We start from the raw sequence: 144179 nt of genomic DNA on the forward strand, positions 1-144179 counted from the left end.
AGAGTTGAGACAAACAAATATGAGTTTCTGATGGGATGCATCCGAAGGGCAGACCACCACCACCACGTGGGGACTATTACCAGGGAGATCAAGTGTAGTGGATCAAAGTTCTAGACCTAATTGAACACTTCAGGCGATCCAGGGCTTAAGGAAACATTTTGAATGACACCATGGGGGTGTAGTCAGCAAAATCTAGTGTGTGGAAACTCAATAGGACAGATGACCCAGTTTCTCCAACAAATAAATTAGAAAGAAAAAAGAAAAGGAGGCAGGGAAGCTTGTAATGAAAAGAGACCCAGGGGACATGATTAGCCACCTGCAGTGCCTGGCTCGTGTGTGATATTAATATAAACAAGCTAAAACTTAAAGAAGACAGAGCAAGGGAGATAGCTCAGTCAAAAGTGTGCCTCACAAACACATAGACCTGAATTCCAACCCCAGCTCCCACATACAAGGCGGATTGCAGCGACGTGCAGCTATACTTCCGGGAAGGAGGACTCCGCCTGGGGGGCTCTGTGGCTTGTGGTTAGCTAGTCTAGGGACGGTGCAGCCTGGGGGCTTGGGAGCTCAGTGGTTAGCTAGTCTAGCCAATCTTTAAGCTATCAAGCTCTAGTTTCAGTGAAAGATCCCGTCTCAAAAACAAGGTAGAGAGCAAGCAGGGAAGACACTTGACGTTGGATTGACCTCCAGCCTAGACACACACACACACACACACACACACACAGACTCAAACTAACTGGGGACATTTTATACATTAATTGGGTCTTTGTAATATTTAGGAACTTTTAGGCATGATAATAATGCTGTGGTTATGGTTTTAACATAGTCTTCAGTTTTAGAAGTACCATTCCAAAGTGTGTGTGAAAGAAATAATAGGATGTCTTGTATCCTTCTCAAAATGGTCCAGCGAGGCCACAGGAGAACAAGGGTGAGGATGGGAAGGACAGGGAGAAGCAGGGTTTCCACAGTGGATAACCATTGAGCTTAGTGACAGCCGGTAGCATTATTTTCTACGTGTGGGTGCGTATTTGAAATCTTGTATGACGTCATGTTAGCAAAAGAAACAGCAGAATGTGGAAGGAGTCAACCACACTCAGGGAACCAGAGAGGAACCCATGATAAATCATGTAAGTGGTTCCTATCTTCCAACTCCAGGGCATAACAGGTAGGTCATCTGTTAGCGCAGCCTTTCTCTTGGTAGCTACTAATTGAAGGTTACCCCCACTGTAGGTAGAAAACTGGGATTCGTCTTGGAATCTGATTTGTTGAAGTGCCGGTAGACTCTCTGGGTCTCTTGGCAATGACCAGGTGTTGTGAAACAACTCTTTTCCTGGGGAGACGCTACACACATGTCTACTCACTTCAGATAGGAAGCTCATGACATACCAAGGTCATCACTCAAGTCCAGCCTGATGAAATGAGTTTCACTGGGGTTAGTTACAGAAGTATGGGTAAGGGGTTACTTACAGAAACAAATGACGCAAAGATGGCCACATCACCAAAGCTGGACCTGGCATGGTTGATAGCTCTCTAGAGCTGGGAATTTGGAGCACACTGCAAATGTGCTTCACATTTGCACAGCCTTCAGGCAGTCCAACAGATTGACAGGTGGCCTGCCAAGTGACGTAATTAGTCTAAACCTCTTCTAGGCAGCTCTGGTGTCTTCTCTGGGGCCTGGCTTGTCTAAGAGTGACTCTCAAGGGCTTTATTGCTTACCCTGGGAGGGAGAGGCCTAGTGAATCTGGTCAGTTTCAGGAGCTTCCTGAGTCGGTTTTGAACTCTTTACCTCCCTGCTCACCAAGCATCTGCAGGATGGAATGTTTCATTAGAGAGGCAGCTGTTACATAACTTCAAGGCACTGCATGAGGCCAGACAGGCATTCGGGATTCTGTGTCATTTCCTCCCTCTCTGTACTGGCTGGTTTTGTGTCAACTTGACACAAGCTAGAGCTGTCAGAGAGAAAGAACCTCCAGCTGAAGAAGTGCCTCCATGAGATCCAACTGCGTAAGGAATTTTCTCAGTGGTCAATGAGGAAAGTGGTCAGCTCATTGTGGGTGGGGCCATCCCTGGCCCAGCCCATTGTGGGTGGGGCCATCCCTGGCCTGGTGGCCCTGGGTTCCATAAGGAAGCAGGCTGAGCAAGTCATGAGAACAAACCAGGAAGCAGCTCCTCTCCACAGGTTCTGCGTCAGCTCCTGCCTCCAGGTCCCCCCTGCTCTTTTTGAATTCCTGTCCCAACTTCCTTGAGTGATGAGCCGAATAAACCCTTTCTTCCCTAACTTGCTTTTTGGTCGTGGCATTTCATTGCAGCAGATAGAAACCCTAACTAAGCCACTCTCCTGGCGTCCCGCCTGGATATTCCTTCCCCCCCGAGCAGCGGCTCGCACAGACAGGTCACTTAGCACTGCACGACAGCGCCTCCTGGATTTGTGCAGCGGGGCAGCACCCGGGGGGATCCCAGTCATTCTGTGGCATCTCAGTGTTTTGTCCTCATCAAGGTAAGAGCCTGACTCTAGTCCCTGGTAAGGTCAGTGGGAAATCATGGTTTTCAAACATTAGTCGTCAAGTTTGTCTGCTAGTTCTAACGCTGTCATTCCTCAGTGGCAGCATTTCTATACCGAGCCTGCTGACAAACCGCTTGGAGAATTCAGTAATTTGACAAAATGACAAGTTTATTCCTGGCTGGGTAGAGGGCTTGGGAAGAGCAGGCATTTTGTTTCCTGTGCATCTGGTTCCTTCTGTCTAGCACCCCTGTTATCATTTCAAGTCTCTTACTGGGGGCAATGGAAGAAAGGACAGGACAGAAAAGTGTCATCACCCCAGTGACCTCTAAGGAAAGGTGACAGACATCACCTGCTGCCACTGTCCATCGGTGAGGGCAAGGGACCAGCGGCCAGCTGTCTTCCCCCCCCCCCCACCCCCCGCTGGAAAGCTCGCCACCAACAGTAGGAAGCCCGGGCCTCTCAGAGAAGCAAGGCTTAGTGGTTTGGAAAGGAAGTTCTTCCCCACAAAGGTTCATATTTGGGGACATGTAGGATGCTTTAGGGGACAAGATGTAGACAGAGGAAGCAGGTCAGTCCGTGAGGATACTTGGGGATCTCTTCTATCCTGCCCACCCTGCTTTCTGTTCCCCCTAAAGTGAACAGCCTGTCTCACCCCATCCCCTCCCCCCATATGCTAGTCTTCCCAGCGGTATAGGGGCGAGAGACCAACCAAACAACCACGAACTACAACCTCTGAATCCACAAGCTCTTCTTGCATTGAGTTGTTCCTTTTGAGTATTTTCTCATGTACCGGAGGCCTTTCTGGAAGCTCTGCAACTCTGAAGTTAGACTCTGAGGTTAGACTGCTTCCTCTCCCACTATGTGGAGTTGTTCTCGGAATGACTTCATCTGGACGGGGAGGAAGTGGGCTTATCCTTTTCACTGATTGGAGGGCCGGGGGATTTTCACCTGGGGGAGGAAATCCTCATGTGTGCTCTAAATTTTGGTGAGTCCACGGGAATCACACACGAAATATATTTTTTCTTTGTGAGCCATTTTCTAGGTATTGGCTCTTCAGGTTGGCACATTTGAAGAATCCAGGAAGCCTTCTTTTGAAAAGCCCACAATGAAGTTTGCAGCAGTCAGGGGAGAAGCAGAGCTGGCAGGGTGTGGACAGAGAAAGGCATGTTGGAGGAATTGTCTCACAGGGGTCAGGAGACTGGCATGTCCACAGTTTTCAGGGTGGGCTAGCAGACTGGAGACCCAGGAAGAGCCAGCGGTGTTGTCCAAATTCAGAGGCTGCCAGAGTGGAAAACTCCCTCCACCACCAGAGAAAGCTGGTCTGAGTTCTCCCCAAGCCTTGGGCTGACTGAGCAAGGTGACTTCACTGGGAAGGCCCAGATCTATGTGCTTGTCCCAGTCCATAGACTTAAATGTCAGTCCCATCCGGACACCTTCGGAACGCTGAGGCTGACCACACACCTGCACAGTCCAGCTAAGCTGGTATGAAACCGGGTCTTAGAGCCACTCGAGCAAACACACCATGTTAAGAAAATCTCAGCTGTGTCCCCAGTACCCCATTGACACTGTCAGGGGCTCTAGGGCAGAGGCTCTCCTAGCTTGCTTCCCTTCGTGACTTGTAGATTCAGTTAAATCACGTTCGTCCTATAACGTCCATGGATTCCACACCGAAGGAATTAGGGCAGGAATTAGCCCAGCTTTAGTAGATGTCAATGGTAAAGCATTCTGTGCCTCTGGGAAGTTTCAGAAATTTACAACGAGTTCAAAGATATTGCTTACTCAAAGCTTTACCTTGAACTAATGGTGCGATTGGCTGAGTGCTGAGTGCCGCGCGTTCATCCTACGGCCTGTTTCTTCCCCGACAGATGAACTCTGCTGCCCTCACACCTGCCCCTCACCACTCGCTCTGCAGTGAGGAAGTTGCTGTGGGCACAGGCCTCATTAGCTAATGGTGTGAGCACACTACTCCACGGAAAGCCACAACGTTCGAGCACTGGCTGGGTCTGGAGTCAGCATAGCACATGCTTCCCTGTCCAGATTGTTGTCTAGCTCGGATTCCTCTTGCTTTCACACAACATCGCACATGGAGAAGTCAGGCTTGGGGAAAGGGCGTTCTCCTCCTGGTTATCTTGAAGGCTGCCTCTGCCTGTCTTTGAGGCCTGCTCTACCCCATCTCTTTCCTGGTTTTGTCCTTAGTTTCCTTTCCTTCACATGCGTGAAGGCTGATGGTTGGTGATGAAACCCTTCCCCCTCCTTGAGACAGGCTGACTTTCCTCTGCAGGAAAGTGTCGCCTGCCCATTTGCCACACTGCACTGCTGCCTCCCTGCCCTGGAAAGAGAGGCTGTTCAGTTGTGAGGTTTTGAAGAATCTCGTTGGGCCATCGATGCTGTGTTAATATAAAGTGAGGTTGTTCAGCTTCCTGTCACTGCTTTCAGGAAGGTCCCTGAACCGGCAGCAAAATGGCCAAACAGCAATTGCTCCCGGGGTCCTGGTCCTCAAGCCCTGAGTCTGGGAGGAATGTGATACCGCTGCTTACCAGAAACTGCTTTCTCATCTAACTCAGGGTCCCTGAACTTTATGCAGAAGACATTAGTAGATCGTGCTGAGCTATAAAGAAAAATTAAGGGCTGGAGAGATGGCTCAGTGGTTAAGAGCACTGACTGCTCTTCCAGAGGTCCTGAGGTCAATTCCCAGCAACCACATGGTGGCTCGTAACCATCTGTAGTGGGATCCGATGCCCTTTCCTGGTGTGTCTGAAGACAGCTACAGTGTTCTCATAAAATAAATAGACAAATCTTTAAAAGATGAAGAAAGGAAAATTAAATATGAACATCTGTAAGTAAATGGACAGAAGAAGAAAAGATTGTACTGAGTGAGGAAACCCAAACCCTGAAAGACAACCCCGGGTGCTCTTCCTCATCTGCTGCTCTTAGCTCCTCATTGTCAGATGTGAGTAAGTATCCTGGAGGAACTGCAGAAACTAGGAAAGTCACCAGGAACCGTTGCTGGGGCAGTGGGGTTCCTGAGCAACAGACAGGCCAGCAGCAGGGTACATACAAGTCACCTATCAGGGATATGAGACAAACCGACTATCGAATTAGGGATGGGGAGGGGGGATAGATACCCACGGAGGGAAGAATAACATTAAGGGTATTTGAAAAAGTCATAAGAAATCATACTATTAACTACCTTTAAAAGCCTAAAACATAAGGCTACATATACATATACACACATAGTTTAAATGAACTTATCTGACAATGTTCCCTCCAGGAGCCACAGAGCATCTGACAAGAAACCCAACGACAGGTATGAGAAGCCTTCTTTTGAATTGTTGGTCGAGGCTATTCAAGCAACTCCCCCAGATTACGAGCCATTGGTATTGTCCTGGTCAAACCCAGAGATGAGACGTGAGACCCTGTTGCTGACATCATGGTGTAATTTCACAGGACTCTGAGGCCCCAGAACTGGAACTGACATGAAGTCTCTTCCCCCAGGGCCTAGCTTTTATGGTGTCATACGGGAGGGAACCAACAGTCCTACCCAGCTCTGATGCCTATGAAGTACATCAGTGACCAGCATGGCACAGAAACCCTAAGGCTGAGGGGGCGGCAGGCACACCATGGGGGTGACCAACAGCTCTCTAATTGGACTTAAGGCCTGCTCAACAAGAGGGCGGCCATGCCTAGTACTGGAAACCTAACCAATTAGTGGGGGCTAGTTAAGTTATGGATCTTGGAGGAGGACATACATCTACCATACTAAACCAACATAATCCCCAACAACCACCTGTAAGCATTTGTTTTTATGTCCACAGGTAATTGTAATCTTCATCCCTCATCAAGAAAACTTCTCCGGCTGGAGAGATGGTTCAGTGGTTAGAGCACTGACTGCTCTTCCAGAGGTCCTGAGTTCAAATCCCAGCAACTACATGTTGGCTCACAACCATCTGTCATGAGATCTTCTGATGTATATGAAGACAGCTACAGTGTACTTATAATACAAAATGCAGAGTTGGGGGTCCCAGTCTCAGTGGATACATCTACAAAACACCCCTGTAGCTAAGGATCGGGGATCATTTCAGAAGAGGGGACAGAAAGATCGAGAGAATCAGAAGATGAGGGAGATGGTCGTGAGTTTGTGCTCCCTAGTAATGTCAGAAGCTACACTCATACACTCTTGTTAACATGTCAACCTAAGCATGAGTTGAACAAGGAGAATACAGACGACAACAGAAATGCTAACCTTACATAAAGAACCACAGTCAGCTACGGGGTGCTGAGAGAGACAATCTTCTCCAGGGAGGGATTGATTATCCAATACCAGGTGGTCAGCCCTGCAAACACACATAAAGTAACATTTAACAGGCTGAGTGAGTGGTATTTCTGCATTTAGGAATATATACCTGTACACACGTATGTATGTATGTATGTATGTATGTATGTATGTATGTATGTATGTATATGACAATAATTAATGAAAAAAGAGGCCACGAATTGGAAAGAGAACAAAGAGGAGTATATGGGAAGGTTTGGAGGGATGAAAAGAAAGGGGGAAATTATGTAATTATATTATAACTTCAAAAAGTAAAAGAAGTAATTAAAAATAAATGAAGTTAGTAGATTAAATTAAAGCCTGTTAAAAGAAACAGACAGATTGCTTCAATCCAAAATTACTTTCTTACTGTCCATAGCATGTGCTTCTGCAGTGTTTGATTTTTAGGGTTCCCCTGGAACTTTCTCAGTACAGGGAAAGGGTTGCACTGAGTAGCAAGAGTCTCAAACTCATGGTGCATCCTTTTCCCAGGGTGCCCCGTGTCCAGAGGGTTCCTACTGTGTCACTTGGAGCTCCAAAACTCCAAACACTGGGGTTTCTATCTGACAGCACTTCCTGGACAGCTCAGAGTGGCCAGCGTGTGGCCTCTGTTGGTGATTTCTGTGTCCCAGTCCGAGTCACGGAGAGCACAGTCCAGTACACAGAGCAGAGTGGTGTATACTTCCTTCACTAATACATTATTACAGCTCAAATCCTGGATGTTCTGACTTTTGAGAAGTTTTATTTTATTTTATGTGTGTGAATGCTCCGTCTTTGTGTATGTACACCATATGCATGCTTTTTGCCCATGGAGGTCAGAAGAAGGAACAGAACATAGTTAATGTATGCTTTAAATTAGGTAGTGTATGTAAGTTACTATATTATGAAATAACATACACAAAACCACATGCAACCACTGCTTCATAAAACAGGCTCAAAAACATTCTGAAACTGACATTTAAAACTGCCATTCCCCGCCCCCTGCAAACCACCTTGAGAGACAATTTTCCAAGCCCCTCTCCTTACCCTTTACCTTGCCTTATTTGACAGATCATCTGAATTCCTTCTATCTCTTTCCTCGTGACTCAGGGCTCTTTCTTTGAGCCCGAGTGACTGTACTGTCTACGAACCTAGGATGACCTAATGTGGGGCTTTCCTGATATCTACCCTCTTTACCCTCTGCCCACTAGCACGCCCGCAGCCTCTGGTCACATGCCCATGATAGCACTTAACACGCTGAGGCAAAACTATTTGTTTATCGAGCCCTTTGGCCTGGAATCCCCTTTGCTGGGGCAGGGCCAGGTTCCCGGGTATCTGCACAGTGACACTGTCTGGGTCCGACTTGATGGCCGCAGACCTGGCACTTGGCACTTTACGATTATTCATTCAGACAGACACGGGCATGTGTCCACAGCTGAGGGCTGAAGGTCTATTTTAGCCTTCTAAGACAGCCAAGGACAGAAATTGCATTCCTCCTCAGACCGGAGGATGGGTTTTAGTTACCACAAGGTCAGGAAAGTATCCCCTTTCTGGTGTCATTTCAACCCATTCTCCTTTTTAGCCATTGGTAGAGTTGTTCAGTTTTCTTTAATTGCAGGTTCATTAAAGCCAAGGCAGTCAGCGTACAAGCACCGATCTTCAACTTAGTGGTGCGCTGTGTCGGGGCGTGTGCGTGCACGTGCCTGTTTGAAGATGAGTGTGCGTGTAAAGGTGGAGGCCCTAAATTACTCTTATTCTGAGACAGACTCTCTTACCGAATTTGGAGCTTGTCAGTTCCTCTAGACGAGCTGGGTATTGAGCACCAGGGGTCCTCTCGGCACCTCTCTCCCCAGCTCTGGGACTGCAGGAACACCACTGTGCCTGACATTTTTTCCCCTTAATGTGGGTTTCGAGGATCAAATTTGTGTCCTCATGCCTGTGCCCTGTGGCTCTCCCTGTCCTTGTGGATTGTCTGATCTAGGTCCTTGTGGGCCAAGAGCACAGACGACAGACGGGGGTTGGAAGCTGGTGAGTGGGTACAGTGACGAAGACACCGGGCCCAGCTGCAGTGAGGCAGATCAGCTTCACCTGCAGCGATTCAAGGCTTATGTGATTTCGGCAGATGGGGTAGAAACATTCAAGATGTCATCAGCTGAGGGCTTAGGATACCAAAAGGCCTCATTTCGTGGGGAAGCACTTTGGGAATCTCCAGAGCCAGCTGAACTGGTTCTTATGGGGAGAAAGTTCAACCTGTAGTCTAACTAAGGATATGTGACGTTCTGAGGTAGAGGTGTGTATGGGGGTTTTGAATTCCTCAAAGTCAGAGAGGGTAACTCTTGTCGAAAAAGGGAGGCCTCCATGTTTCGCCAAGCCCCAGAAGGCTATCCATCAATGGTAGCCTTCAACCTTTATTAGCAGAGTTTTCCCAGAGTGCCCCAAGCATTTTCCAGCTGCTCAGAGTTTTTTTGTTTTGCTTTTGTTTTTGCTTTTAAGACAGGAACTCTGTAGCCTTTGCTGGCCTGGAACTTTCACTGTAGATCAGGCTGGACACAACAGATCCACCTGCCTTTGCTTCCTGAGTGTTGGAATTAAAGTCATGCACCCCGAAGGTAGGCCTCCTCAGTACTGTAACACTGGGAAAGTCACCTCAAGTACCTCTGCCACATGGCTCTTGATTCTGTACTAGGATCATTCTCAGCCTGATGGATTGTTGTATTTCGCCTCTGTTGCTTTGATGAAAAAATCTTGACAAGGATTTTTAAAAATTGATTTTAGTGGAGAAAGGCTGCATCAGTCACTGTTCTACTGCTGCGAAAAGACACCAGGGCCATAGAAACTTGTAGAGAAGAAAGAGACTGAGTCCATGATCATCACAGAGTAGAGCGCATGATTGTCATGATGGGGAACATGGTGGCTGGAATGCAGGCTGGTCCACTAGCAGCAGAGGGGGAGGGGCAGTCACATCACATGCAAAGTGCATGGCAATGCTTGAATAAATGTATCTTTGCTCTCATACTCTCAGTGTCTTTTACATTTTTTATATTGTTCAGGACCTCTGTCTAGGGAATGGTATTGCCCACAGTGGGTTGAGCCTTTCAACATTAATTATCAGTCAAGACAATCTTCCCATATACAGGCCCATAGGCCAACCTGACCTAGACTATTCCTCATCAAGGCTCTCTTCCCAGTTGATTCTAGGTTGCGTCGAGTTACCGGGACACAGACTGTATGTGTAGAAATGGCAGTAAAGGCATTTCTGGGACTCCTGTTAGGAAGGAGAGCTGGTGTCCTCTTCCTTGATCCTACAGGGGTTACAGAGAGGGATGGGTTCTATGAAGCCTTCCTGAATAATACTATTGACCTACCTCAAAGTGCATGTCTGGGTGACATATGAACATTTACCCTGCAGAGCATCCAAGTGTGGTAGGTGTTAGGATTCTCCAAACTCCACCCCACAGTTACTTTGTGGCCAGAACCCAGTTCTCCACCTAGAACTGAAAAATGTCATCATCATCTTCATCATTGTTGTTATTATCATTATTACTGGTATTATTATTACTATTTTTATTATATGATTGTGTAACCTAACCCCAGTTCAATTTATATGTACAATCCTTGCAATGTTTCTGGGAAAGGTTTTTCTTTCTGGTGTTGGGTAGGGGGATAAGGAGACATGTTCCTCTTCCTACTTTTAGATGAAAGTATATGTGGACATAAGTCTTATGTTTCTTGTGACCAGGAGGTACAACTCTAAGGGGAAGAACCAACAGGCTAGAGATGGTGTACTGGTTAGTTTTGTTTTGTTTTTTTTTTTTTTTTTTTTTTTTTTTTGTCAACTTGACACAAGCTAGAATTATCTTAAAGGAGGGAACCTCAATTGAGAAAATGTCTCCTTCCATAAGTTCTAGCTGTAAGGCATTTTCTTAATTAGTGACTGATGGAGGAGGGCCGGTCCATTGTGGGTAGGATCATCCCTGGGCTGGTAGTCCTGGTTTCAATAAGAAAGTAGGCTAAGCAAGATGTGATGAGCAAGCAAGTAAGCAGCACCCCTTCATGGCCTCTGCATCAGCTCCTGCCTCTGGGTTCCTGCCCTGTTTGAGTTCCTGTCCTGGCTTCCTTCAATGGTGGACCACAGTATGGAAGCACAGCTGAATAATCCTTTTCCTCCCCAGTTTGTGTTGGTCATGGTGTTTCATCACAGTGATAGTAACCCTAACTAAGACACTGCCTTCGTTGCTAAAGAAAAATCCTTGAAGCTCCACATGGTAGCGCCCAATTTTAATCTCAGCACTAGAGAGTCATTTCTTCTATTATCTCAGGTGACTCTAGGTTATGGCAGGCTGGCAGTGAAATCTGACCTGGATGGCATATGTCTACTTGTGGTTCTCTTGATCTTTCCTTTCTACCACAACAGTTTTGTGCCCTGGGTTGGGGAGAAAACCCTCCTGTAGTTCTCTTGAATAGGAAGATGCACAGAAAAAGAAGCAGGAGTCATCCCTCAGGGGATGGCAGACCACTGAAGAGTGACTTGAGTGGATCTGTGAACTTCACAGCAAGAGCTTTGTGTCACTCAGCACTTCCCCTGTTTGTTTGAGGGTGGAGGCCTGTCATAAGGGTTGATTAAAGGATCTGCCCTTCTTGTGGCTGCTGGCATTCCTAACTAGAGTGTGCTCTTCTTCTGGGGCTGCTCGCTGAACACTTGATCCACCGTGCTCTCCCCTCCCCCTCAGCTTTTGATGCGGATCTGAAGGAATGTATGAGCTGAAGTGGAGCTCACAGGGGCCTTACTGCTGAGCTGAACTGGGGGACGGTGGCATGAGTTTGGCCTCAGTGCTCTGAAAATCAAATCTAGACAGCTGACAGATTTCCTCTTGTGTGAGTACAGACATTTGCCAAACATGTTCTAGAATTAAATGTCAGGAATGATTTGGGAATCAAGAATCTTCAGGGTCAATTAATGGGTGTAAGCTTGGAATCTAGTTTCTGAGACAATTCCTTTTTTTCTCTAATAGAAGGAAGAAATAAAAAATGTATATATTCAGTTATCATTCAGTTTTAATTAACTCATTGTTATTATTTTAAAAGAGCAGTTTTGCAACTACAGTTTAGTCTGGCTCCAAACTCATTATCCTCCTGCCTCCACAACCAGAAGAATACCGTTTATTTATATCTTCTTTAACAAGTTCACACATATAAACAATGTATCTTTAGTGTAGCAACCTCCACCTCTCCCCTCTTACACCTCACCCTGCTTCACTTCTCTCTTTCCTCCTCTTCCTCATCCTCTCTTAAAAAAAATCCATTTAATCAATCAGTGCCTCCCTTTGGAATGTTGGCTGGTCTTGTTGGCTTGCTCTTGTACCGGTAGCCACAGCTGCAGTGAGCTCCTGGGTGTAATGGTGATGTGGTGACCAGAGGATCACACTTCTCCACTTCCACTTGTTACACATTTCTGCTCCTTTACCTTCAAGGTCCCGTTTGGGGACGAACACGCAACAGTCTCTTATTCCTAGCACTTGGATGACTTATGAGTCGTTGCATTACTTGCTGATCACTGAAGGGAGAAGCTTCTTGCCCAAGGTGGAGGAAAGCCACTAGACTATGTGTATAATGTAAGTATTTAGAAATCCGTTTAGTAAGACAACAGTAATGTTTCCCTCTAGGGCTTTTGAGCAGACTTACAGTACCAGGCACGAATTCTTTCCTGTGGAGCAGACCTCAAATCCAATTCAAACCTGGTTCCTTAGCCACCCCATCCCCACTACAGCAGCTAGGCCACTATTGCTCCAATGGACACACCTTGTTTAGCAGGCTGGCATTATAGCATGCAGTGTTCACCATTAGGTAAGACTGCTGACATTTCTCTCTCCCATTTGCCCACGAAGCACCTTCTGGCACTATGTGAACTAGCCAGTGGAGAAGAAGTGTTCAGGTCAGTCGCAGCTTGAAGTTTCCATTCCTATGAGCAGTGTGCTGTGCCTTCAGCAATAGGATATAATCATTTATTTCTGGGGCAGCCATGAACAAAGACAATAGTCTATGTTGTTTTGGGGGCCCCTGGAAAGTTGAATTTCTGACCTTTATTTATTATTAATTTATTAAGTAAACACATTTGGCATTGTGTCAAGCACTTCATGGCTATATGTATTTTATAGTTTGATCAAAACTTTGAGAGAATGTCCATTGTTGAAAATCTAAGAAACTATGAAGGGGGGGGGTCTGAAAAGATAAAGTGCTTTCTCTATATACACTTGTGTTTATTCCTAGAGCAACCACAGAGCATCTGTGAGAATGTTCAACAGCTCTGATGCTCAAAATGGTGGGCACAATATGAAGGCTAGTGAGCACTTGAAATGAAACTAGCATTTCTGAAGAGAAATTTAATTTTAGTTAGTTGTACTAGGCAGGGATATCTAGAGTCACAGAACTTACAGGTAGTCTCTGTACAGTAAGGGACTTTGTTATGATGACTTACAGTCTATAGTTTACTCCCCAACAATGGTCGGCTGTGACTGGAAGTCTGAGGATCCAGTAGCTACTCCCATAGGATAAACAGGCAAAGAGCAAATCTTCCTTCCTCCAATGTCCCTGTGTAGGTTTCCAGCAGAAGGTGTGTCCCACATTAAAGGTGTGTACCACCATGCTTGGACCTGGGCCTTGCTTTGCCCCAGATGACCTTGAACTCAGAGATCTCCTTGCCTTAGTGTCCTGGGATTCATAGCCACTATGCCTCAAGATCTCCATGCCAAGATCCAGGTCAGAAACTTGTATCTCCCAGCCTCAAGATCAGGATCACAGGTGAGCCTTCCTATTCTGGATTGTGGTTCATTCCAGATAAAGTCAAGTTGACAACCAGGAACAGCCATTACAATCCACCCCTTGTCAACTTGACACAAATAATATCTCATGTCTATGTGAAACAATAACAAGATTATGAATATGCCTAAAAATGATATAACTATTCCTCCTACAATTGCAAATGCATTTGTAAATTTACAATGGGGCAATGCCCCTTGGGAACATTCTTTTAGTATCTCAAGTTAAATACCAATTGATGTTAGAGAAATTTGAAGAAAGCACAACTAGTTATACAAATGTGCTCTTAACCCATTTTGTTTTATTTTAAAATAAAACAGAAGCACAGCACACAGGAAACAGAAAGACTGGGAAATGCAGGCGCTGGGCTGCTGTCCTCTGCCTCCTTCCCTCCTGGGACTCCCAGACAGTGAGATGTTGTGTTCAGTTCAACATGTGTCTTTCCTTCTCTGACAAACCCTCGCTAACATACTCGGAGGTGTGCCTTCTCCATTCCCTAGGTGTTCTACATCCAGGGTAGTTGACAGTGAAGATAAAACGCCCACAGGAAACATTGTTTTCAGGACAGCATCCAGCTACCACTGTGGCATTCTGAGACAGAATTTTAAGAAGTCAGGAAACTTAAGTTTAAACCCATTACAAGGAAGTGTATTGTCAGTTTCTGGAGTCACATGTTTATTCAAGTCTGTTAGCTTGTTCCACAGCTCTTACTTCAACTGACTTTCACTTGCTGTCTTGCTCGGAGACTCCCAGTTAGGAGCCTGAGCAATTGGCAAGTTAGAAAGGCCATCTCACATAAATAAGCCTTGAGCTTCTTACTGCCTGCCACACTTTTGGTTTCACTACTGTCTTTATCATTTGTCTCTTCTGGCAATGAAGAAGGAGGCAGCATCTATGTCTGGCACTTAGGAAGCACTCGCTGGTCAGTCCTACTGTGCGATGCTAGTAGAGAAGTGGCAGAGAGGATGGAGCGATCTCACAAAGGAATAGCTGCCCGGTTATAACTGAAGCAGGGTAACAGTACACACTTTTCTTTCAGTCAATCAAGACAATTAAAGGTGGCAAAAAGTTCCACCACTGAAGACCAAGCCGCTGTCCCTATGCCGAGGGACAGGTGAGGTTTCTGTTTTATTTATCTATTTATTATTGTTTTGTCTCCTTTAAATGAGTGGTCAGACCAGGACCACTGAGGGCTTGAAGTCCATTGAAAAATGTGAATGGATTTATTTTAAGAATAGAGAGAGAAAAAAAGGAAAAAGGGGGTTGGGAGTAGAAGTGGATAAGTAACACAATTAAAATAGTTAAAACAAAACAACAAAAGATAAAATACAGAGAAAAAAATGGATCTTTATGTTTTCCCTGAGAAAACACGTCTGGCACCAGGGGAGCAGAGACGGTCTCAGTCCTTCACAGTGCTTATCCGCGGGCACCATCAGCCGCTCACAAGCAAATCCGGTGACAGCATGGCCACCGAAAACCTTTCCATTCTTAGCTCTTGACTCTCAGGTTCCCTTTCCTCTGAAGATTGTCTTTTTTTTTTTTTTTTTTTTTTTTTTTTTTTTTTTTTTTTAGCTATATTCAGCTTTATTTTGAATTAACCATCTATCAAGAGTGAATGTCAAAAGAGTAGAAAAAAAAATAAAAGGAGCCCTTCAAAAAAGTTCCCTGTTAAGTGGGAGGGAAGGACATGATGTTAGGAGCCCCGCTTAGAGAAGGTAATGTTCTCCAGATTGTGGATGCCATCTTTGTCAATGACCCGAACACTGAAGGTAGGCAGATTCAAGATGAAGCGCTTCTGGAGCTCCTCCAGACACTTCCTCAGAAGCTCCACTGCCCTCTCACGTGAGATGGTGGGTGTGTAGTATCGGTCAAGGATGCTGAGAGTCAGGAAGGCACCATAGCCATGAGCGGGAAAAGGAGCCTTGGCCAAGGCTGCCAGGCAGTCCATGTAATAAAGTGCTGGCCCTTCATGCTCGTCATAGCCAGCCAGGAGGAGGTTCACATGGTACGGGGTCCGACTCCGAAGACAGTCAGTCAGGTTTTGTCGTGTGAAATTAGCTGCTGCTGTGGGGGACAATTCATATCCATTCCACATTTTATAAAGCTGCACATTTTTCTGGATATATTCTGCAAACTGTACAGTGTCTCCAGCCTCTCCAACACATAGGAGTAAGATTTTTTCACTCATCTTAAACATCTTGTCATGATCGTCCTTCATCAGGACAATATTGCTGGCAGCCACCCTGTCAGAAGCGACCAGGACATAGTCTGGGCCCTGGATGCCAATGAGGTACTCCATGGTGGCGGGAAGCGGGAGGCTGCAGGGGCCAAGACAGGGACTTCCCGGGCACACGGCCTCACCAGGGAGACAGCACACCCGAACTTCTGAAGATTGTCTTAACTGAATTCTTTATGGCATATTTCTACCAAACTCTGACCTGGCTCATTTGGTCATATGTAGCATAGCACATAAGGTTATATTTGCAGAAGATTCTTGTGGTGGTTTGAATAGGAATGGCCCCCAGACTCACGAGTTTGATGGCTTGGCCCACCGGGAGTGGCACCATTAGGAGGTATAGCCTCGTTGGAGGAAATGTGTCACTCACTATGTGGTACACATTGGGTCTCCTATACTCAAGCTAGGTCCCTTGTGGGACACAGTCCCTTTCGGTTGTCTGCAGATCGAGACGTAGAACTCTCAGCTCCTTCTCTAGTACTGTGTCTGCCTGCATGCTTCCTGCAAGGATGATAATGGACTGAACCTCTGAACTGTAAGCCAGCCTTAATGACATCTTTTCCTTTATAAGAGTTGCCATGGTCATGGCATCTCTTTACAGCAATAGAAACCCTAATTAAGACAATTCTGAAATATAATTAATATTCTCATATATAATCAAATAAAGTCCACCTGCTGTAAAAACAAAAACAAAACCAACCAACCAACCCAAACCAACAAAAAACCGTTATTTGTTCCAACAGGAAGCTAAAGGGAATTGGCAATCTGGAGTCTGCAGCCCGAGGGACCGATTAACTGCCTGAAGGCCACATTGTGTGTTAAGGTGGACTGAGGCACGGGGTCATAGAAAGGTAGGGCTGCCAAAGTGAAGGCTTCACAAGGATGCTTGGAGAAATCAGGGGATACTAGAACACTATTTTTTTTTTAAATGAGAATTTACTAGGTACTGTTTTGATCTGACTGATTTTTGAGACCAACAATGTCTCTGTTCTCATTGAGTTTAATAGCGGTGCAGGAAGCAAGCATAAACACACATCACACTCACATGTATTTGTGGAGTGGAAACAAGCGTGCTATTTATAAAACCGAAGCAAAGCAAGAGAACAGGGTTTGAGGGTGGCTGCTATTTGAGGAGACCCTAAAGAAGCCAAAAGCGCAAAGCACGCGTGGCCGTTCTTTTTCTAATTTTCCAAGCTGTAGGGAGCAAGGTGCGCCCCCGGAGCTCCGCCTCTCTCTCTCGATAGGTCGCAAGGTGCCGTCTCCAGAGCTGCCCCGCCCACACTCCGCCCAGAGGTGGGGCTTCGAGCCTGCGCTCCGAGAGCGCCGAGCCGAAAGCGCGCGCACAGCCCTCCCGGCATGCTTCTCGTCCTCTCACAGCGTGGCTCAGACCCGCGCCCGGCACGCTGGGAACTGTAGTTTCCGCCCTCCACCCCGCTTCAAGGGTGGCGGTAAAAGCTGCTAGGTCGGGTTCCATTTCTAGCACCGGACTAGCGGCTGTGGGGAGGCCCTACGAAGGGGTGAGGGCAGGGTAACCGCGACAGCCGGCAGGCCAGCGCCCCGGCCTTCTCCGGCGCGCGCCTCTCCTCAGCGCCGCCCCCGCGCCGCGGCCACCTCGCGCTCCAAGCGTCACGGAGCGCGCGCTCCTCCCCCTCTGTCCCCTCCCGCTCGACTCGCCGCCGCCGCCGCCGCCGCCGCCGCAGGAGCAGTCGCCTCCGGAGCCGCGCGCAGCCATGGCCGAGAACCCCGGCTTGGAGAACCACCGCATTAAGAGCTTCAAGAACAAGGGCCGCGATGTGGAGGCGAGTGTGCTCCGCGGCTGGCCGGGCCGGGCGGGGAGGGGCGGGGGCCCGCGGCCGCTGGCTCTCGCCGGCTGGCGGTCAGTCGGAGTTGGCCGCCGCCTCGGGGCGCCGCGGCCCGGGCAGCAGCCGCCCTCTGAGCGGCTAGCGCGGCACCTGGGACCGCCGAGCGCTCGGCCCCGCTGCGCGGGCGCGGCCTGGCGACCGAGGGGAAGGGATGTGGAGCCAAGGCGGGGTCCGCGGGCCGCGCGGGAGGACGGACCGGGATGCTGCCGCCCCGCGTGCCGACCGCACCGCCGGGGCCCGGCCGGGCCGCCGCTCGTGTCCGCAGCCGGTGCAGCCTCCCGCGCTGCCGCACATGGAGCCTCGGTCCCCGCTCTTACCTTGTGCGAGCCGGGCCCAGGCGGGCGGTGGCAGCCCTCAGAGGGGGGTGGGGACCAGCCGGGTAACTGACTTGTTTGAGGGTGGTGGATGGGGGAGGGTAGGATGCGCCAAGACCATTTTCTTATATTCCAGTGCTGTCCTTTGGACCAGTCTTCCCGAGCTGTTGCAGCTCATACCCCCGTGACTGCTGGCATTTGGAGCGAGCTAAAGGTGGACAATAGTTTACCATCTTTTGTGTTGAAGCTTTGGGAAGGAGGTTGTGCAGACCTCTGATCTTGGGGTTTTTCTTTTTTTAAAGCTCGTCTTGGAGTGGAAGTGTGAATAATGGGAAAATAATTTCATTGACCTGTTTTGCAGAAATAAATTGGACTCATAGATTTCTACGTCCTTGTGTATACCACATGCTACCAAGCTAGTAGATTTTCCAAGTGGTTGCAAAACTGTAAACATTCATTGTGGTCACTCAGTTTGCTGCTACTCAGCATGTTGCCATTGTCTCATTAAGGTGACATTAGCAGCTACTATTTGCAAACTCTGCTTATTGAGGTAGCGCTAGAGGTCTCTCTGCTCCTACTAAACCCAGTGAAGTGTAATAGCACAAACTTCCCTGGGACCAAACCTCTGGATTTGATGGGAGAAATTGTTTTAAGCCCATATCCTCATCTCTATTCTAATAGTAGGTAATATGATTTGTATCTATCGTCCAAGAGTTTTTGGTAAGAGGTTAGTTAGTAAATAGAGGGTTTGGTTTGGATGAGAAGCAGATGAAGCCGGGCCATTTTTTCAGAGCTACAAAATTAAGTATGAACTGGAAAAAACCTGGGGGAAATATCTGGAATTCCAGTTTGCGTGAGACTGTAGGTCTTCTATCTCTCTCCTGATCACGTTTAAGTTTCTTTCTGAGAATTACTTCCAAACAAAAGTGAAACCTAGCAAGTAGAACAGCCATCAGTCTGGGTTTTTGATAACACTTTAAGACTTAGTTTTGATCTTTTCCTACCAGCAATCCCCACCCCCGCCTCTCTGTGTGATAGTTTCTCTTGCTTTTCATTTGTTTCCTCTTTGAGACAGGGCCTTACTTCAGGGCAGGCCTGTTAAGCCTAGAGAATAATCCTGCCTCAATCTCCCAGGTGCTGGGATAACAGGCATGGGCCACCACACCCTATCCCACCGGCAGTTTTTCTTGTTATTGTAAGCAAAACATAAATAGTTTATGTGGATAGTTTTCTCTTCTGGATGTTGCTGTAAGTTTTTGTCATGATCCACTTGAGTATTATGTCCTGTTTGTCCCATGATGACTGTGAGGACTTCTTCATGTCATGATTCCACACAGCAGATACTTGCTGCTTAGTAGAAAGTAACAAGTGGTTTGTGGAGACAAGAGAAAGGCAGAATTGCCATTCTGTCTGATTTTTGTTTACATCTCATTTCCAAGTCTATGTCAGTATTACCAGGACATGAAATAGGCATTGAAATGATAGTTCTTTGTGGCGGACACAAATATATATATTGGTATGCCATATCAAGAGCTTAATACCTCATTTAATCCTTATAAGTTAGATGTGGCACTGTCCTTTACTAGAGGAAAAAAAATACTTTGATATAAAATCGACATATTTCTGTAATGTGCTGATCTGGTCACATGAGCATTCATTTACTAAGTGACTGTTAGGTGACTGTAGTGCAAACAACGATGAAGTGTGATTGGTTTTTGATAGAGAAATGGGAATGAACTGACTTTAAGAGTCAAAAGTGTGGTGGCACACTCAGTCATCTGAGCACTTGATGGGGAAACAGCCAGTTAGGAGTGCAAGGACGTCCTGGCGTGGTACCCCAGAAATCAGCAAATGAATGAAGTGAGAGGGACTCACTGGGAAACTTAGTAAAACTGCTTTTCCTAAGGCGTCATGGGGAGGGGGTGGGTGCTAGAAATGGTGAAGGGGTAATGTAGAATCTGGTCTAATCTAGGGTCTTTACTGTGGGTTTAAGCAGAACTAAGAGGAGATGCCAGCCATATTAAATTTATTTTTTCCATTAAAAGTTGTACTGCACTTGAGTCCTATGAGTTAGCACTATAATTAAGTAGTTGTGATTATTAAGGTATTTGATACTGTTTCTTTACAAATAGTGTAGACAGACGATAAAACACTTTTAAATTATGCAGTCCTCTGGTACAAGGAAAATGAGGCAGCATTCTCTAAGGACTGTGAGTGAGTAGAAAGAGGGTTGCAGAGAGAAACCATCTTGGAGACATAGACATTCTGTAACAGTGACTTCATGGCGTACAGAAGGAAGTGGTGGATTTTGTAGGAAGTATATGTTAAACTTGAGATGGGCTGGTGAGAAATTAGTGAAGAAACTCATAGGTACAAAAGAGGCAGATTAAATGAGGGGTGAGTCTGAGACTTCCAGATGGCCTCTGTTGGTCTGAGATAATATGCCTGTGGCAAAGCATCCCTTAGAAGGTTTTGCTTAGTAGGGAGATCTAAGAATTCAGAGCAGAGTGTGAGATGTCCTGAGTGAGCCATGGAAAGAGTAAAGATAGCGATATATAGAGGTGGTGGAAATAGTGTAGCAAGAGTGTTGTCTGTAAGAAGGGATTTTTCAAAAATTAAGGCTGGACATTATGGTTATGACTTGAAATCAGGATTTGATGACCCTTTTCATCTCTTACTCTTTGTCTTCATCTTCCTTCCCTTCCTCATCATTTTTGTGTAGAATTCACAGAAGATAAGATGCACAGGTAGACATGGAGGAGCCAAGTCATTGATAGTGAATGAAGCTTGGCTAAGCCAATCAGATGTTTATAGCCAATCTAGAAAGACAAGTGAAGGGGAGATAGACATTTTTCATGTAAGGCTTTGTCCTTAAGCTTTTTAAAAAAGAAACTTGTTTTTTTGTTTTTTGTTTCTTTTCAGATATAGAAAGGGGTGTAAAACAGAAATATTCTGCTTAGTGAACGCTTCTAAAACAAACATTCAGGTAGCTGGAACCCAAGGTAACTTTGTCTTGCTTATGCACAGGGAGTGCATAAACCTCAAGAATATGACTTTTTATTTGTTTTTTTGGAGAAAGGGCATTTCTGTGTGGCCTTGGCTGTCCTGGAAGATATTCTGTTGACCAGGCTTGCCCCACTCACAGTGACCTGCTGGGATCAAAGGTGTTAACCACCACTACCTAGCTAACTTTTTGTTTATTCTGTTTTTTGTGCATGTGGCACAGCATACCCGTGGAAGTCAGAGGACAGCTTGCAGGAGGGTTGTTTCCTTTCTTGGGTAGGTGTCAAACTTAGGGTGCCCGGCTTGTACCCATTGAGCTATTGGATGGCCTGGACCTGGCGCTTTTGTCAACAGTTAATAACACGGTAGGAAATGGGTGGCTTGAATGAGGATGACCCCCATAGACTTATATATTTGAATGGTTGCTCCCAGGGTGGTGGAACTGTTCTGGGATTTGGAGGTGTGGCCTTGCAGGAGGAGGTGTTTCATTGTGTCACTAGGGGTGGGCTTTGAGGTTTAAAAGCCTGCATCAGGCCTAGTTCATTTTCTCTTCTGCCTGCAGTTTGTGAGTTAGATGTGAACTCTCAGCTACCATATAGTGGCCTGCCTACCTGTCTCTCTGCCTCTGCACTCTGGGCCATGATGATCATGGTCTAGCCCTGAAATTGTTTTGATCATGATGTTTTCTCACAGCAATAGAGCAGCAACTAAGAAACCTTACTACTTAATGAGTGTTTATGATGTTATAGATTACTTATTTGGCCACAGCCACCCTGTGAAAGTAGGCACCATTACAATTCCCATTTGCTGTGGAGGAAACCTGAGGCCAAACTCTTCAGTATTCCTGAGTCACACCATGGTCAGAGACTGAGCCTGTGCGTATGTCAGGACATGATGACTCTAAAGCAGTGAGAGAAGTCTTGCTCAGTCTGCTCTCCTCCTCTGAGGGAAACGGGCTTGGCATGAGTGACGCATGCCTGAAGGTTAGTAAGCCAGGAAAGTAGTTAACAAATGTTGACTGTATCATAAAATTCCTACTTTGGTGCTTTAAAACATTAATAATAAATACATTTAATACAACTTATCATTAAATTTATTTGCTTTTTTCCCCATTCTTAAAAGGTTTTATTCTTATTAGCCACAAAAAAACACCTGAATATTTGGTTTAATAAGCCCTGGAACACTTATCCTTTCGATTTAGTACCAAGGATAAAACACATTTTCATTTGCAGTCATTTAACATTTCTCTCTGGAGAAAAGACCTGTCCTTTGGGTTGGGCTTACTCTTGTAAACTCTTCCCTCAGACTCCTTCATATACCTTTATGAAAGATTGATTCTCCCACACGGTCGTTCTGAGGGAACAGACCTTCAGAAGACCCTCATGAGGTCCTTGTGACTGCCTGTGTCCTGTGCTGTCACTTGCTGTTCTCTGCTGGACAGAGGGCTGTGCTGTGTAACAGTCTGCGTGTGTGGCTTTCAAGTATGGCCTTTGCCAAGATGCCTGGAAGGTGTAGAGACCTCGCAGTGAGAGAGAGACCTCGCAGTGTCTCTGGTCATTTAGTAACTGGTTGATAAGATTTCATACATACTTTTTGAGAAAAGGGACTAGATAATAAATGTAAACTTAAAAAGATTTAAAAATTTTCAAAAGATTTAGTGTGTGTGCGCGTGCATGTGCACACATGCACACATGCACATAAGTGCAGATGCCCTCCGAATCCATAAGAGGGCATTGGATACCCTGGAGTTAAGAGTTACAGATAGTTGTGAACTATCCCGCATGGGTGCTGGAAACTGAACTCTCATCCTTTAAACATAGTGGTCTTAACGAGGAACCGGCTTTCCAGACTCTTAGATGATGACAATTTCTTTTGGGCCAAACCCAGTCTGTTTTGTGTAAATGTACTTTCGTAAGGTGAGCACACTCATTGGATATGAACTAGAAGAAAGATTAGTATAGAGTTCATACTAGTTCGTGTTTATTTTTATTAGCATGTTGATAGTCAGCCTTTCTAACTAATAGCAATTGAACACAGTGTTTTTGGGATTCACCATTCTTTTTGTCTTCATTTAACCACATTCAATGTTTAGAAGGTGCTTCTTGCCCCAGCCTTCTGAATCTGCAGAGGGGGCTGTTTTTCGGGAATCTATGTCACATTTCAGGCACTGATTTTCTTGAATTTGTTGACAGGAGGAGGGTGGGAGTGTGTCTGTTTTCTGGCCCATTCACTCCTGGCTTTGTTTTGCCTTTGCCAGCTCCACTGCTATTCATTGAGTGTAGGCTGGTGTTAGGGCTCTGCTGTGCGTCTCTCTCTGACAGCAGCAGGTCTCTTAGCTTTAGCCATCACTTCTCTTAGGTGGGGGGGGTGGCAAGAGCAGGAATGAGATCTATTTTAGTCATCTGCTGGAGGGTTCACAGACACCTCAGCAGCTTCTCATGCTCAATGACCGTTAAAGCCGTGTTCTGCCTTTGAGTTCTCATTGCCCTAGCTGTGCCTGAATTTGAAACCGTAGAGTCTTCTTGGATTCCCTCCTCACCTTCACCTTTAGACAGATGCCAGTCAGTGAGGCTTCAGTCTCTCCGCTGTCTGGATTGTAGCCTCGCCTACTTACTCTGACTGTGCCTCCCTGTACTTGAGGCCTTGTTGCCTGTCACCTGGCAGAATGAAAATCCCCTTAGTGGTGCCCTTTAGTTCACTGGGATCTCTGTAAGCCTGATGCTTTTTCTCCTCACTGCCCCTCCCTTCTCTCACCCAGTTAAGCTCTGCAACACTGAATGTCTTATATGCTTGTACATAATCTGGAATCCTGCTCTCCCCTCTTTCCCAGGGCTCTTTCTATTCTCAGGGCTATCTTGCTGACTGAAATATCCTTTTCTCTTTTCTGTTGACTAGCTAATTCCTTCCTTTTAAATACTGTAGATCAAGGTACTTCTCTTTACTCCCGAGGGAATCTTTGTTATTGTGTAGTAGTAGTGGTGGTGGTGGTGGTGGTGGTGGTGGTGGTGGTAGTAGTAGTAGTAGTAGTAATGTGTTGAATTGTGATTTGTCTGTTCTCCCAGCTGTATGGTAAGATTTTTGAGGGTATCAACTCTAATCTTCAGTGTCTACTGCACAATATGGTTGAAACAAAGCAATCTTTGAATACACCCATACTGCACTGTATTTTCCCAGTGTGTTGTATGTGTACACACACACACACACTCGAGCGCACACACACACATTCTTGCACTTTGCAGGGCTATTGAGAGTGCTCAGATGCTAAGAGCAGGTTAAGAGCACTTGCTGCTCTTGCAGAACAACGTTCTATTCTAAGTATCCATATGGCAGGATCCAACAGTCTGTATCTCCAGTTCCAGGGATTGAACTCTCTTCTGGCCACTTCAGGCACCAAGCATGCACTTGTTACATAGATAGACATGCAAGAAAAACACCCACATGCATAAAATTAATTAAATGTATGTGTGTATACACACACCACATATGTTAATATACAAAGACTATCGTGATCTCTTACTGGTCTTGAGTAATCCTTTCAAGAATGATCACTTAGTACAAACTAAGAAGGTTTGTCCTTTGCGTGCTGATGGAACCAGCCACTGCCGGCACATGTTCAACCCGTTTCCCTATCAGGCCCTGGTGATTTGAGGAGACAGCAAGAGTGAGAACTAGTGAAACTCCTGCAGCTGACTCTAGAGCTGCTATTGACCATCTTGTCTTTAGACGGCCAACAGAAGAAAAGCCACAGTACATATTTGAACTGAGGCTATGACTCCTATACTGTCTTTCCCTTCTACTTTGAAAATAGATTATAAACATTATGACAGGTAAAGTGTTAGGAGATTAAAGCAAGTGCTTAGTAGATTAAGATTCATCACATACAAGCCTTTGGATACTAGCTTATATTTACTTTGCACAGTATTTCCAAGGTTCATCTTTATTGTAGCATGTGTCAAATTTTCCTTCCCTTAATATTCTGCTTGTCTATTCCAGTGGATTTCACCCTATGGGTTTCGACCCCTTTGGCGTGGGTGTTGAACGACACTTTTGCAGGGGTGGCCCAAGACCATCAGACAATACAGATATTTACATTAGGATTCAGAAGAGTAGGAAAATTACAGTTGTGAAGTAGCAGTGTGATGGTTGGGGTCATCACAAGAGGAACTGTATTAAAGGGTTGCAGCATTAGGAAGGGTGAGAACCATTGGTCTATTCATTCTTTCAGTGAGTACTTGGGTTATTTCCTACATTTGGCTATTGCCTGCCCACCATTTTATTTATTTATTTATTTCGGTTTTTTGTTTGTTTTAGGTAGGGTCCTCATGTATTTACCCAGGTTGGCTTTGAACTTGCTGTATAGCCAAGGATGACCTTGAACTCTTGATACTCCTGCATGTACCACTTTCTGATGCTGGGGATCAAACTTAAGGTTGGGCAAGCACTCTGCCAGCTGAGCTACATCCTCGGCCTTACTTGTTGTTGATACTGTTTGTGTGTTTGTTTTGTTTTTGAGACAAGGCTTTGCTGTATAGCTCAGGCTATTCTAGACTTCTCAGTGATGTTCCTGCCTCCTGGTAATGCTAGTATTACAGGTGTGTACACCCTTTAAAATACCATTCGTTTGTTGGGGAAAAAATCAGGTCAAAGTTCTTTTATTGCATTGCACCATGGGAAATTATCATTTTTGTGGTTTAGAACAATCAGGAATCAGTTTCATATGGCTGAGCCTCATAGAAGGTCCTGGCACAGGCTTGTCTTTCCTCATGTTGTACTTTAATTTGTTCCTTATATTTTGCATCATCCTTAGGCTTTTCTGTAAACTGGAAGTTAAACTTACAGGGAGTTGGTCAGTTTGCTTACCACAAGACTTGCATAAATCACACTGGCCTTCAGACTCCCTATGTAGCTGAGCCTGGCCTTGAACGCCTAGCCTCCTGCCCCTATTCCATAAGTGTAGAATTACAGGTGTTTGCCAGCATTCACAGGTCAGCATATTTTTTAAATCAAAAATTTTAATTGATGCTATGTATTTTATGCTGATAATGATACTATTTGATCACGTTACAGGTATGAAGGTTACTGTATTTGCTGAATTGAACTTTAGGTATTTTAATGAGTTATTTATGACCTACTAGACAATACTTGAGGGAGAAAAAAGTGACAGGAACCTTTGCCATCGAGTTAAGGAGTTAGAAAGTATATTCTAGAAAGCTGGCTTCAGAGTCTTGTGACTTGCAGCAGCCCCACTTGACTTTATCGTGCTAGTGCACAGTTTGACTGACGGGTTCCGTGCAGGGAAGGGAATAGTAGTCAAGCAGACGTCACTGTCCTCATGGACGTGGCAAATCCTCATTATGGCACTTATGATATGGAATTAGTTATGATTTAGGAAAATGAAAATATTTTCCCCCCGACATAGGGAGTTTTGGTCAGAGAAACGGACGCTGAACAGGTTTTAGTGTACAGCTTGCTAGGCTGTAACAGTGACTGCCCTCTGCAGAGCTGAAGAGACAGAGTGACTGAACTGTCGGGTTTCTGGTCATAGAAGCCTTGTCTGTCAGTGTCTTTAGAACAGTCAGAGTACCATGTTCTAAAATGTCTTACACTCTTCTCTCCCTCTTATGATACAGTTTTGTTTGATTGGTTCTTAATATCCATTATGCATATCCTTTTTATAGGTAATGCCTTCAGTTTCTTAGATAAGTTAAAACTTGGGTTTTATTCTTTCTTATACTTGTGAAGGTTTCGTTCATCCCTTTTGTGGGGTTGAATCTGCTGTTGCTGATTAAATTTGATTCACAGACCCTAGTGATTAGAAAACAGATTTAATAACATTTAATGTTTTTCTGTGTTCCAAGCAGAGTTTTGTCATAAAATTTATAAATATGAGAGACTGGAGAGATGGCCAATGGTAAGGAACACTGGCTCCAGGGGACCTTGGCATGATTTCCTGTGCCCACGTGGTGGCTTGCAGGCTTATATTTTAACGTTAGTTCTGGGGAATCTGTGCCTTCTTCTGTTCTCTGCAGGTGCTGCATGCATGAGGTGCTCAGATATGCATGCAGCATAACACATATAAGATTATAATGACTTTAAAACACACACACACACACACACACACACACACACACACACACACAGGGAGCTTTAGGATGAGGTTCTTCCCTAGGCTTAGTTGAATGATGTGTACTAAGTTCTCTAATACCTGTAGGCAGCTTGCTGTTAGAGTCTAGACAAAGGCAGTGCTTGACCACATCTGGGGCCATGGGGTAGGCTATGGAAACATTGTACTTGAAACAGCTCTGGAAGGACAGACTTGAAGGCAAAGAGCTGAAGCAGTGGCGTTGCATTTACTTTTGGTAACAGTGCTTTGAAAGCTACTTTCCTGTCATTGCCTAGCTCTTGGTAGGTCTCTTTTTTGTTCTGTGTTTTGAGAAGAGGGTCTTGGGCAGCGTTGGCTAAGCTTGAAGGTGTTTGCAGGCACCTCCCACATGCTGGGATTGCAGGCGCCTACCACCATACCCAGCTTTCTTGGTGGACTTTTTTCAATCTGATTGCTTTTCTCTCTTCTTTACTTAAAATGCCTCATCTTTTTTTCTGGCTAACACAAATTAGGCCAATCAAGTTTTGTTCCTGGTGTTTATATGTGTTTTTAGAAAATTGAAAAACTTTATTTATATGGGGCAGTGTGCAATGTTTGTGCGTTTGTTTGCACATCACATGTTGAAGATACTGCATTGCAAATGCATTGTGTGCTCCTGATCCAGTGCGCGCCGCGTTGTGTGTTCCTAATGTGGGTAGGGATGAGGCACAGGGGAGACAGTGCACAGGAGTCTGATCTTTTATCATAGGTTCCTGGGATTGCTCTTAGGTGCCAGGCTTGGTGGCAAGTTTTTTTTTTTTTTTTAACCTACTTGCCTCCTGGCTGGCCCTAGGCATTTTCCATGGTCCTCCCTTGGAGGTCTTGTTAAGGAACTGTCCATTCTTGCCATCTACCTCTGTGGGAACTGCTTTGATTCCTGTGTTTTAATAGACTTGACTCTTTAGAGTATGTTAGTTCTGTGGATTGCTCTGTATCTTCCCAGTAGATTTTCTTGCCTCCATCCCTTCCTTTTTTCCTTAAATTAACTCAAGTCTGTTTGTGATTGTAACAATTCTTAGGTCATTAACTGTCTTAGAATGGAAGGACTTCCTAGTGTATAGGAGTGAGTGTTTAGGGGGTTTTAGGCAAACATTAACAAGTCATTTCAACTGAAGTATAAAGACTGAGTTCTGGAATCTACTATGAATTCTGAACTGAGTTTGAGGAATAAAACATCAACGATAACAATTACCAGTAATTAACAGTGAGCAAAGCACTTGGTTTGTAAGAATACTCTTAATTGTCACAAGTGTTGCTACATGGATAAGGAAAATCAGGTAGATTGCTTAAAAACAAGAAACTAGGAAGGGGCAAGACCAGCATTTAGTCCAGCTTGCCAGCCCAGCTCTCTAGTCATCCTCCTCTGCCTCAGGGTTCTTGCTTGAAGAATGAGATTCCAGGGATCATGGAAAGCAAAGGATACTTTCATGGAAATGCATTCATTCTCAGTAGAGTGGGCCCTTAGGGAAAGCAACTGTAAGCTGGCCTGGGCAAGTCAGTGAAGGCTTCATAACACAGATGGGTGTCAGTTGGTGGTAAGTGTTGGGTGGGCTTAGAAGGGGCATCATAGTGTATTTGGGAACTAAAATAATGCATTATTTCTTAAATGTGGAGTGTTTAGAAAGTTGAGGCTAGATTGAGGAAACCCTCTTTTTCTGAGTTAAGTAGCTTGATTTGTACATATAGAACCGTAATTGCAACAGAGACTTGTTGCTGAGAGCAAAACAACAGATTGGGAATAATATAGTTAGAAATTCCATAGATGGCCTGAAATAGCATCAGCATTGGGACTTAAAAGCAGGAAATGTTATTAGGACTATTTATTTGGTGTATTTTACATTGTAGAACAGGTTGACAGGCTTTTTCCTGTAAAAAGCCAAAATAATCTTTGAAGCCCAAATAATTTACATTTTGGAGAGCTTTATTTCATTTGTGGCTACTCAGCTTGCCTTGAGCACAAAAGGAACAGTAGAAAGTCGGTAAGTAAATGGATGTGTTGCTGTGTTCTGATAAGCTGTGCTTATGAAATCAGGTGATTACCAGATTTGGTTTACAGGCTCTGTGATAAGTAATGAATGTTGAGTTAGAGCTATGGGAGAACGATGAAGATAATGACACACAGGGACAGGGAGATGCCGTGGATAGAGGGTCTCAGCATGTGGGCTGCCACAGACCTGATATCCTGCAGTAAGATATTCACATCATGATTTACAACAGTGGCCAAAGTACAGTCATGAAGTAGCAATGTAATAGTTTTATGGTTAAGGGTCATCACAACACAAGGAACTGTGCTGAAGGGTTGCAACATTAGGAAGGCAGAGAACCACTGGCTTAGCTGGAAAAGGGCTTTGTTGCCAAGCCTGACGACCTGAGCTTAGTTACCAGGACCTCTATGGTAAATACATGAATGCAACTTATTAGAAGATGATGATGGCGATGTCGAGTGATAATGAAGAAGGGGCTGGGAAAGGAAAGAACCCCAAGTATATACTATTTTAAAGACTTAAGGGAAATGTAGCTGAAAAATAGGCCTGTGGAAGCTTAGCTGCAATTCGGAGATACAGAACATTAGGGGCAAAGAGTTCCCTGGAAGAGTAGTTGGAAGGCTACTGGAGATGTCTGATGGGCATTGCAAGTATAAGCCATTTGTCTGGCGTGTATGGGCCAGCGAGAGATAGAAAACTGGGAGAATGGTACAGGCTGGATGCTGTATGATGCCAGAGAGCTGATGTAGTGCAGTTTAACTCTGAGTTAAATGCTTGGCAGTCATGGAGAACAGCTACAGTAGCAGAGTAGTGTTTTCTTCTCATTTGTTTATGTGATAAGACTTACTGCAGACTAAACTGGAGACAGAAAGAAGCAAGGCCCCGGACAAATGAACATGCCCTACAACAGGGGAGTAACAGCCTACTGAGTCTGATGGCTTCTGTTGTCTTTTTTTGACAGTTATTTCTGGAGCAGGCTTTGTAAACTTTTTCCATCCTAGGTGTGTATAAAAAAGGGATAGAAATAAAATATTTGCTGATAGACATAAAGAAATTTATTTTAAATCAGTTCTTTGGTATATATGGAATAAGCAACATGTGTTAAAGACAAGCAATTTTGCATATTAAGGAGATAGATCATGAATGCTCACATTTATATTTCACATCAGTATGCAGCATAAAATGGCAGAAGTATTTTTTTTAATTTATTTATTTTATGTATGAGTACACTGTAGCTGTCTTTCAGACACACAAAAGAGGGCATCAGATCCCATCACAGATGGTTCTGAGCCACCTGGTTCTGTGGTTGCTGGGAATTGAACTCAGGACTCTGGAAGAGCAGTCAGTGCTCCTAACCACTGAGTCATCTCTCCAGCCCCAGAAGTATGTTTAATGCTATTTAGAAATTGTTGGAAATTTTGTACTAATCCCAAGCCCAAAATTATTTGAAGGCTTTATAGGAAACTCAGACCAGCAGTTCTTTCAGCAATTTTTAACAATTTTTTTTTTACACTTACTTACTTTGTGTGTGTCTGTGTAGGTCAGGGAGCAGCTTACAAACGTCAGTTTTGTCCTATCATGTGGGTCCTGAGATTGGACCCTGGTCAAGCTTAGCAGTAAATTCTTTTCACCCAGGGAGCTGTTTCATTGGCCTCAAACAGCAATTTTTTTTTCCTTTTGGATTTTATTTTTTTCAAGACAAGGTTTCTCTTTGTAGTCCTGGCTATCCATCCCTATAAACCAGGCTGGCCTTGAACTCAGAAATCTGCCTGCCTCTGCCTTCCCAGGGCTAGGACTGAAGATGTGTGCCACCACATCGAGCTCGGATTTACTATTTAATTCAAAAAATTCAAAAATTTTTTATGTGTACGAGTGCTTTGTCTGCATGTATGTTTGTGTACCACGTGCATGCCTGGTGCCTGTGGAGGTGAGAAGAGGGCATTGGATCCCTGGGACTGGAGTAACAGGTGGTTGTGAGTTGCCATGTGGGTGTCGTGCTCTCTGTAAGAGCAACAAGTGTAATCACTGAGCCACCTTTCTTCAGCCCCCAATTTTGTTTCTTTAGAAGACATGTATAATAAAACTCTTATAAACTATATTGTGGAATCTGAGTAAAATTAATGTTAAAGTTAGTTAATAATTTATGGAGTGCCTGTGTTGAGAACTAAGGCTGTAGTAAACTCAGGATGTGACATGGCTGAGCAAGCCTAGAAACACCTTGGGCTTATTAAAATATTTTTGGTTTATTTTTTTATTGTTGAACATTTAAAAGTCTTATTATTGTTGTATTCAGCTGTAAGAACTGTTCCAACCCACAGTTAAGAAGCTAGGCTATATGAAGAGAGCATTCTTAAAAAGATGATGTTTAATGGTAGCATAGGACTTTCCCAGGAATGAGAGGTTTAGTTGAAGTAAATGTAGAATGTTTCTTGACTTAGGATATTTCAGTTTTCTAACATAGCTTTTCTATTTTTGCATGATTTGAAGATATGGATACTTTGAATTTTAAAGTTAATCTTCTCGAGCTAATGAAATGTAGCTGTCCTGAGCTAGCTGCACTCAGTACTCCTGCACTCAGTACTCCTGCACTCAGTACTCCTGCACTGAGAACTCCTGCACTGAGAACTGTGCTACATGCTGGGCTTGCCTAGGTTCCTGTTACAGTTGGAGGGACATTTGTGTTACTGTGTTATTTTGTGTGTTACTATATTTTGTGTGTTATTGTGTTATTTTGTGTTACTGTGTTATTTTGCTGTATTGTTAGTAAAGTCAGTTATAGTTTATTTCACTTACATAGAATTAATAAATCAAATTAAAAGTGTAGACTTCATTTTTATTTGAATCGTTTAAAAAAAATAAAAGGAACTAGCAGGGGCATTGGTAGTTTAATGATCCAAGTTCTTTTTCTTTTGTCACAAAGGTGAAACTTAGGCCTTACAGATATGTTTGTCACTGACTTACCCAGTTAGCTGGCAGTGTTGTTCATAGTAGCAGGAAAGCAGAAGTTAATTTTGTTTTTAGAAAATTTCAAAGAAATATTAAGAGAATAACAACTTGAGTTTCCATGTACACATAAAAACAATTATTGTTTGTAACTGTCTTATTTACAATCCTACTTCATACACCTTTCCCTTGCATTCTGAAACACAAACTGTTACTGTAGTTTTTATATATAAGCAAATATATGAAATGCGATTTTTATATGTATGCATATTCCCACATATGTATGGAAATCAAAGGCCAACTTTTGAAAGTGTTGTCTGGCTACCTTATGGGATCTTGGGATTGAGTTAGGCTGTCAGACTTGTGGGCAAGTGCTTTTATCTGCTGAGGCATCTTTGTGTCTAGACTGCATAAGAACTGTAGTACAGCAACACAACATTGAACTAGTCACTTAGAAAGTGACAGATTTGATAGCACATTTCCCAAAGAAGGCATGTAAGTGGCCAGTAAGCACAGTAAAGGTTAATGAACATTATTACCAATTAGCAAATCAAAACAATGGTGAGGTATACTGCTTACACTGGGGTGCCTACAGGTGAATAATGAACATTAGGAAGATGTAAAAATTGGAACCTTTATCACTTGTTGGCAGAATTGTTACCCACTTTGGAAAAGTAGTACTTCTTTAAGGTCTTAGTAAGAATGTTGATCCAAGACTTCATTCCTATGTATGTCTAAAAGATGGGAAAGCGTATATAGATGCACATAAATAATAGCAATATCACAATTTCAAAGGTGTCCTCTACCTAAAGAATGAGTAACTAGAGTGTAGTGAACTTGCACAGTGAACAATGCATGTGGAGTGCATAGATGAATTCCACACTAGGTCCCCACTCATTTTCAATAAAAGATGCAAGAGATCTGAAAGTTGAAACAAGCTAATTATGGTATGCACATTGTGGACCTTCAGGTTCTTTACGTACATGTATTTGATGTTGGTATTCACATTGTAATTGAGTAGAAGGATAAGGCACAAGTTGAATGGTCTGAATGGATATACCTAATTGTATAGCAAATAATATTTTTTAAAAGATACTCATTAAAGAACTATATTGGGCTAGAGAGATGGCTAAACAGGTACGAGTACTTAATACTCTTGGACCAAACCAGAATCTGGTTGATCCACATGGTGGCTCACAACTGCCTACAACTCTAGTTTCAGGGAATCTGACATTCTTTTCTGGGCTCTGTAGGCTTTTCACGCACATGGTAAACATACATATACAATTAATGCTAATACGAAGATCTGTTAGGAAAAATACTTTTACTATACTGGCTCAGAGATAGTGATTATAGTATGATTGTTTCTTTGCTGAGTTCTCTGTGGCCCAGGATCACAGAGCTAGAGAATGGTAGAGAATGTCTCCTCATGTGGCATTAGGTCACCTTTGATAATTAGTACTTAGAGCCATTCATGGTGAACAGTGGAAGTTGAATTAGATCTATCTGATTATTTAAAATTCACCCAAAAAATAAATACAAATCTAGGCAACACTACCAAATTATAGCACTGGAAATAGCAGATACCGAGCCAGCAAAAGGCATCGTCTTTGCTGAGCCTGCTATCGAACACCTGTCATCCAAGTTTGGGAGGGTGAGACAGGGTCACTGCATTTGAGGCCAGCCCAGGATATATAGTGAGACCCTAACTCAAAAACTACCATACTGTCTCAGATTGTTTTTTACAAAAGGCTCAACCTAACAACCAGCAGGGGTCTGTAAAAGTCTGTAGTTCAAAGAAAGCACCACAGCAGAGAGCTCTCCTGCTTTCCTGAGAGCTTTTGTTTTAAAGGTAGAGTCTTGTTCGTATATCCATTCATCACTTGAGCAAGCAGCTGAAGAACGATGAGTCACAGAAGAACGAGGACGTCAGAAAGTCTCCAGAAATATACCGTGGGCTGTGGTAGGCCTCTGTGGCCTATTTCAGTGAGAACATGCACGGTTCATTCTCCTCACACTGCTCACACCAATGTCACTATCTTCCTGCTGCTCAACTCTGGGATCTGTCCATTGCCAGGACTTTAATGCCTAAGAAGATGAAAAAGCAAGGTTGGGAAAGAGGGTTTATTTGGTTTGTACTTTTACATTGTAGACCACTATGAAGGAAGTCAGGACAGGAACTCAAGCATTGCAGTGACCAGGAGGCAGGAACAAGCAGAGGCATTGAGGGAGCTGGTTACTGGCTTGTTCTCCATGGCTTGCTCAACCTGCTTTATTATAGAACCCAGGACCACCAGCCCAGGGATGATGGCCTCACCGATAATGGGCCCTCCCACATCAGTCACTAATGAAGAAAATACCCTACAGCAGTATCATGTGGAGAGAGGCATGTTTTAAAATAGAGGTTTCCTTCTTTCAAAGATGACATAAAATTAGCCTGCACAGTATATGTGGGTTTTTTTTGTTTCTTTTCTTTAGGTTTTATTCACTAAGCTTTATTTTCAAATAGCTGAAGGATAATTAACATAATGATAAACTGTAAGAACACACATTTTGTCATTCATATGTGTATGTCACGAACTGTCACTAAATCAAGATGACAGAAATACTTAAAATCTTTTAGTTTTTATTTGTGTGTGTTGGAGAGAAGGCCAGAAAAGTGAGTTATATTCCATTCCCAGGTGAGCTACCTGATGAGGTGCTGAGACTTGAACTCAGGTCCTCTGCACCTCTAATAGTCATACTTGGTATTTGTTCTTTTAAAACCCGATTAGCATTCACCTTAAACCACCCCACAGTACTCTGAGGCTTTAAATCTTGAGCCATACAGTCCTGTACGAGCCGCAGAGTGCCGGAACCTGAGGGACTTAGGGGGGTGCAGGATCCCCTGGGGCTGAGTTGCTGATTGTGGAACGCCATGTTCTTCACTGCTAAGCCATCCCCGTCTTGTTAAAAGAACGCTGTGCTCCCGCTCTCCCGCTCTTGGTTTTAAGCTACAGTTGTGTCTAAGTGAGGTGCAGCAAGCTATGGCGGATTGCAAGTTGACGTGCTTTCAGGTTTCTGATGATGCTGTTAACTGTGTTCATCACTGGTACATTTTTAAATCTGTAACTAACAGATGGAAAGTACTTGTTGGAAAAGGAGGTTTGTATGTTTCTATTTGCTTCTTAATTTCTCACATTGAAAGTACTTTTAAAAATTAATTTTTATTTTCATTTTTTAATTGTTTATAGAGGTGTGTGTGTATGCGCGCGCACGCGCGCATGCATGCACGCGTCTGTCTGTCTTTGCACTGGAGAGTAAAGGCTCACTTACACTGCTGTATCATAGTACTTTGTTGAAGGAAGTCAGGGCTGAAAGCTGGAGGCGGGAACTAACACAGAGGCTGTGGCTTGCTCAGCCTGCTTCCTCTCACAGGTGGTTCTGCCCATTATGGGCTGGGCCCTCCCAAGAAAACATTCTTCAGCCATCGTTGCCTGTATCCTGATCTTAGGGAGGCATCTTCTCAGTTGAGGTTCCCTCTTCTCCAGTGACTCTAACTTGTGTCAGGTTGACATAAAGCTAGCCAGTATAATATATCTCGATAGTGAAACGTACAGCAAAGCTCCAGAGTGTCAGACTGGCTATTCTAGCTGTGGAAGCTCACTGAGGTGTGTATAGGCTGTGGTGTGGCTGGGCTCACTGTGTGCTTGTTCATTTGCCAGTTCTTTACAATAAAGTCTTAATAATGAAGTTTACTATAGTGATTACTGATTGTTCAGTCGGATTGCTTAATTGCAGGAACATGTTCTGAGAAATGCATTGCTAGGTGATATCGTTATTCAACGAACTAGACAGTGTGACCAGTCGCACAGTGTGGCTTTTTGATAGTGTCGAGGTAGTAGACATGAAGTATGTGAGGCTGTTGTGTGTAGCACACCTACTACATCTGTTTTAGTCTGGGTTTTCTATAGGAACAGAACCAAGAAATTTTACTCACGTCAGCTTTAAAATGGCCACAACAGAGAATCCCACCTGAGAGGCTGAGAAGCTGGTAGTTTCTCGGTCTTTGAGGCTGGGCCCAGCAGTTGGAGTAATCCTAAGGTAGCTGTCTCTCACTGGGAGGGAAGGATGGGGACAGTCCACAAGGCTGGGTGCCTCAGTGGCTCCAGTCTGGCTTCTGAAGCTGCAAAGGTTCTTGAAGAGCCACCAATCCCTAGTCCATGATGAAAGCTTAGAATAAAGATGTGAAGGCAGGGAAGGGAAGGCCAGGCAAGGGGAAGGGGATGGTCTTCCTTCTGACAGATACCTTTTATCTGCTGATACCAGAAGTTTCTGTCCATGATCAGAGTGATCAGATAGTATTTCTCACAGCAGTCAGGGCAATCTGGACAGCTCTTTAGGTAAACTAGTAAAAGGAATAGGTTTAAAAAGTATAGTGAAATAAATTCATAGTCCAGTAATATACTTGTTAGTCACCAGTGAGTATTAATGTATTTTACACAATTGAATATACTATCCAACTATACTTATCCAACTGGTAGGGTGCTAGGTTTCTTTACACTAGCTGGCATCCACAGCTAAGTGAGTATGTATTACATTGTCTTCGGTAGGTTCACTGTTGCAGAGGTAAAATATAGGAACCCAGAGCAGTTTGGGGAGGAAAGGGTTTTATTTCATTCACACTGTTCATGCAGCAGTCCATTGTTGAAAGCAGGACAGGAACTCATTCGGGCAGGATCCTGATGCAGAGACCATGGAGGGAAGCTGCTTATTGGCTTGTTCAGTCTGCTTTCTTATACAACCCAGGATCGCTAGCCCAGGGCTGGCACCAAGCACAATGGTCAGGCCCTTCACATCAGCCACTAATTACCATATACCACATAGGCTTGCCTGTAGCCTGGTCTTAAGACATTTTCTTACTTGAGATTTTCTCCTCTCCATTGTATTTTATCACTGCAACAGTAGCCCTAACTATAACACAATGTAATCCATACTTAGCTGTGGCCACACCAGCTAGTGTAAATAAACCTAGCACGCTGTCAGTTGGATAAAGCACAGTGTATACAATTGTGTAAGTACATTAATACTGGTGACAAGTACATTACTGGTGTCTGAATTTATTTTACTACCTTGTATCAGGTCGGCATAAAACTAGCCAGCACACATTGTGACATCAACATCACAGTAGCTACCTTGGCAGTAGATGATAGAAATTTTTTGTTTCCATTTTGTTATGGAGTCCCAGATACACGGAGCATTGTTATATGTTGCATGGTTATATATTCAGAATATTATGTATCTTGGTATTTAGGTTCTACAGCATTTGCTCTGATTACTACTAGAAGCTAAGTGTTTCAAGTTTTGCGTAGTCTCATTAGTACAAGCAGAGAACAGACTATCCCAAGCTCATAATTCAAAATTATGAAACACAAGAAAATAAGTTAAGTAATATGCAGACACTGAAGCTAAAATAAACCAAGCAGGTTTGCTAAAACTTAAAAATGAAACCAGTAAGATTAAAAGCTTAATGAGCAGAAGAAATGGGGTCTAAAATTGGAAATCTAAGTTGCAGACTACGGAGAACAAAACATGGGTAATGAACATTGGTGACTGACTACTTTGTAAAAGTGACAGGTGTTCTTACTGCTGTTTAAGACTTCCCCGGACTCTTTAGACAGGTGTATCTCTTCCTTCTTTACTTACAAAATAGATGAGAGGAAAATGATGAGTTCAGTTTGGAATATCATGGGATTTGTGGCCATTTGTAGGGGGTGATCTGGGAGGTACTTTAATTAGCTCAGATGAGAACTGTGGGCCTAAAATGAAGGTTGTTGGACTTGTAGACTACTCCCTACTTCCAAATCTGTTCATGAAACACAGCTGCATATTTAAAGGGAACTGCACTTGAAGGGATGGCTCAAGTCTGGACTTAAGAAGATCTGAAACTGTACATCCATATTTACAAAGATCCAAAGTAGATTGGTGGTTCTATAACAGTGGAGACTGAGTCTTAATGGACACAGGGTTTCTCTATGTGTGATGGGAATATTCTAAAATAATAATTGAGATGGTAATCCAATTCAGTAAGATACTAACATACACTAAATTTAGGTACTCTAGTGGGTGAATTATATGATATGTGAATTATATCTCAAAGGAATTAAAGTGTTTTTATATTTTGACATTGATTAAACTTTGTAGAAAAATATTTCCATTTATTAGAAAATTGGCTAGATGTTTCCTAATAAATACATTTATAAACTACATGGAAAGTGTATATAATAAACTGCACAATTCAGAACTTATTAGGAAACATCCAGGTTGCCCATGGTTATTGGGATGTAGATGGTTTTAAGGGTATATATGATAACCTGGAATGGATTATTAGGGCCTATAAGCTTTAGATATAGCTTAGGGGAGAGCAGCCAGGATGGCTGCAGGAGGAAGACCTAAAGGGAAGGAAGTCAGCGTGTGATAAAGGAAAATCAACAAGTGAGGGATTTGAACAGACTTCTGCAGACATGGAACCCAAGGAAGGACTGTGATCCTCACTTGCAAAGTTGCCGATCTTGGCAAGAATAGTGTCTGGAATTTTGTACAGGATGAAATGGAGGCAGTGTAGACATGGTTTTGTAAAGAATCTTACTAAGAAAAACAGTGATCAGAAAATTGAAGGAGAATTATGTCTTTAATGACAGAAACTTGGTGTACTTAGGACGGAGGATAAGGATGGCACATGAGGGACAAGAGGGTGTTGGACTTATGCAGGTATTGCTCAGTGTTTCGGTAGGAGGAAAGGAAACGGGATGCAGTGCTTGATAGAAGGTTGAGGTAGTTGTTACTGTATTATGATTTCTGTTTTCTGAAAAGGCAGCTTTGAGGCTGAAGAGATAAGCCAGTGAGTGGTTAAGAGCACTTGCTGCTCTTGCAGAAATCCCTGGTTTAGTACCCAGCACCATATTGGCTGGCTCACAACAGGCTGTAACTTTAGTTCTGGGAAGATCAGATACCTCTGGCCTCTCCAGGTCCACAGCACACACACAAGTACTATAAATCTTTAGAGACTGAAGGGGCCTCGTCTGCTGCTGTGAAGGTGGAGGATATAGGACTGGAGACTTGAAAAGGTGCCTTTTGTGCAAAATTAAATCAAGAAAGTCTGCAAACATTCTCAACAGTGCACATCCGCTGTTTAAATGAAGCTGCAGACCTAGACTTTGCAATGCTTAATGGAAATTGAATAATTTCTTATTGAAGTACATACAAAGCAGCCCAGCTTTTGGGGTGAGAATGGAAACAATCCAGGGCTGACTTTCTGCCATAGCAATAAGAAAGGAGAAGCAGAGGTATTGATTAATGCGTGGAAACTGTAAAGAAGCCGACAGGACGCACCTGACAGGCAGGGAGGAACTCAAGGCAGTGCAGGAGTGAAGCAGTCTTCCCCGTTGTAGTCCCGTTTGCCAAGTGGCTAGTTAGCAGAAAATTGTCCAACACTTTAAATTGTATTTAGAAAAATTCAGTGCTGCCTCTAAGGACAGGGGCTTTCCAAAGTAAACAGTGTTCAGCGGTGTTTAGTAGAAAGTTACCCATTTCATGTCCACTGTTGCACACATCAAAAGTTTGTGAATGAATACAAAATATGCAAAACTCATCATCATTGAAATGACACTTCTCTAAATGTGTGTGCGTGTGGGGGCGCGATTGTGCTCATGTTTAAATAGTGTCTCATTTGTAGCAGTTCTCCTGCCTTGGCTTTGCTAGGGATTACAGGTAGTTAGTTGTCTTACTCTGTAGTCTGGCTTTGAACTTGCTATCCTCCGGCCTCAGTTTCCCTGGTGCCAGGTTCTAGGTAAAAGCCACCATGCTTTGCTATAGCTGGTTCTCTTTTTCCAGGTGAAGGGTAGGTTGAGACAGGATTTTTCTACATAACCCTGGCTGGCCTTGAACTCACAGAAATCTGCCTCTGCCTCCCCATGTGCTGGATTAAAGGCACACCACCACCATGCCCAATCTGTAGATGGTCTTTGAGAAGAAAACATTGCCACAGATTCTTGAGTCATAGTGAAATGAAAACTTCAAAGTTAAGAGTGGAAGTCTGTGTCTGGCCAGCCTCTTGAACAGGCTGTTACAATAGTTGTTGAAGACACCATTAATCATGATTTTGTCCTAAAAGGAAAACTAAGCTGAGCCACCTGACAGTCTTTAAGGGAGACTGCCAGAAGTGACAATGATCACAAAAAGACATTGGTAAATAGTCTACGGAGACAGGTGAGACATTGACCACCACAGGTGGAGTGTTGGGAATGTGAGTTTTTGGCCACTACAATGCTGATTACAGTTAATATATATTAGGAACTTTCAGCATACCACAGGCACTGCTCCGGTTAGAAATGAATACTGTAACCAGAATGATAGGTCTTAGGAACCTTAGGAGGTACTTTCCTAAGGAAAAAGAAACAGAGGAAGGGGACTAGAGGAAGGGAGATGGAGATGGAGATGGAGATGGAGACACAGAGCCAGACACCCCAGTAGCTTTCCCCAGATAGCAAAGTTTGTATATGTGGGGATCAGTGATACAAACTCAGGGCAACCCAGATGTTGTCTCGGGGCAGACAACTAAGTGTTTGTCTAGTACTCGCCCACTTAGTATGCTGAATAATTCATTTGGTTTTCCTTAGTGGAGAGCTGTTCAGTAGGACTTTGATGCTCTGCAGTTTGGTGATGACTGTGTTATATATTTTGTGTGTTAATCTAGAGTAGTAGTTCTATAACTAACATTATTAGCATCTTTACTTGAGATAATTTTTATTTTGTTTTTAAATTTTTTATTTTTAAATTTCATGAACTTAATGATTAAAAAAACCCAAACCTTTCAAATAACATTAAACATGGAAATTAGGCAGACGAAAGTGTATATTACTCAATGAATAGTTATGATAGACATTTGTAATGGAAGCTGTGGGGTTTTACATTAAATTTTTACCTTCAGTATTGAATATATTTTATGTACTTGCCTACTTGGTTTTGATACTGAGGTCTTTTTAAAAATGTAAAGTTTTAATACTGCCCCAGGCTTGGTGCTTGGGAAACATTCTGGATTGGAGCCAGTAGTCTGTTTTAATAAACCATAGAATTCTGGGATAGGCTAAAGTTTGAGAATTACTAACTCAAACCAAGTATAGCATGGGAAGATGACACTGGAGAAGTGTTAATACATGTTGTCAGTGGGGCTTTGTTATTATTCATTTGTTCAGGACTACACTGAATTGAATTATAATGGTCATCTCTTACTTTGTATTTTGCTGGCTGTAGCTTGTTGGTGTTTCTGAGCAAAAGCATCAGTGGATGACAATTTTTTTATGCATTTATTTTGGGAACCTTTGGGTTCTGGGTGTTCAATGAACCCAGAGCATAGTGTTGCATGGTGGTGTATTACTAGTGTTATTTTTTCCCTTTAAATGTTTTAAAATCATGTAATATTTCATACTCAAAAATAGCGTAGACAATAATTCTTGAAGCAATAATAAAACAGATGTCTATGAACCCAATACTAATTTCAGAATTAGAACCGGTAAGCTGAATGCTAGCTATATGTTCTTCTCTGGTCCTATAGCTTTTCTCCCAGAAATAAATACCCATTACAAATTTGTTTAAATCATTGCTTTTCTTTTCTAGATTTATCATACATGCTTATGTACAGATATTGTATATAGTAGTGACCAGTTTTGCTTTTCACAAAACTTACATGGAGAGAAACTTCACTAATTTTCAGTATTGTAAAATAATTGTGTTATAGTTCCTTAAATTTTGTTTCTATGTTTGGTATTACATGTCAGGGATGCCCTCAAGCTATGTTTGTCTTGTGGCACGTATGTGCAAGAATTTGAGTAGAATGGAATGCCTTTTAGGGTGATTTTAATGTCACCGAATTTTACCAGATTGTCCTGGTATGAGGGTGCAGTGACAGTCTGCAGTTGCTCCACATCTTCCTTGACACTTGGCTGTGTTATACTTGGTGAGCTGTAAGTCACAATGTCTTTGTTTATGGAGCTTTAATTCACATGCCATTCAGTTCACTCATTGTGTGCTACTCAGCAGTTTTTGATATGTCTTAAGAGTTGTGAAACTATCAAAACCAGTGTTAAAATGCTTTCATCATTACAGAAGAAATCTTAGCCTTACCTGCCACTTCCTGTTCCTCTTCTGTACATCTTCCACTCCCTCATGTCTAAGAAATATGAATCTTTCTGCCTCTAGATTGCCACTTCTGGATATTTATAGAGATGGGATTATATACTATGTGGCGTAAAGTTCTTGGATGTTACTAGTACATATTTTATTCCATTTTGTTGCTACATAGTTAATGAGTATATAATAAGAATATATAATAATGTTTTTGTTGATGAGTTTCAGTTTCTCCAAGTCCTTCTAATACATATCTGCTTTTTTTCTAATACCACCTGCTTTTGCATGTGCTTTCCCACTGAGCTGCAACACTAGAACTCCTTTTAAAAATGAGTCATTCTGGAGCTGCAGCTCAGGTGAGTGCATTTCTCTGATATGTGTACTGTCATTGTCTCCTTCTTTGGAGAAATGACTGTTTAGCAAATCTGCCATGCTTTCATGATGTCACCTGTCTCTGTTACTAAGTGGCAACTGTAAAGATTCACTGTCCCTTCTAGTTACAAGTCCTTTATTAGGTTTATATGGAGTGTGAATTGTAATTCTTTGAAGTTTGATAATGTCAGATTTCGTTTGTGATGTTAGAAATCAGTGATAATCGTTGTCTGAATCCTTCCGTTTACTTAGTTGTGGTGGCCCTGGGATTCTGTCATTCCTTCCTTGATACAACTCTGAGTTTGAAGGCAACATGTTCTTTTAGGAGATTGATGTTTTATTGCCCTGTGTATGGCTTAAGTTGTTCTTCAGAAGTAGCTTTGTAATGAATACCATGAAACATGAATGCCTGTTTTGGGACAGTCTTAAAGGACACCAGCACAAAATAACACCATGCAATTAATTCCTACCTATGACTCCTGGAGAGGACAGTTTTGTGTCCTTACACAGTCCAAAGCCAATTTGAATCTGGGAATTACTTTGTCTTTCACCTCCCTTTCCTCAAGTAGGATTTAAACACTCTAGCTACAACGCTTGGGAAACAGTTGATGTCAAGGAACAAGTATAATGTGACTGTTTATGTTGTTTATTGAGGTACAATTTTTCTTACATACTCTGTGATTGAAGTATCAGTTTGGTTTTTAGTTAGCTTACAGATATGTGACTCTGTGGTCTGGTACTTTTCTGAAGTGGTTGATTTATTTTCAGTTTACCACTTGAGCGTTTATGCTGACAGATTCTCTTCTCTTTCCTCACCAGTTTCTGTCAAGGCCAATAGTTTTTAAAAGGTAAAATTGTTCATAAACAAGACCAATAAATGTATAATAAAATTTATAAAGCCCACTAAGAGGCAAAAAACCAAACCAAAACAGCAACAAAAAACAGTGCTTGGATATAGTTTCACTCCAACTCCTTTTAGGGTCCTTTCCCCTAGTGCCCTGTGTCCCTGATGTGTGCTTGACTTTACACTTGGGGTTTGTTGTCTTCTTTCCTCTTATTTATTTTTTTTTTTTAATGCTGTCTTTTGTTTGATGCAGGTTTCTCTCTGCATAGCCTTGGCTGTCCTAGAATCTGACCTCCAACTCAGAGAGCCTCTTTGCTTTCTGAGTGCTGGGTGTAAAGGTGGCTCCATCATTACACCTGGCTGTTTATTGACTTCAGGAATGTGGCTTTCTTTTTCTTTCTGCTGTAGACAATTTTTAGCTGTTGTCTCTTTAAATACTGCTTCTGTCCATTGCCTTTATCTCTGTGGATCTTGAGTAAACAGGATATTAAGTAATTTATTGAACTTGCTGTTTTTTTTTCTTTTTTTAAATTTATTTTTATGTCTTGTATTTGCTGGTTGTTGCTCCCAACTTTTCCTTTTCTTTTGTCTTTTTGTTTATTCTTTCTCATCTCCCTTATTTCCCTCTCCTCTCTCCTCTTCCCTGCCCCACCCCCTTCCACAGAATCTGTGTATAAAGCACATATGGCACTTCAATTTAGGATCCTCCTAATACAGCCACCAGAGTGCCTGAATCACAAGCATGCATCACTATACTGAGCTCCTAAGTGGTAATTCCTTCTAACTTGTTAAATTAAAAAAAAATTATCTGTTTATTTTTGTATATCAGAGGACAGTTTGTGAGAGTTGGTTCCCTGCACAGGTGTAGGTCTTTAGGAGGAGTCTCTACAAATACCATGGCATTAATTACATTGAAACTCTTTTCAAAGTGCATGTCACTAGTATAAAAATAGGTTGTGTAGACAGACTCTGTGTCCCTTCTTCAGGGTCCCGAGGTGAGGGAGGGCCTGATGCATCTCTGTTCAGACAGATAGTGCAGGGTGTAGCAGGCTGTTAGCCACATTCATTCCGGCCTCCTAGGTGGGAAACAGACAGGTTATACAGCTCATAACCGGTTTCCCTGTGCTCAAAGATCTTGTGTCCTCTGCAGGCCCTAGGGATCGAATTTAGTGACAAATGCTTTTATCTGCCAAGCCGTCTCATGCCCCTCCTCTGGTTTATTTTAAACTTTATAAAACCTGTACTGAGCTACAACAAAACTACTATACAATTAACTATCACTTGAATTGGTATTTTTACATTTTGTAACTTAATTCTAGCATTATAGATCCAGAAGGGACCAGGTTACATTATTCTCTTTTGTTCTTGCCATTTGTTCTGAACCTTTATTATAATTCTGTTTATTGTGGTTTTATTTCCTAGCACATAGGGACATGATTCATCTTCAGAGGCTACTCTTGTTCAGTAAGTGTGCACTCTGCCTATGTTAGGAGCAGTCTGTTGACACATTTTCGAAGTTCTCAGTAAATAAGTATTTGTGTTTAGCCCTGCAGCTTTGGTCTGGGGAAGGGACTTAGTTTCGTTCCCAGCGTGCAGTGGTGAGTATCATCATAAATTCCTCCTCAGGTGGTCTTACAACTTTTCCTCAGGCTTAACTTGATACAAATTACAATTTGTTTGTTTTAAACAAAATGTAGTTAAGGAAAAGCAGCCCTTCCAGAACTTACTCCAGAAGTTACTGTTTACTATGGCGATATTGACATGTTTCCTTATGACTCTCTGCAGTAGTGTCCTCACACCTTAGCTTTCTATGATCCAAACCTCAGCCCTAGAGTTTTAAGTTAGGAGTTTCCAGAAGTGCATTGCAGTGGTCTCCAGAGACGCAGAGCTTTTGGGAGGTAGGTAAATGGAGTGTGGAGGAGATGTGCTGGGGCAGTGGCTTCATTTCGAAGCTGAAACGTTCCACAGTGCCCATTTGCTGGGTAGAGAACCAGGGAAGCCAGTAGTAGGCCCAGGGCTGAGGCAAGGGAAGGGCCGACAGACAACTGTGAGTCCAGAGGATAGGATGTGCTCACAGGCAAAGAAGGAAGATGTCCCAGTCTAGGCTAAAGTCAGTTTTTCTATACCATGATAAAGTACCACAGATATTGAATTTCCAGGAGGAAAAGGTTACTTATATTTAGCCCCTGGCTTCATAGTTGGAGTTCATGATTATTTGGCCCTGTGGTGACATCATGGTGGTGGTGTATGGTAGAGGGAGGTCTGTTCATTTATGGCCATAGAAAAGCAAAGAGTTGTTAGAGAGAGGCACATCCCTAATGGCCTAACTTTTTCCCATTAGACTGCTTCTTCCAGACTTCTGACTTCTCAGTAGCACCACAGCTGGAGTGTTCTGTGGACACTTACAATTAGCCTGAAGCCCCTTAGTCTCGACGTCTGACTCTTAGTGTACTTAGTTGCTGGCTGGGAAGAGTGTGTTCCTCCGCATAAACGTGTTGCCAAGCTTTGACTGCTAGGAATAGAGCTGTTTAAACATCAGGGTATATGGTTTTTTTTTTTTTTTTTTTTTTTTTTTTTGGTGAAAATAAGGTTAATTCTTCTAGAATAAATGCTTAGAAGTTCAATTTCTGGGTCCTATGGTAATTGAATGTTTAAGAATGTCAGATTGTTTTTGAATTATTGTTGCTTTATATTCCCCAACAATATATGAAACTTCTTCATCTTGCCAACATCTGGTATCATCACAAACTTTTCTGTCTGCCTGTCTGTCTGTCTGTCCACAGGGCAGTCCCAGGGATTTTGATAAGAATTGTTTTATGAACCCATAAATGAGTATGGGAAGAACTGACTACTTCACCAAGTTTGTCTTCTAATACATAAGCATTATGTGCTTTTCTACTTACTTATGTAATCATTGGGTTCATTTCAAAATAAAAAAAATTGTGTGTATGTGTGCATCTGTGGTGTTTGTGTGTGTGTGTAGTGTGTGGTGTTTGTGTGTGTGTGTGTATGTGTGTGTGTGTGTGTGTGTGTGTGTGTGTGTGTGTGTGTGTGGTGTGCCTGTGTGTGTGGTAAGATCTGCAGTTTTAATTTCAAGTCCTCATACTTACGCACCCAACTAACTCTCTTACCTACTGACCCAGCACATTGGTCCCATTTAATATTTTTAGACTGCAGTTGACAGTGGGTAATGTAAAACTCCTGGTATGGAAGAGCTACTATATATTGAATTTTATTTGGCAATTATTTTTGCTAAGAATTTTCACATCTATATGCACAGGGGATTTTGGCTTGCAATACTCTTACTTTTGGAAAGATGTGGATAACTGATGTTATGATTCTACCGTGCCCCAAGCCTCCTCCCCCAGACTTTAGAAAACTTCTCCATTTAAATCTGAGCTTTGACAGGAAACAAATTTAAATTACAGTATTAATTGTAGTATTGTTAACTTACTTCTCTGTTGGGTAAGGCATCATAGTTTGTTTTTCAGAAGTTCACCCAATTCATCTAAATTAACAAATGTATGTATGTTTCCAGTTACTCCTTAGTCTTGTGATGTTATAGTCTTTCTCTTTCTGTCTTTTTGATTTGCAGAATATGTAGTTTGTGTCCTTTTGCCTGTATTTTTGGTGTTTAGTTTTTCAGTATTTTGCCAGTTATGCCAATTTTGCTTTCAGAGAGAGAACTCTGTTTCATCATTCTGCCCTTTTCTTTTTCAGTTTTATCAATATTCTTTTTTCCCCTGAAATTAGCTTTCATTTTATGTTTGAGTGTTTTGTCTTTGTATCTGTCTGTGGCATACAGAACCGACAGATGTCAGAGGAGGGCATTGGATCCCCTGGGACTGGAGTGACAGACAGACAGTTGTAACATCCAATATGGATGCTGGGAATCACATCTGAGTCCTTTACAAGAACAACAAATGCTCTTAACTAACGGGCCATTTCTCCTGTCCTTAACAGTTTCTCTTCTTTGTTACTTCCTTCTTGTTTTACTTCCCCCTTCCCTGCCAAAATCCAGCAGCTAAAATCAAGTATTTCAACACTTTGTCTTTAAATCTGAAGGAGTTCTTGGTAGTATATAACTGGGTCATTTTTAAAGGTCATTCTTCCAGTTTCTGATTTTCTTGGAGAATAAGTAGTGGCAAACTGAATTTAGTACTTATGAGACTGTAGGGACATTTCATACTCAAGTCATAACATCTGTTACTGGGCTCCTCATAGATGTATGTCAGATGCATTTAGCCCATTTTGGAAAACTCCATTTATAGTCTCAGAGTTCCAGCTTTGTCCAAAAGTTCAGTTACATTTTCTGATGCTCAGGGTAGTCTCTTTGAGTCCCTGTAAAATTAAAAAGAAATTAACTTTCGATTTATAGTGACACAGAATAAACATTCCTATTCAGGAAAGGAAGAATGTAGACACAGCATGGAAAGACCAGAAGACTGAATCCCAAGGGTGAACACCACTTATGAGAGTGTCTGAGACTTATGTGGGCCTCACTGGGCTTTGAGTGGCCCTACTCTACAGCTGTGCCCCCTGCAGCACACATGGCCTCTCTCTTGGTCTTTACAGCTTCCTTTTATAGACAACCTGTATCCCTGACATCTCCAGCATGCTGGAGTCCTCACTGCAATGTAGGATTTACCTTGGCTTTCATTCAGTCTTGTAGTGAATCTGACTCTGCCACACATTGCCTGACCTCTTCTGAAATGCTGGCGCAAGTCTGCACAGCCCTGAAACCTTGTATCTTACATGCCTGCAAAATTCTGTGTCCAGATTCTTTGAAGATTTAATGGCACCTTGTTGCTTAGGACTTAGAGTATTTCAGGTGATTGTTCTGCTTTGTGTGGTATTTGCCAGGAGACAAGGTAGGAGAGAGGGAGGCGGCAATTTAGATTTCCTACCTACAGTACACAGAGAGGGCGTGACTACACACACCACCACAAAACCAAACCTGATAGCTGAGCTACATCCCGGTTCACATGAATCAACCAGTAAGTGTTTAATAAAACACTGTCAGCTCTTTAGCTAACAACTGCTTGTTGTTTAAAAAGAATTGGTTAGGTAGAAACAGTAGTGTAGGTAGATCACAGCTTGTGATCTTAGAACTTGGGAAGAGACTGATTCTGGGACAGTTTGACTCAAGACCAGCCTGGGCTATGAGTAAGAGCTTGTCTCAGAAGCAAACGTAAGCAAATATATGAATCAAGTTTTAAATGTGAGGTTAGATTGGGGGGCTGGGGAGATGACTCAGTCATAAGTGCACCGGCTGCTCTTCCAGAGAACCCACATGGTTGCTCACACTTCTGTAACTAGTCCTAGGTGATGCAGTACTCTCTTCAGACCCCCATTGCCTGCAGTTGTACGCAGTCATATATTATGGCAAACACAAAATAAAAAAATAAAACCTTGAAAAATTGTTCACAAAAGATTATTTTGGTTCTAAAAAGAAGACACCAATTTGCATATTAACGGTATTAAAATTTTGGTAGTAAATAATCTTATTTTTCTTTTTAGACAATGCGAAGACACAGAAATGAAGTGACAGTTGAACTCCGGAAGGTAAGGAGACTAGATGTATTTAAAAAAAGAAAACAAGTAAGACACTTTCTGGCTGGGGATACGGCACCTAAGTCCTGTGATTATTTTTTTTTTTTTTTTTTTTTTGGGGGGGGTAGAGTCAGGAAGATTGAGATTAGGGTCATCTAAAGTCAATAGCTGAAAATAACAAGGCTATTAACCATTACGCTGTAATATGTCTGGATGTAGGTGTTCAGTGAATAATAGTTTATGAGAACCAGCTTAAAACTTATTACTGGTAATAAGTAATTTTCTCCACTTTGACACATTATATTAAACTTAAAATCTGTTGATAGTGGTTGATTAGTCAGGTAAGCTAAAAAGTTAAGGTCTTTTAGAAACCACTGACATGTTTCATTTTGCTTATCAGATTGAGTGTTTCAGTCAGTTGTTTGACTTCTTAAAATATTTAAGAAGTATTTCATGTTGTGGGCCAGTGAGGTGGCTGGACAAGTAAGGACACTTGCCACAACGTTTGACAGCCTGAGCTCGATCCTCATATTTGTACAGCTTGTCCTTTGACCTCTACCTGCACACTATGGAATTCACACACACACCCTCTACACACAGTATTACAGGTTGAACTGGGTATGCATAGCTCAAACCTGTGGTCTCAGTACTTGGAAGGTTGAGATAGAATTGCTGTAAGTTCAAGGCTAGCCTGAGTGTGTGGGACACATGTTTCAAAAAACCCCCCAAACAGAATAAATCAACTGTTTTAGTCAGTGTTATATTTCTGTGAAGAGACCATGACCACAGCAGCTCTTAATTGGGGCTGGCTTACAGTCAGAGTTTCATCATGGCAGGAAGTATGTTCTGGAAGCAAGCATATACAGGTGCAGAAGAAGCGAAGAGTTCTGCATCCAGATCTGGAGAAAGAGGAGAGAACCCGTGGGCCCAGCTTGGGTCTTTGAAGCCTCACAGCCCCCACAGTGATACCTTTCCTCCACCAAAGCCAGACCTCCTAATCCCTTCAAACAGTTGCCAGTTCCTAGTGTTCAAGACATGAGCCTGTGAGGACAGTCTTACTCAGACCACAGCAACCTTCCCTGAGCTCTCTCCTTGCTAGGTGATAAGGTCCTACCAGTTAGCTTGGGCAAAAGTCTGATGCTCATTCCTGATTAAATACTCAACACATTAGGAGTGAGAGGCATTACCATATTGTGAAGAACAACCACACACTTTGTACTCAGTGGTGAAAGACTGGAAGCTTCCCCTAGGGTTTGGTGGCAAGTCAGAGGGTTCCTTTTCACTGTTGGTAATTCTTACACTGTTGAAGTTATAGTCAGTGTCAGGAGAATAGGGAGGAAAAGATAGGTTTGTTTGTGACAAGATTGTCTATATGGAAATATCCTAAAATATTGATTTTAAGGCATTAGGACTGAGGCTGTAGATCAGTTGGTAGATAGAGTGCTTACTAACATACAAGAAGCCTTGTGTTCTATCCTAGCATCATATAAACCAGTCATGATGCTATATACACCAGTAATCCTAGCACTTGTAGACAGGAATTCAAAGCCACCCTTACTTATATAGCAGGTTTAAGGGCCAGCCTGCAAATATATGAGACCCTATTTTTCTTAAAAAAAAAAAAAAAAGTTAGAAGATCTAGACATCTAGCCTATAAATGAGTTTTATAAACATAAAGTTCAGTTCATAAAAGTAAAAACCATGACATATTAATGATACACAGGAGCACAATTATAGTTACTCTAAAGAAAAGAAGGTACTTAAAGTGTGGGAGATAGATGGTGAGGCCGCGTGGTGGGTAAAGGCGTGCCCAGGAAGCCTGACGACCCGACTCCTGGGAGTCTTCCTCTGACCTCCATACATGTACCAACACACATGCACATGAATAAGAAAATGTACAATGTCTGTATACTGTAGGCATAGATGGGGAAACCCCAGTATAGTAAATGTGCTAGCTTATATTGATCTATTGGTTTATTATGTTATCTATTAAATTTTAGCAAGAATTTTTGTGGATATAGAAAAGCTTATTATAAAATGTACTCTAGGGTAGCTAACATTGTCTTGGCAAAACAACAGCAAAAAAACCAAAACCAAAAAATAACTAAGGAATTGCTTTGCTCAGTGTAGAAACATAGAGTACAGAGTGAATAGTAACCAGTACTTCACTGTTATCAGACACTCACACAGATCCATGTAGAGATAAAACTCAGAAGTAGACCCAATCCAGAAGCAGATACCCAACAGCTTGCTCGCTTATCTGTGTAGTTAATGGTTCTGTCAATTGAGCCTAGATAGCACATATTAGGCCTCTGCCTCAGAGCTGTAGCTTTTGTCCCCAACTGACTTTTGGTAACTACAGTTCCATTTCATTGGAAGAAGCATACCCTTTATTATCAAGAGGTATCAAATAATTGAACATATATACATACGTCTGCAAGAAGCTGGAGTGATGGCTTAGTGGTTTAGAGCATTGGCTACTCTTCTAGAGGATCTTGAGTTCCAGCATCCACACAGTGAACCACAAACATCTCTACCTCCAGTTCTCTGGTGCCTTCTGGCTTCTGTGGGGACCAGGCACATGTAGTGCACACAGACATATAGGTAAGCAAAACAATTATATAATTAATAGTAATAATAATGTTTCAAAAACAGTAATGAAAAGTGTACCTGAGCCCAAACACCACACCATGTGCAAAAAATATAGACTCAGGCGATAGATTTAAATGTGAAACACAAAAGTATAAAAGTTGTAGAGAAAAACCATGAAGAAAATGTTCAGAGTCTAGGGCAAGACATAGACTTAAGAATGGGCCACAAAAACATAATCTATAATAAGACAAGCTGTGGGTGAGCTTCTCTGGCTTCCCATCCACACCTTCTCCTTAACCCAACAATCAGTTCATTTCCCCATCTAATATCGGTCAGCCTGTATCTTTTGATAGGAGAATTGAGGCCATCGGTATGTAAAGTTATCATTGAAATATGTATGTTAAATATATTCTACAAGTCAAACCCAAAGAAAACACAGGGAACAATGTTTAGAGCTGAAGAGAAGAGACTGGGAAGATACAGGGCACATTATTAAAACATAAAGTACCACCGAGAATCAAATCAACACCACAGTGACAGGCTGCTGAATGCATAAAGAAAGAAATTCCATCTGTCCTATAAAGGTACTTCATTCTAATCAAACAGTTAACACAAAACCCAAAAATGCTATTAGATTTATAGGCACAGTTTCACATCAGTTCATTGATAGATGATTTTTGGGCCCAGTTTTCTCACATAGACAGGTCCAATGGACAGAAATAAACGTCAGAATCAATTGCACCTTGCATTAAATGGACTTAATAGGTCAACGGTAAGTCCGTGCGTCAATCCACAGATGGTTTCCTACGATAAAGCACATCCTGGAACATGAATCAGTTTGTTTGTTTGTTTTTAATTAAAAAAGATTGAAAATGCTCCTTGAAAGGGATCCATGGTTCCAGATACATACGTAGCAGAGGATGGCCTTGTCTGACATCAGTGGGAGGGGAGGCCCTTGGTCCTGTGGAGCTTTGATGCCCCAGCAGAGGGGATACTGGAGTGATAGGGCAGGAGAGGCTAGGTGGGTAGGGGAGCCTTCTCATAGAGGCAAAGGGCAGGGAGGAGAGGGCAGATGTGGGATTGGGTGCGGAGGTTGTGCAAGGGTGACCGGGAAGTAGGATATCATTTGAGATATAAATGAATGGAATGATTAATTAAAAAAAGAAAGAAAAAGAAAATGCTCTCTGTACAATGTAATAAAAATTGAAATAAATACACAAACTTACGGAGAGTAAACAACTTATTGTTGAATGACGAATGGGTTAGAGGAGAAAGGAAGAGAGAAAGAAGACTTTCTTGGAACTAAGTGAGAATGTAAACACAGCATGGAAAGTCTTGGACACATTGAATGCAGTTCTCTAAAGAAAAAAACAAGCCAGATCCAAACCAGTCTAAAATTCAGAGCAGAGATTAATATGTATAATAGAAACTAGAACAAAACAAAGAATCAACAAATCTAAGAACTGATTCTTTGAAAAGATAACAAGATTGACAGACCCTTGTCTTAATTAACCAAAGGTAATAGAGGATTACATATTAACAGAAAGAGAAAGGAACAAGGAAACTAGACAGTAGACAACAGAATAATTGAGAATATTGTAGGAGAATCCTTTAAAAACCTATAAATCGAAAAGATGATAAACTCTAGATTCAGCGTCAGTCATCAACCTAAACAGACCCATACTAATGAGATTGAAATAATAATAAAGGCCTTCCTGTTTTAAAAAAGTATAAGACAACAAAACCAGTTCAGGGCCAGAGGGAGTCACAGTAGAATTCTACCACACTTGGAAAAAGTATCTCTAGTCAGTTCTTAAACTATTCAAAAGAATAGAAATTATGATGGTTTGTATACACTTGGCCCAGGGAGGGGCACCATTGGAGATGTGACCCTGTTGGAGTAGATGTGTCACTTGCTTTACTGCTTGGAAGCCAGTATTCTGCTAGCAGCCTTCAGATGAAGATGTAGAATCTCAGCTCCTCCTGCATCATGCCTGCCTGGATGCTGCCATCCTGCCTGGATGCTGCCTTGATAATGGACTGAACCTCTGAACCTGTAGGCCAGTCCAATTAAATGTTGTCATTATAAGAGCTGCCTTGGTCATGGTGTCTTAAAACAGCAGTAAAACTCTAAGACAGAAACAGAAATAGAAACTCCCAAACTCTCAGAAGCCAGTATCACTCTAATGCCCAAACTAAGGAAACTCCCATCAATACCCCTGATCGACATAGACTCAGAAATATTCACCTAAGCTTTCCGCTTCCATTCCCTAAGTACTCCCCATATACTCATACCCAGTCTTTCCTTACCCCATCCCTTGTGTCAACCTCCAAAACCAGAGCCATTCTCTATCTGGGAATCAGCTGGCCACGTTGACCTAGGAATTAGGTAGACAGTCTTCATTCTTCCTATCCTCCCATTCCAACTCCCCAATTTCATCCCCAGTATCAGACCACTTACAAATCCTGTACTTCCCCCTCTGCCTCCATTCCTTGCAGACTCTGTAGAACTTAGCATCACCATCTCCTGTGTCAGCCACTAAGATCTTTAGGCACTCTCTACTATGCTCATCTGAAGATCAGTCAGGTGATTTTTCAGTCTCATACCCAACCTGGTAGATGGCCTTCAAGGGTATTCATCCTTTCTGACTCCACTCCTGGGGATCTTCACCAAACCTTGTGGCAGACCCAGTTTTCTTCCTCCCTGTGGACCCTTTTTTCAACCCCACTTCTCTCTTCTGTCTTGTCTTCATTTCTTTAATTCGACCCCTGATAGCTAACAGCACATTGCACTCAGGACCCCAGTGAGCACATCTAGCCGGGACTTCTACATTCCTTCCCAGACAACCCATAGTCACCACATTTGGGGTGGGGGAGGGAGTGTGTGTGTGTAATGGAACACCCACATAATAAAGCCAAAACCAGATAAATATGAGTACCCAAAGTCAAAAGAATCCAGAACTCAGATGCCTAGATCCCAGTGGCCCTGAGAAATATAATATCTGAAGCATAAAACAAGGGCTTTAGGATAGCGATGTTCAAGGACTTTAACGGTGATATTAGGAAATTCTAATATGAAATCTGAAAACAGAGTGAAATAAATTAATGAAAATAGTTGAAAACATGAACATAGAAATGAAAACAGTAAAACCAAAACTGCAAATCAAAAGTTTAGGAACTCAAACAAACCTCAGGTAAGTCCTATAGGAAGTAGAAGAGAGAGTCTCAGCCTTTGAAGATAGATAATTCACTTGAAATCTTAAAGCATCCAGAAATCTGAGGCATTAGAAAGAAACCAAAGCTATGAATGATAGGAATAGAGAAATAAGAAGCCCAGGTTAACAGTATAAAATATTTCCAACAAAATCATCCAGAGAATTTTCCTAATACAAAGGAAGTCTCTTTTCCCATACTGTATTCTTTAAATTTTATATTTAGATGCCCTTTCCTTTTCTCTTCCCTTCCCCCTTCCCTTTTCTGTGTTTTGAGACGGTCTCTGTATATCCCTTGGCATCCTGGAACTTAAGCGATCTGCCTGCCTCAGCTTCTGGAGCCCAGTTACTACCACTTGACCACTGATAGCATAAAAACGATCACGTGATTCCTTGGACAAATGCTCATTCAGGGGCTGGAGAGGTGGAAGTGCAGAGAGAAGTCTACAGAATTAGTCTGAGTGTTTATTTAGGGCCATTTTCTTTAATGTCAGTGCAATTATCTTAGAAATTAATGAATAAGCGAGATTTGATGGTATATTGCTATAATCCTACTCTTAAGGAGCAGGAAGATCCCTAAAAATTGGAGTCCAGCCTGTTCCAGTAGATGAATTCTAGGCTAGCGGGGGCTTCATAGCAAGATTGTGTGAAAAACATCAACAACAAAAACACAAAAGAAGAAAATCAGTGAATAAGAAAATAAAGCTTGATAATTGTGGAAGTTTTAAAAACTCGTAAATAATTTAAGCATCAGCAAGATCTCATCTCAGTCAGAACCTATTCGGTAAATATTGACAGGTGGAAACCTTTCATCCTGTGTATAGTGCCGGCACTCGGGGTGGGGGGCACATGGCACTGTGGGAGTCTCTAACTTGGCTCCATGCTGCCTGTGAGAACTCAGGTGCGGTTCACCCCACCGCCCATGTGTGTTGTTTTCTCTTCTCCTCCCACCATCATAGGATGCTGCTAGCAGTGCTGTTTTCAACATCTGAGGCAAGTTAACAAATATTAGGAATCCTAAAATTTTAATTCTCAAATTCTAATTTCTGTTAATTTAAATACAGCACAGACTTAAGAAAGTGAATGTACCAGGTGAGACTAGTACTTCAAAACAGTAGTCATTTTATTCATTGTCTGACCCGAGAGTGGTTGCTTGGGAATGAGCTTACTCTTGTCTGGGGTTAGCTCTCTAGTTTAATGTTCCTTTGCTAAGGCAAGTTCCACAGCTCCACCCAGCTCAGTGCAAACTATTGCTACAAGTGTGGGAACGGGAGGGAGAGCCTGCCGATGTTTCACCGCCCACACTTAGTGAGATGGGCAGTGTGGGTGTGGATCACCCCTTTGAGTCAGCAAGATGGGGGAACCTGTTGAGTTCTATAAACAGATTAGCTAAAAACTACTGTAATTTCTTTCTGTCTTTTTTTTTTTTTTTTTGATAAGACAAAAGTAGTATTGTAGGCGAGTACCAGCACGAGTTCAAAGAAGTAGGTTATTTCAGTTTATTAAATGATTTGAGATTAAGAAGACACATTTCTCAGTTTCTTATGAAACAACAACAAAAAAATCGCCAGAGCATCAAATAGTGCTTGTCATCCATTTCTACTTGGAGAAAGAGGAAGAAAATTCTAAACAAAATCTTAATAAACTGAGTCCAATAATAGATAATTTAGAAAAATTTAGGAATGCTTGTTCTTGAATTAAAAGGGTAGTTTAACATTGAAAAATGGATTATTTAACCACATTTGCAGAAGAATGTTTAAAGTTGATAAAAGAGGACCATTAATTTGATGAAACTAAATATTCATTCATTATTGAAAAGAAATCTAACAACATAGGTATAGAAAGGTTCTTTCTGCCCATTGTGGTGGTGCGTGCTTTATCCTGGCACTCAGAAGGCAGAGGCAGCCACATCTCATTGAGTCTGAAGCCAGTCTGGTAGGCAAGCAAGCTCCAGGCCTGTCAGGGTCTACTTCTTGTACCTAGTGAGACACTGTTCCTCAGAATAAAATATCAGGATGTCCTTCATAAAGTAGACAAGGATACATTTACCTATGCAGCACATGGCCAAGTATTGTCCTGGAAACGTAGGAGTAATGGATAAGATTCCTAAAAGGCTTTGGAAGCATAACTTCTCTTCAGGTGCTAAGAAGCTGGACTAAAAATAGAGAGGATCAAGGTTATAAAATAGTCTGTGGAAGAGGTGTATCTTAGGGTTTCTAAACACGTGACTGAAACAACTTGGGGGAAAGATTATTGTCTAGCTTGTCAGTTACCTAGGGAAGTCATGAGAAACTGAAGTAGAAGCCGTAGAGAAGTGTTGCTTTCTGAAGCCATCAGTTAAGGACAATGGTGCCCCAGTCTTGTCTCTAGACAAATCTGATGGAGGAATTTTTTTAAACTGAGAGTTCCGTTAGTTTGCATCAAACTAAAAGTTTATTTGTTTAAACTTTTAAATGGAGTAAGTTGTTAGCTTTTTGGAAACAATTTCAAATTTGCAGTTTAAAAGTTAAAGCAAAAGAATAATAAAAAAAACCACTGTACACCCTTGTGGCACCTAGTTTCCTTGGCTTGTTAGCATTTTCCATAATTGCTTTATTTCCTTTTAATTTATATGTTACATACATTCTTCTCTATACCAGCTGTAGGCAATAGTAGGACTTTCTATTGCCTTTAGTATATCAACGCATATTTCATCAAAAAGAGGCTTTTCTGTAATGACACACTTATCAGATTAATGTAGGATTATGTCTAATCAATAGAGTCAACTTGGAATTTGCACAGTGCAAGTCAAAGAGCCTATCCAAGAGAAGCCCTGTGTTTCTTCATGAACGTCTTCTCCAGTCTTCCTGTTAAGTTAGTGACTGTATCTTTGAAGCATACAGGCTGGTTTTTTTTTTTTTTTTTTTTTTTCTTTTAAAGCCTCTCGATAGTAGATTAAGGTTTGTCTGATTTTTCACAAGCAGTGCCAAAGGGATATTATTTTTTTTCTACAGCAGACTAGGGAGCACACAGTTAATTTGTCCTTTATTATTGGTAGTATATTTTGCCATTTGGCCAAGAATGCCATCTGAAGGATGCATGTATGGATTAGCGATAGAGTTTGCCTTGCATTTGCAAAGCTCAGGTTCAGTCCCTGGTAACTATCTCATAACAAAACAAAACAAAAGTCAAACAGTGTCACCTAACATTTTCTTTTCACTGTATGTTAGTATGTAAATATATTTTCTGTGTGAGGCCACTAGGGGTATATAAATATCAGTGGCTTTGCCATCTATGAAATATTGTAGTTTAAACAATAGCTTGCGTTGGTTCTTTGTGTAGTTACTAAAAAAGAATGATGTTATGAAAGTGGGAACGTGCTAATGACCATATAGACATCATTGTGTTAAATGTGCTGGCCTACACACAGAACAAAAGCTAATGTGCAGATGTGTGCAGTTTTCATTTTTTGTTTGATCCTAATTTTGCCATGAATATTGAGACCTCTTTAATAACTGTTATAATCAGATACATTCACAATATTGGACCCTAAAAGTATATGTAAATTTTAAGTTGAAAAGTTACTTGCTGTTAAGTAATACTTGAAATAGCACAGTTACTATTCTAAACAATTTAGGTGTCATCAGTGGAGAATGGAAAGAATTCAGTAAGTGTACTTGCAGCTACTGGAGGCACAAACCTGACTACCTGGATCTCATTGAGTGGAGAAGTGAGAGCCAAGCCCCCAAAGTTTTTCTCTGACCTCTTCCATATGTGCACTGTGGCTCATGCCCTAGTAGTAATGATGCTGGTGATGGTAGTAGAAGATAAATAAAATATTAGTCTGAAATGGTGCTAATTTAGTGACATTTAATAGTCTTATTCCTTATACCCCCAAGTTGCAGTGAGCCATTGCTCTGTATCCTTAAGCTGATCTTATCTTCTTATAAACTTCAAGCAGCTGTTGGCAGTAGGTAGGTAAAAGCTGCTTGATGCATAGTACTGTACCCCAAGGTGAGCCCTCACAGACAGGGGGTCTCAGTGAACTGGGAGTGGGATGACACAGGCCATTGTTAATTCTGGTACCAAAGACAGCTTCGTTTTACCAACAGCCTTTGTGAGTTCTTATTTATTGATTGCCTTTCAGAACAAAAGAGATGAACACTTACTGAAAAAGAGAAATGTTCCCCAAGAAGAAAGCTTAGAAGATTCAGATGTTGATGCTGATTTTAAAGCAGTAAGTTACCCGTGTTTTTATAATGTGCCTGTAAATATTTTTGTTATAATCAGGGGAACATTATCTTAAATTTAAGAAAAAATCGATAATGGAAATAACAAGGCATTTTAAATCATTACCAGATAGACTAATAAATAGTTTGGTTAATATTCTCTGCTAAACTATCTTTCTTTCTTTTTAAGCAAAATGTAACACTAGAAGCTATATTACAGGTATGTTATTAATTTAATACTGTCATTCTGAAATGTTTCAAAATAGTTTTGTTTGTAAGTGTCTGAAACATGTACTTGTTGTTGCAGAATGCCACAAGTGATAACCCTGTGGTCCAGCTGAGTGCTGTGCAGGCCGCACGGTAAGAGACGGTGCCTCCTTTGACTGTCACAGCTTACCGTGTACAAGTGGGAGCCATAGCAACTAATTTCTTGTTTGTTTGTTTGTTTGTTTGTTTTATAGGAAACTATTATCCAGTGACAGAAATCCACCAATTGATGACCTAATAAAATCTGGGATTTTACCAATTCTAGTCAAATGTCTAGAAAGGGATGATAAGTAAGTTTGAATTTGCCTACTCACTTTCTTTAGTCAACTTAAAATTTTAAATTGATATTTTACCAAAGGGTTCAATGGTGTTTTGCATTTACTTGGATTTGTTTTATTTTTTGAGGTTCTGTAGACCAAAGTCATGCCTTGAGCATTCAGAGCAGGTTCTCAGCCACTGAGCTATATATCTTAGCTTTCTGCTTTTTAAATTGTCTTATGTTTTCATGCAGTTTTCTTCCCCGTGATGGTATTTAAACATCACAAATAGTATTTGAGTCACCATTTGCCTATGAGTCTATATATAGATTAGCCTCGTGACTAGTCAGCATGAATGATTTCCAGAACCATGTGGCTTGTCCTTACCCTGGGAATAGTCCAGCTGATCACTCCAGCCATGGCTAGTTGTCCCATATCAGGTGAGGGCACCCTGCTTACCCAGAAGAGAAGGGGAGTACAGTCCTTGGCATCTTGGAGAACTGCTGTCCTGTTTCCGTTTATGTACAGACACTTCTCAGGGCTGCCTATTAAACTCCCTCAGTTTGAATTAACTTGGTTTGGGATCCAAAACTTTTTTTTTTTTAAAGTTTACGAATACATTTTTTAAGGTTCTAATTAAGTATTTGTGGGTACATATACATACACATATGTATATATGTAACCAAAACTTTTTAAACTAATACTATTTTTACATCTAGAACATACAGACTGAAATGAAATATTTTACTGAATGTCCAAGAAAGTTTTAGTAGATTAAATAAAAGTAGTGGTACACAGGGGTTGCCACTGAGGACTGTGTATTTAAGAACACATGGTACCTGGTAGCTGCAGTCATCCTCCCTCTGCCTGTGGGCCTTAACTGTGTCTGTTGTGCATTCAGGATAAGCTGAAATGTGCTCTATAGGACGAGAACAGACACTTCCTTTAGGTTAATTGGACCAAGAGTGAACCCGATTTTGAGCTTACCATTATTCTCTCTGTCTTCCGTCCGCACACCGTGGTAACTGGTTTATCTGCAGTCTGCCTGTTGGGTGCCTGTCTGGTCTTTATGTGTCTGAATGTCTGGATCTGTCCTTGTCCTTTTGTCTGTGCCTAACACAGGGCTCTGGTCCACACTGATTGACTAGCACAGAACACAGGCATTGAGAAGGGCGTGAGGAACTGTTTATAGACAGACATCCTTAAGGTCTGCAAAGGAAGAGGTAATTCCTGCTCCTACCTGACCCAGGCACACAACACTGCAAACACGTTACCAAGCGATTCCTACCAGGTGTTTCCAACATTTATGGTGGAAATTGGTTGTGTAAAGTTGTTTTCAACCCCCCACCCAAACACACACACACACACACACACACACACACACACACACACACACACACACACACAGAGAGAGAGAGAGAGAGAGAGAGAGAGAGAGAGAGAGAGAGAGGTGGGGGAAAGGGAGAGAGAACATGAGACTGGAAAAGGATGGAAGAGTACATAACCTAATATTAAAACCATGAGTTAGTTTAGGTGTAAAAGCTGATTGAGTGCAAAACTGACATGGTAAGGTTAGTTACGTTTTTTTCTTAAAGGTAAGTTAAATTTAAACATGTTGAGTTCATAGAAGGTAGTCGGCTAAGTGCATAGTCTTAAGTATCTACACAGAGAATATTAACTTTGCTGTCGGGTCTGGAAAATCTTAATCTCTTCGGGACCAAGGGATATTTTCATTAAACTGTACTTACTATCTTAAAACCTGCTATGTAGTGTCCATATCAGGATTTATTTGAGTAAAGATAAATTTTATTTCAGCTATTTAAAAGATTAAATTTCATCTTACATCTACCACTAAGGCCCTTTTTTGTTTCTGATTTGTGGTTCTGTTCCTCCCACTCTTGTCTGTTTGTGCCAGTCTCTGACATAGATTTATTTGTGTGGATATGTCTATGAAACAAAAATAGGACAAAATATAAACAACTTAACAGCAGTTTTAGAACCATCACCCAAGGTGTGGTATGAATAGAAAATTTCCAGTGCTTTAGATAGCGACTTGATGGCTTCTCTCGGAAAGCCATGGTAACAGTGTGAGAGACCATGTGAGACTTCACCGTACAGACCTGCTCTGAGTCAGATACTTGGTCTGTAAGGATCAAGCAGTTGTGAGGAAATACATACCATTACACCGTTTATACAAAGTACTCTGTTTATTTGCTGCTCTCAGCTGTTTCTATGTCCTTCTTGTTTTGTTTGTTTTGTTTTTCCGAATGACTTTTGGAAGACTTTTGGTCCTGCAAGTTTATTTTTTTGTATCTTCCCATTTTCCCGTTCATGGCCCCATTTCCAGTATTTTGTCAACACGGTAACAGCTTATTGACACTTCCTGCCTTCAGCTTATGGTAGTATGTCTCATCTGTCACTTCCTGTGTCCCCGTCCTTTAATGTCCCTATCTCCCAGCCTGCCTCCCATACCTCCTGTCCCCTGCCTTCCGCCAGAATGGATGGTGTGAGCTCATGTCTGCTCCGTTCCGTTTGCTTTTTCTGACCTGAGTGTGTGTTTCCATCACTGCTACCTCTGTCCGTTTGCTTACTTTACTTTCTCCAGTGTCTCTATAGACAGATTTTCTTACTCCCTAGTTTTCTCTTCATGTTAGGTTTTTGCTGGCTATCTGTTCTTCTGTCTGTGTGTGTTACTTCTTTTTAATTGATCTCTCCTAGACCCGTCTTTAACTCCTTTTATCCATTTTACGTGTCATCGTCTCTGACTCCCATCCCCATCCTCCCACCCCAGTGAGGGCAAGCAGGCATTTGACTGGACTGTAAGTATCTCCGGCCATTGCTCTGTAGCTCAGGCCATCCTTTGCTTCCTTTGTATCAGAACTTTTACCCCCCTTTTCCCCATTATATTTCCTTTTTGTCTGTCTGTCTGCCTCTTTTGTTTTCCCCCATCCTTTCTTTCTTAAGACAGGGTTCTTACTGTCTGTCTCTGGCTGGCCTAGAATTCTCTATGTAGACTAGGCCAGCCTCCGTCTCATAAAGACCCACCTGCCCAGTGCTGGCATCAAGGTGTGTGTTCCCACTCATGGCTTTACTCCCTTCTCAATGGAAACTGTGCTCCTGCCCTCCAGTATTTATGTACACAGTTTCACGTTTGTACATCCTTAACTTTCTTAGTCTGCTTTTTATCATCTGAACATCATTCCACCTGTGATCCTTTTCAATGTAGATGTCTGTGTCTGCCACTTAAAATCCAATTTAGGAAAGCAAACTCGCTTTTTAATTTTTGGTTTGGTCTTCTGTGACTGACTCAAATTACAGTGCTTTATCTGAGGAATTATGCAGGTCTATAATGTAACAGTTTGTAATCTAGCCCAGATGGTATAGTGGACTCTGGTGGGTCGCAGTTTTAAGAGTAGTCTGGAGTCTGCAGCTGGGATTAAAGTGAGATTGTAAGGGCTGTGGCTATGCAGTGATAGTTGTTGGTTACTCTGTAAGTGCAAGGAATACTGAGCGTACGAAGTCATGGTTTGTCCAATAGATGTCTGTGGGCAAGGACGAGTGAAGAGCTGTGTTTGTCTTGTTGTCAGTTTGTAGACTGGCTTTGAGAAGCAATCAGATGGCGAGAGATGGGCAGCTGCTGGGATAGCGAAGTGAAACTCAAGGGGCACCTGGGGTAGTTGAGGCTCTCAAGTTACCATGGTGGCTACATGTCTAACGTATAATTTTGTTTTTCCTAACAGTCCTTCATTACAGTTCGAAGCTGCCTGGGCACTCACTAACATAGCGTCAGGGACTTCTGCGCAGACTCAAGCTGTCGTACAGTCTAGTAAGTCAAGTCTTCTCTTTAAGGATGATTACAGTAGGTTTATGCTAAAAGCTGAATTTTATCTTAGAATATTTTGAAATGGGTATAAACTCTTATGTTACTTTAATTATTTTTTAAATCTTTTCAGTATTATTAAACTGTTACAGAATAATTGTAATTTTGGAACAGAAGAGAGAGTAGACTTTTATGTTTCTGGGTAGAGACATATCCTAGTAACAGGACTTGAGATATCTTGCTTTTAGTACCTTCTAAAAATGGTGAGGAGCTTAGGCCTTTCATGTTACAGCATATAGTTTTGTGCAGTAGGGCTCGGTGAGGAGGGTTCTTGCCATGTAACCAGTTCTGGTCTCTGAGCTTTCTGTGTATTTCCAGCCTGACCTTAAACTCAGGATACTCCTGCCTCAGCATCCTGAGTATGGGCATTACAGGTGTTTTACAACTGGCTCACACACATTGGTTAATATTTTTTTTTTTTAATTGTGAAACAGGTTCTTACTATGTAGCCTTGGCTGATCTGAAACTTTTTATGTAAACCAGGCTGGCCTTAAACTCAGAGTTCAGCCTGCCTCTGCCTTCTCAGTGCTGGGATTAAAGGTGTGTGCCCCATTCCTTGCTTACTTCAAGTAAGTTACTATGATTTTGTGGCTGAAATCACTACAGCTCTTAAACCCTTTTCCAGTTTGGTGTTCTAGTAGTGAACATGAAGGTAAAGTTAACTGTATAGCATTTTATTTTTTATTGTTTTCATTTTAAACTGAATCTATCAGTGATGGAAATTAAAAATGCCTTGAGTATTAGTTTTGTTAAAGTTATGCCTGAGTTGGCCATGTGTCCCCAGTTCTGCTCCTAGATGAAGTGGGAGGGAGAGAAAGCATGTATGATGCTCACAGGGCATCCAGTCATAGTTCCTCAGAATTCACTATTAATGGGTCAGTAAAATATATGGAACTATTACTTAACAATCCCGAAGAATAAAGCCATGAAATGGATGAACTTGAAAGTATGAAGTGAAGGATGCCAGATATTTAAAAAAAAAATCACATGCGATGTGATTTCATTTCTGAAATGTCCAGAATAGACAAGTCCGCACATAGAAAAGGCACGTTTCTAATGATTGTGGTTTGGGGAACTGAAAACAGAAGAGTAAGTGGCTGCTGATTGCTAGACACAGGAGAGCTCTTGGAGGGGTGATGAGCATGTGAAGCCAATTGTAGCAGGAGAAGTGTGAATTACTCGTAATCAAAAGGTCAAGTTAAGTATCTAGTGTGAAGTAGAGCTAAATAGTGTAGAGCTAGCATAGAGCAGAAGTTTAAGGAAAAGTGAAGGTGAGTGTAAGGTGTAACAGTAAGAAAGTTACAGACTAGAGACGGCTCCACAGCTGAGAACATTGGTTGCTGTTTCAGGAGACTGGGGCTCCATTTCCAGCATACAGATGGTAGCTCACAGCCAACTCTAACTGTAGCTTTAGAAACTGGACACCCTCTTCTCGCCTTCACAGGTACTTGGGGTGCACAGACATATATAGATGTAGGCAGAACACCCAACATATATATGACAGAAAGAATAATAAATACAATTGCTTTAAATTATTTAGTGAATCTGATTAATTAGTTCTGGTTAATACTGCTTAGGCATTGGAAGTACATTGAAAGTAAGTATTATGCTTTAAGAATACTACGTTTTAAAAATAAATTACAGGGAAGATTGTGTGTGTGTGTGTGTGTGTGTGTAAGTTAATGGCATAGTAGCATGCTTTAGGTTCTGTTTGATGCTGTATTGCTCAAGTATTTCCAAGTTAAAAGTACTGATACTACTTTTATGTATTCATGCTAACTTTGTGCAGTGAACTGTAATTGGACAATTTTAGTGTGCATCTGACTCTTGAATATTTTAGTAAGGTACCTGGTTGAGATCTGTGGATATATTAGATAACCCATTATTCCTTACATACAGATGCAGTACCACTTTTTCTGCGACTCCTCCATTCCCCACATCAGAATGTTTGTGAACAAGCAGTGTGGGCTTTGGGAAACATTATAGGTAAGTTGAATTTAGGCTTGAAAGGCTTTAGTTGAGGATCTTAAATGAACTTTTTCTCACATTGGCATAGCCATTACACACTATGTTTCCTCTGAATTTCATGTGAGTTGACTGTATTCATAAACTCCTAAGGTGACACTTAAGGTAAAAGGCATAAAAGGATGTGTCATTTGTGTCAGTAGTGGTTAAATTTGTGTTCCCCAAATCAGAACCACAGGAAGCAATTGATGTCCGATTGGTGAGGAAACATAGGGCCTCAGTGTCCCAGCATGAGCCATTGCACACATTTCAGACTCTCTCATCCTGACTGTGATTTTTTTTTAAATACAATTTTCATTTCTGTAGGTGATGGTCCTCAATGTAGAGATTATGTCATATCACTGGGAGTTGTCAAACCTCTTCTGTCCTTCATCAATCCCTCCATTCCCATCACCTTCCTTCGGAACGTCACATGGGTCATTGTCAATCTCTGCAGGAATAAAGACCCCCCACCGCCTATGGAGACTGTTCAGGAGGTAAATGCAGAATTGTAAGGCGATGGTTTGTTTCCCCATTTATGCCTTAGGTGTTCTTGCACAGGGATATGATGAACATATTCTGACTTTGTTAACAGTACAAAGGTTCTTGTGTTTTTAAGTATAACACACTGTACACGTGTCAACATTGAACCTTGTTCAGCAGCAGAAGGAATGTCTGTCCGTCTTCATGCTTATTTTTAGTGACCTTTCATGAAGAGAGAAAATTTCATATAAGAAAAATGGGAAGAAGCCAGTTTTGTAATTCTGCCTTATGGGTTCCTTATGCTAACAAGTATGCAAGTAATTTGGGTGGCTGCATTCAGCCCATGGATTTCTGAAAAAGTTGATGTTCTTGGAAATGTGGTATATGCTAAATTTTTAAAAACCTGTAAGACCTTTATTTACTTGACTATAGAGTGAATAATCTGTGTCTTTGTCCAGTGTTTGCACCTTTTGTTACCACACTGAGAGTGTGAGTCCCTGGGAGCCATTTCTCATTTGCTGTAAATTTGTAAAGGGTCCGTTAGGACTTGGGGCAACAAGCCCTTTACCTCGTACTGTGCAGTTCTCTTGACTAAAGCTCTTTTACTCAAGCAGCTTACTGAATGAAAACGTAGATGGTAACTGTGGAAAGTAATTTCTCTGAACTATCCACGTGTGTGTGTGACATCTCCATTCTGCTCACCTGACATGCTATGTCATACATGATGTTTCTGGGAGTCATTGAAGTTCTCTTAAGGAGTATTAATCCCTGTCAGATTTATTTGACTCTTTTAATTAGACATTTAAAATAAATACACTTTTTGGTTTTTCAGATTGAGTTTATTAATTTTTATTCTTCTTAAAAATACTCAAAATGTTGACAATGTGTTAAGTAATTACTGCTTTCTGTGTCACGACTGCTTTTACAAAAACATGTCCATCCACTCCAGTGTCACTACCTATCTTTTTTTCTCAGATTTTGCCAGCTTTGTGTGTCCTCATCTACCACACGGACATAAATGTGAGTAAAGTGTGGGGATTTCACTCTTGATGGGACCACGAGGAAGTGTGTGTGTGTGTGTGTGTGTGTGTGTGTGTGAGAGAGAGAGAGAGAGAGAGAGAGAGAGAGAGAGAGAGAGAGAGAGTGTGTGTGTGTGTGTGTGTGTGTGTGAGTGTGTGTGAGGGATCATGAAGAAGTATGTGTGTGTGAGAGAGAGAAAGTGTGTGTGAGAGTGAGTGAGTGTGTGTGCGAGGGCGTGCTTGTACACGTGTGCATGGAGTGGGGTTGGAGAATGAGAATAAGTTTAAATCAGATCGATGTAATTTCTATTTTTTTAATCTTTTGTCAGTAGAGATGTAGTTTTCTTGATCCTCGGAGTGATTAAGGACAGCAGTTTCTCTGTGATTTCACTTTCCACAATTTTTTGAGGGGTTTCTCTGCCCCACTTTTGCCCATTCTGCTCCCAAGAAAATGATACAGAAACAGTGTAATTTATTAATAAAGCTGTCAGCACTATGCTGGGCAGGTTCTGAGCTACAGCAATCCTTCCACAGTTAAACCCACCCGTTACTTACCAAGTTAGTACCTGCTGGGCAGCTTCTACTGTCGTCATCTGTCTTCAGTGCAAACTTTTCTTCTTGGCCATGTGCTCATGGTTCAGCTCAACTAATCGCCACCTCCCTCCCCTTTTCTTCCTTCTCTGGTCCTTACCTGAGTGCCCCCTGGTTAATGTCAGGTCTCACCTTCCTCTCTTTCCTGTCCTGTCACAGGCTCACACATACTATTAACAAGTGAGAAGGTATTGGGAAGCATGTGCCCATGTCCCAACTACAGTCTGATCTTGGGGCACAGAACTCAGTGTATGAATGAATACACAACACATAAATCCAACCCCAACAAATTTCAGTCACCTGTAGTCAACTACAGTCTTAAAATGTTAAAAGAAAAACGTCAGTAAATTACCAATGTTTTAAATTTATAGTATATGGCTATAATTGTGCTATTTTATCAATTATTTTAATGTTTTAATCTGCTTAACTTATAATTGAACTATCACAGAGATCTATGTCTAAGAAAATGGTATAGCTAAGCTGGCGTGGCACATGTCTTTAATCTCAGCACTGGGGAGGCAGAGGCAGGTGGATATCTGAGTTTGAGGCCAGCCAGGGCTACGCAGAGAAACCCTGTATTGAACAACCTGCCCTAAAAATACCAAACACACACACACACACACACACACACACACACACACACACACACACACACACACTGTCTTAGGCATGCTTGTGGGGTTTTAGAACTTGTCCCCACAATTTTGAGGGAACTGTTTCAGTGTTTTTAAAAGTTGATATTTACAAAATGATAAATGTTTATAAGCCACTATGGTCATACAATAATAAATAATTGCCACGACAGAATTGATGCCAAGTCTATGATATGATCTCAGACACATGGTGTGAGTGTGTAAGAGAGAGTAACCAAAGTGCTCACTGGAGGCACACATGATTTTATTTGGCAAATTTTAACAAATCATCCAGTGAGGACTACACACAGAAACCTTGTCTCAAAATCCATGCCAAACCAATGTAACCAAATGAGCAAAGTATCACCAAGGAAGTAACATTTGAAGTGAACAGTATAAAAACCATGAGTAGTGTGTGCACTTGTAATCTGAACACTTGGGAGAAGGACCGGGAGTTAATTGAGAGCTTGTTTCGGGACAAAACAAAGCATACAAAAGCATGCACTGTCAGGAGAAGGAAAGTATGAGAGAGACAGTCAGTCCGGTGTCCATCAGTCCTGGAGTTGTGTGAGTGGTTTTCTTACCGGTTGAATATCATTTGAGGAACACTAGGAAGTGTATTGAGATCTTGAATACATGGAGGATTTTAGAGCATACAAGTAGGTAGTGACTCAAAGCCTTATATGGAATTTATCTGCAGTCTTGGCTTCTATGCTTAAAAACTTTGGGGTTTTGCCTGGTAATGAGTGAAGCCTATAGAAGGTTTTTGGGTGGGTAAGTGATAGACACATTTGTATGTGTGACACATGGGCACTGATATTTGTAACAGACTGCTGAGAAAATGTATGACTTGTAGTGAGGAAGTTTTATATAAGAAGAGCTGTTTTCTTTTCATAATAGGCTGAAGTAGAGACAGTACTAATAGGGACGGCCAAGGAAAGCCTCGACTAGAACTAGTTGTTGCTGTGATGGTCTGTTCCAGCACACCTCCAGGGTCACAGACTCTGACAGACTGCCGAAAGCATGGGCATTGTATGAGAGGTCAGGCAAAGTCGTGATTTTGAAAAAGTGCTAACATTCAGCCCTAAGACATTTCTTGTTGAAGCTTGGAAGCAAGGGATGCAGAACCAGCAAAGCAGTTTAAGGAGGTGTGTTAGATCACAGAGCTGCCAGCAGCCTCTCTTTCTCCCTGGAATCAGGTCACGCCCTCTTCTGTACTCCTTTACAGCAAAGGACTGGCTGGCACCTGCTGTGTCTCAAGCCCCTACCCACCACCCCAGTAGACAGTTGGTAAGGAAGCGCTCTGCTGTTGTCTCTAGCAGCTGCAGGGTAAGTTTATGGTTCTACCTAAGCCTGCCTGTATGCATAGGTCCTACCACACCGGCTCACAAGATAGGAAGTCTGCCCACCCTTCTGGCAGCCTATAAGAATCAGAAAATCACTTTGTTCTGAAGATTTTTTAAGACTCTTTCTTTGGGACCTCTGTCATGGTTTGTGTCCTTTAAAGTTCCTGCTGAGGTTCCTTTGGGAGTTGAAGGAGAGGCTCTCTTTGTTGAAGGTCCTACTATGTTGCCTGCCTACTATGCTCTCTCTGCCTCTTCTAATGCTTTTCTACTTTAAGGCCAACTGCATGTGTGGCTGTGAGACTTTCTTGTCCCTTTTAAGTTAGTAAAGTTCATTCTGAAGAGTGTTCTTACACCAGCTCCTCTTGACACATACAATTTAGATTGGATAGGATGACATTGTAGATCATACAGGGCCTTGGATAAAATATGAAGAGCCACATAGCCTCTTGTTGATAGCAAAGCTAGGACTACGTGGTTAAAATTGTATTCTGGATTCATGACTTACACTCTGTAAGGGGATTGCACAGTTGAGAATGCAGGTTGGTGGAACATTTTTGGTAGACACTGGAGAAAATTGGCTGAGTTAAGGATTAGGAAAGTGTTGGGGGTGGGGAGACATATGCTTAGATCGATATGTATGGTAAGAGAAAAGAAACCAGATTTAGGATGCATATGGACACACACACACACACCCCAATAGATAGAGGCAGAAGACAGACCTAAAGCTGTGTGTGATGACAACCAGTGGGAATGAGGGAGGACACAGGGTTTTGTGGGGAATTAGGTGGTCTGTTGTGAGCCACTAAATCACAGGAGGAACCAGAAGGGCCAACTTGTGTTTTCTCTGTGGTGATAATTAATTTGCAAGTGTGGTTTTAGAGTATCTAACTTTCTCCTGTTTTTAATGTGTTCGTGAACTGTTTGGTGTTACATACCATCCGGTACCAACCTAGCGTGTTTTACTAGTGAGACTTGGAACTTGATCCGTAGCACATAGGTTATCTGCTGAGACTTGGTATGTAGTGACCAGTGACTTCGTGATGACTCAGAAAGCTCTTCACACTCGTGCTTGGCTTTCCTTCACACACATCTAAGGATGCACAGGTTAGAAACCAGCAGGGCATCCAGGTCAGTGTATATTACAAGGCTATAGCTGCTGTTTGTTTTTGTTGATTTGTTCTCCTTCCTAATTGCTGAACATTGGTAGATAATGCCCGTAATGCCCCCTCCAAATTGAGGAGGATCAGGAATTACAGCCAGTCTCAGCCATAGAACACCATGTCTAAAAGATAGTAATGTAACAAACCTGTACAAACAGTTAGTTTTTGAGATATTTTTTCTTGTACATTGTCTATTTTATAATGGCAATTAAAGGATTGTTTGGTGAACATTATATTTTTATTAATTTAATTTTATGAAGTGTCTTGCATTGATTTTTAGCTAAATTCCACTGTTCTCTTAACAGATTTGTTAGCTTTTACTTTCTATTTTCTTTATTTGGTATAGTTATGCCCTTTTATTTTAGTCTTTTTTTTTTGCATAAAACTATATGAATATTTTTGTCATTACTTGATTTTTTAAAAAGGTTTGATAGTATGCATTGGAAGTTTACTAGTTATCATAAGCATAAAGTACATGTAAAACAAAATGTAACATGGAAATAGTCAAAGTTTTCTTGGTGTGTAAAGATTAAACATAATAATTTTTAAATACCAAAAATTGTCACAAGGCCATCTTCTTAGCTCTTGAGTTATTAATAATTTAAGGTCTAGGTGTACCCCACTCTGAGTGGGTGCTATACACTTGTTGTTGTTGTTGTTGTTTTTTCTACGAAGGACTGAGGCTTCCAATTTTGGCCTTTCTTTTTTTTGAGCTTCATATGATCTGTGAGTTGTTTCTGGGGTATTCAGAGCTTTCTGGGGTAGTATTCAATTATCAGTGACTGCATATTATGTCTTTTCTTTTGTGATTGGGTTACCTCACTCAGGATGATATTCTCTAGATGCATCCATTTTCCTAGGAATTTCATAAAGTCATTGTTTCTAAGAACTGAGTAGTACTCCATTGTGTAAATATACTACAATTTCTGTATCCATTCATCTACTGAAGGACATTTGGGTTCTTTCCAGCTTCTGTCTATTATAAATAAGGCTGCTATGAACATTGTGCTGCATGTGTTCTTATTGTATGTTGGAGCATCTTTGGGGTATATGCCCAGAAGTGAAATAACTGGGTCTTCAGGTAGTACTATATCCGATTTTCTGAGGAACTGCCAGACTAATTTCCAGAGTAGTTGTACCAGCTTACAAGCCCACCAACATTGGAGGAGTGTTCCTCTTTCTCCACATCCTCGCCAGCATCTGCTGTCATCTGAGTTTTTTATTTAAGCTATTCTGACTGGTGTGAGGTGGAATCTCAGGGTTGTTTTGATTTGCATTTCCCTGATGACTAGGGATGTTGAACATTTCTTAGGTGCTGCTCAGCCATTTGATATTCCTCAGTTGAGAATTCTTTGTTTAGCTCTGTACCCCATTTTTTAAATAGGATTGTTTGATTCTCTGGAGTCTTAACTACTTGAGTTCTTTGTATATATTGGATTACTAGCCCTCTATCAGATGTGGGTTGGAAAGTTTTTGCTAGGGAAGTTTTTGCACAGTGGTAAAGTGATTACTTAGTATATACAAAGCCCTGTGTTCAACCCCTAATACAACAAGGGATTTTAAATCTTAACTCTAATCATTTTATACAATATTTATGTGCTTTGTTCTAGTAGCCACCTGTGTTGTTCACATAGTCTTTGTGTTACTCCCTGCTTCCCTGGGTGGTGATCCGTGAACTCACTCTTTTGTGTTTCATCTCTGTTTTTGTCTCTGTAGGTTTAAGTCATTTGCACATTTGGGCATTTTCCACAAATTCTACTATGGCTTTTTTGTAATAAATAGTTAAAATATTTTGTTTGTTTGCAACTGAGCTTGTTAATACAACATGGTATAATATAATAAAAACGTATAAAGATTAATGTTACAGTTTTTAGTTAGAAATAGGACAAAGCTGTTTATTAATAAGGAATCTTAAAATGTGAATACCCCCAAAATGTCTGCAAGTCAGCTGATCTCAACAATTATCTCTGAATATCACTTTACTTTGGTAGGTATTGGTAAGCATTTGAGTTAAAACTCAAGAATTTTCCAAAATAATGCTGTAATTAATGAAAGTATTCTACATTCAAACTAAAACAATTTTCATAAAACTTTTTCTTCCAAAGTAAACAAGGCATTTTGTTAAATGTAGTCCTGAGTAAGGCACCGTAAAAATAAACGTATACTTAACTCTCACTCCTCTAAACAAAGTCTGTTTCTGCTCAAAGCCTTAGGACCAAGGCAAAGAACAGCCAATGTACAACTTTCATTATGGGGCTGCCAAAATCAGAGTTGGACATAGACACCTCAGGAGGGTTAGGACACAGCCCTCACGAACCTGGGTTCTGCTCCAGAACTTTGTCCTGTTCAGAGCCCAGGAAGCTCGGGCTCTGCTGGGTATTTAAAGGGTTGTAGTCAGCACAGCTAGTCCATGTGTTGACTGCCTATTTCCAGTTTATTCTAGTTTCTCACCATGTGTTTGCAGATTCAGGACTGCAGATCTTCCCTATAGCATCGCAATCATGCCGAATGTCCATCTAACCTATGGTTCAAATTCTGTGTCTGGATGCAGTTCCTGTAGTTAACAGAGGCACCCACCACCCTTTTCTCTTGTTGTTTGCTGTCTGAGTTAGAAATCAGCCAGTTTTCTTCCCCACATAATAAAAGATCTCTTTGTGAAAGTGGGTGTCTGGGTGTGGAAATCCGGGGTCTGGGAGGGAACGCTACTGTGTGCAGGTCCTTTCACTGAACACACTTAAACATTGTAAATAGATGTGTGATTGACTAGAGATCTTCTAGACAGTAGAGCACGGTTATCTTAGTACCTACCTTTTGGGCCTAGGGAGAATTTACTGCTTGTTTTAAAATGTCTTATTTATTATTGTATAACAACAAACGACTTATTATTACTATGCCTCTGTTATGTGGATGTCTGAGCTCTGCACCTGTGAGGTCGTCAAAGGATGACTGTCTAGTTGGTTCTCTCCTTCCACCTTTATGTGGCTTGCAAGCTTTTTGCTTGTGAAGCTGACTTCCCAGCCCCCCCTTCCTTTAATCTAGCTAGTATATAAAGTACATAAAAGTCAGAAACTGGAATAGAAGCATCCTAGACTTCTGTCTCAAGTTTATGAAGTGTGATCTCAGGTAAACACATCGGTTTATATCTATCAATACAAGGATGCCTCACCACCAAGTTAAAATAAAAACTGTTTCTGTTACAACTCCTCAAATATCTTTTTCCCATTCTTCCTTCCTGTAGATTCTTGTAGACACTGTTTGGGCACTGTCCTACTTGACAGATGGGGGAAATGAGCAAATACAGATGGTCATTGATTCAGGGGTTGTACCCTTCCTCGTGCCCCTTCTGAGTCACCAGGAAGTCAAAGTTCAAGTAAGTATTAGAGTTTTTTCATATTAAATTATTCACACAATCAGCCTTCTATAAGCAATATTTAGTTAAGCCAACAGCATGTACCTCAGGGTTCCCTAACTCTTCTCTTGAACCCAAATTTATTTTCTTAATTTGTCAGTGTTTTAGTTGTGTGTGTGTATTATAGATCTGTATGCATCCCACTGTCATTTTAACCAGACAGAAATAAAAGTGCTGATGCCCACAAGTGTTTCCTAGTACCGTCAGGAGACAGCGTGGTACATGTCTGATACCTGCGCTCTCCTACATCCTCTGCTGTGTCCTGCGTTCCTTCTCCATCCCTTCTGTTGAATGCTGAGGCTCTAACGTCGTCACTGGGACGACGTTAGAGCCTCTGGTCTAACTCTGGTCTCTGGGACAGTGTCCTAGATGGACACCTTGACTCCTGATCAGGTGTCACTAGTTCTGCCCGTCACACTTCCCGACCACATTTTTACTGAGAAAAAGTAAATATGGCCGCAGCTGGTTCCTGCACGAACTCCCACGCTAGTTCTGGCACCATAGTGCCACATGGAGCTAACAATAATTTGTCTCAGCGTCTCCACGCTGTCCTCCAAGTACTCTGACCCAGGCGGTCTGAGAGCCGCTCCAGTGTGACACCGCCACGCTGCTCCCACTCACAGTTCCCTCGCTGGTTGTTACCGCTCCAGGCCCACACAGTAGACTCTGATTCAATTGATGTGATATGGTTTTCCCACCTAGACAGCACAAATCACCCCGTACACAACCATCACTTACTAAATATTAATAACAACCTGTATCTATGCAGAGATGCACAGAGAGAAATATCCACATCTGCCTCCATGCTCTTCCTGCTCCTTCCCTTGCTCTCATTCTTCCCTCTTTCTAAAACCTTATTCCCACCCATCCTTCCTTCTTGTCCAATGACAGGCCTCATTTTATCTTGTTTGTACCTGGCTTCCTGCATAAAGACGTCATCATATGCTGACACAGAATGACATTAAATAGATTAAATGCAGGACTATATATGACATGGTAGACGCATATAGTGCATGCTAATTCAGGACAGTATTAAAGTCTACGGTACCCGTTCAGTGATAACAGTAAGAACTGTTTTAAAGGGGGCTGGAGAGGTGGCTCAGTGGTTAGAGCACTGACTGCTCTTCTAGAGGTCCTGAGTTCAAATCCCAGCAACCACATAGTGACTCACAGCCATCTGTAATGAGATCTGATGCCCTCTTCTAGTGTGTCTGAAGACAGCTACAGTGTGCTCACATACATAAAAATATAATTTTTTTTAAAAAGAACTGTTTTAAAGATGGGGATTTCGTGACTTTTAGCATTTGCTATTTAAAAAACTCCTTGCAAGTTTTCTGTGGTGTTCTATAATTTTCCACAAGAAATTATTGTTTAAAAGTCATTGCTTGGTTTGCCTATGTCGTTGTTGTAATGATAACCTCTTGTTCCTCACATCATCTCAAGAGTTAATGAAAAAGACAGAAACAACAATTTTATTAAAACATCCTTAAAGCATTTTCCTCCTTCCTCAGACTGCGGCACTCAGAGCAGTTGGGAACATAGTGACTGGCACTGATGAGCAGACCCAGGTGGTCCTCAACTGCGATGTCCTGTCCCACTTCCCAAACCTCTTGTCACATCCGAAAGAAAAAATCAATAAGGTAAAGGCACACACTGTTTGTCCTCCTGTCTGCGATGGTTCTCTTGTTGCTATTATGATGTTTATTCTAATTCAGAGTCTTGACACTCTAGGTGAATCTCTTACTGTTGTTTTAACTTCGGCTTTCTTTAGTCCTACTCTCATTACAGAGTGAAGAATACTGAATATCTGGGACTATTTATGTTTAAATAGGTTGAGCAGTGTCGGTCATTATTAAATTATTAGCCAGTATACAAAAATAATTGGTATTTAAAAATAATATCAGATAACTTAATTTTCTACAACATAGAATAGACCTTAGGATGTCATGCCTTCTTTCAAAGATCATAAGAATTTATTCTTTGAAGGTTTTGGATATATATACAAATTTATTTTTAATTGGCTAGTAGGTAGTTAAGTACTTAAGTGTTTTTCTGACTTGTTTCACATAGCATGTTTTAAAGTTCCTTCATTTAGTAAAATGTTAGAGCTCTGTTTTTGTGCATCTACAGGAGTGAGGGTGCGGGGCCAGGGTCAGTTGTCTTCCTCAGTTCTCTACGCTGTATTGTTAAAGATTACTTTTATTATCTTTAATTCTGTGTATGGGTGGGCATGTGCGTATAAATGCAGATACTAAGAGATGTCAAAAGTAGTGCCTTCCCTGGAGCTGGTGGTCCAGGAGGTGATTGTGAGCTGCCCAGTGGTCCCTAGGAGCTGGACTTGGTTTTCGGAGAAAGGTTCATTCTCTTTACCATGGGCCCATCTCTCCAGCTCTCATTGGACCTGAGCATTACAGATCCTCTGTCTCTGCCTCCCCGTTGCTTGGTTGCAGATGTGTGTCACAGACCCAGGCTTTAGATGGATGCTGGAGTCAGGTCCTCATGCTCTTGTAGAAGGCACATTACTCACTGAGCTTTCTCCCCTGACGTAATGCTTTAAAATAAGCTAAATATCTTGTAGTGGAAGTAGTTTTGACAAGTATTTGGAAATTCCAATCTTTGAGTATGCCTTTCAAGATGAGCTGATAAAACTCAGTGGAAAAAGGTTTGGGTCTGTTTCATTTGCTGCTGTATCACCACTACTTAGAATAACACTTAGCTTAAAGTAGACTTATAGATTATTAAACAAACACTGGGCTTAGTGCACACACAAGCATCATGCGTGGAAGCTTCCTTCCTCTTGACTTTAATGAGAAGTGTGAATTGGCTAAGTAGCAGGTAAAATGCTTGCCCTGTAACCCTGACAACCTGAGTGAGCTTTGGAACCAACCACATGATGGAAGGAGAGAACCAGACCTCATCCCTTTCCTTATATGCAGTCATCAGACTCGCATACACCCATAGTAAGTGAAGTTAAAAAGGCAGTCTTCCACAACCAATCACGTTTTAGATTTGGGAAACTTCTCAACTTCTCAGGAGTTTTTGTTATCAAATATTTAAAATATTAAAGAGAAAAATAAAAACATTAAAGATTTTTTCAATAAGTGCTCCATATTTTGTTCACTACAGGAAGCGGTATGGTTCCTTTCCAATATAACAGCAGGCAATCAGCAGCAAGTTCAAGCTGTAATAGATGCTGGGTTAATTCCTATGATTATTCATCAGCTCGCTAAGGTCAGTCGTACTGTGAATTCATCATTTATCTTAACTTATTACAACCCAGACTTTTGATAAGGAACTTATTTTGTGAATTTGTTTCTACATGTTAGGGGGACTTCGGAACACAAAAGGAAGCTGCCTGGGCAATCAGCAACTTAACGATAAGTGGCAGGAAAGACCAAGTGAGTGACCGTCTGACTTGTCACCGTGCTGGGCGCGCCTTTCTACTTTTATAAGTTACTGGATGCTTTTGTCTCTGCTGCAGTCTTTGGACGGAGAGAGAATTACATGTATTAAAACTTTGTTCTCTGTGTTGTCTAGGTTGAGTACCTCGTACAACAGAATGTAATACCACCATTCTGTAACTTACTGTCAGTGAAAGATTCCCAAGTGGTGCAGGTGGTTCTGGACGGTCTAAAGAACATCCTGATAATGGCTGGAGACGAAGCGAGCACAATAGCGGAGATCATAGAGGAGTGTGGAGGTGAGGAGCTGCCTGAGGCTGGAGACACTGGCTCTCCGGAGGGCAGGCCGGGCTCGGAGTCTGTGTATTAACATTACTAAAGGATTTAACAAACAGTCCTTCATACTTTGGAAGTACACAGGTTATGGAGGGAACTTTCCTGGAAATTGATGGAATTTAGGAAATACACATTAGTAATTTGTTTGCCGTTGCCAAAGCAAGACTGAGGCAGAGTGCTTGGGGGTGGGGGTGGGGAAGAATAGATTTTTTTTTTTTTTAAAGCTCAGAGTTTTGAAAAGCGACGGTGTCAAGGACAGAATAGCTGTTTGTGTGTGTGTGTGTGTGTGTGTGTGTGTGTGTAAGCACACATGGGAGAGAAAAAAACCACAGAGCAAGTAAGGAACAGACGCAGAGTTTTGCGATAATTTTCTTCTGTGAGATGAAGCTAAGGCTCTACAAAGGGTTCACTAAGTCCCAGTACTGAGCCTTCAGTGGGCCTACTTTTTAGTGTAGTGGTTCTTACATAAAGCTGTCCCAACCACTCTACACCGAAAACCAAGTCCTAAATCACAGTTTCTGCTGGTGTCCCAGGAGCATGTGAGCAGTATGGTGTGGGCACTAGAATAGTAAAGCTTCGCCGAGTCCAGCATTTCTCAAACTCTGGACGAGGCGAGCACATGTATTCTTGCTGCACATATTACCGTGGCCTGGGTGACTCTTCTTTCTGAGGTTGTGCAGTTGTGTGCATCTTGTTTGAGTTCTCATTGCTGCAAAGTGTTGAGGACAGTCGGACAGACGTCACTAAAGACTGCTTTCTGCTAGGACATAATGAAAATTAAAGAATTCTTCTTCAGTATGTAATCAGTGTCCAGACATTAAGACGTTTCTTTTACTAAAATTTAATGATTTTATTTGTATTTCTGTTAATCATATGGATAGTTTATACTGCTTATACCTTAAAGAAAATAAATGCAACAGCCATTGCAGATCAGTAAAAGCAAAAGGGTATATGGGAGTTTTGTCCAAATTCATATAGTGTCAGTAGATGCAAAACTTAACATGGAGGTCATCTTACTGTTAATTCATGTTCATACTTGTCTTAAGATAGCTTATTTTTAAGATATTGAAAATTAGCTTTATAGTCAAGTTTATAACTTAGAAAGTTTGAGTAACTTAGAGAATTCTTTCTCTTTAGTGTTTAAAACTATAGTTGTTTCTACTGGAAAAATAATTACAACATACAATCTTATTAAGCATTTTGCACTTATTATTGTTGATACATATTTCCCCACTTTTCTGCTTTGTATGTAAAGAGCCTCGGTGTGCACACCTCCGCACAGCACGTTACGGACAAGAGGATTGGCAGTTCAAGTTCAGACTTGACCAGCCGCCCAGGCCTTGTCTCATAAGACCAGACAGAGATCAGACACACAACAACCAATTCACTTTTTAAAATCAGCATTTTTCATTGAAAGCTTTCTTCAATTAAGTTCTAAAAACTTAAATTTCACTGTCATTTGAAATAACATTTGAAAAAACAGTGGAAGCCAAAGGAGACTGAGAGACATCATGCTCAGAGGGCGGCATTCTGGGAGGTTTCGGGTCTTGCGTGAGCACTGATTTGCCATGCAACCAAAATCAAACTCCATTAGATCTCAGATGGAATGTTTTGGTGATTGCTTTTGTATTTTTTTAGTTTTGTTGTTATAAAAACATTTTTAAAGAGAAAGAACTTACTGGCCTGCTGGTTAAGTTTTTATCTGCTTTTTAAACTGTCATTTGTAAGTGGAGATGGAGCATATTCTGAGGTTTGTATCGTTTTTTATAATCAGATTGTGCAGATTAATGCCCACTTAATTTTTATATTTTTTTTGTCAGGTTTGGAGAAAATTGAAGTTTTGCAGCAACATGAAAATGAAGACATATATAAATTAGCATTTGAAATCATAGACCAATATTTCTCTGGTGATGATGTAAGTGAATATTACAGTAGAGATGTCTGCATGTAGATCGAGGCCATTTACCAGGAATATTCTTATTGTACTGTTTTCTGTCAGATACTCTATCAGTGACTTTTTATATACTTTATTCAAAACTTTGTTATCAGGTTATAAAACAGTTCTTGTTACATTTTAAATCTATTAACTGAGAAGAAGTAACTCTAGAAATGATGTTCAGATAGGTTAAGTACTTCTGCAAATACAGGAACTTAGGGCGGGCACTTTTTTAAAAAAATTCATACTCAATTGTATATTTTTAATTTCCCAGTAAAATTGTTACTGACTTTCCTGGGTATTTTTAGGTAGTTAAAGTATTCATTCAGAGTTTCTCCTTTATTTTCATAGATTGATGAAGATCCTAGCCTCATTCCTGAAGCAACACAAGGAGGAACTTACAATTTTGACCCAACAGCCAACCTTCAAACAAAGGAATTTAATTTCTAAGGTCAGTTAAGTGCAGCATCTTTCATTCAACATGAAGCACCACCAGACGGCCACCAGGCGATAAGACAGCAAGCAGCAGAAGGCTCCCAGCACTCCTGCCTCTTCGTTTTGATGCTTCTAAAGCAAGCCATGTCTCAGTCACTTTGCAGTTGCCAAAAGTCACTCTCACATGGACTGTAAATGCATATGCATGATTCCTAAACTGTTTTAGAATTCTTCTTAACCATCTCAACTCCCCTGTGTTTTCCACGCTCCCTGGTGCCACATGGTGACAACTGCAGTCTCCAGTTAGAAGGTCCCATAGTGGAGGTGTGTCAGCTGCCCACGGACCCACTTTTGGAAAAAAGTGCGCTGTGGATCAAGACACTTTGCTATGGTGTATTTTCATGTCAGAAGACTACAGAGGTGCAGTGTGATCTGAGCCTCCATCATTGTCCTCCACAAACATATTTTCATATTCTTATGTGGAAGAATTAAAGTACAAGCCAAATGAGTTTCATTGGTGAAACTGACACAAAAGTCACTTAAAAACAAGAAACTTGGTTGTTGATTAAAAAGATAAGTTTTTTAAAACTACTTCACCTATCATTAATTGACGTGTTTGTTATCTGCCTCAGAAGCCAGGGTTGGAGGAGGAGCTTTAGATGTCAGGGGTAATGCTTTCACCATTATACCTAATTTTTGAGGACAGCAAATGCTATCTGACCACTCACTCCGGCCTGTGTGTTCCTGCTGCTCTGAATAATCAAATGCTGCGCATGGTCTCCACCTGAGCTGCAGCTGCTAGAGACGTGAGCTTCTGTTACGTTGAAAGCAAGAGTCCTTGACTACAAAAATACATAAATAAACAAGTCAAAACAAGAATATAAAAGGTCTAAATACTCATGGGTAATGTTTTAAGATGAAGTCTTGCTTTCAGCTTCCAGGGGTTAGTTTTATTTTTTGTTTTAATTTGATAATTGGATATGGTTGATTTATATTGGGTTTAAACTGTGGAGCTTTCATGTTTACTGTAATTTAGTCTTAAAATATTTTTTACTTAGTAACCAGTACTTTTGGTAATGTGGTGGTGACAAACCAGCAACTATGTGGAAGTGTTAGAAGACCTCATTCTTGAGCATCGGGCTCATTCAGATCCCACTCAAAGCATCTGCACGTACTCAAGACAGACCGAGGGTCTGTGTAGAGGAATGCTCTGCAGTCATTTAACTCGGCCTGATTTGCAGTCATCTTTAGCTCTGCAAAATCTGCCATTACTATGCAAAGTCATTGCTTTTGGCAAAGGGTCTGACCCAATTATTAATGAATGAATATGGATTTGACATTTTTTTAAACTAAATAATTTGTGCTGTCACAGAAATGGTTTGTTGCTCTTGTTCGTTGGGTCTAATTTCCCAGTGCATCGATGTGAAGGGATAGAAATCTAAAGTAAGTGAGTTTTCAGATGGGGATGTATTTACTGTGAGGAAGAGGAGACGATGCCAGCAGCTGGGGTGTTTTCCCTGATCACCACACATAGCAGGTGGGCTTCATTACAATGTGTCTGCCAAGGTGGAGCCACTTTAAAGAGTGAGTTTTGTCTTGTATCTAAAATGGATACAAGCGTATGTTTAAACTGCAAGATTTTTACTTGCTAGAGAATCTGTTTTAATATAGTGGTTTGGCCTCTGATTATTTATAGGTTTTATAAATTTTAGAAACAATTTCTCTTTAAGGTGGCTCAGATTTTTCAACTCTTGTGCACATAAAATTGAGTTGAAGTTCATTGTGCCTTTTTTCTTTACCCAGATTTTGAGTTAAAGCTTCATATGGTAACTGCATCCTGTTCACACACTTGTCTAAATTTTGAAACTGTGTAGTGTTCACTAAAAGTAGGAGTAACAAAGTCAGAATGAATTAAGGTCACAAATTTAGGTAAAACCCTTAAAGTCAAAATCTTCTTGGTGTTGTGAATTGTCCCCTTCCAGTTTACCTTCTGGACTCTCCCTACTTAACTGACAGTTACCTTTTACAATTTGCACACATGAGATTAAAATTGGGCCTCTACTGTGATGATTCCTATTTCCTCTCGCGTCTTAAGTGCAAACTAATCTTTAAGTAACATTAGCATCAGGTAGTGCAGCCTCTGCATCTGCTTGATTGGGTTTGCTGTGACCTTACCAGCCGTGAATTGGAATCACACCGTCTCTTAGATAAAGGAAGCTGAGTGTATTGCTGCACTTTTAAGTTTTCAAAACAGTGTTTCCAAATTGCATTGTCTATTTTTTTTTTTAAAAACTCAGTTTAAAAAAAAGACTAAAATGTTCTTTCAAAAGAGGCATCTAAACGTGTTCCTAATTTTGTATATGGGCTTAGGTTTTGTAACCAATAAAAAGGCTGCTATCAAATATGATAAAACATTGGAAGACTTATTTCTGGAAATGATTGTTTAGCATTGTTTTCTGTGGTTAAGTTGAGGTTTTGGTTTATCTTCACATGCCAGCCACAGTGGTGGCAAAGCATGAGCGACTCGCTGTATTTTGGGGCTGCCTTTCTACCATAACAGCAACCAATCAGCAGCTACCGTGGAGAGTGTGTTTGGCAAATCTGAAGTACCAACGTCTGTGTAGTTGCTTAACACAGAACCAGTGAACAGGGGGCTTCGAAACACAAAAATTGTGGTATAGTTGTGGCAGCGAGAAGTCGGTTGAGGAGCCGTGCCAGGCTTTCTTCCTCACACACCCCGGAAGGGTTCCTTCCTGGCTTCTGGTGGAGACTGACACTCCTCAGCTCAGTTCACCACACCATTCTCTGCCAGTCTGTGTGTTTAAAACACTGTACTTTAGAAGAAAACCCCAATGATTTGCAAAGATGGTGTGATTATGAAATGAGCCTGTAATTACAACAGAAAACAGTCACTGAATAAACCTGAGAACCTTTACTCTGGAGGTGGGCCTGACGCTCTGCATGGAATCCTGATTAACTAGAACAAAAGGACGGCCAGCTTTCGAGCACGGAAGTACTCTGTATACTGCCACCTCACATTACCTTTAGAAGTTGGTGCAGTGTGTCCTATGCCTTTAATCCCAGGACCTAGGAGGCAGAGGCACGTAATCACTACACAGAGGAAGCCAGTCTTGAGAAAACTTAAGAACAACAAAAAGAAGTCAGTGCGTAAGTAACTCAATACGATCAGTCTGGCCATCCTTCCCTTCAGGTGTGCATGCATCCTTCTTAGGGCATTCAGGTAACCAAGAGCATCTGGCATTTGGATAGCATTGGTCGTTCCGTGGTAGTTAATTTTTTTAAACACTTTTTGACCATGATTAGGTTTTTAACCCTCTGGAAAACTTTAACTACTGGGGGAATACAATTTCTGTTTGTTAAACTGACTCTAAGTCAGCCGACACAGAAAGTGCTCATGGGCCCTATCTTCAAGCTTGGAAGTAAACTTCATGTAATCAGAAGTGTGGAACAGAATAGAGACCAGTCATGAAGAAGGCTGTTTGGTGAGATGGATGTGGGATACAGTCTGTCTCATGACTGATTTGCTCAATAGATAACTTATTTTGGTCTATTTCTTGGTGTTGGATAACTGATTGTTCTCAGGTCTTCTGTGAGTTCTGGTCACCAGGTTACGGTAGCAGCTCATCCTCTTCCAGGCCAGACAGCTGTCCACATGCCTGTAGACATTGCCAAACATCTTACAGCCCAAACTTCCATTGCACACCATTGACCCAAATCCACTCCTGTAGAAAAGGCTTAGCCGAGGCAGTGCGCGGCTGTCTGCTCTGAACGGTAGCTTTTCTCAGTGCTTTTAGCACTGATTCTAAAAGTCAGTGTAGTTTGAAAACTGCTCTCATACTTATTCCGAAGGTGGATAAAAATTGTTTCTCTTAGAAAGCTAGCAAGTTCTTTAAGCAGTGCAGGAGAGGGGTAGAGACCTTGAGCAATGCTCCAGGCCTCGAGTGCAGATCCCAGAAGCATTAAGGAAGTAAAACAGCACCATTACTAAGAAATGGTGAGTCACTCACTCTAAGGGAGCTTCATCTCTGCTTTGTCGGCTGCTGTTCCCTCCTATCCCTGAAAAAGATCCACTTCTCTTAAATGTCCATCACTACGGTTCTGTGGTTGGAGCTAGTTTAATTTTGCAGAAGAGGGAACTGTTCTTACAAGTTCCCCCTCTCCCACCTGGCCAGAGCTCACTCCTGCGCAGTGCTGCCTTCCTGGCTGCAAAGGCCTTGCTCCTGGTTCCTGTCCACCAAGTCAGGCCAGGACCCCAGCAGTCAGTAGTATTTTGTTTTGTTTTGTTTTGTTTTTATGACTAGTTAAGACTAAGCCTTTAAGAACACTAAAATATTTTTGTTTTGAGTATCCTATCCCATGCCAGGGAATAGGATGAACCCATCTCGGGGTGGTCTGGCGAGGAAGGTGACGTTTCCTAGGGTCTGCTGCCTTCGATACAGTGTAGTCCACTTGGCCTGGTGAAGCCGTTTCTATTAGGTTGTTTGGGGTTTTTTTTTTGTTTGTTTTGTTTTTGCAAACTGTGAAGCCAATGTGCTACAGAAGCAGTAAATGCTCTTAACTGCTGAACCACCATTGGCTGCTTCAGCCCCAATATCAACCTTCAATTGTTCTTACTGCAGGCCGATTTCCCATTGCTCACAAAATGCGGAAATCCTATGCATGACTGATACCTGCCTCTGGCTGTCAGCCTCTCCCTGGCCTATATGTTACTAAGAGTATTGCTTTTCTTGCTGCTGGGATAAAAATGCCTCAACAGAGAACTCTAAGAGGGTTTGCTTGGCTCCCAGTTTGTGGTTGGTCTGTCATGGTGGTAGGTGCTGGAGGCAGCTCCGGACGTGCGTGCAGAATCAGGAGGCAGTGAGACTGGAGCTTACCTTGCTCTTTGTCAGCCCAGGACCAGTCCCTAAGGAGCAGGTCCACGGGTAAGGCGTGCCTTCCCACCTTAACTAACCCAAACTAGAGCCCCCTTCATCGGCATGATCAGTTGTAAGAAAATTTGGTAAGAGAAAGTGTAGTTGAGAAATCACACTGGTCATGTCAAAGAGTAATTGGTTTTCTATGACTGGACCAGCAGAACTGGCTCTTCTCTCTTAGCAGTTTGTGGATTGCTGGAAAATACACTGGTATTTTCCAGATCCTGTAATAGATGCCAAGGATCCCACACCAGTCACAGCCTCTGCCTGTAGGCAGTTTATATTCTAGTGTAAGGGTGTAGTGATAATGTCTACAGATGTTATCTGCCACAATTAAAAAGTAGTACAAGGGGTAGCTGGGAGGAGGTTTTACTAAGGTACGCATAACAAAGTTCACCCTCCTAGCCAGCCATTTCTCAGTCCATAGCTCAGAAGAGCTCAGTTTGATCACACTGCCTGAGCCAGCCTGCAGAAATGTCCTCTGTTGCAAAGTTGGAATTACCTCCATGAAACAGCTGCCTTCCCCTTTCCCAGGGGAGGTACACAGCATTTGGCTTTCTAGGGTTAGTCAGAAATAGGGTCCATCTGCATGGGATTTAAAACCCTGGAGGAGTGGGGGGATTCTACCAGCCTGAGCTGCATACTGATTAACTTTTTAGCTTGAGCTACATAGCTTGGCTGCTCAAACACCTTTTGATTAGAACCTTTTGTTTCAAGATTTACCATCTCCCGACAAAAACCCACCGTTTGGACTTCATTTTGTGGCTCAACCTTTTGAATCTTGTTAGACATCAGTCTTCCTGTATCTTTTGGAGGCAGCTAAATAGGTAAAGCATGAACCTTGTCCAGGACCGTCAGGACCGAAATGGGCTGCACAGGCGGGGCAATGGGTCGGAAGACCAGGCTCCTCGGAGGCCCGCCCACGAGAAGCTCCGCCCACAGGAGGATAGCGCGCCTGCTCCCCGCTCGCCCCCGTTTGCGGCGGAACCATGGGCGAGCACTGGGTCCTGGGCCCGGCGGCAGGCTCCTCGTTGCTGTTGTGCTCGGTGCTGCTGGCCGTGGGGTGCGCGCTGGGCCTGCGTCTGGGCCGCGGGCGGAGTGCTGTAGAGCGCTGGGTGCTCGCCTGGCTCTGCTACGACTCACTGGTGCACTTCGTGTTGGTAAGTGTCGCCGCCTGCCTCGGGCTGTGCCCGAGTGAAAAGGGATGAGAGCCCTGCATCCCTGATGTCTCTAGCGGCCAGAAGGCGCATCCCAAGGCCTCGATGGCTCCCCCAGTTCAGACCGAGCGCCCCACAAACTGAGAAGTGCTAGAGGAATTTCTCCCCCTCCTCCCTCTAAACGTGGTTTAATTTTTGTAGGTCAGACATATCTAGAAATGCATTTCTTGTGGGCTTCCTAATTTTGTAGAAAATAGGTTTTTAAAGTATATCCATACGATTTTCTGAATTTCTTTGATGTCTGTTATCTCCTTTTTCATCCCTAATTTTATTAATTTGGGTCTTCTATCTTTTGCTCAGTTTGGCAAAGGGTTTGCTAATCTTGTAATAACCAGTTTTTAAATTCTCTTTTGTTGTTCTTATTTTATTAATTCCTGCCTTGCTTTTAGTTATGTCTTCCAATCTACTGTTTTGAATTTTGGGTTATTCCTGCGTTTTCGAGGTGCATCATTAAGTTATTTATTCAGGCTTTCCGACTTTTTTTTTTTTTTTTTTTTTTAATGTAGGTACTGAGAGCTATAATCTTCCCTCTTAGGAATTTTCATTTAATTCTGAGATCTTTTGCTAACTTCCCTTGATTTATTCAACAGTCTGTTGTTCAATCTTCTTTAGTCTATGCATTTATTTATTTTTATTTTATTTTTCTTAGTCTCTGTATTTCTGATCTAATGTACTCAAGATACAGGCAGAATGCAGCCCGACCCTGTTCCAGGTTTCAGCCTGAATGGCCTCTAGCCCAGTTTGCAGTAGAGGTCTGTTGTAATAAATTCCCCTCCGGAATCTCATGTCCCAGGTTCCCACCGTCTTCATTTCTCTCAGTAACCTTATCTTTCAAACGTTTACCACACCGTCCTGTTAAACTTTTCTTAGAATACTGTAGAGCTTTTCTAGTCCAAAGTGCCAAGCTGTTCACATTCTCACAACTCAGTTCCAAAGGCCCAAGAACCCCACGGTCAGGTTTACCAAGTTTCCGTATAGTTACTTGTATTATTATTGCTGCAACAAAATCCTGATGAGAAAAATTTAAGGAAGGGAGGGTTTGTTTTGACTGGTTACTTGGGGGCGTATCTCTTTGTGGCGGGGAAGGTGTGGAAGTGTTTCCCTGGTGATCACAGCTGATGGCCATTAAGTTTACCTGGAATGAAGTGAGTAATTTTCTTCTTGTATTTCCGTGTTGGCAGGGTCAGGAGGCGTGCAGCAGCCGTAGCGTTGCATGTGGGGAGCAGTCGGTCGGCAGTAGTCAGTTCTGTCCTTCCAACTGTTGAGTTTCGGGGATCAAACTCATGCAGAAGGACCTTTAATCGACTGAGCCATCTTGATGGTACCTCACCCCACTTTATAATAAGTCAGTGCAACTGCACGCAGGTAGTTCTGATGTCTTACTCCTCCCAGATTTTAAAAATAATCTTAAAACGCTTTTTTTTTTTTTTTACAAAATCTGACCTGGTCTGTGTCTGAACAGTCCACAGTCTTAACGGACAGTGTTTAGCCAGCATTCACTTCTGAATATTGCCAGTTAAACATGCCAATGCCAAGGGTTTACACAAAGATGAGATTCCATATTTCCTTAATGTGTAGCTGTTTCCCTCAAAGCCTTTGTTTAAAGAACTGATTTTTAAGCAACCACTTGTGGACACATAATCCCCAGAGAACAAAGGCAGTGAAACAGGTACAATGTGTCTGTTACCCCAGCACTGGGGAGGCAGAGGCAGAAAGATGACAGTTCCAAAGCTCTCTTTGGCTACATAGTAAACTCAAAGCCAACATGGCCCACATGAGACCCTGTGTCAAAAATAAACAAACAAAGCCCAGGTCCCACTTAACGAAAATACATAGCTAAAACATTCCAGAAATATAAAAGTATAAAGATTCTCAAAAAATGTATTTGTCCCCCACTCAGTTTAAGTTGACTTCTCAAACAGATCCAGGTAACGTGACACAGGCCTCCACTTATGGTACCTTTAAGAGCCTGTTCTGATGTGAGGAATTGGTCTCTCCACCCCCTTCCAGATCTGGAGAAAGCCTCCTATAGAACCTATGGTTGCCTGCTGAGAAGGGCTCTTTTGTGATGGCCCTGCCTTAGCTTTTCCCACCCAAGGTGTACCTTTCTCCTCAGACTGAAGTAACCACTCACAGGCACCACGGGCCACTTGATTGACACCTTAATCAAATTGAGACATAGCATTCAAAGATCTAATTGGCCCACATTGATGGACATTTTTTGCTGTTACTAACAATGCTTTGGGCAGAGTTGGTCTTTGGACACCAACCTCAGAGGTCAGTGGGGAGGACCCTTGAATTAGCAGTGAAGTCTGTAAGGAACGTCTTGTCTGGATTAGTTTGGGCTAGCAGTTTGCTGCAAGGGTGTCCAAAAATCTGGGATGTATTGATAGTGCACAAGAGTCTTGAGGAAAACAGAATACCCTCACACTCTTGAGCTGCCTTCCTTACCTCTCTAAACTTTCCACGTTTGCTCTCTGCCACCAGACTAAGTGCTTGCCTCTGGGACAGAGGTTTAGACTGTGCATTCCCAAGGGCAGTTCACCCAAGTGTCCGACCAGAGTGTTCCGAGTAATTTCGAACACTAACCTGACTGGATTCAGAATTCCCTGGAGATGTGTATCTGTGAAGGGAAGGCCTGCCTTGGATACGGCCATACCATCCTGGAGGCTCGAGACTGGAATATGGGGACACAGGAGGAGCCTGGAGTGGAGGCATTCACAGGCACAGTCTCTGCTTCTTGGTCACCTTGCTGTGATCTGCTCTGCTCAGCCACACCCATGGGAGCTCAAAAGAAATCTTCCTAAGTCACCTAAGTGTCACAGTTGTGAAAAGTCTGACAGAAGTCGGCCACAAGCTGCTGCTGGTCTGGCTGAGAAGGGATCTGGATGACAGGTAATGGGTGTGACTTATGTAGTGGGAAGGATTTGAATAAGAGCACAGTGTGGCTGACCTTACAGCACCCCCTATTTTGGGTTTTGGCCTTTCTTCCAGGCTTCTAACTCCCATAGCTCTTACAGTTCCCTAGTGACTGGACCAATCAGGTGCAGCCTCCTAATGACTGGACCAATCAGGTACAGCCTCCTAATGACTGGACCAATCAGGTGCAGCCTCCTAATGACTGGACCAATCAGGTGCAGCCTCCTAATGACTGGACCAATCAGGTACAGCTTCCTAATGACTGGACCAATCAGGTACAGCTTCTTAATGACTGGACCAATCAGGTACAGCTTCTTAATGACTGGACCAATCAGGTACAGTTTTCTAATGACTGGACCAGTCAGGTTAAAGCAATGTGGGATTTTTTTCTTGGTCCCAAAGCAGCTTGGGAACAACTTCAGAGCAATAAAGGTAAAGATGGTGTCTTAGGGTTTTACTGCTGTGAACAGACACCATGACCAAGAACTCTTATAAAGGTCAACATTTAACTGGGGCTGGCTTACAGGTTCAGGTGTTCAGTCCATCATCATCAAGGCAGGAAGCATGGCAGCATCCACACAGAAGCTAGGAGTTCTACATCTTCATCCAAGGGAAGCCAGGAACAGACTGGCTTGGAGGAAGGCCTCAAAGCCCACCCCCACAGTGACACACTTCCTTCAACAAGACCACACCTACTCCAACAAGACCACACCTACTCCAACAAGGCCACACCTCCTAATCATGCCATTCCCTGGGCCAAGCATATTCAAACCACCACAGATGGTAAAGAGAAATTATAATTACAATGGTGGAGTCCCAAGGCCTCAGAAGCCAAGTCTCTCTCTGAACTTCTTGCCTTCCCTAAGTTTCTTCAAGGCAGGTGTTAGAGACTAGAAATTCTCTTCTCCAAGGTGGGTCACAGAGGCAGAGTAAGCACATGGACCCTTACCCTGCCCTGACTCTTGGAGATGACCATAAAGCACTGGTCTGGCCTCCATCTCAGGAAGAATCTGCAGACAGGACTTGCTGGGTGTTCCCCACTGTGGCCACTGATTTTCTGTACTTTGTTTGCTCCTGTGCTGGGAAATCCCGGTGAACTAGAGACTTGGAAGAGTGAGGGACTATGAGGCTTGAAGTCCTGGACTCATCCCCAGCACCCTATAAAAATCAGATGCGGTAGTAAATGCCTGGGATTCCAGCACTGGGGGTGCAGGGGGTGCAGACACAGGATGATTGCCACAAGTTCAAGGCCAGAGTGATCCACATAGTGAGTTCTAGGCCAGCCAAAGATAGGGTAGAGCCTCTGTTAGTATGAATGTTCTCCGTCACAAAGTCTGGAATCACTTGGGAGATGAGCCTCAGGGCGTGAATGTCTGGAATTGTCCTGGTTATGTCAGTTGGTTTGGGAAGATAGATGTGTGCTGGTGGACAGGTCATAATTGTGGGCATGACCTGGGCTGTGGAAGTGCTGAGTGTGGGGTTGAGGGGTGTCTTAGGGTTTTACTGCTGTGAACAGACACCGTGACCAAGGCAACTCTTTTAAGGACAACATTTAATTGGGGCTGGCTTACAGGTTCAGAGGTTCAGTCCATTATTAAGGTGGGAGCATGGCAGCATCCAGGCAGGCATGGCGCAGGAGGAGCTGAGAGTTCTACTAGGAGAATATTGACTTCCAGGCAACTAGGATGAGGGTCTTAAAGCCCACACCCACAGTGAAACAACTCCAACAAGACTACACTCTAAATAGTGCCACTCCCTGGGCCAAGCCTATTCAAGCCATCACAAGGGCTAGTGTACGTGAGTTTAAGAAGAGGCGGAAGGAAAAGCAGGCTGTGAAGAAAAGAGCAGTAGAGTTGTAGGAGGAGGAGGGGAGGCGTGTGGGAAAGCAAGAAGCAGGTTCAGACAGGAAAGGGCTGAGTCTGGTGAAGTTAGGAAGCGTGAGCAGAGGAAGGGGGGGGGAATGAGGAAAAGTGTCACCTAGCAACAACAATAGCTGTCTGCTGGCTGAGTGTCAGAATGCAGTCCCTTTATGTGTACCTTGCTACTCTGGGGACTGACTGGAATCTTGGCATCTTATCCTTTGATCAGCCTCTGTGGGTTTTGCTACGAGCACACGTCACGCGTTCCTGCAGCGCTGCTTAGGCGTGTTCTTCCTGGATGGAGGACAGTAGTCTCAGAGTTTCGTTTGCAGCGAGCATGATCCTTAAGATTTGTCTGTGTTGGGCGTTAATCTCTTTCCAGGCATCAGCACCAGCTGTCTCTCACCTTATGCTCCTAGAATGTTAATCTCTCACTCTTGGGCCTAAAATGTCTCTCCTTACCCATGTTGGCTTCCTAGGTTGTTGTTAACTCTGTCTGTCACTGGTCTTTGTCTTCCCTTCAGCCTGGCACTGTCACCTTCGTCTCATTTGTTACCGAGGTCTAGTTAATGACCCGTGGACACCAGGCTTTGGTTGCAAAGCCCAGCTGCTAAGTTGCCGGCCCTGAGACGAGCACTCAGTGATTCTGTCCATTTTTGTTGTCTAGACTGGCAGCCCTTTGGCTGACTAGAATTCAGTTGTCTCTAATGTCATGAACTGTGTCACCTAGCGGCTGAGTGTCAGAATGCTATCCTTTTATGTGTACAAATATTTGAAAGGCACCTCAGATGCCAAGAGAATCCTAGTTTCTCCTCCAAAATGGCTTACACTTTCTCCTGACAGGAAAAACATGAATGTTATGGTTTCCACCCTGGCTGGCATGAAACAGACCCACACAGCAGAGGGTTTCTGCACGGATGGTTCGCTTAGACCTCTGAGCTGGATTTTCTTCCCCTTTGACTAAAAATTGTAAATTTATTTTATGTTTTTGCTGCCATTGACATAAAATCTTTTTTTCTTTAAAAATTGAGACAGGGTCTCACTATGTGGCCCTGGCTGACCTAGAACTTGCTATGTAGAGCAGGCTGGCCTTGAACTCACAGGGATCTGCCTGCCTTTGCCACCGAGTGCTGGAACTAAATGTTTATACCCATAGCCAGCAGTTTGGTTTTTTTTTTTTAATTTGCTTTGTTTTATAAAAAAGGAATTTGAATTCTTCAGCTTATTCTGCTGAGTGTGGTGATGTCTGTGGTCTCAGAACTTGGGAGGCAGAAGCAGGAGAGTCAGGGGTTCAAGGCCATCCTCAGCTCCATAGCAAGTTTGAGGCCACTGTAGGCTACATAAAACCCTGTCTCAGCAACAACAAACAGGCTAGAAGACGGCACAGCAGCTACGAGCCCTTGCTACTCTTGCAAAAGACGTCGCTTTGAGTCTAAGCACCACACTGCAGCTCACAACCATTTCCAACTCCAGTTCCAGAGGACTTGATGCCATCTTTGGCGATTCTGTGCACCAGGCATACACACACACATGCAGGCAAAACGCCACGTACACAGAAGATAAAGTAATAATAACCAGTTTTTTTATCATTTCTTTTCTTTTTGAGGTTTTGATTACATCATTTCCACCTTCTCTTTTCTCCCAGGGAGCCATCCCATATATTCCTCTACTCCCTTCCAAATTCATGATCTCTTTCTGCATTAATAGTTGTTACATGCATATATGTACACACACACACACACACACACACACACACACACATTTGCTTTTGTGTATGGTTTTAGATAAACAGTTGGTGTGCTCTTCCCTGGGAAGATGATTTCTCTCCCTCCCAGCATTCTTAGCTGCCTGCATTTTGTGTAGGGTTGAGGTCTTGTGGGCTTTCCCTCCTTCATATGCCCTTGTCGATGTATTCATTTAGCTTGTGCTTGGGCAGTCATGTTGGTGAGGCTTTATAGGTGTAGCTTCTGACATTCCTAGGAAACACAGCCTCACACCAAAAATCAATCAACCAATAAATTAGGCCCCAAACCAGCAACCAAGTAAGCACAATAGAATCCCTGTGGTTTTGCTTTAAGACATGGTGTCTGGCTCTGTAGACCAGCTGTGTAGCCCAGGTTAGTTTCAAACTCACATTGCTAGCTGCCATGCTTCTTGTCGCCCTCCCCCTCCTGCCTGCTGCAGGTTCTCTTTAAACACAGGGTCGGTTGAGTGTGGTGGCACACACCTTTAGTCTCAGCACTTGGAAGACAGAGGCAGATGGACCTCTGAGAGTTGAAGGCCAGCTTGGTCTGCAGAGTGAGTTACAGGACAGCTAGACAGACCTACGTAGTGAGACCCTGTCTTGAATGAATGATTGAATGAATGAATGAATGAATGAATGAACGAATGGAACCCAGGGTTAGTTACTAATCATTCTTTCACTGTTTGAGTAGGTAGCCTCTGGGGGTGAAAGAAAGAATACGAGGTGTGGGTAGAGCAGTTGTACTCTTGAATCTCTGTACTACCCTCTGCCCACTTGGAAGCCACAGGCAGGACCCTCCCACAATGAAGATAAGGGAGGATGGAAACTCCTGTTCCAGTTTCTTTATGCATTGCCCTAACTTGCTTTCTGTTGCTGTTGTACTCTAACCAAAAGCAGGAGAGGAAAGGTTTATTTCACCTTCTACCCCCAGGCCACAGTCCTTCATGGAGGGAAGGTGAGGCAGGAACCCCAGGTAGCAACCATGTGGAAGGCTGCTTTCCTAGTCTGGCTTTCTTCTGCCTCTCCACCTGCCTGCCTGGCTGGTGCCTCCTGCAGTACGCTGGGCTCTCCCAGATCACCAATCCAGACAATCAGTCACTTAGAGTCGTGACTACAGGCAATTCCTCAATCGAAAGTCCTTCACTACTGGCTTTGTCGTGGAGACAGCTGAAGCTAACTAGCTCTTCTTTAAAACCTGGATATAGCTGTTCTCTTCAGAGGGTTGCTGGAAGCCCAGGAGTGATGGGGCTCACTTAAAATCTTAGTGCATGACTGAGTCAGATTTTGAGATGGAGGCTCGTTCCAGCTACAAATTGAAACCCTGTCTGTAAATAACAAACTGTTACAAGGTGAAATACCAGTGATTTCACGTAGTGTTCCTCAAACTTGACCACGCACATAAGTCACCCTGGGATTGGCTGAGATTCTGTACTTGTACAAGCTTCCAGATGATTCCCAGCTCCAGAGTTCTTGCTGCAAGGACATAGGGTGCCTGGCACGTCCCCAACCTTAGAGATTTCCGTCCCCTCTGTCTCCATCGATCACCAACTCCCCTCTGCCATTCTGTTCCTGCACCAGAGAGCCATAAGCTTTGTCCTGTCACAGTGAGCTTCCAGGCTTCCCTCTCGTCCTTAACCGAAGAACAGCTGTCTCTGCAGAAATGAGGATTGTCCCAACAGGACAGATGCTCTCGTGTCCTAAATCCAACAGTAAGCTGAGTACAGCGCAAGTAGTGTCACTGACTCCGAGGTCAACAGGAGCCATCATTATCCACTGGGTAATGTTAGGTGACATCTGACCACTGGGGCTGGGAAAGACTACATCGAAGCTGAATGGTCATGTCAGTAGAGGGTGGCAGCTAAGTCAGTGACGCCTGGGGAAGGGGCTGCAGTAGCTGGTCCCCCAGTAGAGTGGTGCAGACTGTAGCCACGGCAGGAAAAACCCAGTGTGATTAGGCTGAGACCCATTGGCTGGATCATGAAGAATTAATGTCATGCCTGCACACCAGAAGAGGGCATCAGATCCCGTTACAGATGGTTGTGAGCCACCATGTGGTTGCTGGGAATTGAACTCAGAACCTCTGGAAGAGCAGCTAGTGTTCGTAACCACTGACCCATCTCTCCAGACCTTATTTTTAGGTTGCTAGTATCTTAGTTAAGGTTTTACTGCTGTGAACAGATACCATGACCAAGACAACGCTTATAAGGACAACATTTAATTGTGGCTGGCTTACTGGTTCTGAACTTCAGTCCATTATCATCAAAATGGGAGCCTGGCAGCGTCCAGGCAAGCATGGTACAGGAGGAGCTGAGAGTTCTACGTCCTGTTCTGAAAGCAGGCAGAAGGAAATTGTATTTCAGGCAGCTAGAAGGAGGGTCTCCAAGCCCACCCCCAAGTGACATACTTACTCCAATACGGTCACACCTACTCTAACAAGGCCACACTCCTAACAGTGCTGCTCTCTCAGCCAAACATATACAAACCACCACAGCTGGCTGTCCCAGCTGATGCAACATAGAACCTCAGTGGAGTTTGGATCTGTTTATTCCTGATTGCTAAAGGTTCTGGAGATTTCTTCACATGCTCATGGCCCTTTGTACTTTCTCTGAGAAATGTTCACATCATTTGTCTACTTCCTGATTGGTTCATTGACTTGTTCTTTTGGTGATAAAATTGCGGTTAATCTTTTTTTTAATTCTTCATATACTTGGGATATTAATCTGTAGGGTGGATATGGACCATATGTTATGGTGAAAGCCTTCTGAAGCTAGTAACTGTCTTTGTTGGCTATAAAAATGTCCTTGTAAACTTCATGTTTCAGAGCCTAAAATAACTTAAAACTAAAAAAAAAAAAAAACCAAACAGTTCAACACAAAGTGAGTTCATGTGAGGAACCTGGGGGTTGGTTTCCTTTAACAATTAGTGTTGGCCACTAGAATAGAACATGGGTGGTTCTTGTTGTAGCTCCTGTGTAGTTAGAGCACTCATGGTTCAGGATCCCCCGAAATTTTTAGAACCAGAGTCACTGGTCTCCTGTGACCAGATCCTGCCTCCCATGTCTTGCTGAGTCTGTGGTTGGGCAAAGGCGCATGCATCAGTATAGCTGCCGCAGTGGGTATCAGTCTAGTCATTTATTTCTCCTGAGTTCTTTCATGGCCAGAGCAGGCTGAAGCCACAGAACCTTTCGGAGATACCGCCTGGAAGAGGTAACATCTAACGGGAAGTTCTTGGGTCATCGTGGGATGTGGTACCCCTGATAGGACCCCTTGGCAGGTCTCGCAAGTGCATTGCCGTAGAAAGACCAGGCCTGGTTTGAGATGTGACCCTTTCTCCACATGCTCTACGCCGCTCTCTGTCCACTGGAGGCCAGGCCTTCTCGACTCTCAGCCACTGAAATGCTGAGCTGAAGAACTTCTTTTTCCTCTGAAATCAGCCCTTCCCTGATGTGCTGCTGTGGGGAGGAGAGCTGGCTCATAGGTTGGGAACAGGTGTGGGGTAGCCGGGAAGGGCCGCCAGACCTTAGCCTTGCTGTTCCTCTTCACCGGCACTGTTGAGAGAGGGTCTGATGCTAGCTGGGGTTTAAGAAGTCCTGCCGAGAACAGTTGCTTTAAAAGAGGACCCTGGCTCCTGACTCACTCTGGCTTCCTGTCCTACCATGTGATCGCACCACTTCATGCATGCCCCCACCAGAGAGCCAACCGCTGGGCTGGGCTGTAGCCAGAAGGCTGGACCTCAGCAGATTCTGAGTAGATAAGTCTCCTCTATGCAGTAGCCACAGCTTATTTTTTATAGGAACAGAAAGCTGACTAAGTACCAAGCAGTGATACATGTACTTTTAAACTTTTACACTCTTAACAAAAAGTTGAAATGATTCAAAGATGGGCAAAAGATAGACATCTCAGTGAAGATGTCCAGATGGTCAACCAGCACATGCAGGGAGGCTCAGCATTACCAGTCATTAAGGAATTACAAGTCAGAGTCCACAGGATCCCATGTCATACCCACAAAATGACTGTTCTTAAACAGTGGCAGCAATAAAGACAGCAGATGTGACCTAGCAAGTAGAGAACTTGCCGCTAGCAGCAACCACCTCCCTTGGCCTCAGTGGCAAGTTTGAGAGATGACAGTGTGTTATCACAACTTGGGTGTACGTGTTGATGTAGTCTGCTAATCTTCAGTTATTCAAAATGAGATCTCAGGTATCCCAGGGTAGTCTAAAGGCTTAGCTGACCCCCAAAGGAGTCAGGCCCCACAGGTTGGAAACCACTGCCCTAATATGTTCACTACCTCACTCAGCTAGTCCAGTAATCATAGGGCCTCTCAGTTGTGCGTGCATACGTGTGTGTGTGTGTGTGTGTGTGTGTGTGTGTGTGTGTGTGTGTGTGAGATGAGTGTCTGGCCTGTAATTTATAGTATAGCCCACACTGGCATTGAACTTGTATGCAAGCATTTGCTGCCGTGCCTGGCTCTAAATCTCCTGTGAAGAAAATGCACTTTGGATTGACTCGGACAAAGCATACTCATTAATTAGGGGACCCAGAAAGAATGTCAAGATAAAAAGCATAAGCCAGCTTCCTTCCAAGCCTGTGTTAACAGACATTACAGTGGAAAAAAGATCTGAATGATACTGAAGAGATAGCATGAAAGTCAGAGAAAGAATCATGGGGATAAACAGAAACCTCGTCCTGTCTCACATACAAAGCATGATCTGGGGCCACTCAAGTAGGGAAGGACTACCTATAACCTTACCGCTCGGTGACACACATGGAAGACACTGGAGTTGTAAAGAAAACCCGAGTGTGGTCCACTGCGGGGAACACTCCTGCTACAAGCACTGTAGGAATGGCTCTTAGGGTTTAAGAATCCACCAACAGAAAACAGAAGGCAACTGTGCTTACAGACTAGGATGAGAATGTCATCTGCCTGCTTTGTCCTCCATGTTAGCAAGGGAAATGGACAGAAGTTGGCCATCGGAAGGTGAACCGAGTGTATGGGAGCATGGGGGATGGGGGGGCTCTTGTGCTCTTAGAAGGAGCCTACACTGCCCAGATGATTCTGGCCAGTACTGAAGTCACACATCTGGTTAATTAATGGAAGAATGCTATATCTATGTCTAATAAATGATTTCTTTCAACAACTGGCATTATAAAATCAGAGACATATTCTTATATAAGAAAAAATCAAGTGTGGTTTCTGCACAGAAGAGCTTCATGGTTGTGTGACATAGAATAAGCCCAGATTTACTGCGGAAAGAACTGGGGTACACAGATAATGTCCAGTGGGAACATGGGGAGAAGTGGGCACCTCCAGAAGTGATGGGACACACAGAAGGCAGAGGATGTGGAGAGCTTAAATGTCTTCCGAGGAGAAGCTATTGACTTGTGGTAAGAATTAGTCTAGGGAACCAACATGGCATCAGATATGCCGGTGTGTCCTAGCTGTTTGATTTCTGGAAACTTGGGCAAAGAAATGCTTCCATACTGAGGGAGTACTAAGATACTGTAGACATGTTGATCGCTAAACGTCAAAAGAAAGCGGGAACGTGTTGAAGGCCTCCCTAAATTTGCCCTTACGAAGCATAGGAAGGGCCTCCATTCTGCCGCAGACATTTGCTGTGTTTTATTTGTAAGGTTAAAAGAATAAACTGCTGTGAGATTCTATTCCTAGATTTAAGATTTTAGAGTAACCTAAAACTGATCCCCCCCCCCCCCCCCCAGAGTTACGCACTCCCATTGTGTAAAATTTTGACTCGTTTTTCCTACATAAGAACATACCTCTGGTTTTATAATGCCAGGCCTTAAAAAGTACATTTCTTATAAAGTTTGGCCATGTTCATTTCCCAGTCTGGGTAGCCTCCAGGGATGATGTGGTCCTGCAGGCCACTGGCCAGAGTGTGGACAGTTTACAGAGGGGAGGAGGGCTGCAGCCGTGTGTCTCCTGTGCCACCCTGTGGTGGCAAGGCTAAACAGAGCTGTCTCCCTGTTCTTCTCTCTAGGAAGGCGCTTTTGTCTACTTGTCTTTAGTAGGAAACGTTGCAGATTCCGAAGGCTTGATTGCATCTTTATGTAAGTAATTAAAATCATTTGCATTTGAAATGTCTGAAGAAATTAATGGCTAGAATGGCTGTCAATTAACTGAATGTCTACATCACATAGTGTATGATTCCATTTACATGTCCTGCCCAAAGGAGGTGAACCTTTAGAGACAGATAACTAATGAATGGTTGCTTAGGACTGGGGATGAGGGTGGGGAGGAGTGTGAGGACGGCTGGTGGGTGTGGCTTTCTCTTTTGAAATGTTCTGGGTTAGATTGTGTCTATTCAAATCTGTGAATGTCCTCAAATTGGGATTCTATGCCAAGCGAATTACATCTCAGCAAAGCTATATCTTAAACCTCTTGTAGACAGCTGGGTGTGGCTCCGTGGTGGAGCGCTTCCTGACTTGTGTGAGTCCCCCTGCAACAAACAAAGAAAACTTCTGAAGGCCTGCAGTATCTAAACTGGGTGCTCCTCTATGTATTTTTATATAAATTTACTTTTTAAAAAATGTGTTGTTACTCAGTGCATGTGTGCAGTGTCCTCAGAGGCCAGACGAGGGCGTTGGAGGGCATTGGAGGGCGTTGGAGGGCGTTGGAGTTCCGTGTGGCTGTGAGCTGCCCGGTGTGGATGTTGTCAGCTGAACTCAGCAGGTACTGCTGAGCCGTTTCTCCAGCCCACAATCTACTTTTGACTGTATGTGTATACCTGTCTTCTTCTAGATAATTCTCCAAATTCCTCCTGCCCTGTAGAGCCAGTTTCCCCATTTTCTTAACACTCAATGTAAATCGACCAGTGTTTACTCAACTAATACTGACTTTCCAGAATGTTCCATACTGGCCGATGTGGTTAAGTCACTGAGCCAGGCACCAGCATCTCTGTTGCTTCCTTCAGGGTTGGCATCCGCACCATGTACTGTGTGTCTTTTTTTTTTAAACTCTGCTTTTATTTTATCTTCATTTCTTTGTTGAGTGTCTATGTGTGTGGCATATGCAAATATATGTGGGTGTGTGCTTTATGTTCTTATTTTTTATGACTTTAATTTTTATTTATTCTTTCTGTGTGTGCATGTGTGCACGTGCATGTGTGCATGCCCGTGAACGACAGACGATGGATTTTGGGAGTTGGTTCTTCCCTTCCACCACGAGGTTCCCTGGAATCAGACTCAGGTTACCCAGCTTGGTGACGGGCGCCCTTACCAGCTGAGCCATCTTGCCAGTCCTAATTTATGATTTTACTTTATTGTCTTATCTTTCAGTGCTGAGCTAGGACCTTGCTTGTGCTGTTAAGCATGTACTATGTTCCTTTGCCATGTCAGCCAGCCCTATTGTATTTTCATCATGCCCTGACATCACACGGTCACACCGAGGTCTGTGTGAACACTCTTGTTTACTGTCAGCATTAGAAAATGTCTGAAGAATGGAACTGTAACAGTTCTGTCATTGCTTCGGAAAACACAATGTGTCACCTTTGCTTCCTCCTGTCCGGTGCTGTGGGCAGGGATTGGGCCCCTTTGGCCAGACTCTTGCTACTATAGCTCCAAGGCTTGGGGGGGAATGTCTGCATTAAGCTTCACTTCAGGTTGGCTGGAAAGTCTTGAGGCTCTGGACCCAGCCTGAGTCCCTCCTCCTCCTTATGTGTATTCTATGGTTTCCTTTATAAGAAGCCATGCTGTAGCTTTCGCCGGGTGTGGCCCAAGCCCATGAAAAGATGATTGACAGGGAGATGAACCGCCCTTTATTATGACTGCAAATGCTCAAGGGCCCCTGTGTCTCCTGAGGCTGGCCACATCCAGGCAGCAGTGGTGGGGCTACGGAAGCGCCCTCCTGCCATGGCCTTGCTTCCTTTGCCTCTGAACCTCTGCCTCCTGCAGTTTGAGTCCCAGAATAAGTGGAACTGATCTTGTCACCGTGCTTTAACCCTCGCTGTTCAGGTGGAGCAGGCTGGGCAGAAGGTAGAGTTCAGCAAAGGTCACACCAGAGGTTCACCGGGTCTGGACAGCAGGGCCTAGGCTGTCTGTCTGCCTTCTGTCGACATTCCTGCACACTCCTCAGCCTTTCTCACGCACCTCTGGTTCCAGATGTTCTGTTTCCTCGCCTGGAACCTTTGCATCTGTTCTGGTTTGGGGCACCCATTCTTTACCCAGTCGCCCCCTGTGATGTAAGGCTGAACTGGTGGTGCACACCTCTAATCACAGCACTTGGGAGGGTAAGGCAGGAGGATTGCTACTTGGAGGTCCGTCTGGGTTACGTAATAACACTATATGAAAAAACACAAAGGGCTGGGGTACAGCTCGCCCCGTGAGTGGTCGCCTACCACGCAGAAAGCAGTAGGTTTGGCCCCCAGATCCAACCACAACAGTGGCAGTAAAAACAAGCAAATTTAAAATTATATGCCACACCATGCAGTGAACCTGGAGGGCACCCCAATATTTCCACACAGAAGAGTTGCTAGCCATCAGCTCTCTTGATTCTGGGGACCAGACATGGTGCTTGTTCCTGTGGGATGGACCATAGACTTGTCACGTGACTTCATCCCATTTTCAGCCTCACCCCACCCGGTCCTACCAAGTCCCCCAGGCAGGCCCTGGGCTTTACTGTCTTCCCATTGCTGAGTGCAGTGGCCTCTTCCCTGAGCTAAGAGTGAATGTCACAGTGGCAGGTCCAGAGTCAGGCACCTTCCTGAGAGCGGCAAAGAAGGTGAAGCATCATCAGGGCATCTTCCTGGGTCTCATTTTTTTAATCTAAGCACCATTTTTGTTCTTCCCAGTGTGAGCCACTTTCAGACAAACCTTATGGTTTAGTGGCTACCTTCCCAAGGCCCAGCAGACACAGCCTGCATATGTTAAAAAAAAAAAAAAAAAAAAAAAAACAACTTGTTAGGTAAGGGGCTGAACCGATACCTCAGTGATTGAGGCTGCTCTTCAGAGGATCTGAGTCAATTCTTGGCACCCACACGGTGGCTCACAACCATCTATAACTCCAGTCCTGTGGGATCTGCACCACCTTCTTGCCTCTACCAGGCACGAGGCATGCACAGGTGCACACGCACGTGCAAGCCAAACACCCACGCACACTATGAGATGAGAGCTTCCTACTGCACCCACCATCAGACATCGGAGCTCATTCCTAACCAGTAACACCACCCCGGTGTCACACGGCCATGCTGAGGGAGAGGTAGAGATACCACTGTTTACTCTCAGCATTTGAGATCAGCTCTGACGACCTTTGGCAGTTGAACTCACCAGGGGCCGTGCGGATTAGCCTGGCCGAGGATCACAAGCCAACTCATGAAGCAAACCATAAAGGTTAACAAAATAATCAGGGGTTGGAGGGATGGCTCGTGGTTACGGGCACTTGCTCCTCTTACAGAGCCTGAGTCCAGTTCCCAACAATCATACTGGGCAGGTCACAACTTTCTATAACTCTTCAGTTCCAGGATACTGAGCACTCTGTTTTGGGCACACAGACAGTCAGACAGACACACGTTCTCTTACTAACCCCAACTCCCACTCTGGTAAATCTTTTAAAAACTAATGGAATAGAAATGGCCTCTAAAGTGGATGGCCCTCTCTCCAGCTGGGGAAAGACTTTCTGACTCGAGGTAGTATTCTGGTCACAGGTCTGAGAAGATCCTTGGGTAAGATGCTTTCCAGTTACTACCTGGAGGGTGGGACGGCTGTTGCTGCTGGACTCTGTCCAGTTTGGGCTCACTCCGAAGTCCAGGCTGCATCACCCTAGACCTTCAGTTGTGTTCAGTTGGCAAATATGTTGGGTGCTTCCGGCAGGCAAAGGCAGGGATATCTCAAGTTCAAGGCCAGCCTGGGCAGTATGGCGGAACCTCTCTGATAAGACAAAGTCAACATTCACAGTCACAAAATGTGGTGGGTTTGTTTTGGTTTAGGTTTTGAGTCAGCGTCTCACAGAGATCTGCCTGCCTCTGCCTCCTGAGTGCTGGGATTAAGGTGTGTACCCTGCCACAAAAAAATGTTCTGTTTTCAAAGAATTACTTGTTTTTATGTGCATGAATGTTTTTCTTGAATGTGTGTACGAGCACCACATGCAGGCCTGTTAACTACAGAAGCCAGAGGAGGGGATCAGACCACTCCACAGACACTGTGGAGATTGTGGAGGGGTGTCTCAGTCAGGGTGTCTGTTTCCGCACAAACACCATGACCAAGAAGCAGGTTGTGGAGGAAAGGGTTTATTCAGCTTACACTTCCACATTGCTGTTCATCACCAAAGGAAGTCAGGACTGGAACCCAAGCAGGTCAGGAAGCAGGAGCTGATGCAGAGGCCATGGAGGGATGTTACCTACTGGCTTGCTTCCCCTGGCTTGCTCAGCCTGCTTTCTTATAGAACCCAGGTCTACAGCCCAGGGATGGCACCACCCACAATGGGCTGGGCCAGGGATGGCTCCACCCACAATGGGCGGGGCCCTCCCCCCTTGATCACTAGTTGAGAAAATGCCTGACAGCTGGATCTCATGGAGGCATTTCCTCAACTGAGGCTCCTTTCTCTGTGATAACTCCAGCTGTGTCAAGTTGACACAAATGCAGCCAGTGCACTTGACCCTTTGTCAACTTGACACACAAAGACGTACTAGTCATATATACTAATGGGCCAGGAGGGAGGACCCAGAAACATACTATGCAAGTCTACAGCTCCCCGGTGTTAGCTAAGGTAAGGGAAACATACATAGGGAGAAAGACGGTGGCCTTTTCAACAGTAGTGCGTGGAGCACTGGATAACCACGTGACGAAGGGTGAAATTAACCCTCTCCCTCCTGTAGAAAAGCCAACTCCAAATGGATCAAGAACCTTAAGTCCTGAAATGCTAAACCGCTAGAGAGAATTGTAGGGAAAACATCTCAAGATAAAGACACATGCAAGGGGTTTCTGAACGGACATCTGCCAACACAGGAAATAACAGCAAGAAATGGCAGGTGGGATTGTATTAAATGTTTCCACTGTCGGGGAATGAGGAGAGCACAGAAGGAAAGACAGTCTTTACCAACCGCACCTCCACACAGATTCCTAACTGGAATCTATACAGAACACAAGAAAGTGTCGGAACCAAATTATCCAATCAACAAATGGGCAAATACCTAACATCTTTGTAAATCTAGATGAAAAGCTGTACATGGCAGGGAAGCAGAAATTTGCTCCTTACAGGAGGAAAGAGAGCAGTGGGGGGCAGAGAGGGTGATGGGGCCGTGAGGGTGAACGGAGCACACTCACGTGCTTGTCTGGAGCTGCCGTAATATAGCCCGTTACTCTGCACACTGCCAGTTGAGAGACTAAGCTGGGCATTCTGTCTTTAGGGAAAGAATATGGCAAGGCTGACGCAAGATGGCTGTATTCTGATCCGACCATTGTGTCTCTGGAAATCCTGACCGTTGTCCTGGATGGGTTTCTGGCCCTGGTCCTCATTTATGCCATAGTCAAGGAGAAATATTACAGGTAAGTCCGCCCCCGCCTCTCGGCCAGCAAGAAGGGGGCATTAGCTGCCCAGGTGACACTTTACAAGGTGCAAGCACATTTGTCTACAAGACAAAGCTTTCTGTGAGACTTCAAGACGTAAAGCTTTATCTCGAAATCTCAGATAGGAGAGTGCTCCCTCAGATAGGAGAGAGTGCTCCCAGCTTTTAAAACCTTTTCCCCACCACTTTTAAGATGACTAGCAGTAACAACTTCTCTCAGTTCCTTCAACCTTATGTTGGCTCCATGACTACAATTGCAGACACATCACTAATTTACATGTGTATTAGTCAAGTATAGAAAATGAAGGTCCTTTACTGGCATGTTTCATTTACTCTCCACGGTACCTTTTTGGAAGAATCGTTGTCACATTTTGTAACAGATGAAACTGACAAGATTCATACCCAGGTGCCTCAGAGGGTCACAGGTGACCTCACTAGGTCCTCCTGAGAACACTTCCCCGAGGAAAGACGGAGCCTCCACCATCTAGGCTGGCGGTGCCCATCAAAGAAGCACCACAGGAGCCCACGAACTTCTGCTGTAGAGATGCCTTCATTCAGAGCGCTAAGCCGCGCCTGTTTGGCTCCGTGTCTTCTCCCCACAGGCACTTCATACAGATTGCTTTGTGCGTCTGTGAGCTCTACGGCTGCTGGATGACCTTCTCCCCCGAGTGGCTTGTCGGAAGCCCCAACCTCAACACCGACAACTGGCTCTACTTTTGGGTCTATTTGGTGTTTTTTAATGGCCTGTGGGTTCTGACCCCAGGCCTGCTGCTGTGGCAGTCGTGGGCAGAACTGAAGAAAACAGATTACCAGGAGGCCAACTTATCGAAGAAGCACAAGTGAAGCCCCAGAACAATCCGTTCTGATGCTCTGCTTTCCGAGTCAGCTGACCAGACATTCCGACCTCTTCCTCTTTACAGCGTTTCCAAGCAGCCATGACAGATGGGTTGGGAGGTGGAAAATTTGGCTGTTTGTCTTGGTTCTTTGAGAGACCAAGATTAGATTAAGAGAGAACCTGGGTGCAGTTCAGTAGTGCCATACTTGCCGAGCATTCGAGTTCCCGAGTTGTACCCTTAACATTACCAGGGGAGGTGAGTAAGTTTTCACTGCAACAAGATCCTATTTGATCAGACGCTCGGTCATGGCTAGCAGACTCGTTAGGCCTTGCAAGGACTGCTATAAAAACCAAAAACCAAAGCCTTTTTTCTTCAGCTTTTATTCTTCTCAGTGCCCTCCTAGGGTTAGTGACGTAAACCTAGAAGTAAAAGGAATTGGTTCTGTTTTATGCTCACATTGTTTGAATTTGTGAACCCAACAGAGGACAATGGTGTGGAAACAGCATCCGAATGCACTTGGGAAGCTGCGTGGGAGGGTTTGAGGAACTGCAGCATCCTTTAGAAAGGAAGGAAGAAGCAAAGAAACAGAGAAACAGAGAGAATCAGAGTGTCAGGGTGGAATGAAGTCAGCACACAAAATACCCAACTATGTGGTAAATCTTAATGGTACAAATATAAAATAAACCCAGATTTCACGCAGTGCAGTTTGCGCCCTCACTGTCTGGGCGACGGAGGAATCGAGCACAAGCTGGTTGTCTGCACCCTGTACCAAGACAGGGTGGGACCATGTTGAGTTTCAAACCCTGGTTCCAGGAAGTGACTTCCATGGTTCCCTTAGAGGTGGGAGAGGGCACTCACAATACTTAACCCCTCCTCCTTCTCAGGAGAGCACCCCACACCTGGATCCACGCCTTCTTCATGGTTGTGGGCACTGGGGCCCTGGTAGCTCACTCTGTGCCCCACTCTCTTGCTAGTCTGGCTGCTGGTCCAGTTCGGCCCTCCCCTCCCCTCCATCTCTTACTCTTCTTAGTTGCTTTGTTAAAAGTACAAAAGCCAGCATCTCCTGCATCCTAGGCGAGCACCCCACCACTCCCATGGTTCTTGTTTTTATGAGACAGGGTCTCCATGTGAAGCCAAGACTAGCCTCAAACCCACAATCCTCCTGCCTCTGCCTTCCAAATGCTGAAATTACAGGTGTATGCCCAAGGTGCAGTCCTGAGTTTGGGTCTTGAATGTGTTGCTAAGGGGGGTGAGGTGGCCTTAGGTAAGGCTTGGGAGGAAGTTGGTTCACTGGACATTGCTCTTGCGGGGGCGACAAGCTCTGCCTCTTCATTCTTTGGCTTCCCAACTGCCATGAAGTAAAAAAAAAAAAAAAAAAAAAAAAAAAAAAAAAAAATTTGAGACAGTCTTACTTGGTGGCCCAGGTTGGCCTGGAACAAAATATAGCCAGGCTGACCTCAAAAACAAAAATTCCCAAAAGTGCTGGGATCACAGGAGGTCATGTCTGGCTACATGAACAGCTCTGTCACTGTGCCCTTGGTGACAGCCTGCTCCACATAGCAACAGGGCCAACCACTGTAACCTGAAACCACAAAACAAACCTTTCCTTCTAAATTGCTACCTTGGGCATTTATCACAGCAATAAAAAGCTTCCACACATGAGAAAGATTCCACAAATCATCTGATTTTGTCTATGAAAGCAGCAAGGCCATTGTCTCTCTCCCTCTCTCTCTGTCTCTGTCTCTCTCCCTCTCTGTCTCTGTCTCTCTGTCTTTAACTCTCTCTCTCTCTCCCTCTCTCTCTGTGTCTCTCCCTCTCTGTCTGTCTGTCTGTCTCTGTCTCTCTCCCTCTGTCTCTCCTCCTCTCTGATGGTTTTTATGTTCAGTGTGGTGTGGGCACATGCTATGGTCCTTGTGCAGAGGTCAGCTAATCTGCTGAATTGAGTTCTCATCACCACATGGGTCTCAGGTATTGAACCCAGGTCATCAGGCTTGGTGGCAGGACCCTTTACCCTCTGAGCCATTTCACTGACTCCTCCATTGTGGCTTTGTGCTCCATGAGCTTCCCTGGTTTGGGGTCAGGTGTGGAGGGGGTACTGGAAGAGACTAAGGTGGAGGTTGCTCAATGGTGGCCGTTGGTCAGGCCCCGCCTCCCTGGGCAGAGTCCACTCTGGTTTGGACTTCATCCTTTGTAACTGAGAGACCTCACTTCCAGGTCTGGACCCCACAGAGACTGATAGGCACCCCACAAATGGCAGCTACTTTCCATCACAGATGTTAGGGAACCAACGTTCACACTAATGCTGAACCAAAACAAAAGGAACCGCTACTAACATCATCACAGGAGGAGGACCGGCCGTGCTGCGAGAAGACAGGCTCTGTGGTTTTATTCCTGTAAATTTACAGACGTGTAAGTTGAGTATCCCCGACCAGAAATGCTTAGGGACAGAATTGTTTCTCGATTGTCGTCTCGGTGTGGATGGCACGGGCTGCACAGTGCACATGCTAGTCTGAAAATCCAAGATGAGTCACCTTGGCCCTGTTAGATTAAGGCTACTCGGATTGAACTGATAGATGGCATTAGGGAGAGCCACTCGAAGCATCTGTGATCCTCAAACACTCATTTCCCCTTGAGTGCTAATTACAATGTGACTGTCCTTTGGGACGCACACACGGGAATGAATTATGCACTTCTCAGTACATGTGTCACAGTAAACTAGAAAAGTGAATTTGATCTTCTGATTTGTCTTTGAGACCGTGTCTCCTGGTGGAGCCCGGGCTGGCCCAAAGCACACAGGACCCGCTGCGGTCGCCAGCGTAGCTGGGCTCTTCTCCCTGATTGGCTAAATGTTGAATGGAAGGGAAATGGAGGCTCAGACTCCCACAGTATCTGAGGACAGACACACACCCCTGCCAAGTGTGCACAGCTCTAATTTTCACAAAAGTGACTTGGTGGTGTCTTTACCTACTGGATCCCTGACAGAGGACATGCATTTTTAGGTTACATTTTTCATTTGGTACAATGTTAGCCTTGCTTTTCCTTTCGGAAATTCAGTACATACTCTGCTGGCCTCTTCAGTGTGGGGCAGTCCCTTCAGAATGCTCCTCTACCAGAGTCTCATCTCAAGAATCCAAATTGGGCCAGGGAGATGGCTCAGTTGGTGGTGTGCAATCATGCAGGCCTGAAGTCCTCGTAAGAAGCCAGACCTGGCTTTGTAGTTATGTGGGTGGAAAGACAGAAACAGGAAGGTTTGACGGGTAGTCAGACTGGTGTGGAACTGGTAAGCGTTGGGTTTAGCAAGAAACCCTACCTCAGAAAAACTTGGGGAAGAGCAATTGAAGAAGGCAGTAAATGTCAACCTTTGGCTTGCACACGTGTGTACTTGTGAACATGTTTATGCGTATATAAAAATAAAATCTAAGGCTGGAGAGTTGACTCAGTGATTAAGAAGAGCACCCACACTTGTGGAGGACCTGGGTTTGGTCCCCATCATCCACACAGTGGCTCACAGTTGAGTGTAACCCCAATCTCAGGGAAACCCAGTGCCCTCTTCTGAAACACACGCTACATAGACATGCATACGGGCTTTAAACAGTCATACACATAAGTATATCTTAAGTCTAAAGTTTGCTCAGAACCTTAGGAATCAATTGTCTTGATAATTGATTTTGTATCTGTTGTATGGATACCAAAGAAACTTGGAACCATGAGACTGGCAGAAGCAATCTTAAGGTGGGGGAGGGGCCACTTGAACACCTGTGACGGGAGGGGGAAGGGAGAGGGACAGCAGGGAGGAGAGCAGATGAGGGAAAGGCATGTGTTCGGAAAGTCAGAACGAAACCCACTACTTGGTGGTTTTTGTTATTTGGTTTTGTTTTGTTTTTTGTTTTTGTTTTTTTTTAACAACAACAACAAAACCTGTGCTGGAGATGTAGTTAAATTGGTCAACTGCTCGCCTAGTGTGTGGGCTAGTTTTATGTTGACACAAGCCTAAGTCATTTAAGAAACCACAATTGAGAAAAATGCCTCCATACAATGGGGGAAGGGCTTTAGGCAAGCATGTAGGGCTTGCTTAGTGACTGATGGGGAAGGGACCAGAACATTGTGGGTGATGCCACCTTGGGGCTGGTGGTCAGGGTTATATAAGAAAGCAGGCTGAGCAGTCCCTTCATGGCTTCTGTATCAGATGCTTTCAGATTCCTGACTTGTTTGAGTTGCTGTTCTGACTTCCTTCGGTGATGGGCTATAATGTGGAAGTATGAGCCAAAGAAACCCTTTCGTGCCACACGCTTTTGGCCATGATGTCTCACCTAGTGTCTACAAAGTCCTGGATTTGTGTGGTCTCGGCTCTCTGGTTAAGGCAGGACGATGAGAAACTCAGCCTCAGCTGCATAGACAGTTTGGGGCCAGCCTAGGGTACACTGTGGCTCAGTTCCTCCACCTCCAGCTGCTATTAACTAACTCTTGTAAACGCCTTCTTTCGGGAAAGCACTGAGCAGATGTCTTCAACCTTCATCTGAGAAGAGTCCAAGGGGTACATTTGTCTTGGCTCCGCTGATCCTCAGTGGTAATTCTTGATACCTGGGCTATAAGCGCAGTCTGCATGTGGAAGTGTGGAAATTATGAAACCTTGCTGACAGACTGAGATGAGAACAAAAGGTTTATTTTTATAATTGGTTGAATGTCAGCTTGCCGCAGATGAGTGTCACCTGAGAAGGGTACTTGTCCTGGTTGCCATATTGATGCGGTACGGCCATCTCCGAATGTGGGCCTCACTCTCTGGCAGAGGGAGGGGTCACTGGCCTGCTGGCTTGGCCTTCTGCCTGTGCCGGCCGATTGATATCAGAAGCAGCAGTTCCAGGCTTCGGTGGGTCTCCAGGATTCCTGGAGGTTTTCGGTACCGGGCTGGATCTGCTGAGGCACCCAGCCTCAGGGACCTCACTGTTGTCACCAGCTGATTTACTAAATTATTTCATCCATGTAGATGATAGGTGGATAGGTTTGCTGATGCATTTGTCCTGTCGATTCTTTTCCTCTAGAGAGCTCTGACTAATAGGCTTGAAAAATAACCCCGTGTTGTTTCTTATACCGTATGAATTATATCTGTGGTACAGTGGCACATGCCACGTCTCAGCTCCCTGGAAGCAGGCAGAAGTATCTCCAGAAGTTTGGGGTCAGCCTGTGCTATCAGACAAAACTATCATTAAAATGCATGTGCCTGCTTTGGGTCTTTTATAAAGGCTCTAACTTGTTTCTGATGAGAGGTAATTTATCTCTAATGAGAAATTATTTATAAGGAGAGTAATTGGGCAGAACCTTGAATGTGAACATGTGAAATACCGTACTTCCCTAACTTTAAATGTCCTGAAGAACCTACCAGGCATAGGTCGAAGGGGCACCAGCCTCTCCCACTCACTCTTACATGGAGACATCCCTGCAGACCCCAGACTTAATCCATTTCCCAGAATCCTCTGCTCCCCCATAGGAAACAGCCACGCCCATTGGTTAATCCTTAGAAGTTAACAGTCTGTTATACTTCCCTGATGAATTTCCTTCAAAACTGGCTTTATTACAAGAGCTTGACTACAGTGGTAGGGTGCTGCCCCAGTGTCCCCGAAACCCTGGGATCCAGTCCTAACCCCAAACTAAAATAGTTAGAAGTGTAATGCTGAGAAGGGAAACTGGAAGAGAAGGAGAAAGTCTGGGCATCGGGGACCCGTGTCTGTGGTTTCAGCTACTCAAGAGACTGAGGCAGCAGATCTTTTGACCCAGTAGTTTGAGGATAGTTGGATAACATGGTAAGACCCTGTCTCAGTGAAAGAAAGAAGGGGGGGCGATGGAGAGCAGGTTCTACTGGTCAGAGAGGACCAGTATGACAAACTTACTTTTGGCTTCCTAAAGGTTTTTCTGCATGTGTATTAACTTTAGGGACTTGATGATTCCCTCTCCTTTGTCAGTAGTTTTCCATTTTGTGAGCCCCCGCTCTCCATGTCCCATACAGTATAACTGTGGGCTGTATGAAAAGGCCTTCACTTTTGAGGAATGCGAGCCCACAGCAGAGGCTGGTTGGTTGTGGGGTAAGTGAACCGTGCCACCACCAGACAGAAGATCTGGTAAGGTCGAGGGAGTCCAAACCCTGTGAAACTCAGAAGAGAAAACAGGAGGCGTGGGCCCAGCTCCCTAACTACCCGCTTTGGAACATGGGAGGAACCCTGGACCACGGCAGTCAGGTAGTATAAAAACCTGGGGTTCTCCATGCTAATGAGGTATCTAGATGTTTAGCCAGTGAGCTTCCCTTCCTGGGCATTCCTTCCCACAAACGGTATTTAATCCCTGGTTCACCCTGAGTAAGGGATGTACAGCACATCCCCCATCAAATAAAGCAGTTAGAACAAGCAAGGGCCGTCTCTTCAGGATCGCCATGGGGGAGGCCTTTGGCATAAAGAGCTGTACTTTAGTCTCCCAGACAAGGCCTTCTTCTCTCGTCTAGCCCCTCCATGCTCCCAGCACACACTCGGGACCAAACTTGGTTCAGCCCCTGTACAGACTCTGCCTTCCCCTTCCTGCTTGGCTCATGGGCATCCTGAAGGGCTCAGAAGACCCCCACTCAAGACCCCCATGGTAAGGCAGTGGCACCTTTGTACCCAGGAGTCTGGGAACCACAGCGATCATCCCAGACTCGGCTATTTCCCACCAGGGAAGCATGGACCCCCACTGCAGACTGTTTTGCCTCCCCTAAGTGACATGCCAGATGCTCTTGACATGCCATGGGGAGGCAAGATGCAGCCCAACAGCTGACAGCAACCATCCTTGACCTGCGAAGCCCATTCCCTCAGATGTGTGTGTGATTGGAAGTGACTGCTATCTCAGAGTATTACGGTGGCCTCGCTCCAACTCTGGAAGAGAGGCTCCAGTGAGGTCTTTGTGTGCAGGTAGGTCCTGGTTCAGCCCCCTCTCTCCCCGAAGCCGTACCTTGGACCCTTTGTCTCTGCCATTCAAACTGCTCTGACTATTGTCAGTAATGTTTGCACACCCATCTTTCCAGCTACACAAGAGCTCTCCAAGGGCACACATGGAATTCTAGATTTGTGCTGCTTAAAGGGGTCTTTTAAAGTCCTGTTTACCCACAAGGAATCCGAGGGTTAGAGCACCGGTGAGTTAGGTCAGAGTCCACTTGAGAGTGTTCCTCCCACCAAGGTTCATATAATTGAGGCTGAGGCAGAGGAAGCTCCAGTTTAGAGCCAACTGGGCTACATCATAGGACTGTGCCTCCAAAACAGGAAAGATGACAACACCAAGGTCTTTCTCCTCCTACAGCAAGTGATACACAGAGTGTCAGATGCATTCCCAAGAACATAAGAGGTCTGAAAAGTCACTTATTTAAAGGTGAGCTACACACTAAAAACGTCAACCTGCGTTTCCTAGTTGCTTTTCTACTGCCATGACAAAGCACCAGGACCAAGGCAACTATGAAAGGAAGCATTGAACTGGAGGCTTGTGGCTCGTGACCATCATGGTGGGACACAGGCAGGCAGGCATGGTGCTGGCACAGTAGCCATCATGATCCAAGCATCAAACATGAGCCAATGGGGGCTGTTCTCATTCAAACCACCACAGAGTAATTCCTAATCGCTCGGATCTACCTGTTACATTTAAATAGCCCTTAATTTCATCGCTTGACTTAGCGCCTATGTGCTGTCCTGTTTTTATATTTTATTGCTTGGACAATGCAAATGAGTGACAGCAGCTTGTCTCTTTATTGTTTTTGTTTGTTTGTTTGGTTGGTTTTGTTTTTTGAGACAGGGTTTCTCTGTGTAGCCCTGGCTGTCCTGGAGCCCATAGACCAGACAGGCCTTGAACTCAGGAACCTGCCTGGTTTTGCCTTAGAAGTGCTGGGATCCTTGGTGTATGTGCCGCAGCCTGATATGACAGAGTCACTTGTGATAACATGGCTTTCTAGAAAACTCTCAGCGATCCTCACAATTTCAAATATAATCTGCACTTGTCCCCACAATGTCTTTGTTGACGAAAATCCCATTAAAATTTTAATTTGCCTCTCATTTCTTGCCTGTGGTCCTGCATGCAAATTAACTGACCCTTGACATTTCTTGCCTATGTTTTGGTTTAGAGGTGTGTGTGTGTGTGTGTGTGTGTGTGTGTGTGTGTGTGTGTGAGAGAGAGAGAGAGAGAGAGAGAGAGAGAGAGAGAGAGAGAGAGAGAGAAGAGAGGTGTTAATTAGAACTGGAAGCAATTAGCGAGTTTCTCCCATGTGGCCGGGTCAAGCAAGAGCTGTCTGCCTTAATTCTGTCCAGAAAAAATCACACCCCGCACACATGTGTTCCTTGTTAACAGCGACATCTGGTGGCTTTGAGATAACCAGGCAGTGCAGAGTGGTAATCTGGTTGTGCAGACCTTATCCCAGTGCAGTAAAGCAGTTGCTTGTGGCCTCATCAGCTGCCTTTCCCTGGAGCCTTCTTCCCCAGTAGCCCTTCCCACACCCCCATACCCACTTGGCACATAGGCTGCAGAGGGTCAAGCTGGTCTTGCTGGCTCTGGGCGCTGCCCTTCTGTCTCTAGCCTCCGGGACAGTAGGGAAGTTGCTGGTAGCAGTCTGGGTGGGGAAAAGGGAACTTAACCTCATAGGTTTGTGCCTGGGGCCACCTTGAACCAGGCCTGTCTGGGGTTCTAGTGTTAGAGGGCCCATGATTTACTGTCTCCCTGGGCAGCAGGTGGCCAGGGTATTTTTAGCATCTGGAGTTTTGAGGGCAAGGCTGGGGGAGGGGAGAACAGTGAGCTCTGATGATGTCCGTTCTTCCAAGGTCTGAGTTCAAAAATCTCCAGATGAGGGGCCTTTCCCCTAACGCTCTTGGATTTGGGGGTAGGGTGCCCGTTATAAAGGCCACGGACTCAGCCATTCATGTGCCTTTTCCATTTTTTTTTTTAAAGTTCGTGAATGGAGGACGGAAAGGGGAGGATCTGTGATGCCAAGTTGGCGGGCATCCAAGGAAAGTTTTTAGTGCCAGCACAGACCTGTCCCTCTTCAAAGCACTTCTGTTCACGGTATTGTCCAGCCCTCATTAATCCCATGAACCCTGGGGATGATTGTCTAATTCTACCCAAGGACTTGGCAAGGAAAGCTAAGAGGCCTGCCTGGTGCAGCTTTACTGCCTCAGAGCTAGAGCCTAGCCTCGTGCTCAGCAGGACTGGATTGGAACAGCTCTGCCAAGGGGACCGTGCACAAGACCCTCGATCTTGGTGCAGTGCTGAGCCTGGCCTCCCGTGAGGATGAGGACGTTAAAAACCCTCGCTACCCCAGGCTTCAGCTGACGCACTTACCTGAGTTACTCCATCATCACCGTCTTCAAGAGGGGGAAAAATCTCAGAGCAGCCATTAAGGGGTGAAGGGTCAGCGGCTCTCTCTCCCAGCCAGGAGAGGACCAAGGGACAGTCCTCAATCAGGAGGAGAGAGCTGTTCACTGTGTGAGCCCCGTTGCCTGGCCCAGGTTCCCTGAGTTTCCCCAACGCAACCATACCTGATGAACAACCACGGTGACATCATTCATGGAAACTGGTGGTTATGGGACCAAGGGGGGACCCATCTCCAGAGGCTTTTTGGTGCTCTGGCCGGGTGTGTCACCATCAGCACTTCAGTGGGCACCAAGAGACAGAAGCTGGGCCCAGGCAGGCAGCTCCTATCCCTGCTGCGTAGCCCTGACGTACAGACAGACACCAGCAAGACTAAGGAACTTCTGGTGTCCTGCCGGGAACCCAGAGTCAAACACAGGTGGGTCGGACATATTTGTCAAGTTAAGAATTGAAACCCAGGATCCAGTGGTGATAGAGACTCCAGAAAGCCCTGCAGGTTACAGACACTTATTTGAACCCCTCCCTTCCCTCCCTCCCAGAAAAAGTAGATGAGCCCACGTCTGAAGACAAGGGCCCATCTCAAAGAAATTCCAGATGACAACCAGCTTATCCTGGCTGATAGCAACCGGTTGCTAAGATGCTGTTGTATAGGTGTGCTTATGAAACACGGGGCCTTATCCCTGAAGAGTTTACCTCTTCCTGTTCAGACCATAGGGAGGAAGAGCTTAGCCCGAGATTGTGTATTGAAGGCCCCAAAGGGTCTCATTGGCTGTTTTGTCCACTTGTGTGCTCCACAAAAGACCTGGGCACTTTCTACATTTCTATCCAACTCGTACACTCCAAACTAGCTGACGGACAAGGATCTTGGGTTCTTATGCCAGGATAGGAAGCTAAGACTGAGGGAAAAGGAAGAGGATAAGGTTTTTATGGTGGGATAATCAGGACACTGCATTTTAGGTACATGGAATGAAATCATGCTGGGTTCACAGGGCTAGAACCATTGGTGGAAAGCCAGCTCTCCAGAGAGGATCACATTAGAGAGCAGAAAGCGTGAACAGGGAATTCCGAGTGTGAGGCCTGGGGAGATGTTCCTCCATCAGGAGGACATGCTGCTTTTCTGTGTGCTCGATGATGATCCGTGCTTCTGGGACAGCACTGTACCCACGAAGCTGTCTTGCCGGCTTCCTTTGTGAGCTTCTCTGAGGAGTCAAGAAAGTGGAACTTCCTCAGCTGGGCAGAGAAGTATCAGCCCCAAGAAACCCCACTGGAGGCCCATAGAACCCGGAAACTGAAGAGAAACCCCCGAAAAGAGGGAGTGGAGACAGGCAGCTGCCCCAGCATTTCCAGGCTGGTGAGGGCTCTGTGGGTTTAATCTTGGTTTTGCGTGGGCCTGTGAGCTCCACAGTTCTGTGAGGTCCCTGCTGGATGCCTGCGGATTTCACAGCTGGCTGCCTCTGTTTGTGGTCCTCACCTTGTCTCAGTGTCTGTTGGCACAATGGCTCCTTACGAGTTACTTGGAAGAACAGAGTTAGCGCTCATTCCTCCTGTAACAGACACTTCCTTTCTTCCCTTCTCCCAAAATAGGCAGCTGGTTGAAATGAGCACTTGGTGTTAATCTTCTTAGGACTATGCAAACGTTGTTTACAACCGAGCTATTTAGGGTAGTGAGGTTACATTTCTTTTTAGTGCAACCCCTTTCCCCCAGGTTATAATTTTCTCTCTCTTTCTTTTTCTGTTTAGTTTTCAACCTACTTATTAATAATGCAACTCCAAACTGTATTAAAACTGAAACCTTGGGCTGAGGGAGGAGGCATGTGTGTTTATTCCCAGGGTTGGGATGTGAGGCAGCACGTGTTACAGAGTGAGTAGGGCTGGGGAGATGGCTCTGAAGTTAAAAACACTCAATACCCACTCCTCTTGCTCAGTATCCAGGTTCAGATCCCAGCACCCTGGCGGGGAGCTCGCCCTCTTGTGGCCTCTGTGGGTACAGCCATGTCAAATACATTTTAAGATATATTTTTTTTAAAAACCAAACTGAAAATTTTACTGGTATAACTAAATAAGTAGGTGTTTGATAGGCTAGGAACCTTCGAGGAAACGTTAGGTCTCCTGTTTACATCCACACTGTGTTCTGGGGCTTCCGAGTAGGATTGTTCTGGAATCCACAAATTCTCTAGTGATAACTTCCGTGTTACCTTGATCGATAAATCCACCTTAGCTTAATCTTTTGAGGAAGTATGAAAGCATTTGCCTGTTAATCCCAAAGACGGAAGGAGAAAGAGCACTGACCAAATCAATTGGCCAAATTAATTAAAGCAAGTGTTTTTTGTTTTTGTTTTGTTTGTTTGTTTGTTTGTTTTTTTAAATTTGGGCTGCCTCCCTGTAAGGCAGAGTTCAAGAGGCCAGCTTTGAACATGAGGAAGACAAAGTTTTTATAGCTCAGGGGTAGGGGGTTTCCAAATGGGGGGTTTAGAAATAGGCGGGGTTACAGGAGAGAACATAACAAGTTCATAACGTCAGTCATAACGACCTCCTGAAACAAAGACAGGATTGAAGGTGGGCATGAGATAGTTAGAACAACCTTTTGCAAAAAAGGTAGGGTTGCAAGATGACTACACTTTTTTGAAACAAAGATGTGGTTGTCATTCTCTGGAACAGGCAGTACAGAACCATTTGTATTAAGGTTGGGCATAGCCCAATTCTTGAGAAACAGAGTTTTAAACATAAACTGGAATAAGCCTAGTTGTCTTTACTATAAGATAGTGTTTAAGCCTAAGATGGAGACAGGCTGACCTTTGACATCTGAAACTGTCATTGTTCTGTCACTGAAGTGCATTTATAGTTAGATTGAAGAGAAAACTGTTATCTTGAAATAATTCTCCTTTAGGCTGTGTGTATGTGTTCTTGGGTGTGTCCTTATTTAGACTCAAAGAGGAGGAGTCAGCCATGTAGAGTTCGACCCTATGGCTTTACCCATCTCTCCTCCCTGTTAGCATCTCACACAACCACAGTATAGTTGTCCAAAGTAGGAAATTAACTTTCATGCACTGCAAACTAGGTTTCTCCAGTGTCTCCAAAAACTGTCACCCTGTTTTATTGAATCATGATATTTTGGGAGACCAAAATTTGTGGTTTTGGACTGTGGTCACTCATATTTGGCTCCATAATAAACCATTTCTTTCATTCCTGTGAGACAAAAAGCTATTTCTTTTATTGAAGCTAGTGATTCTGACCTTAATTGCTGGGGTGTGGACCATGACAGAAAACTTGGTAAGTTTGAGGGGGTTCAGAAACCCCGGCACCCACCTGTTTAAGGAAGGTAGGTGTTTCACCAGCTCCCAACCAGATTCCTGGCCTGGACCACATGACCACAACTCCCTACATAAAGAATGTGACCACCAGTCACATAGCGCAGAACAGAATTCTCTATGCTAATGAGGTATCTAGAGGCCCTAAGGATTTAGCCAATAAGCTTTCTTCTAGGACATTCCTTCCTCCAAAGGTATTTAATCTCTGATCCACCCTGAGGAAGTTGTATGCACCCATTTTCTGTGATGAACAAGTAAGGACTGTCTCTCTCATTAAGGATCACAGTGGGGGCCATGGAAAAGCCTTCCTTGTAAAGAACTCCCACTAAGTTAAGCAGGAGTTTCCCTTCTCCAGACTTCCCAGGCTCATCCTCACAGGCCTGGGGTTCCTTCCCAACTCTATGCGGTTTCCAGTGGCAACTGAATGCCTGGGAGTTAGGGAACCCCAGATTTAGCCTCAGCCTGTGTCATTTCTCACCTATGCTGGTGTCTCCATCTTAGCCTCATCCTCCTTCCACTTAAGCGGTGTATAGGTGCTTCCTGCAAGGCTAACACCTGATGACAGCCTAGAGTGGAATGTAGCCCAGCTTTCCTCATGCTTTGAGACACATGTGGAATAACACTCAATCACATGGCTAAAGTGGCTACTGCATTTTCCCACTATAACATTGTGACAGGTCAAGATAGTGAGGAGGTTTCTTCAACTTGCACTCTTGCTGAGGGAACTTTAGGTTTTAACTGGAATGTTATTTCCTTGATAGAGAATCCGGTGGAAAAATTACCCAACTATTTTAGGAACCCAAGGTTAAGATGTTCCAGCTAACTTATCTTAGCTTCTGTTAAACTGCCTGCTTGTGCAATCCTCCTCCTCCAGCTAACTGCTTATACTAGCTTCTGTTACACTGCTTGTTTGAGCAAAATGTCCCTGTGCAGCTGTACAGTAAGATACTGGAATGTGGGTTTTACCTTTATAAACTCTTTACCCTAAATATCCAGGACTATACTTAGGCTCTGAATACCTGAGTGTACTTGTAGTCTAGCCAGTTGGAATGAAGACTTTCAATTGGCTATAGACTGTATCTGCCAATCAAAATTTCCATAATCACATTTGGGGGTGGGGTTATTTGTTTTTGTTTTTGGACAAGGTAACCCTCATATAGCCCAAGCTAGCCTCAAACCTGCTATTTAGCCAAGAATGACCTTGAACTTATACCTCCTCTTCCCAAATGACGAGAGGGCAGGTGTACATTGCTATACCTTGCTGAAATTATTTCTGCCAGCAGTAGGTGTTCCTGAATAGACTTTGAGACTGTATAGATGCTCAGTTTATCTAAAACTTTCACCATATAATTTTAAGTATCCATTGATGAATCTTACCTGCAACAGTTATTACTAGTAGATTCTAGGGTGACTGTCTGTTTCTCTCATTCTTTTACACTTAAGAATTGGCATTCTTTTGTAAGGTAGAGAGCCATTCCTTTGTCTTCAAACATAGCCTTTTGATTATTGACATACCAGCATAGACTTGGAATCTATCTGTATCTTACCTTGTGGATTATAATACAGGTTTACTGTTTACATTGTCCATAGACTTCTGAAGGCCTCCTTATATCATACTTTGGAATTCCATGTTATTGTCATTAAGAAGTTTGGTGTCTGTCTCAGTCAGGGTTTCTATTCCTGCACAAACACCATGACCAAGAGCAAGTTGGGGAGGAAAGGGTTTATTCAGCTTACACTTCCACATCGCTGTTCATCACCAGAGGAAGTCAGGACTGGAACCCAAGCAGGTCAGGAAGCAGGAGCTGATGCAGAGGCCATGGAGGGATGCTACTTACTGGCTTGCTTCCCCTGGCTTGCTCAGCCTGCTTTCTTATAGAACCAGGTCTACCAGCCCAAGATGGCTCCACCCACAATGGGCTGGGCCAGAGATGGCTCCACCCACAATGGGCGGGGCCCTCCCCCTTGATCACTAGTTGAGAAAATGCCTTACAGCTGGATCTCATGGAGGCATTTCCTCAAGGGAGGCTCCTTTCTCTGTGATAACTCCAGCTTGTGTTAATTTGACACAAAAACCAGCCAGTACAATGTCATTTTGATAATTGCATTTTCTAATTTTTCTGTATTAAAAATGGAGGGCATGGGAAAATACTGTGGACATGGGAAAGGTTTGTCATCTGCAGAGCTTTAAGTAGCAGTGTTGCCCTTCAGCTGGTCAGGATCTCAGCCCTGGTGTGGGCACATGTACTTTCTGTCAGACACGAGAGCTAAGTGGGAAAGGTCCGTACATCCTCTGATCAGTTCATGGTTTTCCTCTCGCTTCTCCAGTTTCTCATGTGAAGCTCCCTCTGGGCATGGCCACCAGAGAACGGTCTGCTTAGTGACAGAGGGACAATTGCTGCCGAATGTAGTGAGAGGACCGTCTGAGGGTCGTGCTTCTTCTAGACTTTCTACCCAGTCTGCTTTGACCACACCTCGGTCCTTCCTGTGGCATGTCCTGAGGGCTCCAAATTTTAGAGCCTGATTTCTGTGTCATTCAAGAGTGTAGTTTCTGGAGATGTGCTTCTAAACAAATGCTGTGTGTTAACCACGCAATGTTGCCGAATGCCTCTGTGCTTTATCTCTAAAACCAGGGAAGAGATGTTTTGCCTTTGGGTACATCAGCTGGGTTAATGCCGCCTCCCCTTCCACCTGCATGTGGTCGAGAGGAAGTCAGGTGAGCCGCACCAACAGACACAGTGCTCAGACCCAGGACGGCTGAGCCTCGGCCTTTCTGTGAGCTCTTTTCACACGCTCTGATTTCATTACCTCAGAACTGCGATTCTCTCTTCTGCATTACTTACTTATTTTTTTGGCTTTTATGAAATGTTTGTTTCTTTTCTTTTTCTTTCTTCTTTTGTTTTCCTTATTTGGATTCCTTTATTACCCATCCGATGAGGTTTGGGGCTAGAGGACAATCAATGTGTGCGTGCATGTTACTACCTAGGCTAATAAATCAATAACTTTCTTTTTTTGACTTCCCTGCAGATACCCTACTCCCACCCCAAATTAGATTAGGCATTAACAACGGTGTGTTGTCTTCCCAGAGACATGACAGTTGTGAAATCGGGTTTGGCCTCGTTTCTGGTGTTATCTATATGCTGATTGCAAGGATCTAGAGGTGGACCGGCCAGAGAGTGTCTTTGAGGTCTTCCCAAAGCCGCTGAGTCATCCTCGCTTAAAGGAAACCGGGCCTATGTTGAGGCCACGCACTTGTGTAAGAGCCTTGTGACCCAGCTGTGGGTGAACAAACAACCATCAGACCCCAGCCATCACCGGCTGACTGCCCTCGGAGTCTGACCCCATCTTGCCTAATAGGAAGGGTCTGTGGTGTGTTTATTTTTCTGCCTGGGACATGGGGAGAGGACAGAAAGAATGGGAAACTAAAAGGGTCTGAGAAGGCAAACTTTCTTTCAGGTTGACTGAAAGTCTAGAAACTTCTACTCAACTGATAAAGCAGAAATTGCCTTCAGAGACAATGTGCCATTCCCTAAAGACACCCTAACAATGGCGCTAACGTGGCAAAGGCTGACTGTACATCAAGCCTGAGGCTAGCCTGAGCTACGTGAGACTCTTAAAAACAAAGCAAAATAGCCTCTACTTACATAGGGCTAAAATGTCTGTAATCTGTTGCTGGCAAAGGTGTCGCCCCTGAGAGGAGTTACTCTAAAGTCTAGGGCACGCACAGTCGGGGAAATGTGGCCTCCCCACTGACGGTCACAGCTCCTTCTGGCTGCCTGGGCACCAGCACCCCTCCATTTGACTTCACACTTGTGCTGAATCTTTCTAAAGCCTTACCTAACCCGGCCTGGTCTTTCTCAAAGTGGTCTTCCCTGCTTTGAGTTCCAGGAGGCCAGTCAGTAACAGAGAGACTCGGCCAGAGCTGGGAACTGGAGAAAGGCCGGGCTAGTAGATGCATGAAATCCCAGTCTGAAGAGGTCGGGGTCAGGCAGTTAGTCTGTGTGGCTTCTTCAGTTTGTTCTTGGCCCATCTATAAACCGGGGGATGTGACACCTCCATCCCCCAGGCGTGCTGGCTATAGGGTTGATAACTCAGATTCACTATCTCCAGACAAGGGCCCCTTCCTCCCTCTGGTCCCCTGCACTCACACTTTGTCTCTTCTGAACTCAGAGCTTTGTCCAGGTAAAGCTCCTCCTAACATCATCTTGAAGATTCATTGGCATTAAGGTATATGTGAATTTCCACACACGGCTTTCTGGGCCTGTAAACCCAGGTGGGGATAAGGCAAAGTAAAGCCTGCTCAGGGAGTTTATAAGAAAAGAGGGATTTCAGTGTGTGGAGAGCAGGTGGGGGGGGGGCAGGAGAGGGAGGGGGCAGGGAGGGAGGGCAGTGAGTGGAGTGGAGGTAGAGAGATTACAGTACGAATATTCAGGAGACTGCGGCACAACACAGTTTGAAGGATGCCGGGGCTATGTCCTGTGAGGTGGGTTAAGCAATCTGCCTGGGGTATCTAGCGGGTGGGAGTGGAGGTGATCCTGGTCAGTCCTAAGGGACTCCAAGCCCAGGCAGCACCGATGTGAGTGGAAGGTGGGTTGTAGCTTCCTTTGGGTGGTGATTCTCATTGAAGAATTTTCCTAGGCCACAAACATTGCTGCTTAGTATTTATGTCCCTCACACCTGCCCTCGGTTACCTCAGCAACACAGCACCTGGCGCCAGTGTCATTGGAATCCCAAGAAAGGACCGGTAAAAACTGCAAAGCAAGAAGCCATTTCTAACCACAAAGCCTCCTCTTATTTGGACAATCAAAGTGCTTCATTGAGAGCTGGTTTGTTGGGTTTACATTTCACGCCTGGAACAGGCCACAGAAATGTCCAGACTGGGAGACAGGGCAGTTTGTTAGCTTGAGATACGGGGCAGAATTTAAAAGTCTTTTTTAAAGACATGTTTATTTTTATTTTATGTATATGAGTGTCTGCATGTGAGTGTGTGGATCACGTGTGCCTGGTGCCCGTGGAGGTCAGAAGAGAGCTTCAGCCCCTTGGAGCTGGAGTTACAGGTGAGTGTGAGCTGCTCACGGGAGTGCACAGCCGCAAACCTGGGTCTTCAAGGCCGTGACTACCGCCTGGCCAGCCCTCAGGCTGAATTCTAAACCCCACAGTCTGGGGTGAATATGTTAGAGTAGTGAAAATCAAGACAACCAGGAATACTCTCCACCCACTAAAGCCTGGTCAGCCTGCACTGACCGGTGCGTACTTTTCTCGGCTGAGCTCAGGGGCACTCATGGAATTAAGCGTTCGTTCACTGCATCCTCGCTGATCTAACGGAGCATGCTCAGTCTTCCTGAGTCCTTCAAAACCTTCCTTGTTCCCCAGGACACTCTGTGGCCTTGTGCTTTTCTCTCTCTCCATTCCTTCCTTCCTTCCTTCCTTCCTTCCTTCCTTCCTTCCTTCCTTCCTTCCTTTCTTTCTTTCTTTCTTTCTTTCTTTCTTTCTTTCTTTCTTCAGTGTATGTGGGTACACTGTAGCTGTCTTCAGACACACCAGAAGAGGGCATCGGATCCCATTACAGATGGTTGTGAGCCACCATGTGGTTGCTGGGATTTGAACTCAGGACCTCTTGCAAGAGCAGTCAGTGTTCTAACCACTGAGCCATCTCTCCAACCCCTCCCCCACTTTTTAAAGGACAGTTTAGGGATTGAACCCTGGACCTTGTTCCCTGCTCTAAGTGACTCCACACACAAGCAGCTGTAGGCTGTAGTGCAGATGCTGAGACAAACACCAGCGATGCACTCAGTGAGTTGAGACGGTGTGGGTTGTGGTGCCTTTAATCTCAGCCCTCTTGAGGCAGAGGCAGGCACATCATTGTGAGTTCAAAGCCAACCTGATCTACATAGTGACCCCGTGCTACTCAGGGTTATACAGTGAGACTGTCTCAGACAGACAAAGGGAAGACTGAGACCTTAGGAGCCCATGGAGAGATTAAAACTCTGTTTAAAAACCAGGCCCGGGGGTGAAAGGCACCCACCTGAATGCTACAGAGCAGGGGACTGACAGAGGACAGCATGTTTCTCAGGACCTTTGTCTCACTCCAACAAGTCTACCTGAAAGTCCCGCCTCCCTTTAACCTTCACTAAGGGTCCTTAATGTCTTACCTGACAGCCTACAGGGACTCTTGGCCTTCTTAGCTCTCCGCCTCTGCACTCAGGAAGGCCTCTCTGAACTTGAAGGCATCTTTAACCCTTTGGTCATGGTGCTGTGTGTGTGTGTGAGTGAGTGAGTGTGTGAGTGTGTGTGTGTGTGTGTGTGTGTGTGAGCTGTTAAGGGCAATCAGGACTACTTGGCAAACTACAGCCAAGGAAACAGATGCAGTTATGAACTTGGTAAATTCTGAGAGTGTAGAAAACCCACATGCATTTGTTTGTGCTTTTGGTGGTAGTTGTTCTAGGGTTTCAGTGGTACCACCCCAGGGCTGTAGGCTGTTAGCAGGGTGGGGCATGTGGCTGTCACGTTGCCTGAGTGCTGCATGTAAGCTCTGTCATGGAGAAGCTCAAGATGTCAGAAGTGTTCTGGGGGAGGAGGACGGTAGGACTGACGGAAGCTTTTGGGATTCTTTTGGATGTTGCACGTGCCGTTGAGAATTCGTTCACACTCGCTGATCCTCTTCTGTAGAAAAGTGACCTGAGACACATTGTGCAAGCCGGACGTGGAGCTTCACGGCTCTCTCACCACGAAGGCCAATGAGTACTTCTTTTCCCAGAGAGACAAGAAAGCTGTTTGACACCCTAAAAACTGCCTTTCATATCCTCTCTACCAACAGACTCTAGTGTGTGTGTGTGTGTGTGTGTGTGTGTGTGAGGGGTTAGTGTAGACAAAGGCCACCAGTCACTCTAGAGGTATGTCTTGCCTTTCCTGTCTGAGACCATCCCTTGATCTCTTCCCTCATGCTGTAGATGTCTGGGTCCACACTTCTTAATGCTGAGTCTAGTTATTTTCTGCCAGAATCTAACTCATACTCCTCCAGGAGCATCTGGGTGGGGGCGGGGTAGGGGCGGGGTAGGGGCGGGGTGGGGGCGGGGTGGGGGCGGGGTAGGGGCGGGGTAGGGGCGGAGCAAGGGTTGATGTGGGGAGGTTTAACTCAGAACAAGAAACCATTTCTAACATGTAGACACCAAGCTTCTAATAACATGCACATGCAGATCTCCCTTTCTCAATATGGAGCCCAAATGTGTCTTCACAATACACATCACAGCAACACCCTGTCTGTCTCTCCTGTCCCTGTGTCTCAGTGCAAGGGAACCGTTGCTGTCACCAGGATCACCAGATCACATCTCAGTCGTAAGTCCTGGTCCCCAGGGAACAGTGGTTTGCTGGTTAGATTTTGTTTCTTTGTTTCCTTCACCAGTTCTTTGCTTTCCTCTTTCAAAAATTATTTATTTATTTTACGTGCATTGGTGCTTTGCCTGCATGTATGTCTGCGTGAGGGAACTGGAGTTATAGACAGTTGACAGCTGCCATGTGGGTGCTGGGAATTGAACCCAGGTCCTCTGGAAGATGAGCCAGAGCCCTTAACCGTTGAGCCATCTCTCCAGCCTCTCTCCCTCTTTCTTCTGTCTCTGTCTGTCTGTCTGTCTATCTATTGATTGGTCACCCCCTCTCTTTCTCTCTCGTTCGGTGCAGCCACAACAGCAGGTGTTTGCCTTTGGTTCCCACACATTCAGTGCTCTTACTCTCTACGTCCCTTCCATGCAAGCTGACGCGTCTGATCTACTTCATTATTGCTGCTGTTTTACCTTGCAGCTCCTGCTGGACATCAGTTCCTGGTCCCCCTCATATCTCTGACCCTAAAACACTGGGATTACAGGCAGGCACTGCTGATCTTTACATTTCCTGCACCCCCAATCCAGTGCTAGAGGTTGAACCCAAAACTTTGTGCATGCATTCAAGGCACTGAGCTATATCCCAAGCTTGATCCGATTGAAAACACTTTTAAAATATTTATTCATTTGGGGGTGGAAGGCATTGCATGAATGTCATTGTACACATGCATAGGTACACACACATATCACACACACACACCCTCACACACACACTCACTCACTCACACACATACACTCACACACACACTCACACATACTCACACACACTCACTCACATACACACAGTCACTCACATACACACACTCACACACATACTCACACATACACACACACACACACACACATGACAGCACAGAGGACAGTTTGTAGAAGTCAGTTCTCTCTGCGATCAAACCCAGGTCACTGGACTCAGCAGTAAGTGCTGTTACCTGCTAAGCCATCTTCCAGCCCCTATTCCTAATCTTTAAGGACAGACCTGTGCACAAAAGGAGAAGAGGAGAGTAAGTGGAACTTTATTTTACTTTATTGTTTACGACAGAGGATTTAGGGCAGAGAAGAGTTAGTCAGAGTTGGAGATGAGGGGGAATTCTGGGAGGATCGAGGGCCCCGTGGACTCCTGCCTTCTGCAGATTTATGGGAGCAGACCTGCCCCTCCTGCTAAATGTACTGAAGTTACAATGGCCCCTGCCAGAGACCAGCAGGAAGAGTCACTCCTGATGACAGTGACAGGCCCAGGGACACTCAGATGCAGTTTTGAGACCTCTTTTCATTTGTGAACTTGGTCACCGATAATTATGTCACCAGCTTTGTTATGTTGACACTTGGCACTGAGCTGATACACGGGGTATTCTGAGACTTTTTATATTCCTTCTGACTATTGCTACTTGGAGAACAGTTGATTTTCAACATAACTGCCACTGACAAGTCCTGTGAAGAAAATAGTCCGTCCCAGAGAAATGTGGTTTCTCACGTGGCAGACTGAGCTTTACTTTTTCAAGGGGTCAGCTGGCCCCTCCTGTTCTTAGAAGCAAGGGTAGCCTGTTTTGCCTGCTCAGGGTGTCCGGCTGACCCTGATCCCTGGCCTGCTCCAGCCTGGAGTCAGAGGTCCCTGCATTTCAGCAGGATTTCAGCAAATGCAGCAGACTCTGCAGGGCTTCCTGCAGCCCCTGGCCCGTGAGAGCACTACAAGGTCGCAGCTCCCAGCAATGGTCTTGGAACCTTTCCAGGCCCAGCCTGTTTCTGATTTCCAGCAACGGTAGAGCATCAGGAGCCTCCTGCTTATTGGCCAGTACCAAGAAAGGGACACCGGCCATGTTGGGGTCTTCCAGGACTTCCTTGAGCTCAGCCACTGCCTCAGGCAAGCGGGCTTCATCCGTGCTATCCAAAACGTACACAAGGATATCAGTGCCTTCCAGGTAGTCCTTCCAGGTAGCCCTGAGCTGGGTCTGTCCTCCAATGTCCCAGAGAGTCAGTGACACGTGTCCAGGAGCCTCAAGAGGCTCTACATTAAAACCAACAGTGGGCAGCGTATCTACCAGCTGGTTTTCCTTCAGTTTGTACAGGATTGTGGTCTTGCCAGCCGAGTCGAGGCCTATCATCACCACCTGGGCCTCTGCCTTGTGACCTCTGGAACTCACAGAGCCCATGATGGCCCCTGACAAATCTTTCTGCAGAAAGACTGGGGGATGCACATCAGCTCTTCTTTTCTGAAGAAATGCAAACCCAAGCACGCACTGAGCTCCTACCCTAGAACAAAACAGTCATTTTAGGGAAGAGTTTCAGACCCAGGCGGGACCATTGGAAGGTCCAGGAAGTGAGGAAGTGAGTCACCAGCAGCTGACTGACCTCTGGAGCTGGTGAAGGGCCGCCTGGAGATGCGATGCGGAACTCCGGGGTCCTTACTAAGTAGTGAAAGCAGAGGCAAACACAGCTTAGTCCACCCTGTTCAATTCTGCACAGACTGTGGCCTTTGACCCCCTCTTTCCTTCCTGGAGCCTAAGCTCAGAAGTAGTAGCAGCTCACTGCATCCAGACAGCGAAGAAGCCAGGTCAGTGTGTGTTAAGTTCTTGGAACCCCTCCCAGGACCTGAACATTGGTCTTTCCAATATCCACTGACAACCACTGTTGATTCAGGCAAATTTGAGTCAGAGCTGAGAAGTTTTCCACACCATATTAAAAAAAAATGTACGAGTGTGTGCACGCATGTGCATGTGTGTTTTAAAGAAGTCTAGCCATTAAGGCCTAAGAACCATCTGCAGCTTAGGAGAAAGTGGGGGAGGCCGGAGGAGGAACACATTCTTGAGAGGGTGCATGAAGTTCCACTGAAGGGAAGTAAGGAGCCTCACTCACTCGAGCCACCGGAAAGAGAGCAAGAGTTAGTTACCTGTGTGGTGTGTCTGGACTGTGGCAGGCATCCCTCCTCTAGAGCACATCTCTACAACCAAGCTTCTTTCTGCTGGCCGCCATGTCCCAAGTGTGGGGCGTGGAGGAAGTATAGTGGCTGTTGTAATCTGTCCTGTTCTCGCTTCCTCTCTCCAGTGGTTAGGGCAGACATCCTTCTCTCTTGGGGGTGTATCTCAAGACATCTCAGCTCTCCTGTTGTTAGTGGAGTCCTCCAGCACCAAGTCTCACATACGGCAGCTGAGCCCCGAGGTCTGAGGGGACTTGACGGGTGCAGAGTTGTGCCAGCCTCAGCTGTGTTCTTTTGCTTTCCTTGACTCCCATGGTCTCCCTGGGAATCCTGAGACACAGGCTATGCAGCAGTGGTTTTCTGGTGCCTGGAGGTTCTTTGATTTGCAGACACTGTGAAGCTTATCAGAATCAAAATGGAAGCCAAACAAAAAAGGAGGAGGAAATAATGAATTAATAAATAATTAAAAATACATAAAAGAGCAGTCATACATGCATGACTGGTAAGTATTCATAAATGATTCCATAAAATTACACACAGAGACTACACGCCCCCCCCCCCACGTTCGTGCACTCGCACACTGGTTCTGATGTCTATCCACAACTGTTAAATTTTGGAATAGCCTGACCCTTGTTATTTTCCTTTGCAGCCTAAGATGGTTTCATACAGTTATGTAACCCTCCTATTGTATGTGCACATGCATGTGTGTGCGTGTGGTGCATGGACACGTGAATGCATGTGGAGGTCATAGGTCAGCCCCCCAGCACTGAGATTACAGGTGATGACACAGTGCCCAGCTTTCACTGGGTGCTGTCCTCCTTCTGTTGTAGGACACGCACCTTGATCACCTAGCCATCTCTCCAGTTCATTGCTCCTCATTTTCCCTTCGAAACCTTCCTCCTGCCCCAACCTTCCTTGAATAAACAGTCTCCTCGGCCGCGTGGATTCACATTGCGCTGTTCTGCTTTCCCAAGTAAATGGCGTTAGACCTCAGCGAGTCCCTCTGGCTAGTTAAGCAGAGGCTTATATGTGTTAAATTGTGGAGTGTCCTAATCTAGTCAGAAGTGGAACTACTGAAGAGCAGCCTTAGCCTCTGGAGAGGGCGTGAGGATGATGCCGACTTCGCCTTTCACTGGGCGCCACCTCTCTCTGGTCTGCCATTATCAGGTACCGTCGTCTGTGTGCATGTAGGTTCCGTGTGCCTGAGCACTTGATGTGTAGACGCCTCTACCATTTTCTCAAGTTACTTGTCTTTTATTGAGTCCTTACATGGATTTTATTTCTAGATCATTTGGGCGCATATTCCTGTGTAGAACAGGAGTTATGTTGAGCATTGGTCAAAAGCTCATGCACTTGGGCCTGTTGGTTGTTTGCTTTTCTTCATAGGAGGATGGGGGCAGGGAGGGCCCGGCCGCATACATACATTTGCATACAACCAGCTGTATGCAATTCTTCCCTAATTGCATGTGGCCTTGGGGTCCTGTGGGGTGAGTTAGAGAAGTAGGCTGGGAAGGGTGAGGGGAGGATGCCCCATCTACTCAGCTATGGGGAAGTGACCATCCCTCCTGGGTGCAGACCTAGAGTGTTGGTTAAGGTCACCTATACCCCTGCCTATAGCTTTCCCCATTGACCCGACACCCTCCTGGGTTCCCGGTGAACGTGGCCGACTTGCTCTGCGGGACCTGAGGAGGAGGGTACATGCTATTTTTGTCTTGCCCAAGAAAGTGGTTTTGGCAACACGGTGTTATTTACAATTCCATTCTTCTAAACGGTTACTGTACAATATGTTACGTACAAACATGCTACATAAAAGTATTGAAGGGTCCTTCCTTCATTTTAGGGCCCCATTGTAGAGATGAACATAGCTGGATAAAGGACAGCCATGAAGGACTGCCGTGAGTAAAGGCTCTGAAGTTGAAGGAAGGTATGGGGGTGGGTGGGCTTGAGTCAGAAGTCATCTGAGGTGACTTGTCCTGAGTGAGTGGGCTGTGTCTTCAAGGTAGGACATGGATTCATTCCTTTGTAGAGCATGATTCTTTCTGTCTGTTTCCTGTGGCCTGGGTGGGAACACGGGTGTCAGTGTGAGCATGGTGGCAGGGAGGTCACATAGTGCGGCTTTCATGAAAAAATTGCACGGTTCATATCTGCATGGCAACTGTCCTAGTCAGGGTTTCTATTTCTGCACAAACATCACAACCAAGAAGCAGGTTGGGGAGGTAAGGGTTGATTCAGCTTACACTTTCATATCACTGTTCATCACCAGAGGAAGTCAGGACTGGAACTCAACAGGTCAGGAAGAAGGAGCTGATGCAGAGGCCATGGAGGGATGTCACTTACTGGCTTGACTCCCCTGGCTTGCTCAGCCTGCTTTCTTATAGAACCCAGGTCTACCAGCCCAGGGATGGCTCCACCCACAATGGGCTGGGCCAGGGATGGCCCCACCCACAATGGGCTGGGCCAGGGATGGCCCCACCCACAATGGGCTGGGCCAGGGATGGCCCCACCCACAATGGGCTGGGCCAGGGATGGCCCCACCCACAATGGGCTGGGCCAGGGATGGCCCCACCCACAATGGGCTGGGCCAGGGATGGCCCCACCCACAATGGGCTGGGCCAGGGATGGCCCCACCCACAATGGGCTGGGCCAGGGATGGCTCCACCCACAATGGGCTGGGCCCTCCCCCTTGATCACTAGTTGAGAAAATACCTTACAGCTGGATCTCATGGAGGCATTTCAAGGGAGGCTCCTTTCTCTGTGATAACTCCAGCTTGTGTCTAGTTGACACAAAACCAGCCAGTACAGTAACAAATCTCTACCTAATATTTGGGAAGTGGAGGCGGGAAAATCAGAAGACCAAAGTCGCCCTTGGCTACATAGTGAGAATGGGCTGGGTTAGTGGCTAGAGACCTTGTTTCAAAAATAAAGAATATTGGTGAATGAAGATAGAAAGGCCAAGTCTGCTACAGGACACAGAAAGAACAAAGGAAATAACTCCTTATATTTATTGTATGTAACAATACCCATGTAGTTATTTTCATATACTGTTTAAAAATATTTAAATATTTATTTATTGGGGACATGTAGATTCTGGGGATTGAGTCCAAGTCATCAGACTCAGGGGCATGCTCCTTTACACCATCTCACGGGTCTTTTCACATGCCCGTAAACATGCATTTGTGAGTGCCCTTCTGCAGGTTTCCTAGATGGCTGGCCTCACTGGGCCATGATATTCCTTTCTAGCACTGACCACAAACACAGCTTTCACAGAAGCCACATCTGTAGCAGACACTCTGGAAGAAATATTAAGCCAGCAGTACCTGGAAGCTACACTGTGTCCCCCCAGGGCCAGGGCTCTACTGCTCCTTAAACCGCTGGCCTTGTTCTGGTTTGAGCTGCTGCCCTGAGTACTTCCTGTGTGAGGTAGGGAGATGGTCTACACCTTTGAAGCTCTGCTCTTGGCTGCCTGGGCCATCTTGAAATTCATCTGATGGTCTTGGTGGAGAAGAGCCATGTCTTCTTATAGCAGTCATGGTTATCACTGTGGTCTTTTCTTTGCCTTCTTGCCTGAGCAGCTTTGTGAATCCACAACACCCTCTGTCTCCAAGTTCAGCTGGGTACATACTTAACAACCTGTGTGCCAAATACAGCCCAGTCTAATTATAGCTATGTTCCCTGTGGTTGTAATCAGAGTATATATACACTCTGGGGTTCTGATTCTTTTTTCATTTAAGATTGTATTGAAAATTACGTGATTTTACCCCGACCTTCAGCAAAAATAGTGTGATGTCTTCATAATTACACTGTTGAGGAGTGTGTGGACCACTGTCCTCTGAAATCAATAGTGACTACATCCTTAATTCGAGCAGCCATGTTCACCTACAAGCCTCCCCCAGAATGGGATCTGTTGACATTCCTGGATACTAGTGGGTAGGGACACCCATTAGGCCCTCACCTGTGATTCTAACCGCCATGTCCTATGCCCCCTGATTTCTTCTCCAGCTGTCCATGGTCGGGGCAATGCTAGAGAACACTGTGGTGGTTTGAATATGCTTGTCCCATGGGAAGTGCCACCATTAGGAGGTGTGGCCTTGTTGGCATGACCTTGTAGGAGGAAGAACATCACTGTATTGGAGGGCTTTGAGAGCTTCTAATGCTCAAGTTCTGCCCAATATGGAAGAGAGAGCTCCCTCCTCCTGACTGTCTTCAAATCAGAATGTAGAACTCTTGGCTCCTCCTGCACCATGTCTGCCTGCATGCTGCCATGCTTCCTACCATGACGATAATGGACTGAATCTCTCATGTTTGACTTTATAAGAGTTGCCTTGGTCATGGTGTCTCTTCACAGCCATAAAACTCAAACTAAGGTATACACCAAGTATAGAAGGTTAACTAAACAATGGAGCCCATCAGAGCCTCTGTGGGGATGTCTCTGTCCATGCTGAGGTGAGACTCGTGGTGACTGCTCTTTGGGGACCGCTCACCCTCCTGTTAGTGATTCCTTATGCATGCATCTGTGAGTAAGATAAATAAACTCTGATGCACTGAGCCATACTTGACCTGGTTTGCTACTTGACCTGTGTTGATACCCTGAGGCTAAGAGACATCAGTTCATTTCCACAGGAGAACTCCATCCAGCAATGGGATTTATTGCTGAAGTCTACAACAGCCAACAAAATAAAACACCCCCACATGCAAAACAAATAAGCTAAATTAAGGAATTACTTCATCAGATAGATTGCAGGGTTGTGATTTTGGGACAGAGGAAAGGAACACTACCTGTTGTTTAGAACTTTGACATTTAGGGTGTTGCTGTACCACTCCTGCTTTGATTTGAGATGTTGCTTACTGACTTTCCCCCTCTTTTTGTTGTAGGTTAGACCTTCTAGTACCCAGTTCTGTGACACCACAAATGAGTTGTTGTTGTTTTAGCAGTGACTGGAGGCAGTGGAAAGAATGTGTCCATCATGGATGGTTGTCATGGCTACGCCTCTATCAGCTGCTAATCATTGACTCCTTTGTGTTAGGTGTTCTGTTAGCCCTTCCTTTATCGTGTCATCAGAGGGCTTGTGAAGCCTGAAGTAAATTATCTGCCCCCAGTTAAAAGCAGGAAGAAAAAACTGGTGGCTGTCCTCTCCTGTCACTATGTGTGTGTTCACACATTTTGTCACTGTTTTATCTTGCTGGCCAGAGCAAAAAATGCCTCCTCTTATCTTGGCTGTGTTCATGTTCTGTAAGAATGTTGCTCTTGTCTCTCCACATCTGAATAAAACAGGGCTACTCTTCGCAAGAAGAAAGCAGGAGGGGCTTTAGGTAGAAAACACTATTGCTGAATGTTAAGGCCTAGGTAACTGTTGTTGCCTGCCTAGGCAGCCATTTTGTGCTGTTGCTTTGTTACAAATACTATAAGGAAACTTTCTCATGCCTGAATTGATTGCATGTTCTGTGCTTTGGTGTTTTTGGAAATAACTCACCACAATAGTTAGCCACAATAAGCTTGGACCTGGACCAACAGCCCAGCAGCACTTCCTGTACCTACATATGAGCTTTTATGATTTCTTGCCTTTATGATTTGCCCCTGGTGTGAATCAGGGGCATATGAATGACAGCTGCACCAATATAAGAATCCGTTTGAACTAAAACTTCCATTCTGAGTGGGGGGGGGGTCAAATAAAGTTTAGGTTTCCAAGAACTCCATGGGAACTGACATCCTACTTGACAGAAAGAGATGTGTATATCCTGGTTGGCAAGTTAAGACATGAATGTTAGGCAATGCAATCCCCCACCACAGTTCAATACACCAACCAATAAGAACACGATAAATGTACAACAGAGACATGTTCCTAACTAAATCCCCATCCCAAACCCTGATTAGTGAAATAACACTAATGGCACAGATGTTTGTGAATTTCAGACTTAGAACGCTCTACAGGATTCTAGCTGCATCCCTGACCAATCAAGTCAGTCTTGGGGAGTGCATTCAATAAATCAGCTGTTTGACTAAGATTGGTGTCTGAGTGGTTTGTGTGATGATTCCCAGACCCCATCACTATTTCTTCCCCTTCACCATGTTCCGTATTAGCGCTCTCTCTCTCTCTCTCTCTCTCTCTCTCTCTCTCTCTCTCTCTCTCTCTCTCTTCCTTCTTGCTTTTTGTTTGTTTGTTTGCATTTGATTTTCCAATCTTGGCTGTCCTGGAATCTACTCTGTAGACTAGGTTTGTTGTGGTAAATATTAAAAAGTTCTGTTGTTATTGGCACTGTGGTCTCACTCTGAGACTCTAGTGCAAAGCTGAGCACACACCAGGTGGTCCCCACACTGCCCTCTCTCAGCTGTCTCTCTTTTAGTCTGGAACTTTGGCTACTGGTTCTCACACGAAGCCACAGGCCACCATGCTGAAACCTCTCACCCTGGCTACACCTCTACCAGCCAAGAACTTGGCTCAGATTCTCCACAGCCTGGTAAAACATGACTCCACAACCATTAACTTATCAAACAGATTTATATGTTAAATTCTCAATCTACCGACCATCTATACAATAGGCTTATAACCAGTGTACAAAGATATAAACTGCCCATCCAGAAAAGATAAATCAGAACCATAGAAACCCTTAGAAATAATCATGACAACTTTGTCAAGCTAGAGATTCACTGAAATAAACAAACATATCGGCTTCAATGTTGCTTCTGGAATCTTCACCTTCTCCCTCCTTTTCCACTCCTCTAGCCTCTTTCCCCGAATACCTCTCCACTGTCCAGTCATATATTGCCTTAACATAAACCTACATAGGTTGGCCTCAAACTCACAGAGCTGAGTGCTGGGTGTGTACCACCACCACCAGACCCACATTAACATTTCTTTAAATAAGGCATTGGTTTTCTAAAACCATTGGCCTTTGGTCTATGTTAACAGTATGTATAGCTGTGTGTGTGTATATACACATGTATGTGCACATGTGTATCTGAAGCTGTGTCTTAAGTGCTTATTCCTGGTGGAGCAACATGATCAAATTTAAAAATATCAAAAGGAAGGTATTCCTATAAAGGTCTTCTCCAGAGACCTACACAGTCTCATTGTGTAGCAGGGCTGGCTTGGAATGGACTATGTAGACCAGACTAATCTAGAACTCACATAGACTACCTGCTTCTGCCTCCTGAATGCCGGGTTAGATGTGTGTGCCACTTACAGAACTTATGGGTGTAGGCTTGGTTTAGCTTAAAGCCTATACGAGGAGATGGAATCCATGCCCTGAACTTCCTCTATGGCCAGGAACTAGACACTGGCTAACACAGAGACTTAAGGTAGAACCAAACACTAATGGCTAGAATAAAAGAAAATAAATGAAATTATTTCTAATGATATTCTCCTGTGCTCATAGACCAGTGTTGTATCCAGTTGTTATCTGAGAGGCTCCCTCTGGCTGCAGAGACCCACCACCAGGCCTTTATTTAAGATCTCCAGTGGGTCCCTCCTCTAGGAGACTGGGGAATCCTGCAGAAGAAAAAGATTGTAGGAGTCAAAAGGGACAGAGGACACCAGGAGAATGTGGCCTATTGAATTAATTAAGCAGGGTTCCTATGAGCTCACAGAGACTGAAGCAGCGGGCATGGGGCCTGCGTATGTGTGCGCCAGGTCCTCTGTGTTATGTTAAGGCTGGTGGCTTGGTGCTTTGCGGGGAGTCCTAAGAGTGGGAAGTGGGTATATCTCTGTGCTGCCGACTGTTCTGCACTCCATCCCCCTGTAGTCACCACACACATCGACAATGGACTAGCAGGCTCCCTACTAGGAGACGGACTGAGCTACTTTGAAGGTGATCCAAGGAATAAAAGCCACCACTTTGTTCGCACTACATGCTTTCTGACTCAGCTCACTTATTAGTCTTCTGGTCCCATGGATCCTCTGGTGATATGAAATAAGGAAGCTATTTTTTTTTTCTTTTTTGGCATCTGGTTATTGAACCTAGAGCTAGCCAAGTATTCTAGACATGCAGCCCAAAGATGTTGCTTTTAAAAATTCAGTGAGCTGACACAAATACTCCCTCTCAGAGGACTAGCTTTCGTGGTACCAACTGATGAATGGATAATGAAGGTTAGCACATTTACACAAAGAATATTATTCAACTGATAAAAGATAAAATTATGAAATTTATAGGAAAATAATGGAGCTAGAAAGACTCATCCTGAGTGAGGTAACCCAGGCCCACAAAGGCAAACATTACGTTTTTTCTACGTGGATATTAGCATTTAAGCTTTAGATATGTGCGTTTCAATATGAGTAACCACAGAGATTAGGTAGATAGCAGCCGTACTCACTGGAGCCAGTGATTGAGAAGATCAAACATCTTCTTTTTCTTTTAGAAGCCAGTGCTAATCACGAATACTAAAAAGAAATTTAATCAGATAATAAAGAGGCTTCTAACTAAGCAATTCAGCATAAAAGAACTATAGAGAAAAGCAGGGGGAAAGGAATAAAACAAATATAATTACCATTAAACAAAGGGTGGCATGAGTTTTAGAAGCAATTAGTATGTTTGGTAGAAAGTTTCAATAAAATTGGCTGTGCCTCTTCTTCTTCTTCTTCTTCTTCTTCTTCTTCTTCTTCTTCTTCTTCTTCTTCTTCTTCTTCTTCTTCTTCTTCTTCTTCTTCTTCTCCTCCTCCTTCTCCTTCTCCTCCTCCTTCTCCTTTTTCTTCTTCTTCTCCTTCTCTTCCTCCATCTTCTCCTTCTCCTCCTCCTCCTCCTCCTCCTCCTTCTCCTTCTTCTCCTTCTTCTCCTCCTTCTCCTCCTCCTCCTCCTCCTCCTCCTCCTCCTTCTCCTCCTCCTCCTCCTCCTCCTTCTTTATCTTCTTGTCATTAATTTTTCTTTCCTTTTTACCAGGGTTTGGTCTTATAACTCTTAGTCATCACATAAGAATAATAGGAAATAGACCATGTACTCAGTGCGGGGAGGCTTTGGAATGGGGCTCTCAGAGAGGACCAGCCACCAGTCTATAAGAAGCACCCAGAAACCCCTGAATTCCATCAGAAAGTGCAAAGAATCCGAGTTTCAGGCTGAGAAACCTGTTGGGGAGATAACACACAGACAGACACAGTGTCTTAGGGTTCCCATGGCTGTGAACAGACACTATGACCAAAGCAATTCTTATGAAGGACAACATTTCACTGGGGCTGGCTTACAGTTTCAGAGGTCCAGTCCATTATCATCATGGCAGGAAGTATGGCAGTGTGCAGACAGACATGGTGCTGGAGCAGCTGATATATCTTGATTTGAAGCAGACAGCCAGGAGAAGACTATCTTCAATATTAAGCAGAGACTGAGCATATATGTAAGACCTCAAAGCCCACCTCCACTGCAACAGACTTCCTCTTCCAAGGCCACATCTACTCCAATAAGGCCACACTTTCTAATAGTGTCACTCCCTGTGGGCCAAGCATTCAAACATATGAGTCTATGGGAGCCAACCTATTCAGATCATCACACTTGGATTGCGCTGGGCAGCCTTTCACATTGCTGGACAGTTATTGTCTGAACATCTCTGCTGAACTCTCACCTTTGCTTCTGAAAGCCCCTCCCCTCAGCCAACTACACTGTGATGGGGACAACTTATATGCTCATAAGTTGCAGGGTGCTCAGAGAATGAAGACTTTGTGAGGAGGCATTCTGAGGTGTGGTCTGTAGAGAGACTAACACAGAGGAGGCCACACTGGGAAAGGTTTCATAGTCAAGAATATTAAATATGTACACTGAAAGCTTTCATGGAATTTGATTGGAAGTAAGGCTTTATTTTTTAATAATTGTAGCTAAGTAAAGCCTAGATATTATAAGATAGTAACTATGGTAGATCATTGACATACAATATTAAACTAGTGTGCCACTCTGGGAGGCAGCTTCATCTGTCCTCCATGGTGGAACTGTCTTGGGGCAGTGTTCCCAATGCATCCCTGGTAGGAGCAAGGACATAGGCTGGTGACAACTTTTCAGTGCATTTCCTCTGTGCTAACATTGTTTTTGTGTTCTGGAAACTAGGTGTAGGCACAGGTGCATAGAATGACCTTGAGTAAGTAAAGAGCATTTACAGTCAATACAGAAGATCAGGAAGCCTGCCGTGGCCGCTAGCTTCACGTTTGAGCTTGACCATGGTTGACCAAAGCATAGCTCACCCTCCGGGGTATGTGCTCAAGCCTTGGACTTTCTCTTGAGTCTATTCTAAACCTGGAGATTAGTCCCTGGCCTAAATTACAAGTTCATGAGGCTAATTAATATGTGGTTATCTACTTTGTATCTTGGATTCTGACACACACTTGTTCTCCAACTAAGATTTGCCAATGAGTAAATTATACATATGACACTTGGCCATTCTCAATTTGATAATTAAATAATCTTATACCAAAGTATTTTTACACAAGACTGGGCACCATATGTATAAACATGTCAAAATGAGTCTAGCAAGATTTTCTTGAAGAAACTTAATTTGTCTGATGATGAAATATATAGTAATTATAAGTATACAAACAATTATGCATGTATGGGCATATAAACATACTTGGTGCAAATACAGATGGTATAAACTTTGGTGCAGATACTGACAACTGGGAAAAACCTAGACTTAATCGGTAATGGGGGAAAATGATAAGATCTGCAAAACAAATACAGTATTGACAACATTTATTAGAGAACACAAGGGCATATGAGTCAATATAAATTTATTTTTAAAGATCTATTTATTTATTATATATAGTACACTGTCACTGTCTTCAGACACTAGAAGAGGGCAATCAGATCTCATTACAGATGGTTGTGAGCCACCATGTGTTTGCTGGGATTTGAACTCAGGACCTCTGGACCATCTCTACAGCCCCCTAAAATTTTGATATAACATATGTAAACCTTGGAGCAATGGCTAGGATACAGAATAAGTTAATGTTGAAAGATTGTTATAAAGGTAATATAGTCAGGTAAGTTTGAGACCTTGAAAACCTTGAGTCTTGAAAACTTACAATTTGAAGTCCTAGTTAAATGATGAGAGAGCTATTTACAATCTCCTACAATAGGGCAATTCTGTACGCAACCCTGGAAACCAAGAGCTGAGGAACTTGGTTTCAGCTCTCTGTGTTCTGAGTCATATAGCCTCTGTGGCACTAGACAGGAAGCATGCTCAGAGCCACATGGGGCACAAGCTACAGGCTCTGCTAGAAGGGACATGAATCCTGCACAGTGTGACCTTGAAGTTGGATCATAGAGAGCCCTTTGGAAGCACAGAAGGAAAAACAACCTTTTCCAAGCAAGGAAGACAGATAGATATTCAAACAGCTAGACCTAGAGAGAACTGGATCCAAATTAATTTGATCTAGGAGCCTGAAAAGAAATCAGGTCACGCCAGACTTTCAAAGGCCCCGTGGGAGAAGGATTTTCTGGTAGGCGATATTGAGCCACCAAAAGTGTGAACTCAAGTATGGCTTAAAATGTCATGTTTAGAAATAACATTTCACTGCGTTTATGGATGGACTTATAAAAACTGATCTCTGTGGAGGAACAAGCATGGACAGTGTGCTGTTGCAGAAGCCGGTTCCTGCTCCACTTGCCTGGTCCTTCCTAGGATCACCAAGCTGAACTGTTATTGGTGTAGCTGCTCCACCAGTGAACTTAAAGAATCTAATTTGGAAAGAAGGTGGCTCATTGCTCATCCCCAGGGTCATTAACTGACGCCATTTTTGTATTTACTCCTGTAAAGCTTCGATAGATCCTAATATGCCATACATTTCAACGTTTCATAGCGTAACTGTACATGCAGAGGGAAGAGAGAAGCCGAGGATCTCCATGGCAACCAGTGAGGAGCAGGAAGGATGCTCCTAGGGAAGAGAGAAGTCGAGGATCTCCATGGCAACCAGTGAGGAGCAGGAAGGATGCTCCTGACCTATTCTGGTAACATTCCACAGAAACCAGTACTGAATTCTGTGATGGCCATTATCCACCAGTCTTTCTCTTTGGAAATAAAAGTGCCTTTTTGAGATTTAGGAGGCCTGCCTGCTATAAACATAAATGGGATTTTAAATACGACAAACTCCAAATGCTTCTCTATTCCCTGTGATAAGATATGAGAGCTAAGTCCACAATTGTCAAAGGCAAGTTTTTACACATCTTAATGTTGTGACATTTTATTAAGGAAAGAAATCTCCTTGGAATATTTGAGTTTATCCCTTACATCCTGCAGGGAGCTACTTCCAGGAGTCATTTTTAAAACTTATTTTATTGGATATTCTCTGTGTTTACATTTTAAAAGTTATTCCCCTTCCCCCCTCCCATTCCCCCTCTCCTCCACTTGCTTCCATGAAGGTGCTCCCTCTCCCAATCACCCTCTCCACCTCAGGGCCTTGGCATTTCTCTACACTTGGAAAATGAGCCTTTATTGCACCAAAGGCCTCTCCTCCCACTGATGTCAGACAATGCTATCCTCTGCTACATATGCAACTGGAGCCCTGGGTCTCTCCATGTGTGCTCATTGGTTGGTGTTTTAGTCCCTGGGAGTTCTGGAGGGCTTGGTTGGTTGATAATGTTGTTCTTCCCATGAGGTTGCAAATCCTTCCAGCTTCTTTAGTCCTTTCTCTAGCTCCTTCATTGGGGTCCCAGTGTTCAGTCCCATGGTTAGCTGCAAGCATCCTCAACTGTATCTATATGACTCTGGTAGAGCCTCTGAGGAGGCATCCATATCTGGGTCCTGCCAGTAAGCACTTCTTGGCATCTGCAATAGTGCTTGGGTTTGGTGGCTGCATATGAGGTGGATCCCCAGGTGAGGCAGTCAATGGATGATCTTTTCTTCAATTCCTGTTCCTCTATTTGTCCCTGTATTTCCTCCTGTGAGTGTTTTGTTCTCCCTTCTAAGAAGGACTGAGGCATCCACATTCTGGCCTTCTTTCTCTTTGAGCTTCATAGGTCTGTGAATTGTTCCTTGGGTGTTCAGAGCTTTGGGGGCTATGGGCTTTTACTAGTGTATATTTTCATGGCACCTGCTCAGGTGCATTTAGTTTTGCTTTGTGACACTCAAATCTGCTGACTCATGGCTAAAGCCCTGAGTGCCACCACCCCTTTGTGATACGTGTGCGTGTTTTGATGACTCAGTGTCAAGATCAAAATTAGATTTTCTTTTCCTTCTCCAGCGTCAGCAATTGTGGCTGATCATAGTCTTATTATCATTTTGGGTAATAATAGTAATTAAGAACTAATTAATTAGTAGTAATTAATAGTAATTAATTTGGTGATTAAGAACCCAGTCTACGCATATTTTTATCCCTGGGACAGCAGTTTGAAACTATGTAAAACATCACATGGCAAAGCAAAAGCTGTAGTTACAGAGAGGTGGTAATGTCTGTCTCCATAAAGAAAAATAAACCACAGAGCTTTTTAGAAGTTCAGAAGCCTGGGATGGAGGTTAAATTTATTCAAGGTCAACTAGTGATCAAGGGGGGGAGGGCACAGCCCATTGTGGGTGGAGCCATCCCTGGCCTAGCCCATTGTGGGTGGAGCTATCCCTGGTCCAGCCCATTGTGGGTGGTGCCATCCCTGGCCTAGCCCATTGTGGGTGGAGCTATCCCTGGTCCAGCCCATTGTGGGTGGTGCCATCCCTGGGCTGGTAGACCTGGGTTCTATAAGAAAGCAAGCTGAGCAAGCCAGGGGAAGCAAGCCAGTAAATAACATCCCTCCATGGCCTCTGCATCAGCTCCTGTCTCCTAGTTCCTGCCCTGTGTGATTTCCTGTCCTGGCTTTGGTGATGAACAGCAACGTTGGAAGTGTTAATAGAATAAACCCTTTCCTCCCCAACTTGCTACTTGGTCATGATGTTTTGTGCAGGAATAGAAACCTTGACTAAGACACCTAGCAAGGTGACAGAAATGCACAGCTGTTTCCAAAGGTGTGCTGCTGTTGGGAGAGTAACCATTTCACACCGCACCGGTTGGAACCAACAAGCGACTTCTGCTTTCTCTGACTTGTAAACATATTGTCCCCACACGTCTCTCTGGCTGCTGACATTGCTTCTCAGAATCCGTTATGGTCATTTCTTGTCTTTTTCTCATATGCTTCGGACATGCTGAAGTCAGCAATTTGGTTTCATAAATTTAGACCTCGAGGGCTTTTTCCACGTGGGTTTGTTGAGGTGGAAGTTTAAATAGCAATGCTGCACAGGGTTAGAAACTTCGCACTAAAGAGAAACTGATTGAGGGGCTGCTAGGAAGGCACTTCAGGATGGCAGAGTCTCAATTAGTCCTCACTACAAACCTGAGTCACTAGTGATCTTCCTAAGTCCTAGGTCACCACTATTTCCTTAACAAAAGCTACATGTTTTCTTCCAAATACACCATTAACGTACAAACATTAAGACTTTTACATCACAGCTAAATGCGTGGTTGTCATCTCAAGGGTGTTAATGTCCCTTGTCTGGTCACATTTGCCTTTTCTCGTATTTGTCTCCCTGAACGAAGTCTTGGGCCTGGCACGTATAAATGAGGACCAGGAAGGGACAAACCTGTAGTGTGGCATCATCTAGCAGTCTCTGTAGCCAAGGTCTGTGAATGACATTCCTCAGGAGGACAACGAGAAAGTCCTGAGAAACTCTGCAAAAGGAGCGGAGCAGACTCACTAAGATGGGCTCCCAGGTTCAGACCCTGGCTCGCATTTACTCGCCACAAGCCTCGCAAAGATGCATTTCTCTGCAAAGTGGGGTGACAGATGTGTTGGTTGTCCTGCCCTGTGAGCCCGGTCCCCTGGGAGGAAGGCCTCTGCTAGTGAGAGGTTTGGTTTCTTTAAAAACCCCAGTTGTGTTATGACTGTGTTTTTTGTTTTAATCCGCGGTGTGGGATAGGAGGCTGCCTCAGATTGTCCGCCGCTGCTAACTATGACCGTGTCGTGTTCTAAAAGACGCGTGATGTTTGCCAGCTGCAAATAGTTTATGTTTGGCATTCTGGGGACTCTTGAGAGGGTATAAATGTGAGAGCCAGGAGGGGGTCTGCAGGGGCTGCCGCTGCCCCCGCCGCCGCTCTCCCTGCTTCTCCTGCTCCCCCTGCTGCTGGTTCTTGTTATTGCAGTTTCTCAGGTGGTTGTGAACAAAGAGAAGAAACTGGTTATCCAGACAGCTTGCCCCAAGGAACTCAACGCCCCAAATGAGCAGGAAGTAGTCTTAAAAGGGCTATGTTCCCTTTCTCGACTACCTAGTGTTGGGGCGTGGAGAAGGGTGTTAGATATAAGAATCCAATGAAGTAGCACAAAAATACTCTTACAGCCCTTTTCCAGCCAAGGTATGCTGTGGGATAACCACCCCTCCCCCATACCTCACAGTAGAGCTTAGTGCAACTCATTACGTGGACAGCCTCCGTTTGTCCTTGAGACTTTCTGTATGCTGAGCACATCTTGTAATAGTGATATGAACCGTGTTGTGCGTTTTCATTAAATCTCTGTCTCTGTTTTGAACTCTAGGTCATTGGGGAAAATGCCAATAAAGGCATTCCTGAACACCGCAGCCTCTGGACCTCTGGTTCTACTGAATCTCCAATTTGACTTTGATTCTTTAGCAATGGGTCACTATCAGAAGATTGATATGGGAGGACCCAGCCCACTGTGGGCAGTGTTGTTCCCGGGCACTTGGTCTTGGGGTGTATAAAAAAAGACAAGCTGAGCAAACCATGGAGAGAAGCCAGTGAGCAGCTCTCCCCCGTGGGCTCTGGTGTAGTTCCTGCCTCCAGGTTCTGGTCTTGAGTTCCTGCTCTGACGTCCCTCAATGAAGTAATACGATCTGAGAGTCCTAAGAGGAAATACACACTTTCTCCCACAAGTTGCTTTTGGTCAGGATGTTTTAACCCAGCAACAGAAACTCTTTACTAAGACCTCAAGGATGTTGTTGTTAATGATGATGATGAAATGATGCTTAGACAGGTTCTATGCACATAAAAATGAATACATGGAATAACTTATAATCGGGCCCTAAATCTATGAGAGAATCCAGTCAGTACGGCCCA

General features: G+C 43.9%; 4 protein-coding genes across 4 annotated transcripts; 2 read left to right on the plus strand and 2 right to left on the minus strand.

Moving 5' to 3' along the window:
• Positions 1 to 15247: 15247 nt before the first annotated feature.
• Positions 15248 to 15909, minus strand: LOC308427957 (proteasome subunit beta type-2-like; the record flags this gene model as incomplete). Its single annotated transcript, XM_080926251.1, has 1 exon — positions 15248 to 15909. The coding sequence occupies one exon, from the start codon at positions 15907 to 15909 to the stop codon at positions 15304 to 15306; it is 606 nt and encodes a 201-aa protein (XP_080782377.1). The 3' UTR covers positions 15248 to 15303.
• A 1407-nt stretch (positions 15910 to 17316) lies between these two features.
• Positions 17317 to 82602, plus strand: KPNA3 (karyopherin subunit alpha 3). The gene is made up of 17 exons (XM_080926942.1): positions 17317 to 17645; positions 48996 to 49040; positions 58959 to 59048; positions 59231 to 59260; positions 59348 to 59400; positions 59502 to 59597; positions 63305 to 63390; positions 65344 to 65430; positions 65776 to 65945; positions 66907 to 66951; positions 73918 to 74049; positions 75600 to 75728; positions 77215 to 77319; positions 77415 to 77486; positions 77626 to 77788; positions 79646 to 79740; positions 80113 to 82602. Exons 1-17 carry the CDS (start codon positions 17577 to 17579, stop codon positions 80209 to 80211), a joined length of 1566 nt encoding a protein of 521 aa, XP_080783068.1. The 5' UTR covers positions 17317 to 17576; the 3' UTR covers positions 80212 to 82602.
• Positions 82603 to 86119: 3517 nt separating this feature from the next.
• EBPL (EBP like) lies at positions 86120 to 105873 on the plus strand (the record flags this gene model as incomplete). The annotated part of the gene is made up of 4 exons (XM_080926442.1): positions 86120 to 86290; positions 98865 to 98934; positions 104226 to 104364; positions 104987 to 105873. 4 exons carry the CDS (start codon positions 86120 to 86122, stop codon positions 105225 to 105227), a joined length of 621 nt encoding a protein of 206 aa, XP_080782568.1. The 3' UTR covers positions 105228 to 105873.
• Positions 105874 to 126787: 20914 nt separating this feature from the next.
• ARL11 (ARF like GTPase 11) lies at positions 126788 to 127504 on the minus strand. Its single transcript, XM_080926009.1, has one exon. It carries the CDS (start codon positions 127415 to 127417, stop codon positions 126887 to 126889), a length of 531 nt encoding a protein of 176 aa, XP_080782135.1. The 5' UTR covers positions 127418 to 127504; the 3' UTR covers positions 126788 to 126886.
• Positions 127505 to 144179: the final 16675 nt, after the last annotated feature.

The sequence above is a fragment of the Micromys minutus genome, assembly GCF_963924665.1.
Source record: "Micromys minutus genome assembly, chromosome: 12".
Classification (NCBI taxonomy): Eukaryota; Metazoa; Chordata; class Mammalia; order Rodentia; family Muridae; genus Micromys; species Micromys minutus.

Bases quoted from the DNA above. Each gene is read 5' to 3' on its own strand.
- ARL11 (XM_080926009.1), bottom strand. From the start codon at position 127,417: ATGGGCTCTGTGAGTTCCAGAGGTCACAAGGCAGAGGCCCAGGTGGTG.
- KPNA3 (XM_080926942.1), top strand. From the start codon at position 17,577: ATGGCCGAGAACCCCGGCTTGGAGAACCACCGCATTAAGAGCTTCAAG. The intron at 77,320-77,414 runs GTCAGTCGTACT...TCTACATGTTAG, and splicing joins TTATTCATCAGCTCGCTAAG to GGGGACTTCGGAACACAAAA. The intron at 77,487-77,625 runs GTGAGTGACCGT...TGTGTTGTCTAG, and splicing joins TAAGTGGCAGGAAAGACCAA to GTTGAGTACCTCGTACAACA.